Here is a 144,179-nt window from a genome sequence, read left to right as displayed (position 1 = left end):
TGGTGTTTGAGGTTGCTGCGGTGGTGCTGGTGGCACTTGGCATCATTACGGTCATCTTCTCCGGGTGCCAAGCTGTAGGACGTTGTCCAGTTGCTTGCCATAGTCCATAGTCCCTTCTGTGTGTTTTCCTTAAGTAGTTGTGGCTGGGCCTCTTTTTAACGCCTTGTCTGATGAGGCGTTACATTTTTTATGGTAATCGGAATTAGCACCAATTTTGGGCCTGGTCCTAGGCATGCAGCGTTTTTCAATCGCCTTGAAGATCTGGTGCTAGCATAATTTTGTTTAGGCAGGAATGCCTACCTTGCATATCATTGTCATTAAACGACACAAGGTGAGGAGGCACTCCTAAAAAATTACGCAAAATCATGAAATTTGTTGCTAGACTGCTCTAGCAACACTATCTAAAGATGGCGCTGGGCTAGCGCCGATTTTGCGTAAAAACAAAAAATTGTGCAAAGGCGGCACTAACTTTGCTTACATTTGGGCCTACATTTGCTTACCTGCACATAATGCAATGCTTAACTGCACAAAATGCAATGTCCTAGGATTGTGTTCAGAAATCTTGTGAAAAAGACAAACATTTAACAATAGGCTGTAGGAACTAAAACATGTTGCCAAACTACACATAAAGCAGTGTCTTGGTTATGCATTCCTAAAACCTAACATGCACCAACCTGTCCAGCAATGAATGATTGGAGTCTGGTGAACCAGGCAGACAAATAACTCTTAGCAGGTTTCAGAGGTGAGCATAGTCCCATAAATCCATTGGACCATTGTCATCATTACATCAGGAAAATTAATTGATGTACCAGCTGACACCCTTGGCTTGCTCTTGTGAGCTTTAGCACTGCTCTTGCAACCTAATTTTTCATAGGAGGCAAAAGAGGTGGCTAGATTCAAAAGCGAACTGTGTCTTGGTGAGCATGTGCACTCTCTACAGCTCCCACTGAGACATTGCGCTTGCCTTTCTGAAGTAATTTCAGCAGTGCAGTTTAAGCTCTTTTTACCATAAAAATGAATATAAAATAGTATTGTGAATACTTTTTCCAAAATATTTTTGTTAAAAAAAACAGGCAGGGTATTAGCGTACTTATTGGTGGTCTATTTTGTGTTTTATATAGAGATTGTGTGGTCCATTATATTTTGAAATCTATTTTAATGTTGTGGGTATAAAATTTGTTGCAGCTCCGTTCCCTCTGAAGAAGGGAGCATTTACCATGATTACAACACGGGCAACGTTGTTACACATTTAAAAAAAATAAGCTAATCAACAGTTTTTTATTTTCCTTTTCCTCATATTGGGATGGATTTAGATACCTTGAAAGCAAAAGATTTATGTTTAAAACGAACTATTAAACCATAAGTAGTGAAACTCACAAAATGATCAACAAAATAAAGTATCTGCTTGTTTTGTAAATGGTATGAGATTTTCCATTCTAATTCAAGCTCTGTAAAACAGGATTGTTTTAGAATGGCATTTTATCTACAGTAAGGGTGTGTGATATTTGCGTGTTTTCCTTTTGTATAATTACACAACGTGCAAGTATGGCACTTGGTGTTATATTTTAGTATTAAATGTGCCCTCATGATCGTTGTGGATGCAAGAATGCATTCCATGCTAAAGAAATAGTGCCAAAAACTGAAGAAGCTTAAACAACAGCCCCTTGTGTTCTGGGCATTTGCATTATTCCAGCAAATTTGCAAGTTGAGGTAGAGAGATAAACAGAAGTGAGACACTTTCACGGGGGACCTTTGGAAGGTGGGGGCTCTGGGCAATTGCCCACTTTGTCCAAGCCTTAAAAACATTTCTCTCAGTCCTTAGTTGACACTGGAGCAGAGGCCGCTTTAATTTATGGAAATCCCAAAAATATTACAGGTCAGCACTACACCATCACAGGGTTGGGTGGAAAGCAAACCCCACAGTGCAGACTACTGTTCAAATGAAAATAGGGAGAACGCCAAAAAGAGAATATACTGTTTTAATTGTGCCCCTCCTAGGGTATATACTAGGAATTGACATTCTGAAGCTGGTGACTTTGTACTTGGATGATGGTTGTTATCAGTTTGGATCAAAGCAATGCATTTCAGTGGCAGCAGCGAGGGTGGGTCATCTGAAGATACCCCCAGGGAAGGTACGCCCAGTAACCAAGATGGTTCATTTGAAACAATACTGAATTCCGGGAAGGCATGAGGAAATAAGTGAGAATATACAGGAGCTGATGGAGGCAGGTGTGGTGGATCCAGTCACCACTGAATGGTCAATGCTCTGAGGCCCGTGCGCCGACCAGATGGGCGCTATAGAATGACTATTGATTATCACGAACTGAACAAGTATACACCCACTTCGACTGCTGCAGTTCCTGACACCATAACTTTGATTGAGAGAATACAAAAACATAAAGGGACCTGGTATGCAACCATTGATATTGCCAATGCTTTCTCTTCTATACCATTGGCCCCTGAGAGTCAGGGGCAATTTGCTTTCTTGCGGAATGGCAGACAATACCGAATGCTAAGGCTCCCCCAAGGGTATGTACATGGCCCACCATCTGTTACCGGCTTGTGGCAGAACATTTGGATAAAGTATCTGTCATTCCAGGGGTGCAATTGTCTCATTATTCAATGATGTGATGATTCAGGGAGAGACACAAGCACAGGTGCAGACTCAATTGGACAGGGTTGTGGAACTCTTGCAGAGCAAAAGGTGGATGATTGATTTAGATAAGACACAAGGACCCTCTCAAAATAAGTTTCAAGTAATCTAGTGGAAACAGGGACATTGGGCCAGATGTACCATCGCGGCCCATTGCGATTTGGTAATAGCGATTTTTAAGAAATCGCTATTACCGACTCGCAAAGGGCCATGTATCACATTTGCGAATCGGTAATAGCGATTTCTTAAAAATCGCAAATGCTATTACTGAATCGCAAATTGCGATACCGGCCCCATTCGCAGCTATGGGCCTGTTGGCCCATAGCTGCGAATATTTTGCATTTCCAAAATTGCGATTTCTGAACCAGAAATCGCAATTTTGGAAATGCAAAAGGCCAGGGTCCTGGGGGCCTAAGGCACCCTCTCCTGCACCCCAAAAACTTTTTTTTTTAAACATGTAAGGTACACACATGCCAAAAGGGCATGTGTGCTTTACATGTTTAATTTAAAAATGCAGTTTAACTGCATTTTTAAATTTTGCACCAGGTTACCACCTGGTTGCAAAGCATGGTATTTTGCAAGTGCAAAATGACATTTTTGGGAAAATCGCAATTTGTGATTTTTTCCAGAATAGCCTTGCGACCTGGAAATTGCGACTCACAATTTCCAGGTCGCAACGCAAGAAATCGCTAACCAAAATATATTAGAATTTGCCACTCCCTGTAATAAGCAGGAAACTCAGCAAATCATTGGACTTTTTGTTTTTTGGAGGGATGAGTTGGAGACAACATATCCCTCACTTGAGTCAGATTTTGCCCCCTTTGTACAAAGTGACATGAAAGAAACATGAGTCTGAATGGGGAGAGCAGCAGCAGTGTGAATTTGACTTGGCAAAGGAGGCGATTCAGCAGGCTTTAGACCTATTGCCAGTACAGGAAAGAGACATTGAGTTACATGTAACCATTCAGGGACAATATGCAAATTGGAGCATGTGGCGAAAACGGGGAAGAAAGAGGGTGCCCCGGGTTTCTGGACCAAAAAGCTACCATATGCTGGAGAGCGATATACTGCCTTTGAGAAACAATTACTTGCATATTGCTGGGCTCTAGTGGATACTGAGAAAATTACCTTAGATCATAATGTGATTCTGAGATCTGAGATTCCAATAATGCAGTGGGTGATGAGTTCATAGGAGAATAGGACATGCATAAGATGCCAGTATATTATGGTGGAAGTGGTACACACAGGACAGGGCCCAAATGAGACCAACAGAGACAGCAGCCCAGCATGAACAGGTGGCACAGGCCCCCGTGCAGGATGATGAGACGGTGCAGGAGGTACAAAAAATAAAAGAGTCACCAGTGAGGTGGGGTGAGCCATTTGAATCCTTGTCCCCTGAGGATAGGGAGCATATATGGTTTACCAATGGTTCAGCCAAGTGTGGGGGGCCAAAAGACATTGGAAGGCAGTTTCATATAACCCAGTCACTAAGACATTGCTATCCACTTTAGGAGAAAGGAAGAGTAGTCAATATGCAGAATTGTATGCTGTATATCAGGCACTGAAACAAGAATTGCCTGGGACCAGTCACATTTATACTGATTCTTGGTCTACCGCCAATGGGTTAGCCACCTGACTTCCCACATGGCATGCACATAACTGCAAATACATTCCAAGGAATTGTGGCAAGACATTTGGGAAATGCTAGAGCAAAGTACTGCTACTGTGTATCATGTAGATACCCACTGTCCCACCGACTCACTAGAACAATGGTTTAATTCCCTTGAATGCGCAACAAAGCCAAAATCTCAGAGGCAGAAGTGGCGACACAGGATTCTGACTTGGTGGGGTTGGCTGAGAGGGTGCACCAAAAATGTGGACATCTGGGAGAGAAGGCCACTAACAGGTGTGCAGAGATTAGAGGGAAGCACATTCTCTTAGATGTGATATAAACTGTGATCATGCAGTGTCCTATTTGTCAACACACACAATAGAGATCTGTCCCACAAACTGTCAAAGGTCAGTTGGGGAGAGGGAAGTTGTCAGGGCAGATTGATTACATTAGGCTCCTACAGACTAATTGCGGGTGTCAATATGCTTGCACATTAGTTGGCACTTATTCTGGTTACCTAATTGCCGTTTCCTTCAAATGTGCCACTCAGTTTAATACCATCAAAACTCAGAACTTGTTAATGTTGTATTACAGAGTTGCACTCCAAGTCCAGAGTAACAACGAGGCACATTTCAAAGGGCAATTGGTGCAGGATTATTGCTCACAACACAATATTGAGTTGATTTATCATATTCCATATCGTCCACAAGCTGCAGGACTGATTGAGAGAATGAATGGCTTGCTGAAAGCCCAAATATGAAAATTATCAGATGGAACTTTGAGAAACTGGAAAGAACATTTAAATGAAGCCCTCCAAATTTTGAATAACAAACCTTTGACAAATGCAGAGACTCCTTTAATGCGAATGTTGACCCCAGCATAACAGATACAACCACGTAGCGGCCAACACCATTATCTATTGGGAAATAAAACAAGGAGCTAAATTATCGAGCCAAACCAGAATCTGCAGGTCTTGATCTACATTCTTTAAAAAGCTACCGATTGAAACCAAGAGACATGATACTTCCTGAAACAGGTGTTGGAAAACAGATTCCCTCAGACCATTTCAAATTGATTGCTCCCAGATCTTGGTTGGCACTCAAAGGTATTCAGGTCTTGGGGGGTGTGATCTGACACTGACTTGATAATACAACCTGGAGATAGAATTACTCAATGTTTAATAATTCCAGTGTATGGAGAAAGAGTGAAAAAGGGGACTGCCCCAGCCCTTCTTACAGAGAGTGGGGAGGGAGGTTTTGGCTCAGCTGACAAAAACCCAGGTGCTAAGGTGTGGGTAGAATTCCCAAATCGTCTTCCTAAACCAGCAGAAATCATAGCAAAGGGCAAAAACAACATCCTGTTAGTCATGAAACGAGGACACGAGGAATGGGAATATTTACAATGGATACATGTTATTTGCAAGAATTATCATACTTGTCTCTCTTACAGATCATACTACATGGTGTCTTTGTGCTAGCTGTTCTACATGGTTTCACTTCGGGTGTGTGTGTGTGTGTGTGTGTGGGGTCGGGAGGGGCCGAAAGCCCCCAGTTCCAAAATGATTGACCAACCATGTCGATCGACACCTTCACTGCACCTGACTGAAAATGTTTGAACCCATATGGCACAAGCTGTGCTCAACAGATCGGATTTCTGTATGTCCAACATGAAAAGTTCTGTCAATTTCATATCAACCTGTTTGGTCACCATACCAACTCCTGCCAGTGCTTTGCTGCAAATCTTGGATGCCACAAACAAAGATGGTGCAGTTCAAGAAGGCGACGTGTTGTCACACTTCTCCTTGTATGGATACTGTAAGTTTTGCCAAGAGGTAACGGATGAAAAATGGTATAACCTAACCCATGTGATTACTTACAATATTACTACTGGTGATGTCTGCTACAACTTAACTTGTGATTCTCACAAAATGTGCTCAAATGCGCCTGGAGACAATAACAGGGTCTCTTCAAGAGATCCTGTGGGAACAACGAGTACTGTGTCAGCATAGAAACAACAAAACTTGTAAGGATATGGGCAATAGCATGTTTTGCCAACATATTGTGACTGCTGCTGGCCACATCATGCATGTCAAACTACCAGTGGGATGGTTGTTTTCTTGTGGAAATGACACTTATACATACAGTCCTGTGGACTGTGTGTTTTTACGCAGTTAGGACTCATGATGTTTCTATTTCAGTCTGTACATACTCGCTATCCAAGGGAAACAGTTTAATTAAGCGAGGACTGTGACTCTGAAATTCAGCTATTATCTAAATCTGAATATGTGAGTTTAAGCATTTCTATAGTAGGAGTTCCAGAAATAGCTTTTTATAATAGTAAAGTTCTTTACACGTTAGCATGTTTGATGGTTAAGAACATCAATCACACATCCATCACCTTGATCGAACTTCTCCTTGATATACAAGGCACTAGAAAAGCTGCATTGCACAACAGGACAGCTATTGACTACTGGCTCTTGCAGCATGACCATGGATGCTCAGAGTTTGAGGAAATGTGCTGCTTCAACCTATCAGACAACTCTAAATATTTCCAGTCTAATATTTACGCTTTACATGAATTGGTGAAAGGAATAAGACAAGATGTTGACAAAGGGTGGTTGTACTGGTTATTTAACTGGTTATCCAATTTTAGACAATTATGAAATATTTTAGGTGGAATACTTGTAGTGATTTGTATTAAAATAATGCTATGTTGCTCTGTACAATGCATACCTAATCTACTTACAATGCTTAAACCAAAAAGGGTTACTTTTAGACCAGTATGTAATGAGAGTCTCTGGTGAAAGGGTGGAGTGCAATGCTATCTGTATTTAACTGCCAATTCCATTTTGACCACTGACTCAATTTTATGCTTTGCTTAGCTTCAAATGCCGTCACATCGGTGGCACAGGTATTTTCCATGCTCAGCTTGTTTTCTACATTGGACATGTTTTTGCTCTTCCCACCAGAGAAGGCAACATATCATGGGGGATGCAACGATGATAGGAGTGTAAAAAGATGAGAGTGTTTGTAGCAGTGAAGGGTATGGCTCTGTCTTGGAAATGCACATTGGGATCTGGCCAATTCTTTTGTGTGTTTCTCAACACAGACCATGTACAGCCAGCATTTGAATTTAACCACCTGAAGGGAGGGGAAAGGTTACCAGAATCTTCCTCTTGGGTTTGTTCAAGGTAAATAAGGTGGGGAAACTTGGCACTGTGGCAGAAGGAACTCATTTTTGAAGGTGGACGCACTGCTCGAACAAAGTCAGAGTCCCAGGACGTTGGCAAGGACAAGGATGATGTTGGATTCGATCACCATGGTGATGCATTTTTTATTCTTACTTATCTATGTTTGCTGTGTGCACACATAAATATACATATTCACTACATACATATTCATTGTTGATATACTGCGCTTTTTCTGCTTATTATTCAAATATTGTGATTATTTTTTTGCTGCATTCAAGCTAAATGCTCACGTTAATATTTTTGTATACTCTCTTTTGAGACCTAGGAAGTGCTTTAATAAATCCATTACTCAGACTAAGAGTACTGCATTTTTGTATTCTTTAGCCTTGTTACCTCTTTGTTTGAAGTTAAGCAGAACAAAAGTCACCTAGAATACTTTTGGATCCAATTTTGCAAAGATTGGGCTCATGGTGCTGGAAACAGGACTCCAACAGCAGCTGCTCTCGGGCACAGATTTCACAAGCTCTAGTGTGGGCTAATCATGTCTCACCAGGTGTAGCTTTAAAGGTATGTTTACTTCCTGAAAATCAGCAACCTGAAGGTGTTCCAACACATCCACATGTGACGCCAATTTGTTTCACACTTGCCCATTGTTTATTAAATTTAGGAGTGACTTGTGGGCATAAGAAATACAACCATGTGACAAACAAACATGGCAACAAGTGCACACCTTGAAAAAATAGATTCAGAGCATTAGCAGCCCCAAGTCATCATCTTACAAGATCAACAAACCGTGGGGCACTAAGGTGGTTGCACAAACTCTAAATATGGAGGAGTTCTGCCAGCTGTCATGCTTAGCCACCAATAGGGTGGCAGCATGCTGTTAGTACAGTGGCAATTCTACAGCAACTGATGGGGGGTGAGTGGCTTATCTTCTGGGGAGATAGGTAGCAGGGAGACAATGTGCAGCAACTTTAATACACTAAGAGCAATGTGGTTGTGGTGTAGATGTTGGCAATCACTAATTGTGCAGAAGCAATGGAGGTTGTCTTTCACCATTATAAAATGACCACCTATTTCCCCACATCTCTTTACTGTTGGTTTTGGCTGCAAGAGAACAGAAAAGCTGTTTTGACCCCCACTGCTTGAGTGGTCGGCAGATCAGGCACAACATTTTTTAGGTTTAGATAATTCGGGGGAGCATGGCCTATTACAATTTATATGATGAATCAATGTATTGGAGAAGTGCTGTTTTTTTAATGTGGCTTCTTTTCAACTCTCCACTTCTGTGCGGCAGTGCAATATATGACTTTGTTCTGCCCAACGTAGTGATCTGCCTAATCCTTCATGTCATAGATGTGTTCTTGTACCCGGCCTAGTGTTTCAGGTGTCCAACTAGAGCCAGTCAGAGACCCACATGTGTTTAACTTTTTAGCAGGTTAAATTTTCCGTGTGTGTCATGTGACTTAATAGTTCCCACCTGGGCGGGAAGAGAGATTATCTGGTGTACCTTGTTGGCTCCAAGATCCAACACTTTCTTGTTTGCAGCACCAAACCAAAACCAAAACCAAAGCCAGCGACCGAGCAGCTCCTGTAAAAGGGCAGAGAGACTGGTGTTTACAGTGGAACTGGTGATAACCAGGTGAAAGGAAGAAAGAGATGAATATATTGTGAATTGATGTCTAATGTTGGGTGGCTGGGTAGTTGAAGGCCTTTAAACGTGTTGCAGCATCAGCTGAATGTCATGTAAATCCTGGAGATTTTGTAAAACTGTTGTGTGCAATTAGCATATCACCAATATGAATATTCTGGAAGCTATTTTCACATGTAATAGTAGCAATATTTTATTGTGGTAATTTACTGACATTGCAGTAAAATTAATGGCTTGTTTGTAATGGATGCAATAGCATATTTTCCTTTTAATGGCAAGCGAAGAAGATATATAAAAACGCTATTTATATTCAGTCAATTTAAGGAGGCATGGTTACGGCACTCACACGCAGTTTTTGTATTTCCTCAGCATGTCTTCAGCCCTCTGTTTGGTGCCCTCTGGTACTTTATGTAACAGAGGGTAGAGATAGGCTTTACACACATGTGAGACTGCTTCAGCCTTCCTCCCTTGTCTCTTTCAAGGATCCAAGGGCATTCATTAGCCAGGCAGCTCTGTCAGAGTCTGCAGATCAGCGCTGGACGCAGGTCCTGCCCCACACCATATGGGGACCAGGAGTATGGCAGAAGAGCTCCCTGTGTGATGGCCATGCTATGTTGGCAGCTCTCTGCGGCTCTCCCCTTCTGCCAGCACCCGCCTGCCAGTCTCCCCTTCACTGGTGTTGTTTGGCAGGGCAGCCCATGCATCACTTGCCTCCTAAACTAATTTCTGACAGCATCTACATGCTGCTTTCATTCCAGCTCAACTCCTTTCAGAGAGCGTGTGAAGCTGGAGTGAGGGAGAGTTTAAAGTTTAAAAATATTTCCGGTACAAACAGTCTTAATTCACATTTGCACGTGCAAAGCAGTGATTGCAAACTTTTGCAGAGTTTTTATGAAACTCCGCAGAATTCCACAGAGTACAACTCCACTAGTTCCGCCCACCCCTAATTACAACCCAGAGACAATCTGGATTGCAAGGATGGAGAAAGCCCCCTCCCAAAACCCCTGCTTTGTATTTTGGTAGAACACTAGGCTGTACTGTTATAGTTTGTGGAACGTCAAAAAAGTTGTTAGTTAAGTCACACCAGAAGCACCTCAGACATAATGGTGACATATGAGGTCCTTTGTGCTCATTTATGAAATGCATTAATGATTTTCAGTAGGCAGCTATGATCATCTTTTATTCTTTTCTGATTTATGTTTTCTGCTCTGGTTTTGAAGGAAGAGTCAGTACATGGTCAAGCTCTTTTCACAATTTGTAAGGTGTTAAAGACAGAGTGGAACTCACTATACATGTCTCATTGTGAAATCACAAGATATAGGCAATAAATAAATCTTGTTTATTCGTATGTTTGCTGTCAACACTGAAAAAGTAAACAGTTTAAAGGGAAAATGTCAGTTAAAACATACCATTTTAAAAGGTACAAAACCAATGAAATTCATCAGATATAGTTATCTCAAGTAACTGTAACTCAAGACCTAAAATAACCAATGGAGGGATGTTATCAATCATGTCACAGAACATGTCATAAGTGGTGTAATATGTGAGGTAATTAGCAGTGCATGGTGAGGGCGCAAATTATAGTTACTTTAGGTCACAAGTTATAGTTGCTTCAGGTAACTATAACTGGTAAATTTAATCTAACTGTAATTTCTCTTTCACCTTTGTTTTCTTCAGTGAATTTTGAAGGTTTTTCTTTATTGCAAAGTAACATATTATTGTCATAACTAACTTGCCATAACTAACTATAACGTCACTTTAACCTTTTTTATTTTTTTCAGTGAATTTCAAGTGTTATTTGAATGTAAAGTAATATTTTCTTTTTATATATGACACATAACACACACTGTACATGATCTGCAGGTTTGTTCAGTCTGGGGTTGGCTGCAGGCCAGCCCTGTGTCCTTCCCCTTTGGACATACATGGTGTGGGGTTGGCCAAAGGACAGCGAACCTCTCTTGGGTAGCCAACCGCCCGCTATGTATGGCCTTCGGCCAGGCCCTGTGCCTAACACCCCTCTGGTGCCCAACCCTCCTGCTGTGCACAAACCTTGCACAGCAGGGGTTTTGGTGTAGTTTTTGGGTTCAGTGTCAAAACCCCCAAAGGAATGCATGGCTAAATACAAAGGTGCCATTTTACGGATGGGAGACTTACTGACTTTGTAAAATGGTCAGAACACTAAAATCAGTGATGTTATCAATGTTAACACTTGAAATGTTATCAGTGATGTAATAAATAATGTCCTAGAACTTGTAATGAGTGATGTCATATGTGAGGTTATAAGTAATGCATGGCCTGGGCGCAAGTTATAGTTAGCTTTGTTAACTATAAGTGGTTGTATTTCTGTGTGTCTTTTTTAGTTCAAAACATTAACATTGTCCCTGGCATATTCACCTAACTATAACATTACTTTAACTTTGTTTTTTTCAGTGAATTTCAAGGTTTGTTTTTACCATAAAGTAATATTTATTACCATTAGTAAAGCCAAGCCCCGTTGCTCTTGGCCTGCAGTGCCTCACACACAGCCAACCCCACAATGCGTATGGCCTTTTGTCAAGGGTAGAGTGGGGCTGGCCACAGACAGCCTCTCTGAGGCAGCCAACCCCACAGCACGCATGGCTTTGGTCATTCATGGTGTGGGGTTTGCCAGATGCCCTGTGTTGGAGCCAGGCTCTGCTTCCAACTCCTCCCAGGCAGACAACCCCATGCTGCGCACAGCATTTGGCTGTGTGCAGCAGGGGGGTTGGTCACAGGGCATTGGCCAAACCCCAGCAGGCGGCCCACCCCACACTGCACATAGCTTTTAGCATGTGCAGCGTAGGGTTGGCCTTTGGGACCTGAGACCCCCCATTCACTGGGGCCAAAACATACATATTAAGGGGAGGGAGAGGTACAGCACCCTCCCCCACCCTTAATTGGTCCAGAGGACCACATGCCTCAGGGCCAAATAGAATAAAAATGGGAAGGGGGCCACAGACCCTCCCTCCCCAAGCCTTCTTGGGCCCCAGGGACTCCATCCCTCTGGGGCAAAATCTAAAGGGAGGGGTACGGGAAGCCCCCCTTCTTGAGCCTTTTTAGGCCCTGTGGACCCCAGAACCTGGCCTCAAATATAATAAAAAAGGAAAGAGGCCAGGAGGCCTCCCTGTCCAAGCCTTACTAAGCCCAGGGATACCACCCCCCAGGCCAAACCAATGAAGAAGGAAAGGGGGACTACGTGCCCGACTCCATGAGCCTTCATAAGACCCGAGGACACCACCTCCAGGGCCATATTTTGTTTAAAGAGGGGGGGGAATTTCACAGCCCCTCTCCCCGAGCCTTATCAAGCCCTAGGGTTGTGCGTTTTTTTTTAAAAAGGCATGGCCCCCCTCACTGAGCCTCATTAGGCCCTGGGGGTACCCAGCCCCAGAGCCATACATATATACAATTTTAAAGGGGAGGGAGACTGGGTGGCCACCCTCGCCAAGCCTATTATGGCCCCGGGGACCCCATCCCCTGATTCCCACATTATATAAAAGGTCAGTGCCCCAGTGTCCACCATGCTCAAATTGGAGGCTGTGGAGGGACCCCTGGGCCCCCGCAGTCCCATTCAGTTCCCAATGTGATGCAGAAACCGGCATTGCTCCCACCTGGAGGGAGCAGGTATTTATGCTTCTCCCTCTGGGTGGGAGCAATATCTCCCACCCAGAATTCAAGCCTCCTCCTAGCTGGTGAGAGTATTTTTAAATCTCCAGCCAGATACAAGCAAACTTTGTGTTTTCTCCTGTTTGGTGGGAGATTCAAAGATGCTCCACCAGACTGGAGCAAACAGAAGTTTTCCTGCCCGCAACAGTGCAGGCAGGAAAACTACTGTGCCCTGGGTTGAGCTCCCTGGGGCACAGCAAGTGAGCCAGCCCCGGGGGATGGGATCCCCAGGGCCTTTAAAGGTTTAATGCTCTGGGGGATAGGGTCCCAAGGGCCTACAAGGGCTCAGGGAGGGGCGCCCATTCCTTTAGTTAATGAAGTCAGCCCCGAGGGTGGGCTCCTGGGGCCTATAATGGCATGGGGAGGGAGCCACATGTCCCCACTCACTCTTATGGAATGCAGCCCTGGGGATGGGCTCCCTGTGGCCTATTGTGGCTTGGGGAGGGAGACTGCACACTCCCATCCCCTTAATTAAACAATGCATCCCCAGGCCACTAATATTTTTACCATGATCGAGCAGGAGTCCACTGGAATCGTAGCACAAATTGCTAATTTTTTATTTATTTCTATTTTGGCCTCTGGGTCCTTGTGGCAGTGCGCTGAACCTGGAGCCAGGGAGGAGTACCCTGGGGGCACTCCGGAGGGTACAGACACTATCCCGGAAGAGGCGGGAGCTCATGGGAGGCGTGACGACCAGGACGACTCGGAAACAGCAGGGTTTTAAACCCTGTGAGAGAACGAGAGGAGGTGGATTCGGCCAGAGCAGGAGGCCAACGGAGGACGGAGAACGGGACAGATGGATAAGTCTCAGAGGTGGAAAGCAGAAGAGGACTGCGTGGAGTGGAGGCGCCGACTGCTACAGAAACAGCAATCACAGAGGACGTCTCGGAGGGAGGAGACGCAGAAAGGCCGGCCACGTTCTGGGAAGAACGTGGCCCATCCAGGTACAGGCTGCAGCCTGAATGGGACACAGGGAGGCGGGATCTTTGAAAAAGAGAAGGGGGAGTGGGGAACAGAGGGAGCAACCACGGGAAGGCACAAATAATTTCTTTATTATATGGTTTTTTTCTCCTTTTTTCACTCACTGAGCACCAGAGATATTAACAGAAAGAGAATGCGAAGGGTCTTATATATCAGTACGATATAGAAACAAAAGGGAAACAAAAAAAGAACAAAACAGTTACTATTATTAGTAGGGAAACACAAAAAAGTCAAGTAAAGACAGCCAGGATATCACGAAATGGGGATGGATAAGGTGAGAGAGAGACAAGGGACTACAGAACAACCCAGAGTAAGAAGGAAAGAAGGAAAGGAAGCCTGAAGGACAGAGAAGGAAAGAGAAAGAAAGAGTATAAAGTGTATTGTAAGAAAGAAAGAAAGAAAGAAAGAAAGAAAGGAAACGAGAAGAGACAGCAGACAGAAAAGGTCAAGAAAAGAAGGAAAAGGGAAAATTAAACAATGCATACCTTCTAAAGGCCTTTTCTTCTCTTCTTTCCTCCTATGAACCCCACGGATGATCTGTGAGATGCCATCTGAAAGCCAAGAGAGAAGAAAGAGGAAACAGAGTCAAGAACCAGAATAATACCCGGAAGACTTACTAGAAAGACGCAAGAAAGAGAGACAATCGTGTAGAAAGACTATGGCGGTCATTCTGACCCTGGCGGTCAAAGACCGCCAGGGCGGAGGACCGCGGGAGCACCGCCGACAGGCCGGCGGTGCTCCAATGGGGATTCCGACCGCGGCGGTAAAGCCGCGGTCGGACCGGCACCACTGGCGGGCTCCCGCCAGTGTACCGCCGCCCCATTGAATCCTCCACGGCGGCGCAGCTTGCTGCACCGCCGCGGGGATTCCGACCCCCCCTACCGCCATCCAGATCCCGGCGGTCCGACCGCCGGGATCCGGATGGCGGTAGGGGGGGTCGCGGGGCCCCTGGGGGCCCCTGCAGTGCCCATGCCACTGGCATGGGCATTGCAGGGGCCCCCGTAAGAGGGCCCCTACATGTATTTCACTGTCTGCTGCGCAGACAGTGAAATACGCGACGGGTGCAACTGCACCCGTCGCACAGCTTCCACTCCGCCGGCTCGATTCCGAGCCGGCTTCATCGTGGAAGCCTCTTTCCCGCTGGGCTGGCGGGCGGTCTGAAGGCGACCGCCCGCCAGCCCAGCGGGAAAGTCAGAATTACCGCCGCGGTCTTTTGACCGCGGAACGGTAACCTGACGGCGGGACTTTGGCGGGCGGCCTCCGCCGCCCTCCGCCGCCCGCCAAGGTCAGAATGACCGCCTATATTTCTAAAAATAAAAACATAAATAGCCCATACTCATACGCCTGAAAGCCTCCATTCTTTCTGACCCTGTCACAGTGGTGTCAGAAGTGGGATTTCCAAACTCCCGTCTCAAGGACAGGTGCAGGCAATGGAGGAGAAACCAACCTTAGCATATATCATTGCTCAGTTAGATGAGGGTCAGAGACATTTTCAAATTGTCTGGGAGGAATAGTTAAGAGGCAGAGGAAGAGCGTGAAGCACTACAAACCGCTTTGAAAAGTCAGGCAACTATCATCCCTAATAATCAGTTAGTGCATGAGACGGCCATTGGGAAACTGACTGAAACGATAGCCATGTCAAGGGTACATCCAAATGTACCTAGCAGCGTTCTACAGAAATACCAGGAGAATGAGGATCCTGATGCATTTTTTACCAACTTTGAGCAGGTAGCCAGCTCTGCCAATTGGCCTATAGATAAATGGGGCCAATACATTGCGCCCCTTCTCACAGGAACTCTGCAGGCAGCGTATCAAGCCGTGAACACAGGGAGTGTAACCCCTTGTACCGAAATAAAGAAAGCGATTCTAGAACGGGTGGGACTAGACCAAGAAAATTACCATCTTCGTTTCCGCCATACGAAATGGGTCCGTCACGAAAATCCCAGGACCCATTATTATACGGTCCATCATGAAGCCAGTAAATGGTTGAATCCCACCATTTCCACCAAAGAAGAAATGTTCAAAACAATAGTACTAGAGCAATATCTAGATGCACTACCCTCCTCTACGAGAAACTGGATTCGTCAGCATCCTGGTCTCAATAAATATCACCGCCGTTGAACTGGCCTGTGCTTATCACCGAGCACTGGATTTTTGGGGCTCCAATTTAAAGCCATCGCCATCAACGACAAGAGCAATTCCACCAAAACCTTTCCTGTCTAAATCATTACCAGGTTCAAGTACAGACAAATCTGGTCCTTCTCATAACTCTTCCAAAGAGTTCACGATCAGACCCCAAGGTTTTCACTGTGCAGAATGGGGACACATTGTGCGATATTGCCCTCTCAAAAGAGATCAAGATGAACCCAGGGAAATTGGCATGACCAAGGGGAGGGTATTGTGGTTAGGACAGACAATGACTCGCTGTTCCACCTTTCTGCTGGTAAACCAAAAGAAAAGAATGACATTGATCGATTCTGGTTGCAATCACAGTATAATTAAACAATGATATGTTCGACCAGACCAATGGGTAGCAAATGCACATATGCTGATCACCTGTGTTCATGGAGATAGCAAAATATATCCTGTTGCTAATATACAAATAAATTGGGGAAGAAAAGAAGAATTTCTCGTTAGGAGTGATCCCAGACCTAGGTGAAGACCTCATTCTGGGTACTGACTATGAATCGTTTCCTGAACTCTTAGATTCACTAAATCACAATAACCGACTTGACTCCTGGTGGAGTGAGGCTCCATTCGTATCCTCAGACATAGAGAATCAGATACCAAAGATAAAGCTATCCAGATCCCAAAAACCGAGAGCAAAAGAAAATGTTTATTAGGGACACTACTCAAGCACCAACACAGACATCTCCGAAAGAGATTCTATCCATTGCAGGACAGTTTTGACAATCACATAGGATGGATCCCACGTTGAAAAACACCTAGCATATAGCCCTGACCCATGATGGCCCTTCGGTAGATCCAACTTTTCAAATCACTAACGATCTTCTATATCGAGTATGTCCTTCCTTCACTAGCGGAGGCGCTCAGTTAGTAGTTCCGCAAGATTATAGACAACATGTACTTAATTTACCACATGGCAATACCAGGGAAGGGCATTTAGGAAGAGACAAAAAGGAGGAATCTGTAACCAAGAGGTTTTATTGGCTCGGGTATATGGTGATATACGGAAACATGGTCATCGCTGTCCCAAATGGCAACTGGTCAATCCCTCCACAGATCCTAAAGTTCCCCTCCTTCCCTTACCAATCATAGAGGTCCCTTTCACCCGTGTGGCCCTGGATCTGGTGGGACCTCTGATACCATCTACTAGAGATCACCAATACCTTTTAGTGCTTGTTGACTATGCAACCAGATATCCGGAAGCGATTACACTGGCAAGTATGACTACTAAAATCGTAGCTCAGGCCATGATTGAGTTTTTCTCCAGCGTTGGATTTCCAAAAGAGGTCCTACGGATTAGGGGACTCCCTTTATGTCCCGATTAATGTCAGAGGTGTGTCAGACTCTCGGGGTTCAACAAATACAGACATCAGTCTTTCATCCTCAAACCAATGGTCTGGTTCTACAATATAACAAAACCATCAAAAATCTCTTACGCAAAATTATTAACGACTCTGGGAAGAACTGGGAAAAAAATTACCTTTGGTTTTATATGCCCTAAGAACTCACATACAATCATCCACAGGACATAGTCCCTTTGAACTCCTCTTACGGAGACAACCGCGTACCTTGTTGGAAATGTTAGCAGAACAGAACAATGGGAAGAAACAGAGGAGGAAATAAAAGATGTATTGACCTATACAAGTGAACTTAAAGAAAGTTTACACAGCATTTGGAAGGAGGTACATAAAAATTTGGAAGAAGCTCAACAGAGACAGAAAACCTATTATGATGCTCGAAGTAAAACTCGTGAATTAGCAATAGGGCAAAAAGTATGGATTCTTTTACCGACTACTGATAACAAGCTACTGGCTCACCGGTAGGGGCCATATACCATAATAGAAAAGGTAACTCCTGTGACATAGAGAATATAGATACCAGCTGGGTCAGATCGAAGCCAGATACATCCTATTAATCTCTTGAAAGTATGGCATGAAAAAGAAGGACAGGCCAGTAACTTGTACATTTCCACCTGTCCCAAGACTGAAATACCCATGTATCCTACTAGTCTGGCAGAGAAAAATGGCATTATTCTGCCCAAGTTTGGTACCAGCCTCACACCAACTCAATATTCTCAGTTACAAAATATAGTACATACTAACCCGGAGGTCTTTTAAAAAATCCCGGGTAGGACCCATCTAATAAAACATCATATTCATACTTTAGGCGATCGTGTGTCCTGACAAAGACCCTATTGTATGCCAGAATCCAGAAAACAGATGGTTGAAAAGGAAGTGACAGAGATGCTAAAAGCAGGGGTTATTGAACCCTCATCTAGCCCCTGGTGTTCACACATAGTCCTGGTCCCAAAACCAGATGGTTCTATCCGGTTTTGCATTGATTTTAGACAGGTAAATGCCCTCTCCCATTTCGATACATATCCCATGCCTAGGATAGATGACCTCCTAGAATGGTTAGGAAAGGCACAATATATGACTGCGTTAGACCTAACGAAGGGTTATTGGCAGTTCCCACTAGGGGAAAGTGATAAAGAAAAAATAGCCTTTGCGATACCTTCAGGTTTATATCACTTCACGGTCCTCCCTTGTGGCCTACATGGAGCACCAGCCACTTTCCAAAAATTAATTGATATGGTTTTACGACCCTTTCAAGATTACGCAGCTGCATATTTAGATGATATCGTCATATATAGTGAAACATGGCAGGATCATACTTCACACCTGTCTAATATATTAAAAGCTCTCAGATGGGCAGGGCTAACAGCAAATCCAGAAAAATGCAAACTACGACAGGATACCATTAACTATTTAGGATATGTGATAGGACACGGAACCCTGAAACCACAAATGAAAAAGGTGTACGCTATTACCCAAATTCCTTCTCCAAAACGGAAAAAGATGTCAGAGCTTTCCTATGTATGGTAGGGTAGTATAGGCGTTTTATTCCCCATTTTTCCGATATTGCGGCTCTTCTTACTGCCTTACTTAAAAAGAACAGACCTAATCAAATACCTCGCCTAACCGAATTGGAGAAAGAACGTTTTCTACTGTTGAAACACCTACTGACAACTGAACCAGTGTTACGTTGCCCTGATTTCCACAAGCCCTTCCAGGTTCAAACCGATGTGTCCGACCAAGGGTTAGGAGCTATTTTGTCTCAAAAAGACGAGGACGGACAGTATCATCCTATTGTATATCTTAGCTGAAAACTTTTGACCAGGAAAATACACTATTCCACAATAGAAAAGGAATGTCTTGCAATAAAATGGGCCATTGAATCGCTTAGATATTATTTGTCGGGCCGCTTCTTTACTCTGCTTACGGATCATGCTCCCTTGACCTGGCTATCGCAACACAAAGACACGAATGCACATGTACTTTGATGGTTCTTATCCTTGCAGTCTTTTTCCTTCCAGAAACAACACTCCCCTGGATCCCTTCTTTCCAATGCAGATTACCTACCTCAATATCCATCCGATAAGTGGTTCCAACAGCCACTTTCTAAGGGGAGTGGATGTTGCAGTGCGCTGAGCCCGGAGCCGAGGGAGGAGTACCTTGGGGGCACTCTTGGGGTTACAGACTCTATCCCGGAAGAGGCAGGAGCTCATGGGAGGCATGAAGGCCACGACAACTCAGAAACAGTAGGTGTTTTAAACCCCGTGTGGGAACGAGAGGAGGCTGATTCGGCTGGAGCAGGAGGCCAATGGAAGACAGAGAAAGGGGTGGATGGACAAGTCTCAGAGGTGGAAAGCATAAGAGGACTGCGTGAAGTGGAAGCTCCGACTGCTACAGAAACAGCAATCACGGAGGAAGTCATGGAGGGAGGAGACCCGGAAAGGCCGGCCAGATTCTGGGAAGAAGGTGGCCCATCCAGGTACGGTCTACAGCCTGAACGGGACACGAGGAGGCAGGATCTTTGAAAAAGATAAAGGGGAGTGGGGAACGGAGGGAGCAACCACGGGAAGGCACAAATAATTTATTTTATTTTTTTTGTCCTTTTTTCACTCACTGAACACCAGAGATATTAACAGAAAGAGAATGCGAAGGGTCTTATATATCAGTACAATATAGAAACGAAAGGGAAACAAAGAAGAACAAAACAGTTATTATTAGTAGGAAAACACAAAAAGGGCAAGTAAAGACAGCCAGGATATCACAAAGAGAGAAGGATAAAGTGAGAGAGAGAGACAAGGGACTACAGAAAAACCCAGAGTAAGAATGAAAGAAAGAAAGGAAGCCTGAAGGAAAGAGAAAGAGAGTAGAAAGACTATGGTTGTAAAGAAAGAAAGAAAGAAAGAAAGAAAGAAAGAAAGAAAGAAAGAAATTGAGAAGAGACAGCAGACAGAAAACAAAAATCAAGAAAGAAAGGAAAATGGAAAATTAAACAATACATACCTTCTAAAGACCTTTTCTTCTCTTCTTTCCTCCTGTGAATCCCACGGATGATCTGTGAGATGCCATCTGAAAGCCATGAGATAAGAAAGAGTCAAGAGCCAGAATAATTCCCGGAAGACTTAATAGAAAGACGCGAAAAAGTGAAAGAATGACAATCATGTAGAAAGACTATATTTCTAAAAATAAAAACATAAATAGCCCATACTCATTTGCCTGAAAGCCTCCGTTCTTTCTGACCCTGTCACAGTCCCCTCTGTGGGGCCTACCGGGGCACCATATTCCTACCTTGCCACTTTATGCTATTTCTTTTTTTTTTCACTTCAGGACAGGTAACTAAGTCCCAGAGTCCTGTAATGGCTTCCAGCAACATTTTATCATGTTGCTGGCAGCCAATCAGAGTGCTAGCTCCCGTGAGAGTGACATGGCTCAAAGGAAAAAATCTCCCTGGGTCAATCAGAGCACTCTATTTTCAAACTGGTGCTCCCACGAGACTCTTGAGTGACTCTTCCAGACCCAATCATCAGGATAAAAAAATATCTTTAAACCTTAATTTCTCAAAAACTCCTGAGTGGATTTACACCAAATCACAAAAAAACACAAACTGTATTGCAAGATCTAGCTTCCTGTCAAATTTGGTGTAATTCCATTCAACTACTTTTGCTGTATCTCTGCCTAAAGAAGTCTATTTGAAAATGCGTGGGGATTTTGTGTTTTGGGACTCCCCTTTTTCCTTAGCCCCCACTTGATGGATCTCCCTGAAATTTTCATGCACAAACTAGGCAACAAAGGTCACTTTTGAGGAAAAATTTACTGAAGATTTGTTAAACGGTGTCAAAGTTATTAGCAACAAAAAACACACATTTTCTATGGAAACGCTGAACTAACTATAACTATCCAGTGACGACCGCCACCAGGTAATGAAATATAAATATATCCCAAATAGACATCTCAAACTTATTTTGCTTGACATTTCTACTTCTGTCATTGTGCATGGGATTTCATTAAAAAATGCAACAAAACGTAAACCTGCAATGACATAATGAGTGAAATTTATTTCATTAAGATTCCTACACAATAACAATAAAAGAGACCATGGTCAAATAAAATCATTGTACTAGAGACTGGAGATTGACAATGTTCTGCATCTAGTTAAACATTCTAGTTGTTTTTAGAAACTGTGGAAGGACTTTTTTGCACTATGTCACTTTAAAAAAGATTTTTTATCTATAGACTCCATGGTGTAGTTTAAAGTGAAAGGCTGTAATGCTTTGACCACCTGATACAAGTTTTGCACTTGTGGTGAAGATCCTAAAAACAGAGCAAAAGAAAGAAAAATTGTGGCTCACACGGATCCTAATGTTGCTTCTCCTTTTTGGCAAAGGTATGCAAAGGGGCTTACATGAGATATATACATATGGAGGTTGCCACTAAGTAGTTTTAGTTTTGTCTGGTTTTCTGCAGAAAGAGCATGTTTTGGCTTGCCAATAACTTTTGACCTGTTTGAAGAATCTTCTCAAAACTTTCCAGAAAATCTCCATCCACCTCAGCTCCTTCCTGGAGTGTTTCAAGGTGATCCGTCAAACAGTGGCTGACAAAAACCTTAAAGTGCAAAATTCCCATGCTTTTTCCATAGACTTCTTTGAGACAGGCTACAGCAAAAACTACTAAATGGAATTACACCAAATTCAGCAGGTATTCACCTTGCCTCTTGGACCTCAGATTAGACTTGTGATTTGGTGTAAATCTGCTCATTATTATTTTAGAAATAAAGGGTCAAAAATAATTGTATATGTTGGCAGTTGGGCTGGTGAATGACTATAGTGGGAGTGCCATTTTAAAAATAGAGTGTTCTAATTGGCCCAGCTAGCTTTAGTTCCCTTGGGCCATCTCACATGGGAGTCAGACTTCTGCAACAGTGAGCGCTCTGATAGGCTGCCAGCAACATGAGATAAATGTTGCTGGCAGCCATTGGAGGGACCACTCCTTCAAGGCCAAAATTTGAAAACCTCTTGTAGGATTGTTAAAAAAAATGGTGGTCTGGCAGCATTTAAATACCTCCTGTCCCAAGGCTGATTTCATATAGAGGAGACCTGCAAGGCCCCCCTCACTGAGCCTCCAAAGGCCAAGAGAAGCCAACCCCAGGGCCAAAAACTGTTTATAAGAGGAAGGGGGATACATTCCTCCCTCCCCGAGCCACCAGGGGCCCGGACAACTTTGATTTTTGAGGAGAGGGGACCACGCACCCAACTCCCCTAGCTTCAAAAGGCCCCTAGTTAGCCCAACAACAGGGCTGAGATTTAGCAAAATAGGGAGGGGGCCACCGGCAATGGGTTTAATCAGTTTCCCTGCCCACACTAATGCAAAAAGGGGATCAGAGCAAGTTACTGCTCGCTCCCGGAGGGGGCAGAATAATTACCTGCTCCCTCTGGGTAGGAGCAATGCCTGCAGCCTCCAATATGTGCATGGTACATGCCCTGGGTGGACACTGGGGAACCCACCTTTAAATAATGTGGGACTCAGTGTGTGGGGTCCATAATAGGCTTGGCAAGGGAGGCCACCAGGAGCTTCAAAAAATGCTCATGCCCACTGGGAGCAGACTTTCATCTCTTTCCCTCCCCCCACTGAAGCAAGCAGGGAAAGAGATGAAAATATTGCCCTCACCCACAGAGAGCAGCAATAGAAGCTGCTTCCTGTGGGCAGGAGCAATGCCAGCTCCTGCTGTATGCGGGGAGCCGGCTGGTGCCACGGCAGCCTTGAGGTTGCCCAAAACAACAATATGGCGGATGCCCTGGGTGGACACCAGGGAACCCACCTTTCATTGCACCTTGGCCCAGAGAATGGGGTCCCGGGGGCCAAAGTTGGCCCAGGGAGGAGGGCTACATGCCATGTGCACTCCCCCCTCAAAAAAAACAGTGGACGTTAGGATGGGGTCCCCGGGGAAGAAATTAGCCCAAGGAAAGGGACCATGCATGCACCCTCCTCTTTTTTCTAAAGAGGGGCCCTAGGCATTCAGACTGCGTTGCATTACATTCTGGAATTCTTAGCCTCCATTTAAATAACAAGCTTAGCCGCTGCCTTGCTTCTTTACTTGGTACTCTAGAGATGTTTAGTCAGTAGCATGGCCATACAATACCATGACAAGACTCGGTGTTGGACTTTTTTTTATCAAAACAATGCACTCTGGAAGTTGTAGTCTTTGTTCACTCACACATTGCAACAACTTGTAAAATGATATTCCACGACTGGAAACATGGTTTGCCAGGGACACAGAGTAACATGGGTGAGTGGGACCACCACACTCCATGTGATGTCGAACTCCGATTTCAGTCCTGGACTTTTGTGTGACAATTTGCATTCTGAGTATTCTAGTCTTGGTTTGCATCTTTTGACATAATTACACCTTCTACCAATCGTTGACAGGTGAAGAGTTCAGGACTGTAATGAGTGTCCGCAAGGCCATTGCCTGAGGTAGTGTTAAGTGGGCCTAGTGGTAGACAGGCGAGAGTTCCAATGTGTTCGCCATTAACAAACAATTTATTTTGTTAAATGTTTATAGTGGACCCACATCACATGAGACCAATAACCAGTAAACATATCTTTTTAGCCAAAAGTACTTTGCATGCTAAGATCGTGAAGCCCATATTTTCACTATTAAAAGCAAAACAAACAGACCTAATAGGCAACACGCTGTAAGGGATCATATGACAAGGGGCCGCTTGGCAGCTATACGTCAGTTGGCTCTCTTACAGTGCTTTAAATGGGCAGGCACTCGCAGATTCTGAGTGCCATGGACTGATTTAATTTAAAATGAACATTACCTGCACTCCTCGCTCGAAGCTCAGTACTTTTAATAAGAGATGCTGGCACTTCTCAGTAGCATACAGGTAGTCTGGGACAGCGAGTACCCTCATTTCTTTAATTCCATTTTAACCTGGCGCTCCTATCACAGAATCTCCCATACACAACGGTTGCATACCAGTCACACCCTTCCGAGGTGGGGCGCCAAAGAGTGGACACATATCTTTACCGATCTGTGCAATACCGTGGTCAATCAGACCTGTTAACGTTCCAGAAAAACACGTTTTCTAGAACTAGTCCGTTGGCTTCCTGGCGCCCCACCTTAGAAAACTTTAACTCCTTCAAGCAGCAGGTTCCCTCGACAGCCAGAAGCACTTCTGCTTAAAACCAGTGCAGATATCCCGATTCTGAATGCTGAAGCCGTAGTCTGTTCGGTCACATGTTTTCTTGACCCTCCCGTTCCTCGACCTTCTCTTTGGAGCAGCCAGATCTCCCCCTCAGCAGCGAGTGGAACATCCCTTCGAGGCACCTGTGGCAGTAATGGGAGGGACGAGTCTGCTGACGATATTCTGTCTTTACCTTAGCACAGGTAAGTGGCTTCTCATGGGCAAACGGCTCCTAAAAATGTTGGTTGCGCTTTGCAGAAAAATAATCGTTATGTTAGTTTAAGGCTAAAACAGTGTGTTAGCACGGAGAGAGCACTTCACTTTTCTTTATTTTTGTTTGGCACTTTGGTGATTGTTACTCAGCATTTAAAGAGCAAATGGGCTTAAAGCGGACATAGAACGTTATATACAACTGGGGCAGCCTGCTTCCTTTCTAGGGTCCATGCGGGACTTTTGGCTCCAGTCCAAGTTTCCCAGGTCCTTGGGCTATTACTTAGTCGAGGCTCGGTGTTTTCTTCAAATTATCGCACTTGCAGCTCTGGTTTAATAAGACTACAAGCCCCAGAATTCTAAGAAAAAACAGCTGTGGCCTGGCTAGTGACGCATGGACCTCGGAAGCCTGGCTTTTTAAAAATTGGGGCTGCAAGTTCCAGACAGAAGAAAAAACCTGGATACCTAAGCATCTCGTCAGGCATAACCCTGTAAATTTGGCAACTCTGAAATGAAAGAATCATAACTAAAGTGCTTTTGAGTGTGTCCTATCTGGATCGATTTTTTTTTTAGCTTTATTGACTTCTGGGAAAGAGATTAAAAAAAATAATTAAAAAACGTATTGGAAAACTGGCGAGAGTCTAAATTCTAGCTAGTGAATGTAGAATGGGAGGTCCCAAGATTCCTAGTTCCGTGCCTGTGTATCTCATTCATTACAGATTATTTTCTTTGCTTTCTGGGCTTTGTAGTCTTTTTGATCCTACTTTAAAAACGGAACTACAATGTCTGAAATGCAAAAACTAAACCTTGAGTGGATGAGCTAGACATGCTTGGGAGCTACATAGTCTAGACACTTCCAACCTACCTCACCCTGTGTTGACCACCTTAACTTCAGTGCAAGATCCCCCTACCGAGGAATGTTTAGCAGGTGAAACAAACAAAGGCACTAATTCCCGATGGAGGAACAGAAGTTTTGCCCACCTAGGCTATCTTTATAATTTGCCTGGTGGAATGGTCACACCACACTAGGAATAACTCATACCACTAGGGGAGTAGCTTGGTCAGTAACTTTTGGGAGGGGGGGGGGGGGGGGGTTCACACAGGGTGTGAGCTTCATATGTCCCAACAATTATGTAGGTTAAAATACATTACATGAAAAGCAGGGCAGAAGGGCCACATAAAGAGCAGTAGTAAGGGAGAGGAGTGTGGTTCCTGAGGGTTTTTTAAATCTCAGTATTTTGTAAAAGAACCATTTTAAAGAACTTTAAAACAGGCATGTAAAAATCCCACGTGAAATCCGACAAAACCCTCCCCATAACCAACTTAAATCACCTGTACCCAACTATTTACTACAGAACAGATTAGGGGGTGTTATACCCCAAACACCCTTCCTTAAGCTACATCCCTGGATACCAGTACCTAATTTGTAATTGGAAAAGTGCAGGTGCCCGAAGCTCATGTTCAGTAATAATAAACTTAAGATGAAAACAGGGATAAATGATATTTGCTGCCTGACAGGGGAAGTTGGACGATGAATATGCAGACATTAGTAGCGGTTAGTAGTAGGATTGCATGTGAGAGGAAGAGTGGATGGTGTAGAAATTAAAGTGTGGTGTGCAGGCTGAAAGCAAATGAGAAGATGGAGCCAAGAACGAGAGCTGGAAGTGAAACTGGGATAGATGGAGGTGAGCTTGGGATGGGTAGAGATAAAGTTGAGAGAATCAGAATGATAGAGTTTCAGGTAAGTAGCAAACTGAAAGACATAGTAAGTTGCAAATAAGCCCAAGAGAAATGCAGGCAACGGCAAGACCTGCTTATTACAAATGTGGGCAAATAAGTAGGAGATGCGTGAAAGAGCTGGTAGAAGCTCGAAACTAGAGATTTAAAAGTTAGTGTGTACGGGGGACCGTAAGAGGTGGAGGTAAATCGGAGGACAGAATGGAGTTGAGAAGGGAACTAGAAGACGGGGAGAGGAGGATGGGGGAGGAAAAACTGCGAATGCTAGAAACGAGAATTAAAGCGAGAGAAAGGGCAGTGCTGGCCACAGAGGTTTAAATCTGTTGGTGCGGGCAGAAGTGGTGAAAGAGTGAGCCAACGGCTGATAAGGTCGGAGGAGAAAAGGTCTTAGAAGAAAGAGAGCTAGAGATGAGGGCTAGCATGGAGGGTGGGGGTGAGAACTGCGGGAGATAGGAAGAACCAGTCACAAGTTGTATTGACTGATTGCACATATAAACTGCAACAGCAAAAAGGTAGCACTTTCGCTCAGTGCTATCCTTTATATTTTATGACTCTTCATCTGTGAACTCTGAACTTTATGCATCATATATTTCTCCTTTTAGCTTGTGCTTTAGGTTCCACTAGAATATCGAAGAAAGTATGTCCTGTTTTTAAAATTGTACAATAACGGAGGAGTGAGATGTTTAGGTAGTGCCTAGCTGTAACTCTTTTTTAGCCGTGTTGCCTGTCTGTAAGCTGCATGTGTGTACTTTTCATTCACTTCTGTACCTTGCAGCAATAGTTAGCTTGGAGGGACATGTGTGCAGAAAGGCATCATTGCAATAGCTGGATCCCAGGGATGAAACTCCTGCTGACCTCGCAAGATCTGTAGAAGCCGCGTAATATGCCACAGTTACTCCCCACGGAGCACGGAGCTGACCCGGGGACATAGCAGCCAGATCTCAGCAGTACCGCTACTACTGCGAGCATTGCTTTGCTAATTGAGCCGGACCCCTGAAAGACTGTTTACACAGTCACCATTATCTTGGGAGTAGGACCATTGACAATTTGAACAGCATTCTGGTTTGTTTCAGCAGCACGCATCCATATTGGTAGCAGTCTGTAATATGTATATTCTGCAAGGAAATGAAATACCAAATTTGCTACTATTTTCCTACAATATCTCATTTTGATGATATTTTATTCTATGCAATACACATTTGATGGCTTGATACCTTGCAAGAGAACAATCATGGGTACACACTAGCAGGTACTACATTCTCTGGGGTACACATATTTGTCTTCGTGCATTCAGTGTCTTTTATTGGGCAGATAATTTTGTGATGGACAAATACCCCATTTGTTGATGAACAGAAATGCTGTTTCTGTGTACCCCGGTACCCACTGATATATTGCAATATGTCATGAGCACCCCTTCAGAAAAGCCTCTAAATCCTAACTATTTAATTTCTTGAACTGTGTAAAGTGTACAGTTTAGCACCATTATTTCCAAATGTTCTTGAAGAAGTAGCCACCTCTGCCTCATTTCCTGAAAGGAGTTAGTCTTGCTCGCTCATTACAATGTAAGGGATAGTGACTGAGTAAACTATGCACTGAGTAACCTCTAGATAACCAACATACAGGGTGGTACAGTGCACCATCCAGGGTAACTCGATTTGGTGAATTGTTAACCAGTATTCAAAACCAAAACTACTAAGCCCTTTAGCTATAAAGTAATATCACATTCCCTGTCAGAGAGTGTTTATCATTGACACATGGGTAGAACCATAACAGGCTGTATAAAAATCAATTACAGATTTAAGAAGGGAAGGCGCATTTTTTTATTTGTTTCTGCAAATCTCTCGCAAAATAAGACCATGCAGGCATTTTCTTATGGGTTGGCTTGATGTAAGATTCTGTAATAAGTAGCTCCTAAAAGCCCCATCTTCAAATGTAATAACAACAAAGACCGTTTTTTCCCCTTTCCCTGCACCATTAAAGGTGACAAAAAGCCCCCCCATGTGTTTTCTGGAAATTTTGGACCTATGTAGATAAGTGATTGCTTTGTCAATGACATCGGAATGTAAAATCATTTCTTGCTCTACAAAACAGGGGAATGGGGAGGGTGAAATGGTCAGCATGATGATAATATCCTGTTATGGAACAATGAAGGCACCTTGGAAGTGACCTCTTGGCTCGATTCTAGTGCCACCTTACTATCTCAACAGATAACCAAAGTTATGGGGTCCAGTCCACAGGCTTGAATAAGGACCACTCCATACCAATTAGATAGCCCATGAGAGAAACACTACATGAGCGACTGGCCTTACCCACAGCAGAATGCAAGACGCGAGAGATTCAACATGTGTCAGGCACTAAGGGCCAGATGTAGCAACGGTTTTTCACGTCGCAAACAGCAAATTTCACTGTTTGCGACGTGCAAAACCCACATTGCGATGCCCTATTCCCGTTTTGCGAATCGGTAACCTGGTTACCGACTACCAAAACGGGACTGCGAGTCACAAATAGGAAGGGGTGCTCCCCTTCCTATTGCGAGTCGCAGCGCGATGCTGCATTGCTTTGTGACCGCAAACGCGGTCACAAAGCAATGCAGTTACCACCAGTGTCACACTGGTGGTGACCCATTCACAAAAGGAAAGGGGTCCCCATGGGACCCCTTCCCCTTGTGAATGGCCTGGAAAACATTTTTTCAGAGCAGGCAGTGGTCCTATGGACCACTGACTGCTCTGAAAAAATGAAACTGAAACGTTTCATTTTTTCATTTTGTAATGCATCTAGTTTTCCTTTAAGGAAAACGGACTGCGTTACAAAAAAAAATAAAAAAACTGCTTTATTTAAAAGCAGTCACAGATATGGTGGTCTGCTGTCTCCAGCAGGCCACCATCCCTGTGAGGGCTGCGATTCGCAAATTGCGACCCACCTCATTAATATTGAGGTGGGCCTTTGCGACCCCCTTGCGAGTCGCAGATGGTGTCAGGGACAGCATCCTGAATTGCGACTCGCAAATTGCACGTCGCTCTGACTCGCAATTTGCGAGTCACAATTCAGGACATACGTATATCTGGCCCTCAGTTCTATGAAGGCTCAAACTGACACCACTAGGCACAACTAAAGAGGAGAGGTTCACACTCCTTAAAGATCCTTCCTGTGAAACTCTAAAGTCAGCAATGGGTTAACTGTTTATCAATATGAACCTTTTCCCATGCACAACCCTACAGAGTAGACCAATTACGAGATAATCTAGGCATTCCAAAAGCCTTCATCGATGCCTCAACCTCTAATACAGCCCCTCTGGGGAGAGTAAACAAAGCCTGACAGAGGAATGACTAAGGGCCTAAAGTAGCACAAATGGAGTCCCCGCTGTTAACTACAATACAATAGAGGAAACCACAGTATTTTCTGCCAATAAAACGAGATTGAGCTACACAAGGACGTAATTTGGAGGTTGCCAGGGGTCGCAGGTGCGACCGCTGGCTTGCCCATTGCGACCTCTTGTCTCAAAGATGGCAAAATCTCTGCCAAGAGCCCCGGGATAGTAAAGCTCTGCCTTGTTTTCTGCCCATTGTTTATTATACTAAACTTGAATATAAGTCTATTATTCACTATTAGTGTAATGACAAATAGAGCATAATTAGCTAAAACAGGACCTTCACTGGCCACCGAGGTAAGTAAAAAGGATATAAAATTCATGAGCGATAGCATCTTTATGTGTGAGAGAGAGAACGTGTGTATTTGTGAGGGTCAGTGTTTGCATGCATGTGTTTGTGACAGAAAGCGAGTCATTGACAGCTAGTGAGTGAGAATGACTGAGATTGTGTCAGTAAGTGTGAGCGAGTCAGATTGTGTGAGAATAAGTAAGCATTAGTGGGTACGACTGACTGCAAGTAAGAATACATACAAAGAGAATGCATGGCATGTTAGTGACAGTGAGGGACAGAGGGAGTGAGAGTGAGTATAATAGAAAATGAGTGAGTCGGAATGATAATGTGTGAGAAAGTGTGAGTGATAACAAATGAGTGGGAATAGGTGATACTGAGTGAGAATGAGGGAGTAAGAGTGAGTGTAAGTATTAATGAGTCTGTGAGAGTAAGTATGAATGAATGTTAGTGAGAATGAATGGGTGCAAATGAGTGAGTGTGTGTAAGAATGAGTAACAGTAAGTGAATGTAAATGAGCGTGAGTGAGAATGTGGTGTTGTGCTTGTGAGTCCACCATTGTCCCTGACATTCTGAAGGTATTTTTTGTCCTATACAAGTACCATGAAAAAATAATGGCAGTAGCATACTGGAGGTAATTCTTTGCATGATTGGCACAAATGGTAAAATACTGATGCTGGCATACTAGAGGTAATTATTGGCTTATAGAGCACTCGTGAAAACGATGATGGCATGCTTGAGGACATTATGTGCAGAAGGGCAGCCATACCAAAATGCTGTTGCTAGCACATTGGTTGTAATGCTTTGCATAAGGGAGGTCAACCATGGCATACTATGGGGCGGGGGAACAAAGCAAAATGACCTACTGAGGTAATTTTTGACATGAGGATCACCCATGGAGTATGGGCAAATCAATGGCAAAATTCTGGCGCTGGCATAGTGTTTATAATTTTTGGCAATAGGAGGCACCTATGACAGGTGGGGGCAGAGTCAAAATTGTGGCTTATGCACAGTGGAGGTAGTTTTTGACATGAGGGGCACCGATAGTACATTTTGAAAACAAATTGAGTCGACACCTGAGGAATATCGGGTTTCATTTGCTTTTCACAACAAGAAATGACTTGAATATTTACTGAATGTCCTTTCAGAGCCTATGGCGTTTTAAAAAAATAATGTGAAAATTAAGATTTAAAATGCACTAGTGGTCCCTTTTTTAAAAAATGTCACCGGGAAGACAAGGAAGTCCCCATCCTGAGCCCCTCTAGAAGAGGTCTCATTAGCTGCTTCCCTTACTAGCTACAATTTATGGCAGTATTCAAAGATCATGTCTGCGCCCCACAATATGTGCTGTCTAAAATGGGCATTGTGATGTATTATTATTCATACAATTATTACCAAATGTGAACAGCGTCAATTATTGCAGTATCACCAGGGCTAAGGTCATGTAACATGACTTCTTGGGAAGATTCAGGGTAAAAAAATCATATGTCACATCCTATGATGTCATTAAGGACAAAGGGTGTGTGATACCACATCCTTCTGTAGTTGCTAAGAGATACTTGACCTATTCTCCAAACACTCACACACACTCTGGTAAGGAAAAGGTCCGCATATAATGAAAAACAACCATTGGCAAAGCCAGTAGTAGTAGTATCCTTTAATGAAGGATCATTATTTCAATTACAACAATGCTAAACTAAACGTCTAAAAATATAAAATCCAGTAAAGTGCACTCAAAAAGTGACTGCTATATAATTTAATATTTATTCTATAGCTGTGTCATATAAGGAACCTAAGTTAGAAAATAATATTTTCTTTAACTTTATAAATCAACTTGACAAGTGACTGTTGGTAATATTAAAGCACATCCCAGATGTTAGCCAATATATCTGGGCCATGTTATGTCTACGTTGTTTGTCATATGATCTGCAACCACTCACATTAACGCAAGAGGAACATCGGGCATTCCAATGCAAGTCATTGTCATGCATGGCTTTACCACTCATGTAATACAAGACAGGGACGCCCTGAACATTGCCTACGGGACTACACATCCCAGACTGCTCTTGGTCCCTGGAGGCAGCCATCTTACTTGCCCAGCTGCTCACACTTGTGCTGATGACGAGCGCTATATAGCGCTACCAAGATCATCGCTGTGCGGGACGTGCTGAGCTTTGCCTGGGGGACTACACATCCCAAACTGCTCTTGGCCCCTGGAGGCGGCCATCTTACTTGCCCAGCTGCTCACACTTGTGCTGACGACAAGTGCTATATAGCGCTACTAAGATACCACTGCGCAGGACGTGCTGAACTTTGCCTGAGGGACTACACATCCGAGACTGCTCTTGATCCCTGGAAGCGGCAATCTTACTTGCCCAGCTGCTCACAATTGTGCTGACAACGAGCGCTAAATAGGGCTACCAAGATCACCGCTGCAAAGGACGCACTGAACTTTGCCTGGGTGACTACACATCCCAGACTGCTCTTGGCCCCTGGAGGCGGCTATCTTACTTGCCCAGCTGCTCACACTTATGCTGACGACGAGCGCTTTATAGTGCTACCAAGACCACTGCTGTGCGGGATGCGCACAGGCCACGTCTGTGCCAAGGGTGGGCCCATCCACACCTGTCGGAGCCTGAAGGAGGCTGGGCTGGGCCACCCCTCTAACATTTTTGATTTTTATTTGTTTTACATAATCAAATTGGCCTCGTAGGCTGTAGCTGTTGTATTTTGGCCGGGGGCTTACTGATGTTGCAGGCCCAGCTGGCGCCTAAGTACTTAATATTCTTAACAAGTGATATTGCATATGGCAAAAGAAAGGTGGCAGAGGGCACGAGTGGGACAGTGCAGAATAAAAAACATAAAAATCAGATGCATGCAGCAGATACCTGGGTGCTGACAAGGACTGATAATCTTCTACTTGAATGTGAAGAAATACTGACCTCATCCCCAGACAAGGCCCCTGAAAACGCTCAGGGTGTGTGTCCATCTATAAATTTGGGAGTTAAATGCAGCAAAATCCCTGACATGTTTAAAGTATGAGACCTGCAGGGGTGTGCGCACAAATGGAGTGGGGGGGGGTCATGCCACTCCCACTACACCAACGCGAGCAAACAAATTGTGATTTGATGACAGCAATGTCCTGCTCCACAGTAACCGCTTCAGTCCCCTAAGAGACATTTGAGACACACAGGACGATCCTGTCACCAATATTATAGCAGGTGAGACCATAGTCACAACTATGGCCCCCAACATGGCTGAGCCCCAACATCTCTCTCGTATACAAGATTCAAAGGCTGAGGTGGCGGAGCTCAAATCTATGGTATCCACCTTAATCTCTATGGTTAGGCAGATGATTCCACAGGCTGTGATGACTCCCTTGGTTGGTACCCATAGCCTTGCCTTTAGTTCTCCTGGTCCATTATCTATGTTGCCTAACTTCCCCTTGCCATTTGGTAACCAGAGTCTCATCCCCTTGTCTGGCTCTGCTAGTGCTAGTTTGGCTCCTTGTGTTGGCAAATTTCCATCAGGTGGGAGGCTAGGGAATCTTTGCCAGGCTTCCAATTTTAGTGATACAGGCATGGGCAAGGAGCCAAGAGTCTACTGTCAGTCCTCTGGGCCTGCAGATAATGGTACCTCTAATTGTGTGGCAGACTTTGTTTTTGACAGGCCCAAATTTACGAATACCATCTTGATGGTCAACGTACCCAAGCTACATCCTGCTGCATCTAGAGAGCGGAGAAACCATTAAGGCAATTCATTGGATATGTTATGTGAGAGGTTGCCATTCTGTGATCTGTGAGCAAATAACTAGGGCAGTTAGGAGACCAGATCCTGCTACACCTTATGATTTGATTGAGCTGACATTTAAGGACCAGGGCATGGTAAATGATCTGGTGGCCTTAGATGTAGGAACATGTCCACCAAGGAACTTCCATATCCTGTTCAAATAACCCAGGTTCTCTACACTCAACCTCTCTCTCACTCAGGGGGTAGTTCATCAGGTTTGAAAGACAATGACTGACTCAGTGCTCCATCTGAGATCGCTTCAGTCTATTCACCTTTGGTTCCTGCTTTGTGTAATGTAGTCGGTCATGGCATTAGTGCTTTTCCTACTCCTGCCCCTGAGTATATTAGTTCCCCTACATTTGGCAGCTCTTGCAAGACATCACAAAACCAGTTAGTTAATTGCCCAGCCAATGGTGCCATGATAACATCTATGTTGCACATAATGATGGGGTAAGTCTTGTCTCCTGGAATGTGGCAGGTTTAAGTTCTACTGCCTCTTCGCCAGCTTTTGATCAATTCAGTGAGAATTATGATATCTGCCTTTTCCAGGAAACCTGGGCAGTGGATCTGTTCTTTCGGTCTGGGTTTCTGAATTTTCATATTCCAGCACTTCCTAGCAAGAGGGGTTGACCCTCAGGTGGTCTAACTACATGGGTTAAAACAACATTAAACTGTTGCATATTACAGTTACCCATTGACTTTCTTGACATATTAGGTGTTCAGTTATCATTTGGGTCGAAGTCCGGAGTAATATCTATGCAAGAGGTGTTGGGGGGTGGGGGGAGCTTGTCTTCCAGTACGCTCCTCAAGCTGGAAGCGTTTCTTTGGCAGTGCTCCCAGTATTTTAAAATCATTGTAACAGGCGACTTCAATGTCAATTTGGAGCCTTTAGACTGGGATGATCTCGGCTCCATGCATGAGGCAGATTGGATGTGGTGTGTTCCATCCTTAGACATCCCTTCCATCTATAGGGTGTCACAAGTAGCTGTGCAGTTAAAAGCCTTGACTATGGAATTTGGGCTTAGAGCACTTAATGGCAGAACTAAATCAGATGCTAAGAGCTGTCACACAAAAATACTAACCATACAAGCAGAGTTGATTATTGCTTATTTGATTTGAGATTGTGGCCTCTGGTCATTGACATGATAGTTATTAAGAGGATAGAGAGTGACCATAATCCACTCTCTGTCCAAATGCTTGCTGTATGTAATCAATTGTCTGTGCCTAGCATGCCCACTATACCGCCAACGGACATTAGCATGACCAACGACAAAAGACATTTGAAGTGGCATCAATTAGTAGTCCGACCTGATATTTTAAGTTATGTCAACACTATTTTGAGGTCTTGGTTGGCACAACTAGAGGTGGGCTCCACAACTAATAATGTGCAATTGACTGAATGTCATGTTCTTTGTTTTGAAATTATTGTGGCCTATCTCATGGTAGGTGGTAACATTGGTGGCAAAATCCCAAAGGGCAACATCCTTGGTATAATAAGGACTGCCAGGCCTTTAACATACAACTGGTCAAAGCTATCAAAATGAAGGATATAGCCTCTATCCACATAGCCAGAAAGTCTTACAAGGCTGCAATCTGTAAAGCCAAGTGCATGCAGGATGAGAAATGGTGGGCTGCACTTAATGAAGCTGCATCTGATGAGGATTGTGTAAGATTTTGGTCCTTGCTCATGCGAAGCCCAGATAATGGTGTGTTGCACGTGGCGACTAACATTGCTCAATCAGAGTGGGTTAACCATTTCAGTCAACTATACTCTACCGATTGTTCTAGTGTGGTGCATGAGCAGAACTGGGCTGTTCCTGCGATTATTGATCAACTACCCAACTCTCCAACTTTACATTTGTTCATTCTTTCTGATGTTGTGCATTCATTAGACACCCTCTAGCGTGGTAGTGTGTCTGGCCAGGACGGCGTCCCAGCAGACTTATTTTTGACTGATATAGATGCATGGTCCAGATACATCCTTATTTTATCTAATGCAATAGGGGCGGGGCCTCCAATCCCTGATTCATACAAGGGTGCTGTTGTTGTACCCATCCATAAAAAGGGTGATAGATCCTTGCCCTGTAACTATAGGCCTATCAGCTTATTAGACTGTGTGCAAACAAAATTCTGCCACTGTCTGGGGTAAAAATAATGGGTTTTCCGATGCTAAACAAGAACTCCAGCATACACTTGGTCAGGAGAGAAATAAAACAATAGCCGAAACTAACTGATCTCAGATATAGCGTTGTGAATTGTTCCATAATACCGATTCCCAGCCCTGAGGAAGTCATTGGACGAAACACGTTTTGGTTGTGAGGTCATCATGGAACCAATGAGCACACAATCGAACTACTGAATGTATTGTTGGATCTAATTCTGAGTGTATCTATGTGATGAGAATACAAAGCAGAAATACAGTGGAATACGGTGACGAACTCATTAAAAATTTCGCTAAGTATGGCATCAAACCTAAGACTTTAGCACGCTTCTTCTATGTTGGATCATTTCACGAATGTACTCTTAGGATGGGACACTGTATAAAATATTTGGGGTTATTTACTTAGCTATATAACGTATCTAACTAGGTATCTACTGTGAGTTTTATGATAAGTAACGAGTGCCTCTGAGTGGTATATTATTAATTGATTGGTTTGCCCATCAGTGGGGGTTGAAGGGTGTTCTCCCCATAGAGTGCACCGTTTACAATTAATGTGGTAATTGGAGATATAAATTCACTGCTTGGAGCGCCATCTCTTCCTATACAAACAACCCCCGGGAGTAAACATTATGTTGGATTTGTGAACTAAAATTGTGAAATCTTGCAATCAACTTTGTAAATTATCTGGGAAAGTGTTTGCTGCTTCTTCTCTTGGTACAGTCTCTGGCTTTGATCGCTAAACAAGCTATTGCACTTTTGCACTGATTTATAATTTTTAATATTTTTATGTATATGGTGCCAGAGTAGTCTGTGTGCAACCCTTATATTGATTTGATTTTATCCTTGTTTGAACTTATTTTTATGCTTATGAAATGTGGTGTTTTTTTTGTTTTATGTTTTGTGCTTTTATGGTACTAGTTACCGAAATAAAGCTTAATTGAAAATTGTAATACAAGACAGTGACCTTTACACTGCGTTGCATTAAATCGTGGACCTTTTCCACATATATATATATACATATATATATATATTCACTGGAAAATAAAAACAAAGGTTACAGGGACGCTATAGTTATGAAATAGAATTTTTTCTTAAACATAGAAATTCACTTAAAAACAAAGGTTACAGTGACGTTATAGTAAGGCTCAGAACTTAAACATACCAAACCATAGAAATTCACCTGTTATAGTTAGTTATCTCAAGTAACTATAACTCCTGCCCTAAGGTAACTATAACATGCACAGATTTTTCATCACAAATTTTACTGCAAATATTACATTGACATTATCAATGAAGTTATCAAAGATATCATGAGTGCCGAAAATAGTGGGGTAATTAGCAGTGCATGGCAAGGGTGCGGGTTATAGTTACCTTTTGGGCATTGAAAATTTCAATGGCTCAAGGACCTGGCACACCTGAGGGCTGCATTTAAACAAGCGCAAGAGCCTGCTTGTTTTTCTTTTTAAAAAAGAAAATGCTTTTTTGCTCTACGGCGATCGCTTTGGGACCCCACCACTAGAGCTAAGGGGACAGGGTGACTCTACCCTGGCCCTTTTGAGTCCCACCATGGCTCCCAACACTTCTTTATGGAAGTGTTGGTAGTCAATCAGATATCAGCATGAGATTGGGAGGATTTGTGTCCCTATATATACCAATTTGTTTTTTCTTTAATATTTCACTACACCAAATAACAAAAGGGGTGCTTTCTGGACCAGGAGCTACATTTCTGCCAAATTAGGTGTAATTCCGTCCAGTGGTTTGGGCTGTAGTCATGTTCCAAATCCCTATGGGGATTAAAATGCTTAACACACCTTTTGTGACCCCTCCTTTTTCTTAGCTCCCATTTGATGGATCACCCTGAAACTTTTCAAACACAAGCTGATGTGAGTGTCAAGTATTTGGGTAAATTGATTTGTCAAGAGGCACCAAAAATCTAGGCAAGTAAAAAATTATTTTTCTATTGAAACTAGGTCCTAACTATAACTACTTACTGGCGACCGCCAGTAGAAGTGTGTCGGTATCAGTGTGTGTCAGGAGTGTAACACGCATATTTGCACTCTAGAAAAAAATGAACACAGGAATACTTTCAGAGGCTCTAGGATCCAGTCAGATACTTTACAACTAGCCTTGGATATGGGTTATTGACAGCTAGCATGTCCATGTAAAGGACATCATGTGATCCCGGGTTCATGGTCTTGTCACAGGAAGGATAAAAGGGATATGATGTCAGTTGTAGGTTTCTCTCCAAATTTGTGAATTGTTGGTGACTGGAAGGGGTGACCCAAAGACATGGAAGAACTGTGGTGTGTGCAATGTCTAGTGCATCGTATCAATTCACATTAAAAGTGTTTTGTTTCAAAGAGGGAATTATTTTGTTAAATACTTTACTTGAAATCTGATTGACTTGGTTTGCACATGGTCATCTAACCAAAAAGCATACATGCCAACATTTCAGAAAAGGAAAGAGGGAGATTTTGAAAAAATATTTGGATGAGTGTATTTTCCCAATTGACTTCGATTGAACCAGCGGCAATTTTAGGAAGGAGATAGTTAAAATACAACAATGTTTGCCTTACAAAATTGGAAGTTTCCCACCTGATTAGGGTCTGCTGGCATGGATGAAATACAGTGAACAGAAAAAGGATGCTTCTGAAACTATTTTGTTTGTTTCTTCCCTAAAGTTGCACCCTGTGGCTGTAGAGGGCGTGGTGGACACTGGGAGGTCAAAATTACTATTCTAACTCCAGTCCTAGGATATCTAGAGAAAGTGCAACTCTCTCCAAAAATAGTCACGGTGGCACATTTATTATTTCAATTAAGTCCCTTCTTGCAATATTGAAGGGAAAGTTTAAAACTGCCCCAAGTACTTTATGAAAAGATTGAAACGTAGACATTTTGCACTGTGGAGAGTGTTGGCCTGAAGGTGCTGATCAAAGCAAAATAAACTAGAAATGCTGACAAAAAGCACAAGGTTGTAAACAGAAGCTGCATTCTTTCCAGAAATTAGTGACATCAGCTCCTAACAAATAGAAAATCGTGTCAAGAAGTGAAAGTAATTCAGGAAGGGAAACGTAGCTAGAGAAACGTGGCCCTAACAAGAAAGTTAACAAAGCGTGCCATCAAAAATGAAGTATCGAAGTTCAAAGTAGTGCTGTCAACGTATTCGACTGACCTACAGCTCGATATGTAGCACACAGAATAGCTGACACAGAGTCCAAGAAACTCAATCAATTGCTAAGTAATTAACTTTAACAAAACCCTTCCTGTTCCACTTCCTATCGTTTCCAAGCACATAGAATTGTGTCTCGGAAGGGAGGTAGAGTGGAGAACCAACTATGACGGCGAGGACTTCCTAAGGGTAATGAAGATCACTGCTAAGTAACTAATTTGTTACCACCATGGAAGTCCTCCTCATCATAGTAGGCACACATGAGGATGTACCCAAGAGCAAAAATCAGACACAACACAATTAATATGCATCGGAATCACCAATATATTCACAACAATTAATTCATTGCTGTTTGCATTACCATTTTATCAAAATTGTTTGTATCACATGAGAACAGAACCAGTTTGTAATGAGGCCAAAAAATATTTGAACTGGCCAATGTAGCTGCCCTACAGGTGCCTTGTATGGAAACCCCAGCTGCCTCAGCACATGAAGTGGCTACTGCTCTGGTAGATCTTTTTTTTTTTTTTCCTGCATGAAACTGGAAGTGCGACTTCCTGTCTTTGGAGACCAGAATTGCGCCCCAGAAAGCCTCATGTTTACACATATCTTTCAGATAAACAAAGTTGCGTGACAATTTGGAGTGAAGTGCTACCCCCAACTCCTCTGAGTCTACCACCCTCCAGTACTGTTTTTTAAGGTCAGGAATCGACTGGAAGGGAGCAGTTGTTGAAGAATCCCAGAGCTAACTGGTCCCGGGTGTGTATAGTGACTCCTTGATGTATCTGAGCCAAGGGATACTAAGGAAGCGATCAGCTTCAATTATGGACTGCAGGGCTACAGTGTAAGGGGCAAGTTCTGGTCTAAGCTGCTTTCAGGGCGTAGGCAGGGCTTATAACCTATAGTCTTAGCGCCTCATTATGACACCGCCCACCAATGCAATACCACCATCAAGCCACTGGGTGGCCTGAACCCCGCCTGCCCTATTATGGGCTTCCCACTGGGCAGAAACAGTGTTTCTGCCGGCCGGCCCAGTAAGGAACAGGGCCTTAACATTTCAGCCAGCTCCTAATGGAGCCAGCTGCAATGTGGTGGTGCAGCAGGTGCAGCAGCACCCGTTGCGCATTCCACTTCCTGTAATTCGGGCAGTGGAATGCGCAATGGGGCTGTGCATGGGGGACCCTGCACTGCCCATGCCAAATGCACGGGCAGTGATGAGTCCCCGATTCTGCCAGCCTTTCCATGGCGGGGTTTACCGCCATGAACAGGCTGGTGGATGGGGACTCCTAACGCCCCGGGCAGTGCTGCTTGCAGCGCTGCTGTGATGGATTACAACCACCAGGACTGCCATGCTGCCAGCTGGCGGCAGCCTGGCAGTGTCAGCAGTTTGACCATGGTCATAATGTGAAAGTCTGACCGCCACGACCGCGGTGGTCCAACTGCCACCGTGACCTCCATAATGCCCAAGTCCTTAATAAGAGGAAGCAACGGAGTGCTCAATGGAAGAGAAATGAGATTTCTTAGGATGATATTCTCAACAGTTGATATTTCTTGGGCTTTGGCATGGCCCTATAGTTCTGCACCATAAAGAGCAGAGCTCACAGCCTTGGCTTTATAGATCTGGAATGCTGGACGTATCCGCTTAGTGTAAGAAAGGCCAAAATCCTTGACTAAAACCCTTGTGATTTGCTTTTGTTTCAACACCTGCTAAGCAATGTGTGGCTTTCAAGACATGTTGTCCGATAGCTTTAGGCCAAGATAGCTAAACGATTTCACCTTCTCAAGTGGAATTCCTCCAAGTATAACCTTCCCTTTAAAAGGTCAATGAGGATTGAACGTCATCATTTTGGTGATGATTTCCAATCCCCGAGCGGAACAGACAGCAATGTCATCTAAGTAGGTGGCACAAATGCCTCTTTACCAGCCAGGACCCTGTTAACCAACCATTGGAAGGTAGCAGGGGCATTCTTCAAGCCAAAGCACATCACCCAGAATTGGTAATGTCCCTCAGGGGTTGATAATGCTGACCTAACTTTTGCCCGCTCAGTCAAGGCGATCTGCCAGCACCCTGATGCCAAATCAAAGGTACTGAGGAATTTTGCAGTGCCTAGCCTGTCAATGAGCTCATCATCTCTGGGGATGGGGTGTGCGTCTGCCTTGGTGACAGAATAGAGACCTCAGTAATCCACACAGAACCGAAGTTCTGGTTTGGCACCCGGTGGGGCAGACTTGGGTACCAACACCAAAGGACTGGACCAGGGACTGTTAGAGGCTTCAATCACCCCTAAAGCTAGCATCTTGGCAACTTCCTCCTTAATGCTAGCCTTCACCTTGTCTGACAACCTGTAAATTTTGTTTTTTACATGGTGACTGTCTCCTGTGTCAACGTCATGGAAATACAGATGTGTGGGGCAAAACAGGGAGGAAAACTGTCCCAGTAACTAGTAACAGTCACCTCACTGGTCTAGGGTCAGGGAGTCGGAGAGGTTGATACCTTCCACTGACCCATCCCTTTCCTATACTGAGAGGAGGTCAGAGAGAGGTTCACTCTCCTCCTCCACCCCTCATCTGTCACCAGGAGCATGCTAGCTTCAGACCTCTCAAAGAGAGGCTTTAGTCTGTTTACATGGAGCACCCTTAGGGGCTTTCTAGGGGTTCTGGAGGTCCACTAAATAAATGGCCTCCCCTTACACTTCTTTACTTCGTATGGGCCAGTGTAGCAGTCTTGGAGAGCTCTGAGCTTTCCTGGTTCCATGACCCATACTTTGTCAACATGTTGAAACTCCACCAGAATGGCCTTCAGGTCATACCAGCGTTTCATTATCTCTTGACTGGCCACAAGGTTGCTTTTGGCCTTTTTCCAGAAACTGTGCATCTGGTTGCAGAAGGCCAACATGTAGCTGACCATATCCTGGGGGGGTTTCCTGGGAACTTTCTCCCACGCCTCCCTGACAATGCTTAGAGGCCCCCTTAGAGGGTAACCATAGAAAGCTCAACAGGACTAAGCCCCACCCTTTTCAGGGGCACCTCTCTGTGAGCAAAGAGAAGGCATGGCAAGAGGACATCCCACTTAAGCCTCATTGCCTCTGGTAACCCTGCAATCATACCCTTCAAGGTCTTGTTGAATCTCTCAACTAGACCGTTGGATTGAGGGTGCTAGGTGTGGTGAAGTTGTAGGTCACATCACACGCATCCCAGATCGGCTTCAAGTATGCAGACATGAAGTTAGTGTCTCTCTTCAGACACTCTTTGGGGAACCACACACAGGTAAAGATCTCCATCAAAGTTCTGGTCATCACAGGTGCAGTCAGTCCTCAGAGGGATTGCCTCTGGGTAGCATGTGGCATGGTCCACCAAGACCATGATCAACCTGTTTCCTAGGGCTGTCTTGGGGTCCAATGGACCAATGAGATAGATGCCCACCATTTCAAAGGGGATGTCAACTACGAGAAGTGGGATCAGGGGAGCCTTCAGCTTTTTCCCTGATGTCCCACTGGCCTGAGAGGTGGAATAGGACCTGCGGAAAGTATCTGAGGCTGTCTACCAGGCTTGTCATCTACTTTTATTGGCCCTCAATGAAAAGGTATTGTCTTAACCTGAAAGTCTTGCCAGGGGCATGAAATGAGCCAACCCTAAAAGGAAGGCCCAGTAAGACTGAGGGACCACCAGTACACGTTATGCCCTAGTACCCAGAGCCTTGGACTCACTATATAGGAGATCAATCTCTCAGTAAATCAGATGATTCCCAGAGGCTTTACCTGCTGCATGAGCTGAGGCCTGTTGCCTCAAGCCCTCAAGAGTGGGACACTCTTTCTGCGCTTTGCAGAATTCCTCCCTGGAGGGCCAACCCTCAGCTTGCCAGCCAGCCAGCAAGCTCAGGTAGATCACCTTGGGTGGCAATGTCCTCCCTGGTTGGCTCAGGGGCCTCCTCCTCAGGGACCCCATCAACCTCCACAGTGGGAACTTCACACCCCTTGCCCCTCTCCTTGGCAGCTGTCTGGGCCATTCTTCCAGGCTCCAGATGCCCTTGACTCCCCTCCCGGGCAGCCATTAACCGTGTGGTCATACAGACCCACTCAGGCAATCCCATCATCTCCAATTGAGACCTGAGCTCTACATCCCTCCAGGTAGTGTGTTCTAGGTCGTTGCCTACCACACCATCTACAGGCAGAGCTCACAGCTGTTTTCAGAGTACCAGAAACACCCTCCCTCCACTCAAAGGGAACCAGAGCCACCGGTAGGTGGCTCTCACGATTGTCAGCAACTACGACTTAGTGGAATATTTTTGGTAGGTCCTGCTCTGCTGACCCTTGACAGTAGTCATGCTGTCTCCTGTGTCATGCAGAACCTCCACTCCTTGCCCATTAATGGTGACCCATTGTCTATACTTAGAAGTATTGACAGGCATGTGGCTTTTGGCATCATATTTACATCCCCAGGGACACTAGGGTTACCTCTGTCTATTCCCCAAAGCTATCTGGGACTACCTTCTCCCCGAGTGCTACACTAGCGAACTCAGGTGTCTGCCTGTGCCCTCTTTAGACATTAGGAGTCACCCTTGAAGTGACCATACTTGGAGCACTCTGTACATTGGGGTACACACCTTTCTGTCTTGTGATCAAAGAACCCTTTCTTCTTAGTCTCAGACTGGGACTGGTTACCACTATTCCCTTGGGACTTATTTTTGGGACCTTTAGAGAACTCCTTTTTTAAAGTTTTTCTCTCCCTTCTTTCTTCCGTTGGGAACCCTGACCACCTTTGTGGGGTCCCCCTGACACCTTTTTGAACATTCTGGTGCTAGCCCAGAGGTCCTCCTCCTCAGCAAGCTTCCTGGGCCCAGTCAGCTTACTGTCAACTAGGTGCTGGCGCAACCCTACAAAGAAAATACTGAGCATGTGCTCTCTCAGGATTAAATTGTACAACCCAACATAATCACTGACTTTGCTGCCCGCACCCAGCCATTCAGTTACTTACTGAACTAATTAATGAAGTCTACCCAGGATTGGTTGGGGAGCTTGTTACTGTCCCTGAATCTTTGGTGATACTTTTCAGGGGTCAGTCCACATTTTGGCAATCAAAATGGTTTTCATGGGAGCGTTCTTGTTCTGGTCCCCAACCTCTAATGTCAGAAGTGTGTCCCTCCCAAGTGTAGGCATGTGTTTCCAGAGACCTTTCCCCCACACCCCCCAGTGCTCTTCAGGAACCCCATGTGCCTTTAGTGCAACTTCATAACCAGAAAACCACTTGTCATCTCCCACCACATAACTGGGCAACAAATCCTTGGGTATACGAACCTTATTGTCACCATCAAGTACTGTACGTATGCTGCCACCATCACTGCTGGACTCAAACTGCCTAGACTTGAAGTCTAGCTCCTTCAGCCTCAGTTCATGAGCTAGAAGTAATTTATTTTCTGCCAATGCTCTCTCAGCTTCTCTCTCAGCCTTCTTCTCCGCTGCCTCCATTTTCAATCTTGCCAACTGCAGCCTGACTTCTCTCTCCTTTCCTCTGCGGTCAGGCAGTGATTTGAGACACTGCTCCCTTGATTTGCAGTGGGCACAAATCCAGGGGTGTCACCCCCCCACTGCTGTTGGCAGCTCCTTGGGAGAACCATTCTTTTGCTCCCCCCAACTCTTCATGCTCTTGAGCAGGATTCTACCTAGGCCTTCAGCGCCTTTTGGTGCTCCTCCTTCTTGGAGGCTCCACAGGTTGGTACCCCCCTCCCCTTGAAAAAATCCTTCAGCTAGGTAATTGTGTACTCCTGCAGCTTAGCCAGGTCAAACTCCCCAGCTCCATTTCTTGACCCAGCTATAGACATGATGTATAGGATTGAAAAGATGCAAGGAAAGTTGCAGGGAAAGGAAACAAATCAAATTGACCTTTGACTGTGGGTGGGTAGTGAACACGTAGCTATTGTATGGCACTGCAGAAACACAAGTCTTATCTCACCAGTGCCACCAGTGTTAGAAATTGGGTCTCTAGTTTCCAGAGGTATACACCCTTGTCCAAGTAGGGACCACAATCCTAGTCAGGGAAAGTCGCAACACAACACAAATTATCCTGTGCTCACCCTCCGGTTGCTTGGCACAGAGCAGGCACGCCTAACCTAGAAGGCAATGTGTAAAGTATTTGTGCAATAACTCATAGAGTAACACAGTGAAGACTCCACAAAAATACACCACACAGGTTTAGAAAAATAGATATTTATCTGATTAAAATAAGGTAAAACCAACAAAACTCCAATGTACACAAGCATAGTTATGATTTTATGAAGATTAAATTCCACTAAAGCACTTAAAGACAATAGCTCCCACTGGGACTATCATGGCGAGGACCAAGGAGGCAGAGAAGGCAGTTGTGTGGCGTTGGGCAACGGTACTGGAGTCACTGAAGTCTGCGAATTAGCTTGAAGCTAGTAGGTGAAGTCTTTGTTGGACCTGAGTCTTCAGAACAGGAGGCAAGCTTAATCCAAGCCCTTGGTGAGTACTTTTGGGGGAAGGCAGAGTACTTCCAGCAAAGTAAAAGGGCAGCAGTGCAACAGGCAGGGCAGCAGTCCGTCTCAGCAAAGAGGCTAGATGAGTCCTTTAGGCAGTCTGGCAGTTCCTCTGACAGAGTTCAGGTGTAGATCCAGAAGTGTCTGATTTGGTGGGGTCATGGTTCCAGTATATATACCCAAAAGTGCCTTTGAAGTGGGGGAAACTTCAAAGAGTGGTTATGAATTACACAAGTCCCCCCTTTCAGCCCAGTCCTGGCTGCCAGGATCCCTGCGGGGGGTTATCAGTCCTTTGTGTGAGGGCATGCCACAGGCCTTTGAAATGTAAGAGAGAGCCCTCCACCCTTCCTGCCCAGGGAGACTCATTCAGTATGCAGATTAATGCAGATGTGACTGAGTGTCCTGTATTTATATAATCACTGAAGGTGTGGGGTAGTCGGGAACCAGAGGTAAGACTGGGTCAGTCTTATATCGGTGTCCAGTATTAGTTAGGTTGCTTAGAGTCCTAAAGCAGGGGAGTCAATGTTGGAGAATATCCAGGCAGGGGGGGTGCTGTGTTGTCCTACAGGGGAAGGGGGAATTTCCCTTACGGACTAGGTGGTCTCACACACATAATAGTGTCATGCTTCATCATATGACCACCTAGCCCCACCCAAGCAAGATGATACTGCTTGGGCGGACTCGACCTCTTGGTTAAAAGAACCAGAGGGAGTGCTGAAATTAGACTGACTGGATAGTTACTTAGATCCAGATGAGGTGAGTAATAAAATTACCAAGCATGTCACTGATGGTTGCTGCTAGTTTTAATATAGGTGCATGCTGGTAAGACTAAAAACAAGAGGAGGAGGCTCGTTAGAGAGTAGTGTCTCCTGGAGTCTAAAATGAAAAATGGGTGACCAACATGTTTCTGCCCTCACAAGGTGCTGGTAGGTCAGGGGCATTCGTCAGGGTCGGAGCACACGCAGTATGTGGAGTGCTCAAAGTGGATAATGAATGTCCTACCTGAACGGGTAGTTCACGGTGGGGTAGGTCTATGATAGAAATTAAATACACCACAATTTATTCAGAATCTATTCAGAGTGAGAAAAACCGTGGCAAACCACTGCAAGGCACACAGCAAAAGGTGAAAACATGTAAAAATGTAAAAGGCAATCACACACGCATGCAGATGTGACTTACCAAAGGTTAGGGGGCGATTTGCCTCTGGTCTGGCTAATGCCGGGGAGGGGTTTTCCCTTGTAGTCACACTCTGAGGAGATTAGGCGTTTAGGTAGGGAAAACAGAGGGGAAGAAGATAAAAAAATGTATAGAGAAAGTGCAGAACATGGGGGCACGAGGGAGACCCAGAGAGGGAGGTAGGGATAGACAGAGAAAGCGAAAACAAGGACATAGGGAAGAGAAGAGGGAAGGAAAAGGGGGGTGGGGGGGTTGGCAGTTGGTGAAAGGGAAAGGAAGGAAGAAAAAAGGGGGAAACAAGAGAAAAAGAAAGAAAGGGGGGGACAAAGAGGAAAAAAGAAAAAAGGGGGGGAAAAAAGAAAGGAAAAAAAGAAAAAGGGTTGAAGCTAGGCAGACTGGAAGCAAAAAGAGGGAAAATGGGGAAAAAGAGGTGAAAGAAAAAGGAAAACAAGAAATACGAGGGGCCAGGGGGGCCAACACTTACCACTCCAAAGGGAATACCATGGGGGGTACCTACATGCCGGAGCCAGGCCGCTCTGGTACTGACCGGAGGGCTGATCTGCAGTTTTATGTCGATCAACAACCAATTGGCAAGAGGTTGGGGAGCCTGGGGGCGGGGTCCGGTGTAAGGATTATCAGGTGTGTAGGGCGTATTGCCTAAAGCCTCCCGGAGCTCAGGGAGTGTTGTTGCCACGCTCTTAGACCGGCCGCGCCCCCCCGTGCGGGGTGCGCCGGTGCTTCAATGTGGAATCCGCCCGCGGGACCTCTGTGAAACCGAGGCCCGCGGGAGACATGGTGAAAGTACGGGAAGAGGATGCGGCGCGGATGGCAGGCGCGGAGAGCGGCCTGCCGTGGCGCGTCGCGGGAGGCGCGGTGCGTCATCAACGCTCGCGGGACTCTGGGATATAGAGTCCCGTAGAGCGCGCCTGGTAGTCCAAATAGGACGCCCAGGCGGAGTGGAAAAAAGGGGGGCGGGGGGTGCCAGGGAAACAAGGCGGGAAGGAGGGAAGGGGGGGGGGAGGAGGGGAGGGAAAAGAGGGAAAGGAAAAGGAAAAAGGGATCAAACAGGAAAGACTAAAAAAGGGGGGGGGGTTGTGCAGCTATGTCCTTGTTTTCGCTTTCTCTGTCTATCCCTACCTCCCTCTCTGGGTCTCCCTCGTGCCCCCATGTTCTGCACTTTCTCTATACATTTTTTTATCTTCTTCCCCTCTGTTTTCCCTACCTAAACGCCTAATCTCCTCAGAGTGTGACTACAAGGGAAAACCCCTCCCCGGCATTAGCCAGACCAGAGGCAAATCGCCCCCTAACCTTTGGTAAGTCACATCTGCATGCGTGTGTGATTGCCTTTTACATTTTTACATGTTTTCACCTTTTGCTGTGTGCCTTGCAGTGGTTTGCCACGGTTTTTCTCACTCTGAACAGATTCTGAATAAATTGTGGTGTATTTAATTTCTATCATAGACCTACCCCACCGTGAACTACCCGTTTAGGTAGGACATTCATTATCCACTTTGAGCACTCCACTTACTGCGTGTGCTCCGACCCTGACTAATGCCCCTGACCTACCAGCACCTTGTGAGGGCAGAAACATGTTGGTCACCCATTTTTCATTTTAGACTCCAGGAGACATTACTCTCTAACGAGCCTCCTCCTCTTGTTTTTAGTCTTACCAGCATGCACCTATATTAAAACTAGCAGCAACCATCAGTGACATGCTTGGTAATTTTATTACTCACCTCATCTGGATCTAAGTAACTATCCAGTCAGTCTAATTTCAGCACTCCCTCTGGTTCTTTTAACCAAGAGGTCGAGTCCGCCCAAGCAGTATCATCTTGCTTGGGTGGGGCTAGGTGGTCATATGATGAAGCATGACACTATTATGTGTGTGAGACCACCTAGTCCGTAAGGGAAATTCCCCCTTCCCCTGTAGGACAACACAGCACCCCCCCTGCCTGGATATTCTCCAACATTGACTCCCCTGCTTTAGGATTCTAAGCAACCTAACTAATACTGGACACCGATATAAGACTGACCCAGTCTTACCTCTGGTTCCCGACTACCCCACACCTTCAGTGATTATACAGATTTCTTTAGGGAGGCGGTGTGGGCTAGCAACACTCCCAGTGCTCTCCTTTTGTGTATTTGTAGTGAGCACAGCAGCCAGCTGTGAGAGCCTTGTTACATAGTTCCAATACCTGTGACATACGCACAGGATTTTTGGATACCCTTACTTCCCTTCCCCTAACATGGCTGAAGGGCTTGCCTTCAGCGAGGAGGAGCTCCAAGCCATCCTCGCTGCACCCTCACTTTTAGGAGATGCTTCTCTTTCCAAGACAATAGCTCAATTAGGGGACTGGGACACTCTGAACTTAAGAGGACACAAGTGAAAACAATATTACACGGGGCTGTCCTAACTGAATACTTAAGAAAAAATGCAGCACCAAATGGTTTGATTATTACTACCGAACCACGTATCTTCCTAGAGGACAAAGAATTTAGGAGGGACTGGTCACTGATAGCCTGGAAATGCACACGTGATTGGCTAATCCTAATCATCAAGACAGCCACCAGACTATCAGAGGCTTTAGTGCTTCAAATTAAAACGGCAGAAAGTAACCTAAAGACTGGACTTACAGTCGCAGCATTCAAGAAGAAACTAGAAGAAACTAACAAGACAATCGGCGAGTTCAAAGACTACCTGACTCACCGGAAAATTACCAAATTCCAGAAAGATCTGGACAGGTTCTCCCTAGAGAAAGTACACCCCTACTCTAGGGAAGACTTTACAGCCCAATCCTCTTTGCCCTCCGATACATCGTCCGGAGGCTACTCGAGCTCGGACTCCGACGCCAGCCGCACACAACCCACACGGCCAAGGCGGGGCAGGAGGGGGAATACTCGGAATAACTGGCCCACTCCATTCACAGGCCACCCACCTCCCCACCCCCACCCACCCACGCAGCTCAACATGCCCCCCTGGGCTTGCCCCTCCCCCTATGGGCCACCAAACCAATTCCAAGCCCCGTTGTATCTCCAGCCACAAACGACCTGGTCCTATCCCAATGTCCCTTTTTTTGGGAGAGGCCCCGGACGGGGAAGGGGCAGGAAAAAGGGAGTAAATTGGAACCTAAAGGAAGGATTAACAGACGACGAATCCCCCAGTACAAGCAGAGTATAAGCAAGGGATCCACCACCGTTGTCAACCTGAGCCCAAGAGTATTAAATACCAACGAGCTCCAAGCCCTAGAGAAAGGTCTAGGTTTTGTCCCCACCCCAAAACTTGATATCTTCAAACTAAGGATAGAACTAGCAGAGTTCTTTCGCAAGATCAGACTAAGAACCTTTTTTCTTATGAACCCCGAATCTAATAAAGAACAAGAAAGGAACACCGGGCTACGTCCCAAATCCAAGTTCACTCCCTCCTCTCACCTGATGCCACCAGAAGTCTTGGCATTTGAGAAATCAGTGAGTAGGAGGATCGACAACTTACAGAACACACAAAGGGAGATCTTCCACAATATCAGTACCGAAGAACTCACAGCCCTCCAGAACCTTAGCAATGACTCCTCCATCACTATTAAACCAGCCGACAAGGGCGGGGCCATAGTGATAATGCCCACAGTGATGTACAATACTGAATGTCTACGCCTACTGAACAACGACCATCATTATAAGAAACTGGCAAGGGACCCGACAGAAGAGGTCAGGGAAGAAATCACTTTCCTGATTGACAAGGGTATGAACAACGGGTGGATCACTAAACATGAGGCCGCCTTCCTCAACCAATCTGACCCAAAAACCCCATACTTCTACATTTTGCCCAAAATTCACAAAAATAAACACCCACCCCCGGGAAGACCAATAGTCTCCGGGATTGGCTCCATACTAGAACCATTGTCCCAATTTTGCGACTGGTTCCTCCAACCATTCGTGAAACAAATTCCCACATACCTCAAAGACACAACAGATGTGCTCTCCCTTTTGGATACCCTGGAATTTGATAAAGACAAAGAACATCTCATGACACTAGATGTGGAATCATTATATACCAACATTCCACAGGAGGCAACTCTGGAAGTAGTCAGTGACCTACTAAATAGGGGTATCTGGAACTACATTACCCCCCCAGAATTTATCCTGGACTTAGCCCATCTGGCCCTCACTAGAAACTTCTTTGAGTTCGATAAGAACTTCTTCTTACAGATCCAGGGTACTTCCATGGGTAGCACTTTCGCTCCTAGCCTGGCATGCCTATATGTGGATCACTTCGAGAAAGAAATGGTCCTCACTGAAGAGAACCCTTATGTCAACCATATCAGGCTATGGAAGAGATACATTGATGACATCCTGGTCATCTGGAGAGGCACAAGGGAAGAAGCCAATATTTTTATCACTTGGCTGAATACCTTGAATCCGTTTCTGAGATTCACAGCCACGCTGGGTGACCCAGCGGTCGCCTTCCTTGACTTATTAATAACAGAAAGAAATGGCTCACTGACAACAGAAGTATTCTACAAACCTACTGATCGAAACACTCTCCTTCAGTTTCAGAGCTTCCATCCACGCTCCCTCAAGGAAAACCTGCCAGTGGGCCAATTTCTCCGTCTTCGGCGGAACTGTACCGAACTAACGGACTATAAAAAACATGCGCAACAGCTCACTAACAAACTTCGAGCAAGAGGATACCCGGACCATCTACTGAGAAGAGCCGATAAACGTGCTCGTGTGAGCCCTAGGGACACTCTACTGCATCCTAGCAGCAGAGCCAGTAAAGGAGACCCATTGATCTGTGTAACTACATTTAACCCGGCGTCTAATATGATCAAAAAGATACTAAATGAAAACTGGAAAATCCTCACTTCTGGGGGTCTTCCCTTTGAGATCCCAATGAATGCCTATAAAAAAGCAAAAAGTATTCGGGATATGATCATACATACACGCCCACGGGTAAACCCTACCATAAGTAGACAAAGGACCCTTTGGGACCTTCCTCCCCCCAGAGGACACTTCCCATGCGGCAGCTGCAGCGTGTGCGCACTCACCAAGAAAACCTTTACACTTGATCTAGGACTACGGACGCCCTGGGAACTGAGACAATTAACAAATTGCAACAGTAAAAACGTGGTATATATGATCACATGCCCCTGTGACAAGAGATACATTGGGATGACAACGAGAAGAGTGGGCACACGCATCGTCGAACATAGGAGCACCATCCGTTGCAAGAGAGATGCCACAAGACTCACTGAACATTATATCTCCAACAATCACCATCCTGACCACATGCAATGGGTGGTGTTGGACCAATTGAAATCAACAACAATGAATGCCAAACATAAACTATTATTATATGAACAGAGGTGGATATGGAGGCTGCAAACAGACACTAGAGGATTGAATGACAATATCCAGTGGTCATCTCTAGGTTGATGACTAGAGACCTGTAAGATTCCCTCCCCACATGAGACCCCCTCTTGGGACCTTATTATGCCCTACTACAGGTTCCATAATCCACTCGCTGGTTACTATTAATTTTTGACCAGGGGATCACCCCCATTACCCAGTTCAGTCTCTTCTCTCCTGCCATTAGAGCTATTGTCGCTTGTTATTATTTTTCTCGCTTTTTCTCTCTCACATTTTCTCCCTTTCCTCTTTTGCACATACCCCTCTATTCTCTCGTTCCCTGTCTTCTTCTCCCTCCTCTCTCCCCTTTTCCTTCTTCTTTTTCTTTTTCCCCCCCCCATTACTCTCCCTCTTTTATACCCTCTCCTTTCCGCATATACCCTGTCTGTTTCCCCTCCCCGACCCTGGTGTTCCTTCCTCAACTTCCCTCTTTCTTTTCCTTTTTTTCCCACTTCTTTCCCACCTGCCCTCTTTTCATTTGTTTACACCCCTTTCTTTCTCTCCCCCCCCCCTTTTCTAGCCCTCCTTTTTATCCCGTTTTCTCTTCTTTCTTTCCCTTCCCTCCCCCCTCCCCCCCCTCTTCTTTCTTTCCCTTTTTCATTCCCTGGCTGCACAACCCCCCCCCCCTTTTTTTAGTCTTTCCTGTTTGATCCCTTTTTCCTTTTCCTTTCTCTCTTTTCCCTTCCCTCCTTGTTTCCCCGCCCCCCTTTTTTCCACTCCGCCTGGGCGTCCTATTTGGACTACCAGGCGCGCTCTACGGGACTCTATATCCCAGAGTCCCGCGAGCGTTGATGACGCACCGCGCCACGGCAGGACGCTCTCCGCGCCTGCCATCTGCGCCGCATCCTCTTCCCGTACTTTCACCATGTCTCCCGCGGGCCTCGGTTTCACAGAGGTCCCACGGGTGGATTCCACATTGAAGCACCGGCGCACCCCGCACGGGGGGGGCGCGGCCGGTCTAAGGGCATGGCAGCAACACTCCCTGAGCTCCGGGAGGCTTTAGGCAATACGCCCTACACACCTGATAATCCTTACACCGGACCCCGCCCCCAGGCTCCCCAGCCTCTTGGCAATTGGTTGTTGATCGACATAAAACTGCAGATCAGCCCTCCGGTCAGTACCAGAGCGGCCTGGCTCCGGCATGTAGGTACCCCCCATGGTATTCCCTTTGGAGTGGTAAGTGTTGGCCCCCCTGGCCCCTCGTATTTCTTGTTTTCCTTTTTCTTTCACCTCTTTTTCCCCATTTTCCCTCTTTTTGCTTCCAGTCTGCCTAGCTTCAACCCTTTTTCTTTTTTTCCTTTTTCTTTCTTTTTTTCCCCCCCTTTTTTCTTTTTTCCTTTTTTTCTCTTTGTCCCCCCCTTTCTTTCTTTTTCTCTTGTTTCCCCCTTTTTTCTTCCTTCCTTTCCCTTTCACCAACTGCCAACCCCCCCACCCCCCTTTTCCTTCCCTCTTCTCTTCCCTATGTCCTTGTTTTCGCTTTCTCTGTCTATCCCTACCTCCCTCTCTGGGTCTCCCTCGTGCCCCCATGTTCTGCACTTTCTCTATACATTTTTTTATCTTCTTCCCCTCTGTTTTCCCTACCTAAACGCATAATCTCCTCAGAGTGTGACTACAAGGGAAAACCCCTCCCCGGCATTAGCCAGACCAGAGGCAAATCGCCCCCTAACCTTTGGTAAGTCACATCTGCATGCGTGTGTGATTGCCTTTTACATTTTTACATGTTTTCACCTTTTGCTGTGTGCCTTGCAGTGGTTTGCCACGGTTTTTCTCACTCTGAATAGATTCTGAATAAATTGTGGTGTATTTAATTTCTATCATAGACCTACCCCACCGTGAACTACCCGTTCAGGTAGGACATTCATTATCCACTTTGAGCACTCCACTTACTGCGTGTGCTCCGACCCGGACGAATGCCCCTGACCTACCAGCACCTTGTGAGGGCAGAAACATGTTGGTCACCCATTTTTCATTTTAGACTCCAGGAGACATTACTCTCTAACGAGCCTCCTCCTCTTGTTTTTAGTCTTACCAGCATGCACCTATATTAAAACTAGCAGCAACCATCAGTGACATGCTTGGTAATTTTATTACTCACCTCATCTGGATCTAAGTAACTATCCAGTCAGTCTAATTTCAGCACTCCCTCTGGTTCTTTTAACTAAGAGGTCGAGTCCGCCCAAGCAGTATCATCTTGCTTGGGTGGGGCTAGGTGGTCGTATGATGAAGCATGACACTATTATGTGTGTGAGACCACCTAGTCCGTAAGGGAAATTCCCCCTTCCCCTGTAGGACAACACAGCACCCCCACTGCCTGGATATTCTCCAACATTGACTCCCCTGCTTTAGGACTCTAAGCAACCTAACTAATACTGGACACCGATATAAGACTGACCCAGTCTTACCTCTGGTTCCCGACTACCCCACACCTTCAGTGATTATACAGATTTCTTTAGGGAGGCGGTGTGGGCTAGCAACACTCCCAGTGCTCTCCTTTTGTGTATTTGTCCTGTATTTATGGCTGTCTGGGTAGAATGCACAACGGGAGCTGTCAACTAGCACAGACCAGACATGGATTTCAGACAGGCTGTAAGGCACAGATGGCAGTAAGTGCAGAGAAATGCATACTTTCTAAAAGTGGCATTTCTATGATCGTAATATTAAATCCAACTTCACCAGTAAGCAGGATTTTCTATTACCATTCTTGCCATACTAAATATGACAGGGCTACTCCTTCCAGATCAGAATCTACCACTTGATAAATATGAGGGCAGCTCTAAGGCTAGTCTGTGAGAGGAGCAGGCCTCACAGTAGTGGAAATTGAATTTGTGAGTTTTTCACTACCAGTACATATAAAACACATAAGTACATATCCTGCCTCTTACCTACTTACCACCCTGGCCTATGGATTACCTAGGGCCTACGTTAGGGGGTGACTCACATGTAGAAAAAGGGGAGTTTAAGGCTTGGCAAGTAGTTTTAAATGCCAAGTCGAAGAGCAGTGACACTGCACACACAGGCCTTGTAATGGCAAGCCTGAGACATGGTTAAGGGGCTACTTATGTGGGCGGCACAATCAGGGCTGCAGGTCCACTAGTAGCATTTAATTGATAGGCCATAGGCCCATGTAATGCACTTTACTAGGGACTTACTGGCAAATTAAATATGCCAATTGGGTAGGAACCAATGTTACCATGTTTAGGGCAGAGTGCATATGCACATTAGCACTGGACAGCAGTGGTAAAGTGTGCAGAGTCCTAAAACCCGAAAAAAAAGGGTCAGAAAAATGAGGGAGACAGGCAAAAAAGTTGGGGGATGCCCACCCTAAGGCTGTCAGGTCTAACAGGTACAATGTACTCGGCCAATTCCTTGATTCATGAACCTATGGAAATGGATGAAAACAGGATGATACGGAAACAATTCTCTCATATGTCATATTCATGATACATATATCTCATGAATCTGTATAAATCACAAGTGAAGCCTATGATCCAGGATGACTATCGGGCAACTTTCAACAGATTAATCGCATCATCAGTGTCATATATTATACCATTTGTTATTAAGTTAGGTATATAGTGTATATGATTGATGCACTTAATTATCGAATACCTCATAGATAAAAATGTAATTTCATAGAACAGCTGTTTTACCATAATTACCATACTGTATAAATTCAAGCCACATATACACAATATTCAATATGTGAAACATGGGTAATTATCGAAAACCTATTAAATAAAAATGTCAAATCATAGAGCAGCTGTATTACCATACTGTATAAATTCTAGCCACATATACACAATATTCAATATATGAAACATGAGTAATTATTGTAAACATCATGAATAAAAATGTCATAATATAGCTGTATTACCATACTGTATAAACTCAAGTCACATATACACGAAATTCAGTGGATGCAATATGGGTAATTTAGAGGTGCGAAATCGCTAATATTCTCATATCATTGACATCATTGAGTCCATTACGAGTGCTTTTCAAAGTGTCCATCCATTTACACTCTTTGATTCTCAGTAAGTCTGCCAAATTGCCATCTCTTCCGGATATGTTAACAACCTCCAGGACTTGCCAGTAAATATCCTTGTTCTTTGAACTGTTTGACCAATGTAGCATATTCTACCGTGCATCTTATTCTGCTCCTGTGCTGTGCTATCCGTAGTCATACCATCTGGGATGTCTGGCCCACATAAACAAGCATGCAAGGACATTGAATGGATAAATCGCATTACATGTATTGCAATTTGAAAATGGTTTTAAAACAAAGACTATGTGATTGTATATCCATTCTTTGATGTTTCCAGTAAATTTGCAAACCGAACAGTTCCCACATATGTAATGCCCTATTTTTGGTGGGAGTCCCCACATAGTACCAATATCAACTTTTTTGTCCTGTTCAGTGTGTGCCTTTACTACATAGTCTTTAATGTTCTTCTTTCTTTTGAAAGCAAATAAATGGGGTTCTCTAATAGTAACATTCAGCATTTGCCAAAATCTATGGATCATTGTTTTAACTTAATTGCTTACAGGAGAAAATGTGCTGACCACTACCACTCTGTTCTTCCTCATTCCTAGATCTCGGTGTTAGTAATAATTCTCGAGGGCAAAACCAAGCTCTCTTCAATGCTCTAGAGCTTATTTTTCTAGGCTATCCCTTTTCCAATAACTTCTGTTTAGGGATATTTGCCTCCCAGAAGTAATCTTCTTTGTTGGTACCACTTCTCCGTATGCGGAGAAATTGACCACATGGCAAATTATCTCTCTGTGCCTTTGGGTGGTGGCTATTGTACCAAAGAAAAGAACTGGTATTTGTGGGCTTCCTGTATAAGGTAGTGCATAATTTCCCATCAGCGTGCCTGACTAATAAGTCTAGGAAATTCATTTAATTTCTGTCATAATGTATCATGAAATACTTCACTTCCTTGCTAGATTAAAAATATATCATCTATGTATCGCCCCCAATCAATGATCTTGCTCAAATATGGATTTGATTGCTCATACACTGTTCTCTCTTCAAACTCATTCACAAAGAGATTTGCTTTATATGGAGCAAAGCAAGCCCCCATCGCCACTCCCTTCTTTCGTAGAAAAAAAACTTTCTTAAAAAGGAAATAGTTATGGGTGAGTGCCACATCTGCCCATTTGATCAGCAGTTCTCTTTTGTTGTCCTCTATGCCTATTTGACTCAGACATCTGTCAACCACCCCTAATGTCTGACCCTGAGGGATATTGGTATATAAGGACACCACATTCATGGTTACCAACCAACTGTTCTAATGGTTGTATCCGAGTCGCTCTATCAGATTATGACTTGCATGCTATCCGTGATATATGCTTGTGTGTTAGGTACTTCTAGTTTTATGTATTTGCCAATGTACTTACACAAAGGCTCCAGGACTTAGCAACACCCTGATACTATTTGTCTCCCTGGAGGGTTATACACTTTTTCGAAGGTTCATAAGATTGTCTATCACTGGTGTTCTAGGAAAATGGTTGGTTCAAGTAAGCGTATACTTTCTCTGTAATAGCCCCTTGATTCAGAGCCTCTGAGGTGGTATGTTGAATTTCTTCCTGTATCTTTCTAAGGGGATCTGTTGTTTATTTTGACAATGTCTTTGATCTTGTAATTGTCTGTCAATTTCCTCATCATAACTTCTTATGTCTTGAATGACAATGGCACCACCCTTGTCAGCTGGTTTAATTATTATGTCACTATTCTTGGCCAGGTTCATTAGGGGATTTCTCAACACAATAATTTCTGCACTCATCATGTGGGCGGGTGGGGGGTGTCAAATTAGGAAGGTAACTGAAGGCCCCTCATTTCTGATTGTTCTATTACATGTCTATCTCTAAAGTAATGTTTAAGCCTGATAGTTCTAAAAAAAAAATCTGGACAGTTCACCCTGAAGTCTGAAGAAATCAGGTCAATCTGTCACAACAAAGCCAAGTCCCTTTTAAGCACCTCACTCTCATCGATGGAGAGGCTATAACTAGAAATATTAATGATGGGTGATTTTGGCATCAATGGGGTTGCTACCAACTGTAAAATGATTCCTGCTCTGTTTCTCCCCTGGTTGGTAGTTGTGGCCCCATGAGCTCCTGCTGTGACCCCTGCTTCTCCCTCTTGGTCAGCATTGGCCTTGCCCTAAAAATGTCCATATATATTTGTATCAGTCTGTGGGGGCGTCACGTGTGCTGGGACCTGGTAAGTCCTGTTGGTCAGAACTAATAGAAGAATCAGAAAAAATCTTTAATTTGCAAGAAGGGTTGATACCAAGCAAGTCGTACAAAGTTTGTTCTAAAAAATGGATGAACCTGTTCAATGTTGAATTTAGACTTATCTTTATAATTTTGCTTATCTTCTTGCCAACCTGAATAAAGTGAAATTCTTCAGTAGTTTTTAGTAGATTGAAAGAGCTGCTTTTGTGTTTTCAGTTGCTGTATTTTTTTTAATTTTGTCTTCCAATTCTGTAATCTAATGTTTCAATATCTCAAGTTTTTCTAAGGCCGTTTCAATCCCTAGAACCATCCAGTGCCAGGAACAATTGTTGCCAATAAAGCTAAAATTCTTCTTTGCAAGGTATTATATAGTTGCATGAGGAGGATAGCGTGAGTTTTCTGGTGGTGGATATGGCTGTGTGGTCACTTGTTTGGAAGATGGTTGTTTAACAAGCTCTTGGTGGTTGTCACATTTAGTGTGGCTCTGTCGATCACAGTAAACAGTGGGAGTGCAACATATTTATGTGTATCTGCATGCTATGGCTTTTTCATAGTATTATATTTAGCTGTGGACTATTGAAGACTTGGCATTACTGGATTTCAGTTTAATTTATTTGATTTCTTTAGGTGTTAGTGGTGGACGATGTTGTCCTGAGGAGACCACTTAAGTGGTGTGAGGTCGAAACGTCGACTTATTTTCCCATATGGTCTAGGATTTGAATTTAAACAAAGGGTTAAGCTTTGAACTATTGGCTATCCCAGAAAGACAAGGCATAATTTTAACAAAAACTATTAGGAATTGCACAGTGTATCATAGGAATGTTTTGATGTGGATCATGTGTATTTGAGCACTGTGTCACCTGCACTTGTGATTCACTTTTTACCCACTTATAACTGTAGCATAGTGGAATATATTTTGTGAAACCAGCACTTTCATTTGAATTCTTTAGAGTTTCTGTATTGCATTTGGCATATACAGTTGTGTATCCACTACGGAATGATGAAACCACCTGTCATCAATTGGCGGTTTTAAACTAGTGTTAATTAATTTCCAAGCTCTGGGAACCTTTGGCCCACAGCTTATTTTTTAATTAGTCCCACGTGACAGTTGTACAGTTGTGCAGTTGAGTCCTTTGGGCAGCACTGCAGTCCTTCTGAAGGGGTACAGTTGTAAATCCAGAAGTGTCTTATTTTTAAGGGGGCCAAAGACCCAGTATATACACCCAAATGTGCCTTTGAAGTGGAGGAGACTTCAAACAGTAGTTTTGAAGTGTACCAGTTCCCCTTTCAACCTAGTCCTGTCTGCCACGAGATCTGAGGGGGGGTTATCTGCCCTTTGTGTGGGATCAGGCCACTAGCCTTTGAAGTGTGAGAGCCCATCCACCCTTCCTGCCCATGCAGACCCACCAGTATGCAGATGAATGCAGATGCAGCTGAGTGTCCTGTGTTTATGGCTGTCTGGGTGTAATGCACAAGAGGAGCTGTCAACCAGCACAGACTAGATTAGGATTGGAAACAGGCTGTAAGGCACAAAGAGCAGTAAGTGCAGAGAAATGCCTACTTTCTTAAAGGTGTATTTCTAAAATAGTAATGTTAAATCCACTTCACCAGTAATCAGGATTTCTCATTACCATTGAAACCATACCAGGCATGACAATGTCACTTCTTTCAGATCAGAAATTACCACTTAAAAGTATATAAGGACATTTCCAATGCTGGCCTATGAAAGGAGCATGCTTCACAATAGTGAAAAACTACTTTGGGGGTTTCTCAGTACCAGGACATGTAAAATGTATAAGTACATGTCCTGCCTTTTACTTACGTAGGACCCTGCCCTATAGGCTACCAAGGGCCTACCTTAGAGTTGAGTTATATGTAATAAAAGGGGGGGTTAAGGCTTGTTAAGTAGTTTTAAATTCTAAGTTGAAGTGGCAGTGAAACTGCACACACAGGCCTTGCAAAGGCAGGCCTGGGACATAGTTAAGGAGCTACTTATGTGGGTGGCACAACCAGTGCTGCAGGCCCACTAGTAGCATTTAATTTGCAGGACCTGGGCACATAGTGCACTTTACTAGGGACTTATAGGTAAATTAAATATGTCCATTTGGTAGGAGCCAATATTACTATGTTTAGTGGCGAGAGCACAAGGACTTTAGCACTGGTCAGCAGTGGTAAAGTGCACAGAGTCCTAAACCAGCAAAAACTAGATCAGGAAAATGGAGTGAGGGAGGCCCGAAGTTGGGGGAAGACCACCCTAAAGCTGTCAGGTCTACCACTGGAGTGTTCGATAGCTGCCAACACTTGGTCTAGCTTGGCAGACATGGAGGGCACCTATGAACCCTCCGGGGCTGCGTTTCTGGGATAGCTTATGGCGTCAGACCCATCACCTTTTGGGGGGGGGGGGTGGGTTCAGTACTACTGACCTTAATCAGCCCATTACTGAGGATGATAGTTCACAAAAATGCTGTCCAACAGGGTTTCCCCCAAGAGTTTAGTTCCACTGGTTGCGTCTATTAAAATTGGGGGGTAGGGGTAGTGAAGTTTGTCACCCCTAGATGACTGAAGGCAGTCCGGTTACAATGCCCAGTAAAGATAGGTTTGTCCCGGCAGAGGGCAGTATGGTAGTGGAGCCTTTCACAGCACTTTTACCCCTGTGGCATTGACCTGCGTGTTGCGCAAGCGCATACTGCACAGTGCCAGCGGGATGGATTGGGTGTTTGGGTTGAGCAAGTAGGTCCTGGTTGTGATGCACTTTCGTCACCCAGCTAGGGGGTCATCAGCTAGAGTCTTGATTGAACAGCCTGGTCTACTGCATCAGATTCCACTTCAGCGCAGGCAATTGTATGCTGGTGACTACCAAGTGCATTGGAGGCTCAAGGGAGGGTGGTAGTGTCAGCTCAGCTGTCGGTGGTTCTGGGAGCCCCCCCCCCTGCTTCCATTCTCCATGATCCCACCCAGGGCCCACTGGATTGTCCAGAGTACAGGTGAATGAGCTCAGCCGAGACAAGCCCAGCAGCATGGGTCTGACCCATGCTGCTTTGCTCATTTGGCGGCCAAGCAGGGGCCCCATCTCCCCATCCTCAGCAGGAGACAGGCCAATAATAATGTGCAGTACTGTGCTGCTAGCTTGTGTGTTGTGGGTCTGGGCCTCACTCAGTCCCAAGGGCAGTGACGCGTGAAGGGAGGTGTGCCACCCGGGGAGAAGGCCCAGTGTTCCCAGGTAGGTTTCTTGAGTCTAGGATGGGACTTTGGCAAAGGGGATGGGTGGTGCACTCAAGTGCAAACAACCCTCATCTTGAATTGCGCAAAGTGCGTCCATCAGCAGTCTAGCAGTCTGGCCAGACGTTTGTTTTTCTGGCCACCTCTCTGATTGTAGACCAGCCTATGGGCATACCAGGTGATTGATGGGGGCGTTGGCAGTGACAGGCATGCAGGAGGTAGAGAGAGCGAGAACTGCAACTCTAACTCCGGCGGCCTCTCGGTCTCCCACGGTGTTTCAGGAACTGCATCTCTGTGCGGCCTGCAGCTCCAAGCTTCAGCTTGGCTCCAATTATGGCTCCTCCCTAACTCAGTGTTCACTGCTATTCATTCACAACATGCAAGCACCTCAGTCCTCTAAATGTCCCAAGGGCAGTAGCACTCGCTCTGGCACTCGGCGAAATGCTCTCCAGTTTGCGGGCCCCAGCCGGGCCTGCTCTCACTGGGTTAGGTCTTTGTGACATGTCTTACTGGCGGTCCACGGCACTGGAAGAATCCGACCGCTTCTCTGCATGGGGATCTCGTCTCCGGTCTGCCCAGGTCTTGATTGCCGCATGCCACTAAGCCCGGCAGTGGAACGGGTCACGCAGTCGAATGGGGGCACGGCGACCTCGTGGCTCTTGGATTATGCCATACAGAGCCTTTCTCTCGGGCCACAACGTTCCCCACTGCCTTACTGTAGCCTTCAGGAGCGGGATGGTGCAGGATGAGGGCCGTCCGACAGAATTAATGAGGACTGGTCCGGCCACAGGACGGAGAGAAATCAGTTTGTGTCTACCATGTTGGCTTGCGTGTCCACACCGCCCCCCCCCCCCCACCCCCCCCCCAAAAGCAAATTTGACAGTTTTTTCAGAAAATTGACAAAACCGGGGTGGGAGGTATTATGTCCACTCTAACCAACCCATTTGAGATGATTAAAATGCCTCCAGCATAGATCTGGTAGCGGCTGCAGATTACAAGCTTGAACCGCAACATGGCCAGCTTGGTGTTCAGAGGTGAATGTGCACCTTTGTAGGGGCTGTTATCAGCGCAGCATGAGACTTGGATGCAAGATTACAAAGACATTTAGGGACTAGTCATGCATTTTATCTGAGATAGTTAAAATGCTCACTGCAATCGGGTTTTGTCATTCATACTGAACCGTTCGCAACATTAGCGTCAGACTGGGACAGAAAATAAGCCCGGACACCAAAATAAAAGTGACCCTCATTAGCAAATCAGATAGCTAAAAAAGTGGCCCATGTTTGAAAATGGGGGGTCCTCGTTCAACCTGTAGTCTGTGTAGGTGTTTTGCAAAGTATGGGAGGATGCATGCATTTGCGCTTGCTAGAGGAAATTCATGTTGTAATACCAATGAAATTAGTATAACAGGCCCCACCAGACCATAAAATAGGCCCACGAACAACTCGCAGCTTAAACAGTGACCTGTCAGAGCAGCCCTTTTGCTCAACACCTAGAGTGCATTAAACTTCTCTGCAGAACGTATCTATTTCAAAACTTGACAGCGAGAGAGACTTTAAAATGATGGGATTTGTAGCGTGCTGAATTTAGTGGGATAGGTTTCCCGTAAACCTGCTCACATGTATCCTCCTCTGCTGGGTACAAAAGGGACCTTCGTGTGAAGTGGTGTGGTGTGTCCTATTGCTGAATATGGCCGCAATACGAAATAATGTGCCATATAGTCTTTCAGTGCCTCATCCACTCAAAACAGTATATTTCGTTATTAAATACCGTCTCACATCTCTGCCTCATACATTTTCTTCTCTCCTTTTCTAGGATTTATAACTGCCACATCTTCAAATGGTAAGAATTTTTTTTCTTTCAAAGTCTCATGGAAAACCTTCACTGTGCCTATTAGGATAAAGAAACATATTAATTAATGATACAATTTGTAGTAACTTTTTTTACATGTACAAGAGGAGAGATGGTTTGCAGCGGGTTTTCCAATCACTATCCCGCTGCCAACCATCTCTCCTCTTGTTTCCGTGGATCATCAAATGAATGAAGGCATGCTAATTCTATGAGCCATTGTTTAAGAAATGTGTCATTTTGTTCTGAACATATTCTGTGTGCAGTTGCTGACAGAATGGGTGGAAGATTTCTTTTATGCCATAGGTTAATACTAAAGATTGAAACTATTTTGTTGCTGTTTCTGATTTTCCAGTGCAACCCTAACCATGATCATACCATGCTAAATTTGAAGACTCTTAATAGGTTGTGTGACTTGTATCAAAACTCTTGTCCTTTAGAATATTGGGTGTCATTTTTTTATAGCTGTCTCTAGGGCTGCTGGGGAGATTTCTAATTTTTCTCCTGAGACTCTCCTTTTGAAGTACATTTTTGTATGGGAATGCTGTCAGTACTTTTTGCGTTTGAATTGGGATTTTGCCTAGACTTCTCTAACCGGGGCTACGTTTTATGACTGTATTACTGTATTTTGGCATTCATGGTAATTCACACATTCTTCTCTCTAAGACATTTATTAATAATTCTGTTATAAATCTATTTCTGCCTTATTTTTTATCTAGAACTCTGTTAATAATGCTTCCTCGTGTATTGCACTATATTCTGCTAAAATCTATATTTCAATGAGGAGTGTAGTCTCTAATTGTTAGATCTATTATAGATTTAGAGCCAAATCAATTGGGTGATAATTGGGGTGTTTGAAATATCAGGGTTCAGGTCCCACATTTATAAACCCTGTGTCAAGAGGAAAATATAAATTGAAACAATAGGATATATGTTTGAAAAGGTGTGTAAAGTATTTTGTTACTTACATTGCTAAATGTGATTGCCCCACCCAGATAAAATATTTGGCCTCTTATTACTCTTTCCATTTATACCAGCAGAGTCTGAGGTTGTGATAAAATTCACAATAAAATAATTGGCTACCAAAGCCTTGTACATTTAATAGTATGAATTTGCATGTTTTAAGAAAAAAATCATGTTTCAAGTAAAATTCAATATGAACACTAGGAGAAAACTGTGATTTCAAATTCCTTTCAGGGTGAAGCCCCAATAGTCTTGTTACATAGCTGCTTGTTTTGAATGGTACAGCCGTTCCTGGTCCACCCAGTAGCAAATTGATCCTAGCATGAGATGGATGAGAGGTGCTAATCCATGGGGCTGCATTTACGTTATCAGATTTGACCGCTGTCTGTCAACCCAAGTGCCCTTTGGTGATTGGGTGAATCTGATAAGGGCACATTTTGAAGCCATATATATTTGTTTTATGATTGAGGCAGAATATTCCTCTTGCAGACCAGCGTGATACAAAACATCAAAATAACGTGTGGTGTACTGTAAACCTCCACCTGCTCCTTAAACTAATCAACCCTACCTCCATTTGGTTTGCATGTCATCTCTTCCACCCCCTCGCCCCCCCAAACCATTTAAATTGGTTCACTATCTTTTAGGTTTTTCCTTTTTTACTGTCCCACCAGTCCTCAGATGTCTACTGGGAACTTTCTTCACTAACCTAAGTCGACAAGACTACCCACATCTTGACCAGAGCTCCCATGTCGCACAGATTCCTGTTGTAATAGCTCTAAGCTCCTAACCATCTCAATCTCAAATCTCACAATTTAAACCTAACTTTGATTATCCTGGCAAATTTAAGCATATCACAGAAAAATCTTCCCCAGATAGATTTTTTTTCAGTTCACCCTCTTGAATATAACTTTCCTAACATTCATTACCGCCATTAGTGTAACAAAAAATCCCCATGCCAAGATGGGAAATATGCAGTCTATCTTGCTTACTCAGCAAAGGGTATTAAACATGGTCCTCTTGTTTCACTCACAATGCGTACTACAAAATCCTGTTGCCTCCCTGTTAAGGTCTTCTCATACCAAGCTAATGACCACTGATTCCTGTGCCTCTATCCACATCCTAAACAGGAAGGGTGTACAAACTACTTGTGCTTCAAGTTAGCTATACTGTCATTCAGTACATTATTTTAATATGTGTTTTATTCTCTCCTGGCCCTTTAATTGGAATAAATAATTCTCAGATGGGTGTGTAACTTTAAGGCCGTGGATGTCTGTTACCTATCTCGATCAAAGCAGGCAATAATCAGCCCAATCTCATATCTCTGCCCTCACCCTCTGATCTGAACACTATCCTAAAACCTCTTCGTAACGTCATGTGTTTCCAGTACGGGCCTCAGTCCATTTAACAAAGAAATTCTTAAAGTCCGTTGTTAAATTATTTTTTCACGGCCTTCGCTGCACCTGAAGGGTCACCTAAAACACTAGTTTGTCAGTCTGCCTGTCTCCAGCCTCTCTTTTGCCCTGACACAACTCCAACATCTAACAGATCTCCATCCCTCCAAACTCTATTCCAGAAGGCCGAGGGGCACTAACACTACCTACCAGGCATTTTCAGAGCACTTCCAATGCCATGCCATCCCAATGATGGCAACATTTGCGATTTCTTCCAACCCCCTGCCCCAATAGTTTACCCAAAGCATCAGCAGTGATCACCTTCCTCCTGTCTTGTCTCTGGCAGAAACATCTTGAGGATTTGGGGGGCCCTGGGCCAAACATATTTTGGAAGCCCTGTTCCTAACAGCTTTGAATTTATGATGACCCCTAAAAGACTAGGGCCTTTGGCCAGCACCTTCTTTGTCCGTGCTTTAAACGTCTCTGATCATTGGGTCCTGCTCCAGTCTTCAAAATTATTTCTCATATTTATCTTCACACTTCAAAATTGTAATATCAACTTTGTTACTTTTCTGCGATGTTGGACGGAGCCATCCTATAATGTGTGTCCGTTAGGAATTGCCTTCTATTCTTCTACCCTTCATTAGTTGTGCACCCCATGCATGCTCTGTTTGTTAAGAGTAGGGGTGGGGGTATCTCGCGTAATTCCGTGTAGCGTAATCATGCGGAATTACCTATGAATTCAGCAAAATTACGTATGAAGTATGCAAGAAGAGTAATTCTGTGTTTAAAGCTATTTCTTACCACAAAAATGCCCCCTCCAAAACGGATGCAATGATGCATTTTGTGCTAAGAAATAGCTCTAAATGCAACAGAACACAAAGAGCGAGTGCAAGCTACGTTCTCTAAAAGTGCTCTTTGGGTAGGATTTTTCCCCAACCTACTGTGATCTTTTAGTACTATTTTCTTCACACAAAATGCTCCCCATTGTCCAAAATGGACACAAGGGTGCATTTTGGGATAAGAAATAGCTCTAAATGCAACAGAACATGCATAGCGAGTTTGAGCAGCCGCTCACGCTTGCTAAATGTGTTCTCACAGTAAACACTTCCCCCCCGTCTTAACTACGCGAGGAGTAATTACGTAATAATGCAGAATTACCAACATTACTACAATTACTCTGGTGTAATTGAAATTCTGCCCAGGCCTTGTTAGGGCATCCCTTCACATCTAAATGCAAGGATCAAAGATGCTTGTGATTCCTTAACTGCTGGAATGTCTTCACACCCCTTGTTCAATATTTCTAGCAGAATTGGGGTCTCCAATCACAATGTGCCCAAAGCTCAACCTATCTCTCACCTATGCTGCTTTTGGAATCAAGAATATGTTTTGTAGTGATAGATAATCACCACTTTAAGATTCACAAAACACTCTAAACATCACAGAACAAGGGGAGGGGGTATGGTTAACTGCAGAAGATGGCAACTGTGTATTTCAGAGGCTCAGGCCGGGCGCCTGAGAGTCCTCCACTCTCCGTCAATAATGTGACTGGAAAGCAGCTCATATAGTTGGATTGAGGCTCTTCCCGAGTTGCTTCAATGTTCCAGACACTGACCTGCCTGGCCTAGCCCACGGTGCTCCCTGAGGGCATATGCTGTGGGGCCTCATGGATCACTAGCCTGAAGGGTGACCCAGTGTCCACACGTAGACATCCCAGCAGTTCCCATATGGAAGGAAACGCAGCCCCCAGGGAGCTGGAGTTGAGCAGTGGGTACGCGAGCTGCAGTCTCCCCCCATCAACAGTTTGACAGACCGTGGTAACAGAGTTTGAAGTGCTGCAGTGATGCAAATCTGGCCTTCCCCCGATAGTTCTTGGGAGGCAGCAGCGCTGAATAAATAAGACGAATGGGCCTGCTGGAGAAGGCACCTTAATTGCCCTCTTTGTGAGAAGCCGAAACAAGGGAAGAGCGACTGACTGCGCCTGCTGTGGACGCCTGCTCTGTTAACCGCTCTTCACCCTGCGCTCGAAGGCGTGCTCGGGGCTACCTGACATGGAATCCGAGTTTCATGCGGCAATAGCTATCAGTGAGGACAGGCTGCCCAGGTATATAAGAAGCACAGTTTCCTGCCTAAATTCGGGATAATTCACAAATGAGGTGTTTGTGGGACAACCTGCAGGCTTATTAAATTGTCCTCTTCTGACGCTTGAAGTACTGCTGCCTTCCCTCACATGTGGACATATAAACTGGCATACATTCATGTGGAGAGACCTCTTTCCCAACCCCCATCTCTCTGAATAGCCGATTAGTTGTGCAGTCAAGAGTATTTCCTTGTGTGAGGCTGCTAAATTGTCCCTTGTGCTCGTTAATTGAGACTGGATGTGTGGAACTATTGTGGTGTTTTAGAGACCGCGCCTCATCTCAAACAACGCTGTGGCCCTTACCTGATCAATCGATTATCTGTTCTGCCAGGAACATGGTGGTGTTTGTGACAAGTGAATATCCCTACTATCTACAATGCTCAATTTGACGTAACGTGGCATATTTGGGGCAAAACATTCTTCACACTGCTGAATAAACTTGCAGTTAAGGGAGCCACGACTTGCTAAACAGTGGTATTTTCAATTAAGTAACTGAGGGTGCTCTCCTCGTTGGTTACCTTTGTTATTTTCCCAGTGAGCTTAAATGTGACCATGTGGAACTGTAAGTCGCTCCCTGCCCCCAGGTTGCTACACAGGTGGAGTAAGGGCAGATTTCCCAGAGTGAACAGCTAGTGACCACCTCTAGGGCCCCAACCCCATCTCGGGTAGAGACACACAGAGTCCAGCTGCGTTACACAGCATCCAGGCTAGGAGCACCCACATGCTCGCTCTCTAAATAAGGCTGGGAACCCTCACAGCACAGCCAATCTGATGCCTCTTCCACACATACGATGGATGAATCTAGCCCACCCACGAATCTGGCTCCTCCACAAGTTAAAGCTAGACTTAATACTCTACGAGATAAGAGACTCCAGGTCTGCCATTGAGCACCATTTCAAACTCCTTTTCTACAGACTTGGGTGTATTGTGTGATGGCCAGCGTAAACTCTCTGACAAAATGCATGCAGCGGAACACACACTATCAGAACAAGCCCCCCCCAATAGGTTTCAAATACAGCTGGCATAACGGAACTCCAGAGACAGTGTCCGTATCTCCATGAGAGAGCGGAGGATGCAGAAGGTGGGGTTTGCTGCAATAATATCCATACAGTGGGCCTTCCAGAGGGCACAGAACGCTCTAACCCAGCACTCTTCATTGAACAAGGGCTTCTTAAAAACGGTGAGCTACTCAGCAAGCACAAATTCTGACTCTAATGCCAGTGTAGACTTGTTCCCATCTATTACACCGCAGACTGCAGATATAGTAATGTGGTCACAAGGGAACACTCACATTTATGTCCATTATTATCATTTCAGTAGCCTTCACAAGTTCCCTGTGCCTCTGATCCCCCTCCCCTGAAATTGGGGTTTTCCTTTTATTTAGTGGAGTACGGGCTCACTGTGATAATTGATATACACGTGCAGAGCCACTGGCACTAATACAAGATGTCCTCTACTACCTTTCCCAGTGTCCTTTTCCTGGGGTTCTTGGATAGTCAGTCTGGTACTTATATACACAAATTTGGTTCCCTATTAAAGAGGGCAATAGCCATATCCACTGATTCCCCTACTTCATGCAATGCACAATAGTTTACCCGTTTTGTCCTAATTAATGTTGTTCACTTGGTTTGTTTGAACACGGTTTACTTGTTGGACCTACTATTGTTTGTATCCCATCAGAAAGATCACCTATCCTGTGACATGAGCCGTCATGCCACATTTGTTCCCTCCAATGTGACCAATATGGTAATAATACAATACGACAAAACTATAAGATACTGACATGAAATGTCAGGGGGTTGTGGTCAGTACACAAACGACATAGGGTACTGGCACAGTTACAATGCAGAAAGGCCAACATGGTATATTTACAGGAGACAGCTCCAGAGGTCAAGAAATGACGCATGAAATGGAGGGGACAATTATTTGTGACAACTTACTCTGGTTTTGCCCAGGGGTGGTAATATGGGTAAAGGCTGGAGTCCCCTTTCAAGCACTAACTACAAAAATTGATGTTCGTTGACGTTACATACTGGTCCATGGTTTATTGGATGGGGTGATGGTGGTCCTGGGAGGTATATATGCACTGAATGCTATGCAGGAAGTCTTCTTGAAGAAGCTGTCTGCCGCACTGTATGACTGGTCACATCTTCCATGGTCGTGACTTTAACACAGTTCTTGATGCTGCCCTAGGCCAGTCCCACCCTCCTTTGCCCAATACTGACTCGTTACATCTCCCGCGAGTCTCGAGAGAGAGAGAGGCTTTCGAGGTATTGTGACACCCCTTACCTCGATAAACTTTGCACTACCATTCATGCAATGGCCCATTATAAATCACCAGCCATTGATGGCCTGCTGATTGAGTTTTACTCTACCTTCTCTTCACGCTTAGTGCCCCAACTAGAGAAGCTTTAAAAAGCTTTTCTTGGAGGCCAGGACTCTGCCCCCCTACAACTAGCCATGCTCTGGTCACATCCCCGCTTAAACCAGGATGGGTCTGGAAGATCTTGACTCATATAGACTCCCCTCTCTCTTGACTACCGATTTTAAGAATCTTAGTAAGGTCTTGGCTCTAAGACTATCTCTGTTACTCCAGAAATTGGTCCATGCAAACCAATGTACCTTTGTCCCCCCCCCCATAAGAGTACCTCACTGAATATCAGACATCTTTACCAAGCCATGGAGTTGGCACAAGACGCCTTCCCGAACGTAGGCTGCCTATCGCTTGACCTACAGCAAGCATTTGATTCCCTTGACTGGGAATATTTATTTGCAGTGCTGTGGATGTTTGGCTTTCCTACTGCCTTCATAACATGGGCTAAGATAGTAGTAGTAGTAGTAAATACTTTATTTCGGCTAAGAGCCATAAAAGTACCACACAATAAATAAAACAACATAAAATCATATATATATTAAAAATCGTACATACAAATTGTTACATTTGTCAGTATCAAGTATGTGCACTGAAATTACACAGTAAATTCTACATGCCTCATAAAATACCAGACCAGAACCTTGTAATACACAGCGTCGGCTTAGTTCCAGACATTTACAGGACCTTTTTGGTACTGACTCTTAGTCTAAGCCTCCATGCCCAGTGCAGATATTGAGAGACTGCAAACACTATTTCTTCATGTGTTTCACCCTTTAAGATTCGTAGCACTTTCCAATAATGTCTCACACCCATAAGTTTGCATAGTGGTACTATCTCCTTTTCCAAGCCTGGACATATAAAGGACAAAAAAAGAAAGTGTGCCTCAGGCTTGCTATGCAAGGGACAATGTGGATAAAAGGTGGATTCACAAGCTGCTTTGTCCCATTTTACAGTAAAGGTTCTTTACTTGTCACAGCTGAGGCTCTGTATACTTCTAGAACAGGCGACAGTGATCCCCCTCTGGTTGCTTTGTATCTTCTCCCTATGGCCATTTGTAGGAGGCTGGCCTGGTTTGTAGTGGGTACCTTGGGTACTTACACCAGGTACAGTTATCCCTTATTAGTGAAATGTGGTAGTGTTCTAGCAATTTAGGCTGATAGAGGTAGCTATAGCAGAGCAGCTTAGGCTGAACTAGGAGTCATGCAAAGCTCCTGCAATACCACTTATAGGGCCAGATGTATCAAAGGGTTTTACCCATTCTGTGTCAATGGGAAAATGCTTTGGTACATATGGCCCATAGTTACACAGTACTTATACACAAGTAAAGACAATACTCCGTGTTGCCAAAAATAAAGGTAGTTTATTTGGGTGACACAAGGCCAAAAATATCTTAGAGGCAATACTCCTTCTGGAGGTAAGTATTATTCACAATATATACACTAGACATTAAAATGAAGTAAGTAATTAGCGATAGGATAGTGCAAACAATAGGAAATGTTCTAGAATGCAATAAGAAAGCGGAATATGAATCACAAATTCCTCCCAGACAAGTGGAGTGTGTAGAGAATCACTGGGAGAGTAAGAATACAGCAAAGGTGAGTAAAATACCCCACCCCAGAGCCCAGGAAAGTAGGAGTAAAGTATTGCAAGTTTCCTTAGGATACACTACAAGTCGTGATTAGAGTTACTGCAAGAACCAAGCAAGCAACAAATGGTGGATTCCTGAACCTGAAGACCTGCAAAGGAAGGAGACCAAGTCCAGAAGTCGGAAGAAGCTCCAGGAAGGACAGGAGCCCCTGCCAACCCAGAACGGGGTGCAAAAGAAGAGCCCACGGTTGGACGAAGACTGCAGAAATGCACCCAAGGAAGATGTCAGCGGGTTCCTGCATGATGCAATGGATATCCCACGAAGAGAAGTTGGATGCAGGTGAGTTTTGGCACTGGATTCGTCCAACAAGCCTTGGTTCTGGCAAAGTCGCAATTTGCGTCAGTGGTGTTGTCTGGACCCAGGAGGGTCCTGGGGGCCTCAAATCTGTGTAAGGAGGAAGATGGGGCCCTCAGCACTTCAGAGTCCTCAGTCGACCAGACAGCACCCACAGGAGTCCTAGGACACAGGGACAAAGGAGGTGCTCAATGCAGTTTAGCAGCACTACAAAGGAGGGTCCCACGCCACCAGAGGTCAACTCAGCAAGTTGAGCATTGCAGGATAGAGTGCTGGGGACCTGGCCCAGTCTGTGCATGAAGGAAATTAGCAAATAGTGCACAGAGGCCTCAGGGGGTGAAGAAGACGTGGTGCACAGGTGTACTGTTGTACTCTGGGAAGGCAAGCTCTTACCTCCTCCAAATTGGTACAGCAGGACCTTAGGACAGTCTGTGTTGAACGGGTCCACTGCCTGTGTTCCAAGGAGCATGCTCGTCACCAGGAGAGGAGTCCGAGCAAACCGGCCATCAACTTAGGTGCCTGTGTGAGCAGAGACGTGACCTCGTCACTCCACAGGAGGTTTCTTTGGTCCTTAGGAAGTCCCCAGAGCATGCACACTGTGGAAACTGTTGCAGTTGCTGGCTGCAGCTGAAGTTGCAGAGGAAAAGTGTCCATCCTGGATACTTTGTTGCCATTACAGAAGTTCCTGGAGCAGTCTGTGGTTGATCTGAGGTCCGAGGATGAAGTAGTAGTTGTAGAGGATTCCTGCTAGAAACTTGCAAGTAGAATCTGAAGAGAAACCCACATGAGAGACCCTATATAGTCCTGAGATGGGTATTGGCTACCTTATCAGGTACGGACCTATCAGGAGGGGTCTCTGATGTCACCTGCTGTTACCGGCCACTCAGAGGCCTCCAGAGTGTCCCCACACCTTGGAAAACAAGATGGCTGAAGTCTGGGACACACTGGAGGAGCTCTGGGCACCACCCCTGGGGTGGTGATGGACAGGGGACTGGTCACTCCCCTTTCCTTTGTCCAGTTTCGCACCAGAGTAGGGACCGGGGGTCCCTGAACTGGTGTAGACTGGCTTACGCAAGGAGGGCACCATCTGTGCCCTTCAAAGCATTTCCAGAGGCTAGGGGAAGCTACCCCTCCCCAGCCTGTAACACGTATTTCCAAAGGGAGAGGGTGTAACACCCTGCTCCCAAAGGAAATGCTTTGTTCTGCCATCCTGGGACAGAGCTGCTCAGACCCCAGGAGGGCAGAACCCTGTCTGTGAGGTGGCAGCAGCTGTAGCTGCAGTGTAAGCCTCAGAGAGCTGGTTTGGCAGTACTGGGGGTCTATGATGTAGCCCCCAGGATGCATGGAACTGGCTCCCCAATACCAAATTTGGAATTGGGGGGGGGGGGGACAATTCCATGATGTTAGACACCTTACATGGCCATATTTGGAGTTACCGTTGTGAAGCTACATATAGGTATTGACCTATATGTAGTGCACGCGTGTAATGGTGTCCCCACACTCACCAAGTCCCGGGAATTGGCCCTGAACAATGTGGGGGCACCTTTGCTAGTGCAAGGGTGACCTCACACTTAGTAACATTGCACCTAGCCTTCATTAAATGAAGGTTAGACATATAGGTGACTTAGAAGTTACTTAAGTGCAGTGAAAATGGCTGTGAAATAATGTGTGCACTATTTCACGCAGGCTGCAGGGTCTGAGCTCCTTATGGGTGGCAAAAGAAATGCTGCAGCCCATAAGGATCTCCTGGAACCCCAATGCCCTGGTACCATATACTAGGGACTTGTAAAGGGGGACCAGTGTGCCAATTGAAATTGGTAAATTACCACTGGCCCATAGTGACACATTTAAAAGCAGAGAGAGCTTGAGCACTGAGGTTCTGATTAGCAGAGCCTCAGTGACACAGTTAAGCACTATACGCAACACACACACATTAGGCCATAAGCTATGAGCACTGGGGTCCTGACCAGCAGGATCCCAGTGAGATAGGCAAAAACATACTGACATACAGGTAAAAATGGGGGTAACATGCCAAGAAAGATGGTACTTTCCTACACCATTGCCATCTGAAAAATAATTATCTTACTTTTATCTATTTGCAGTCCCCAATGTATGTTATCCACCAACATTACCCCCAAATACTCAGTTTTTTACTTGTTCAAGTGGGATACCGCAAATTGTCACCTTGCTTCTGAAGGACCAAAGTACATTAATTACCCTAAGCTTGTACTTTAACTGATTTATTTCTAATCCCGTTTCATGGAAATAAGCTGCAAAAGTATCGAGCTCGCATTGTAGCTCCATAATTGTTCTAGATATTAAGTGTGTCATCCGCGAACGTAAGAAGTGGAAAAGAAACTCCAGCAATTTTTGGCGCATCATGCCTACACTGCAATAACCTTTTCACTGTGTCATGAATAATGTTGGTGCAAGCATGCACTCTTGCCTAACTCCTATTTTTAGGAGGGATCCTAGATATAAGGTCTCCACCTCTGTTCCATCTAACTTTTGCATATGTGTCTTTGTGTAGAGACATCAAGATCTACAAAAGGATGCCAGGAATGCCATAAGATTCTAAGACCCCCTCATAGGGTATCTCTCAGGAACTAAGTCGAAATGCTGCTCGTATCTTTATAAATGCGACATATAAGTTGTCCTGCCTTAGATATATATTTCCAACAAATGGTCATAAAGCAAAAGACCTGGTCAAAAGTACTAATTTTAGCCCTAAAACCTGCCTGTTCCACTTCAAGAATCAAATTGTCATCAAGCCAGGACTGAAGACTAGCCAAGTCCTGCCTACAGAAGAATGTCTAACTGGTATCTATTAGGCTTATGGCCCTGTAGTTAGCGTGCTCGTCTCTGTCCCCCTTTTTGTACAGAGGGATTATAACCGCCCCCTGCCATGAAGGAGTAATACCCTCACCCTTCAAGGTAGCAAAGGGATTATAACCGCCCCCTGCCATGAAGGAGGAATACCCTCAAGATTGCCTTACTGAGGGAACTGAGATATGGAACCCAAACATCAGGTTGGGAAAAATGCAATTCACTGCGGATGCCATCTAATCCAGGAGCGTTCTCTCTTTTAAGGCGTTACCTATTTCAAAGAGGGTAAACTTCATGACCGCCCGCCCTCTAGTGACCGGTGTACAGGCTGAACGTGATAAATCGCTATGCTTAATTAATAAATCACAGTCCTGTGTCTGCGGATTTACCTTCTTATAACTCCGCTCTGTTTATAAACCCTCAAAGTGGGTCATCCATTTTTCTGGGGGGATTAATGACCCTAAATGATTATCTATAATGCATGTTCCTTCCGAAATAAGTTCCAAAAAGCTTTTGCATCACCAAGCTTAAGGGCTTCCTGCTAATTCCTCCCACTGCATGATTTCCCATTGTTTTTCCCCTCTACCAAAATGACTTTATAGGTCTTCCTAGATGTGGCTATTTGTACCTGACAGCCTGACTTAACGGCTTCCAGGAGACTATTCTTAGCATTCTGACATTTTTTTAGTGTACCATCTGGGGGGGGCAATTTTTGACCAGCTCGTCTCTTCACTGTTTTTATGAATAATTTGCTTATTTGATCCATCAATTGAGTATGCAGTTTGGGAAAATGTGTTCTTTCCTTATTCTCATTAACTAGTGAAATAAGCATATTCTCAAAGAGACTATAAATTTGTGTCAGTATCATACTATTATTCATAACTACCGCCCACTTAATGTTCCTCCTATTGGTAGTAAGCTGGGCCTTATCAACATTGGTAGTCAGTTTCAGATTCATACTCTTTAACCCCTTCGCTGCCAGGCCTTTTCCCCCTCATGTGCCAGGCCTTTTTTTGCCTATTTGGGGCAGTTCGAGCTTAGGCTCTCATAACTTTTTGTCCAAATAAGCTAACCAAGCCAAATTTGCATCCTTTTTTCCCAACATCCTAGGGATTCTAGAGGTACCCAGACTTTGTGGGTTCTCCTGAAGGAGGCCAAGAAATTGGCCAAAATACAGTGAAAATTTAGTTTTTTCAAAAAAATTGGAAAAAGTGGCTGCAGAAGAAGGCTTGTGGTTTTTCCCCTGAAAATGGCATCAACAAAGGGTTTGCGGTGCTAAACTCAGCAGCTTCCCAGCTTTCAGGAACAGGCAGACTTGAATCAGAAAACCCAATTTCTCAACACAATTTTGGCATTTTACTGGGACATACCCCATTTTTGCAATGTTTTGTGCTTTCAGCCTCCTTCCAGTCAGTGACATAAATGGGCATGAAACCAATGCTGGATCCCAGAAACCTAAACATTCCTGAAAAGTAGAAAAAATTCTGAATTCAGCAAGGGGTCATTTGTGTAGATCCTACAAGGGTTTCCTACAGAAAATAACAGCTGAAAAAGAAAAATATTGAAATTGAGGTGAAAAAAACATCAATTTTTCTCTACGTTTTACTCTCTAACTTTTCGCTGCAATGTCAGATTATCGAAAGCAATATACCGTTACGTCTGCTGGACTCCTCTGGTTGCGGGGGATATATAGGGCTTGTAGGTTCATCAAGAACCCGAGGAACCCAGAGCCAATAAATGAGCTGCACCCTGCAGTGAGTTTTCATTCTATACCGGGTATACAGCAATTCATTTGCTGAAATATAAAGAGTAAAAAATTGCTATCAAGAAAACCTTTGTATTTCCAAAAAGGGCACAAGATAAGGTGTTGAGGAGCAGTGGTTATTTGCACATCTCTGAATTCCGGGGTGACCATACTAGCATGTGAATTACAGGGCATTTCTCAAATAGATGTCTTTTTTACACACTCTCCTATATTTGGAAGGAAAAAATGTAGAGAAAGACAAGGGGCAATAGCACTTGTTTTGCTAATCTATGTTCCCCCAAGTCTCCCGATAAAAATGATACCTCACTTGTGTGGGTAGGCCTAGTGCCCGCGACAGGAAACGCCCCAAAGCGCAACGTGGACACATCCAAATTTTTGAAAGAAAACAGAGGTGTTTTTTGTGAAGTGCCTACCTGTAGATTTTGGCCTCTAGCTCAGCCGGCACCTAGGGAAACCTACCAAACCTGTGCATTTCTGAAAACTAGAGACCTAGGGGAATCCAAGGAGGGTTGACTTGCGGGGCTCGGACCAGGTTCTGTTACCCAGAATCCTTTGCAAACCTCAAAATTTGGCTAAAAAAAACACATGTTCCTCACATTTCTGTGGCAGAAAGTTCAGGAATCTGAGAGGAGCCACAAATTTCCTTCCACCCAGCGTCCCCCAAGTCTCCCGATAAAAATGATACCTCACTTGTGTGGGTAGGCCTAGCGCCCGCGACAGGAAATGCCCCAAAGCGCAACGTGGACTCATCCCATTTTTTGAAAAAAAACAGTGCCTACCTGTGGATTTTGGCCTGTAGCTCAGCCGGCACCTAGGGAAACCTACCAACCCTGTGCATTTTTGAAAACTAAAGTCCTTGGAGAATCCAAGATGGGGTGACTTGTGGGGCTCGGACCAGGTTCTGTTACCCAGAATCCTTTGCAAACCTCAAAATTTGGCTAAAAAAATCACCCTTTCCTCTCATTTCGGTGACTGAAAGTTCTGGAATCTGAGAGGAGCCACAAATTTCCTTCCACCCAGCATTCCCCCAAATCTCGCGATAAAAATGATACCTCACTTGTGTGGGTGGGCCAGGTGCCTGCAACAGAATAAGGCCCAAAACTTGAAGGGATAGCAAAGTGAGTTTATAAGGGCATATTCTTATATACATCTTTAGACGGACTCTGCCTTGGGGACCCACATAAGTGAGGTGTCATTTTACTTGGGAGACTGAGGGGAAAACTGGGGAGTAGGAATTTTGTGCTGGAGCGGTGATCCTACTAAGAAAAGTCAGGAAAATATGCTTTTTTATGCAAATTGAGGTTTACAGAGGAGTCTGGGTAAGAAAATGTTGGGGGAGCCACGCAAGCCACACCTCCCTGGACTCCTTGGGGTGTCTAGTTTTAAAAAAATTCTGGGTTTTGTAGGTTTCCCTAGATGAAGGCCGCACCCAGGACCAAAAACATAGGTGGGCCCTCCCCCCCCAAACACAGGTATTTTTGTAATATATCATTTTGATGTGTGCACATACGTCCGTGATGTGCCAAACACTAAAATTGTGAAAAGAAACACCCTTAGGTTATGTGAAGAAGACCCCTCACCCACCAACCAAGTTGGTGGCATGCTTCATCATCGGGGTCCCACCCGAGGCACCTAGCGTGTCACAGGTGTGCTGCGACGCCTGATTACAGCGGACCAGGTTTTGTCATTTGTACCACACATACTGGTTGGATTTGGCACGAGGGTGAGTGATGGTTCAGTGGATCAAATTTTATTAACAAGAGATTTCACAAAAATGAAATGCACTGCTAATAACTGAAAGGCAAAAAAGTGAACCAATGACTCACAGCTCGTGAGCTGTAAAGCTGCGACAAGGCACCAACCGCTTTACAGTCCATTCACACACCTTTCATACATGACACGCACAAGACCATTCACACCACCAGCCACGGGCCCAGCAAATTAAAACACTCACATCGACAGACCGCGCCACTCAAGGGCCCATCACTTACATACACCCACATGCCTGATACAAGAATCACACCAGCTGATGGGAGTGTGGACTGCCGTTTGGCCGGCACCGCCAGCCAAGCGCCACCCCACGCACACCGCCAGCCAATCGCCACCCCACGCACACCGCCAGCCAATCGCCACCCCAAGCACACCGCCAGACAAGCGCCACCCCACGCACACCGCCAGCCAAGCGCCACCCCACGCACACCGCCAGCCAAGCGCCACCCCACGCACACCGCCATCACTTTTTTTATTTATAAACAACAAAGAAACCACTAATTATAAAATAAGCACAAAACTACAAACACAAAAGCTCTAACTAAATACACGACAGAGATGCCAACCGTGAAACATATGAAAATATAAAACAGACAGCTTACGCTCACGGTATTTCCCAAACGTTTTTCCTTGTGTGGTAACTTCTAAAACAGCTGGGCACACACAGCCCAGGCTTTGAAGGGCATTCGGGGCAGTACATCCGGCTCTCCCTCCGGATTGATCTCCGGGCACATACTCTACATTTCTTTGTGGGCATGTCTTTTTTGGGAGTGGGAGGAATGTGATCTGGAAAGTGCCAATCTTTCAATCTAGCCACATCCTCCACCACTTCCACTCTAGGAACTCTTGCCGGTTCCACCACAATAAGGCTTTCTATCACCGACTCCTGAAATTTAACAAATGTCATCCTTGACTCAGGTGAACAATCCTTGTATACAATAAAGGCATTAAAAGTTGCCAAATGAAATAAATGTAGGGCCAACTTTTTATACCACACATAAGACTTACGAAGAGCAGTGTAAGGTTCCAACCGCTGATCTATTCTATCAATACCACCCATGTGCCTATTGTAATCCAAAATGCACGCAGGTTTGCGCAATTCCGCAACCTGACCCCAAACAGCCACAGGGGAAGTACTCTCATCATGTATGGTCGATAGCATGTACACATCCCTCCTGTCTGAAAATTTCAGAGCTAGCAGCTCATTATTCCGCAAGGCACTGCACTGTCCCCTCAAGTTTTTTACAGACAAGCTCCCTTGGATAGCCTTTCCGGTTAGAAAGGATTGTGCCACAAGCAACAGTGTCCACCCTAAACAACTCCTTGAACAACTGCACTCCAGTGTAGAAATTATCTACGTACAAATGGTGACCTTTGTTAAACAGCCGTCTAGCAAGTTCCCACACAATTTTTTCGCTAACTCCAAAAGTGGCCGGACAACCAGGAGGGTCAATACTGGAATCCCTACCAGTGTAGACCCGGAAATTATACACATATCCTGTACTGCTTTCTGACAGCAGATACAATTTAATCCCATACCGTGCCCTCTTACTAGGAATGTACTGCTTAAAAACTAAACGCCCCTTGAAAAGGACCAAAGACTCGTCCACACTTATCTCTTTGCCTGGAACATAGACCTCTGAAAACCGATCCACAAAATGATCAAGGACAGGCCTAATCTTAAAAAGGCGGTCACAATCAGGGTGATCTCGTGGCAAGGCTAAAGCATTGTCTACAAAATGCAGCATACGAAGAAGAAGCAAATACCGATTACGTGTCATAGTTGCAGGAAATATAGCAGTTGCCATCAAGGGACTAGTAGATCAATAAGAAGCCAGTGATGGCTTCCTGATCAACCCCATCAAAAAAGACAAACCTAAAAACCTTTTCATCTCTTCCAGATATGTGGGAACCCAATGAGTAGCTCTAGACTGAGGCTTAAGTCTGGCAGCGTTGTCCCGCAAATATTGCTCTGCATACACATTTGTCTGCTCCACAATCTCTTCCAAAAATACATTGTCCATTAACAAGTGAAAGAAATGGACAGGCAAAAAGTTTTCCGTATTAACTCTACACCCTGGGAGACCAGTAAATGCAGGTAACTGTGGCTGCTCCATGTTTGGGGCAATCCAGGTGTCAGGTCTTCTAATGGGAAACCCTTCAGCCCCAGGCTGCTGCACTCTTGGCACATCAATGTCCTCCTCTAACACAGGCCCTTCATCTGCACTGAGAGCAGCTTCCTCATCAAAAGAATACTCTCGGACAGAAAACTCACTTCCAGAATCTCCTGCTTCCTCCTCTGCCTCAGATGCAGAGTCGGTGTCGTAATCATGGTCTGAAGACGACTCAAAGAGCATGCGAACAACCTGCTGAGCGGTCACTTTGCGGCTAGCCATGATCCTAACAACAAATGGATTGCCAACAACAACTAGCACTAAAATAAGTAATAAACAAAGTGTAGCTTTATCACAAAGAGTTATGTACTACAAAAAACTATACCACTCACTTGCCTGAAATAGCTACTCACCAAGCAACTACTCTGCACAGACACAGCAATCACCAATGATATCCCACTAAAAAGAAAAAAGAAAATTAGACATATGACAACACAAACATCACTGTGCTCAAATCTAAGGACAATGTCAAACACACAATACTGCATTTAGTACACCACCTACAAACATGTCATTCATGCATGTCAACAATACTCCTTTGGAGTAAATTGCTTTCACTTACCTAAAACATGCAACTATGCAAACCGCAGGACAACTACTGCCAAAACCGCAAAGATCCACAACAAAGGAAGCAAAAGCGTTGAACTAGAAGAAAAAGAAGAAATAAATTGTTATAATCACAAATACAAATACTTTGCCAGTTGACAAACACCCCACCACCAAGAACTTAGAAGTTGTCCCTGGTACCTAAGTGGATCCTGCCCCCCTCGGGGGTAGATGGGCGTGAATAAATTGGCCAATCTGCCCCCAAGGGGGGCAGAAATGGGCAACACCTCTGTGCCCCCTTTAGGGGGCGACCCTTCCCAAAGGGGGCACCCCCAGCACAACACAAAACAAAAAAATCCCTGCCATATTGGTGGTTTCTGCCCTCCTTGGGGGCAGATGGGCCTACAAAAATAGGGGCAGAGATGGCCAATACGAACTTTCCCCACTTTAGGGGGGCAACCGTTGCCCAAGGGGTGCCCCCAAACACACACCACACACACACCACACAATCCCTGGCGTCTAGTGTGCTTCCACCCCCCCGGGGGCCAGATCGTCCAAAAAAAATGGCTGGTCTGCCATCGGGGGGGCCGAAACAGAAAAAAAAAATAGCTCCCCAGTGGAGCGACCCTTGCCCAAAGGGTTGCCCCCAAAATAAACAATAAAAACAAAATCCCTAGTGTCTTGTGGATTTCAAAAATTGGCAATCTGCCCCCGGGGGGGGGGAGGGAGCGAAATACTAAAAAAATAGCCCCCCCAGTGGGGTGCCCCTTGCCCAAGGGGTCGCCCCCCAAAAAAACTTTACAATAAAACTAAATCCCTGGTGTCTAGTGGATTTCGCCCCCCCCCGGGGGCAGATCGGCTAAAAAAAAAGGCGATCTGCCCCCGGGGGGGGCGAAACACTAAAAAAATTGACCCGGGGTGGGGCGACCCTTGCACAAGGGGTCAGCCCCAAAAAACACAATAAAAACAAATTCCCTGGTGTCTAGTGGATTTCCCCCCCCCCCCCCCCCCCCGGTGGCAGATCCGCCGAAAAATCGGCGGATCTGCCCCCGGGGGGGGGGGGGGGGGTGAAATACTAAAAAAAATGCCCCCCAGGGGGGTGACCCTTGCCCAAGGGGTCGCCCCCAAAATAAACTAATTTCTAAAAATCCCTAGGGTCTAGTGGAGACTCCTGCTCCACGATCGCGAGCCCTGCCCGCGATCGTGGAGAAGGAATCTTGTGAAAACAGGCACGGGGGAAAGGAAAAACCCTTTCCTCCGTGTCTGTTTTCACCACCCCCCCCCGCCCCCCAAAAACAGAAAGGACTCACCTTTTGTGTCCTTTCACGACGACGCGCTGGAAGCAAATGGCTTCCAGCGCGCCCGACAACACTAGAGGACGTCGGCGCGCTGTGCGCGTGCTGACGTCATCGGATTGCCGGGGGGGTTGGGGGGGGAAGGGGAAGGTCTTCCCCTTCCATCCCCGCCTTGGTGGGGGAGAGGGGTGCACGGGGGCGCGCTAGCGCTCCCCCCAAGTTCCCCTGTGCCTTGGACGAGATGATCTCGTCCAAGGCACAGGGGAACTGTAGCCTTGGACGAGATCATCTCGTCGAAAGGCATAGAAGCGGTTAAAGCACAAACCCTTAGTGCTTGATGGTCACTATTTACACTTGTGATTATCTCCATATCAATTAGGAAAGGCCATAGCTGTTGGTCCAAAAAGATATAATCTATAAAACTTGTTATCACACCTCTTTTGAAAGTTGGGTGCGGAGGGCAATCAGATTTTGTACTCCCAATAAATACTTTCATACCATGCGCTACAGCCCAATCAGATAGTTGTAATGCACCTTTAGATTACTTTTTCCCAACAGCATTTGAAGGACCAGATCTAAACACTGGGGCATTAGATTCAATCTTGCACATGCGCAAAGCTATTTGTGTGTTATAATTCCCAGCTATAATTTCTAACGCTCCCCCATGGAATTTACCAAGCGTATCCGTTAGTTGATCCACTGTAGTGGAAAAACTACTGAGGGAATAGATATTACATATATATTCACCACGGCAATGTACTTAGGGCCAGATGTAGGAAAGGATTTGCAACTCGCAAACGGCAAAAACTGCCGTTTTGCGAGTTGCAAATCTCATTTTCCTATGCAGAAATGCATTCTGCGAGTCGAACCGACTCGCAAAATGCATTTCAGAATCGCAAATAGGAAGGGGTGTTCCCTTCCTATTTGCGATTCCTAGTGGTATGCAATACCATTTGCGACCGCATATGCGGTCGCAAATGGTGTTGCAGTTACCATCCACTTCAAGTGGATGGTAACCCACTCGCAAATTGGAAGGGGTCCCCATGGGACCCCTTCCAGTTTGTGACTGGACCCAAAAACATTTTTTCAGGGCAGGGAGTGGTCCCTTGAAACTAAAGGTTTCGGTTTTTTTTTTAAGTGCAGCTCGTTTTCCTTTAAGGAAAACGGGCTACACTTAAAAAAAAAAAAAACTGCTTTATTTAAAGCAGTCACGAACACGGAGGTCTGCTGACTACAGCAGGCCTCCATGTTTGCGAGTGCCCATAGTCGGTATGGGGCCGCAATTTGCGACCCACCTCATTAATATTAATGAGGTGGGTCATTGCGACCCCATACCGACTCGCAGGCGGTGTCAGAGACACCGTTCTGCATAACATTTTGCGAGTTGCAAATAGCGAGTCGCTAAGACTCGCTATTTGCAACTCGCAAAATGCTTCTTTACTACATCTGGCCCAAGGTCCCGTGTCAAAACATTACTGTGGGCATGCAGGTATCGGCACACTTTCTTGGGTGCACCACAGTGAGTCAATGGGAGGGACAAGTGGGATGTCCAGGGTGTGCATAGGCTGGGTGGAGCATTAGTGACAGCACCAGCAGGTGTCTTTTTGGTTGTATACTTGGCAATATGTTTGGTAAGAATGTTGAATCTTTCAGTTCCCTAAGAGCCAATGAACGAGGTAGACATGGTGCAGGGGACAGGGCTGGTGAGGGTGTGATTTCCCTTAGAGTGTCTTAACCTGGGAGAGGGCTTGCCAGGCGTTGGGAATGAGGCAGGTGGGACTCTGCTACTTTATTTGGAGGAGGGGGGGAGGTTCTGGGACTCGTCTTGTTTATGCCATTATAAAACAGGACTTCACGTCCCAGAATTCAAAGAAAAAAGCCTGGAATGGAGCAGCACATCACGCATGAACCTGGGAAACGTGTCAGCTATGAGCGTAAGACTCACAGGAAAAGTAGAAGCACCCCAGAGCGACACACAGTAAATATTGTTCTAGAAACTACACTGCAGTGAGAGAACTAGGGGCCAGATGTAGCAAAGACTTTGCGACTCGCAAACGGCGAAAATCGCCGTTTGCGAGTCGCAAATGCGTCTTTGCTATGTTGAAATGCATTTTGCGAGTCGGAACCGACTCGCAAAATGCATTTCCGACTCGCAAATAGGAAGGGGTGTTCCCTTCCTATTTGCGAGTCGCAATGCTATGCATTTTCATTTGCGACCGCGATCGCAAATGAAAGCGCAGTTACCATCCACTTGAAGTGGATGGTAACCCAGGCGCAAACGGGAAGGGGTCCCCATGGGACCCCTTCCCCTTTGTGTCTGGCAAAAAAAATAATTTTTCAGGGCAGGCAGTGGTCCAATGGACCACTACCTGCCCTGAAAAATACCGAAACAAAAGGTTTCGGTTTTTTTTTTCAAAGTGCAGCTCGTTTTCCTTTAAGGAAAACAGGTTGCACTTTGAAAAAAAAAGACTGCTTTATTTAAAAGCAGTCACGGACATGGTGGTCTGCTGTTCCCAGCAGGCCACCATCCCCGTGAGTGCCCTGCATCGCTATGGGGTCGCAAATTGCGACCCACCTCATTAATATTAATGAGGTGGGTCTTTGCGACCCCATAGCGACTCGCAGAAGGTGTCTGAGACACCTTTCTGCATTCCAAATTGCGAGTTGCAATTTGCGAGTCGCTGGGACTCGCAAATTGCAACTCGCAATTTGGAACCTTCCTACATCTGGCCCTTAGTACCTTGTCTGGTGGATATACTAATTTCTAGCCTCAAAACGTCTCTGCTCTCCGAGAGAGCAAACTTTTCTTTGGGGAAAAAGATCCAGCCATAGCCAAATCATAAGCCCCCCCGAGGCCTTTCCTGCAGTCAAGGGGACAGCCTTTTTAGTATAAGTCATAAAACCTGACCTATGAACTTGATCAGTGGCCCATGTCTCCTGCAATAGTATGATATGATGCGAGTTAATGAAGCTTCCCCATTCAGGATCTGGAAGCTTGGCCCGTATCCTGGCGACATTCTATGACCATATTCTTATACAATCTTCTTCTAGCATAATCATCCCCAATGTGTCAACAACATCAACTTTGTTTTGATTCTCCGAACATTTTTGACCGGGCTATGCTGGGTGGCTCCTGAAGATGTTATGCCATGACTTTTTCAATATTCATTCCTAACATTCGATCCCACTCTTTACCAGAAATCATATGGGGAGTCCCTGCATTACTTGTAATTCCTCTTGTCAATCAATTGCCTGCTGCCCATCTATCCGACCATGTGTGAGGTTGGTGGCAACTTGAGTCCTCCGCTCATTTGGGTCACGAACATTTAGTCTTATTTCTGTCATTTTAGGAGGCCGGAATATCAGTTCAAGCAATAGTAATCCTTTCACCAAAACTGGGACCTTAGTTTCAGCCCTGTTGTGTCATGTGGTTTATTATTGTTGCTGAGACTTCTTACATAGAGGATATCTTCTCTTATAACAGACCTGCAACCTCTAGAGTGTCTTATCCAATGTACTGCTTTGTTAATAAGCACTTCTTGTGATTCCCTCCCGTCATATGGCAATTTGAGAACATTAACCATGTGAATATCATATTGTTCTTTATGCTCATCCTTTCTCCGCCCCCCCCCCCCATTCTCCGATTGGCTGTAGACATACTTCCTAAATATGTTTTCCTCTGATCGTACTGTAAGTTACTCTGACTCTGTTCCCTGCGTATGTTACCCTGCCCTCAACGTGTTTTACCTTGCATTCTTGGTTTTCATCGAAGGCAAACCTTCTTTGGCTTTGCCACTAGAATAAGCGCAGATGACAACATTCTCATGCTGATGTATTCTAATAGGTGAGGGTTGATTCATAAATGTTAATCCTGGCCTACTATTTGAAGCTTCACGTGTCCTATTCATTTTCATAACAAGTATGGATAATTAGTCCAATTTTCCATTTAGGTTGTCAGCTAGACAACCTATATAATCTCGTAAGAACATAATTTCACAATTTAAAGATTGTAACTGTTCAGTGAGGGAAGACTTTCTCCAATGGGGACTGGCCTGGGGACAACAGTGCCTACCTCAATAGTCTCCAAGGTATTCAATACCGCAAATCTTTTGGACCATTCCACGTTATTGATTATAGAAGTTGTTAATTGCCAGGGCATACAATCAGGGGGAGCCAAGCTAGTCAGTGGAGGGGACACATTCCTCATTGAATGGGCCTTGATGTTAGAGTCTGGGGTCCCCACCTTTTTGGTTTGCTTAAGAAAGGGCCTAATGCCCTTATGGGACAGCCCATTTGTCTTGCCCTTAAATGCAGTCCCCTTAACAGGCTTCCCATGATGTTTATCTTTATGATCAAGTAGCCCCTCCACCTCCTCGATTAACTAATCAGTCTCTGCCAATGTACAATTCTCTGCTGCATGTCTAGGGGCTTTCTTTAAACCTCCTGACCTCAGGGGCCATCCACCGCTTTCGCTTCACCATGGCAATTCCTTTTCTTTTAAAGCAGCTACACTCTAAATACTAAAAATTCAGTGCACATAAATAAAATGCAATTAAGCTCTGTATGGGCTCATACAATGTTACACTAAAAAATACAAACTAGGAAGCAGAAGCACCCCAGCAATATATTGACTTGTCTCATTTCCACATGACCTTTCCGGTCCAGCATGAATGCTTATTTCAGGAGCGGGCTGGGCAAGTACTTCAATAAGGAAAAGACCGAAACTAATCACTCAATTAAGTGGAAGCACAATCGTGAGCACAGGCACCCAGTTTCATGAAGCCCCAGTTACTATCTGCAGTCAATAAAACAATCTTACCAAACTGGAGGACAAAACGACCATGGGGGGTGGTCCTGCCCCCTGGCTCTTCCTGGTGCTGATGAGCACAAGATGGCCCGATGGCCCGCACAGCGGGAAAATTAGAGCGCATTATGGGCCCAACAGCACTGGAGGTGAAGCTAATCCTGGGGCCACCTCCGGGAACCTAAGGATGCTGGTTCTTTTAGTCCCTCACTGGCTTCTGCTCACGCGATGACCCGCGCAGCGGGGAAAATTAGTGCGCTTTATGGCACCAAACAACACTGCAGGTGAAGCTAATCCTGGGGCCGCCTCCTGGGACCCGAGCATGCTGGTTCTTGTAGTCCCCCCTGCTGGCTCCTGTTCACACAATGAACCGCGCAGCCGGGAAAGATAGCACACTTTATAGCGCCAAACAGCACCGCAGGCGAAGCTAATCCTGGGGCCACCTCCTGGGACCCTAGGATGCTGGTTCTTGTAGTCCCTCCGCTGGCTCCTTATCACACAATGAACAGTGCAGTGGGGAGAGATAGCGCCCTTTATAGCTCCAAACAGCATCGCAGGTGAAGCTAATACTGGGGCTGCCTCCTGGGACCAGGGGATGCTGGTTCTTGTAGTTACCCAGCTGGCTCCTGCTCGCACAAACTGTACACTGAACCAACAGCCCATGCCAAAGCCGGTGCCCATATCTCAGAGCTATACACTATCTCCTGGGGTATGGGCCAAGGATGCCCTCTATCGCCATTATTATTTGTGTTAGCAGTGGAGCCTCTAGCACAGAGGCTCCTCCAAGAAACAGGAACCTGGGACATACAATATGGCCCTCTTTCACATTCCATCTCTCTATACGCTGATGATATGCTTGTGTACATCTGTGATATCGAAAGAGACCTTACCCCCATTTCCAATATCCTCCAGCTCTTTCCTGATTGGTTTGCCATGTGTGTAAACCGTGGTAAGTCCTATGCCTTTCCTGTTCAGGGCCCAGTAACGCAACATAGTATTGCCCTTGGGAACTACGAGATTCCAGTGGCACACCACACGTTTCGCTATTTGGGGATCCAGATTTACCGAACACACACAGATCTCCTCGAGGGCAACCTATTAAGGGCCATCTCCACGCTGAGAGCCCGGGTTAAGTTCTGGACCGCACTACCTTTTATCAGTAATGGACAGGCTAGCACTTGCCAAAATGGTGATGCTCCCTTAACTAATATTTTACTTTGCCAACTTTCCAGTTCAAATCCCTGGACATCCTCTTGGTAAACCTGATATGGGGCTCAGGCTGCCACCGCATTGGACTCCATAACTTACAAATGCCAACAGATGACGAAGGTCTTGGGGCCCCGAATTTCTCTCATACTGCCTTGCCGTCCAATTGCAATGACTTTCTTACTGGCTGGCGGGTCTAAACCTACGGGAAATATATGACGCTCTTCTTTAATCGCAGTCTGGGAAATTACAATCTTTGCTCCTACCGGGAAGTAAACGTCCCTAATCTACTTTACCCTTGCTTCTACATAATGACATTAGCTGCTGGTACTTTGCAATCCATATTTCAAGGTCTAGGCACTCCTATTCCCTGAAAATTCCATTATTCCCCTTGCCCTTTCCTACAGTGATTATTCCCCTGGTTAAGCTGGCTCCCTGTGAAACGGATGGCGTTTCTATTTTAAGTGATCTCTTCATCGATGGGAAACTAGTCCAGCACCGTGATTTTATTCCATCCCATGAGCTCCCGGGGGCTCCATTCCCCACACACGCCTCCATACTATGATTTATACATCCCCATTACTTCCCAAAGGGCACTGAACTGAAGATATATGCACTTGTCAAGCAGTTAAGGAGATGGGCATGGGGAGACATTCAGTCAAGTGGTTATACAAAGGTGTAGGATCCCATTTACATATAACCTGAATCCACTTCGAGAACGCTGGGAGGATGACCTTCGCCGTCCCCTCGATAATAAAGAATGGCAGTTTATGCTAGTATACTCTAGCAAGATACCTCGGAATACCAGATTTCCATTCATGCAGTATGCACTCTCATCGAGCATACCTGACGCCGTCCACACTACATAAAATATTTCCCTCTGCTTCATCGAATTGTCCGAGATGCCGCGCAGTAGACGCCGATCTTTTGCATATGATATGGGGGTATCCCTGATTGTATAGTTACTGGAAGCACAAATGTGATGCACTCTGAACTCTCACTGGATGCATGCATTGGGACACCATGCAACACTTGTATGTTGGGGTTATATCCTCGGCCCAAATCTTGAAGGGTACAATCCTGCTTCATTGATCTGGCACTGTTACTAGCCGAAAGACCGACAACGCGCCACTGGAAACCACCAGCTTTGCCATCAGCTCGGAGCTGGTGAGAAGAGGTCTGCTACTAGAGGTCGGCTGAAGTTATGGCCCTAAGGAGGGAGGAATGTGGAGATACTTTGTTGGGACAGTTCCGTGCGGAAAAACAAGACCCTTCCTAGCCCCTCAAGATGACTTGCATGCTTCTTGTTAATTCTCATGTTCCCTTGTGCCTGCCCTCCCCCGGCTGTGAATGTGATTTTTTTTTTTCTGGCTGCAATTATTAGTAATCTAACATTGGTTGGGACTCTCTTCTACACTATGGCATACTCATATTGATATGGTTGGAGTAGGTTGACATCTGGACTGTTGGATTGAGATCGTTTGAGGGTGGGGTGGGGGAAATAATTACTCTCTCCCTTTTTTTTTGTTTTCTCCTTGTCTTGTCATAGTTTACTTATATGCGTTAAGACAATACAAATATCCACGTTACTATAATAGCCTGCTAACTACATTGCTATTTTCTATTGACTATGTGAACTGCATATTTTGGAGTTAACGTATAAAATGTGCTCATATATCGAACAGTCACTCCACATAGCAGTAATGATATGCTCCTTTAAATACTGTATAATGGGCAAATACGTTTTAAAAGTTTATAATTGTGTACGAAATGTCATCTGATAAATCTATGTAGAGAAAATTGGAAGAAAAAAGTGAGTGTATCATGGAACAACTTGCCAAGAATGCAAAATAATGAAAACAATAAAAAAAGAACACAATATTTTGAAGTCAACAATTTAGTTGTAAAACGTCTAAATGCTGAAAGAAAATGCGTGACTTATCTAACATAATGTACGGTACAAGTATATGTATATACAATGAAAAACATGTGGCATAATACCCTAGGTAAAATTGAAAATATATTGGTTCATTCTGAGACTCATCCTGAATCTTTGGGTATTATAGTCCGATTCCAGTTAACCTGTATAATTGGATAGTTTTAGATAATTCAGATTTAATTTCTCTGTTGCATTCTTTTTTCTTGTTCATATATTTTGACATCAGTTTTGCGTGGCACCCAAGTATTCTTGGAGATGGATTTAATTTTCTGCCAATTTGTTTAAACACATCTGAACTTCTGAAATACACTATGAGCAAAAAACAAAGTAATTTGAATTTGGGCTGGAATCAGTATTGTGTTTTCTACCTCCTAGTTTGTGGCACGCCAGAGATCACCAGTCGGATTGTGGGTGGAGCTGATGCTACAGAAGGGGCGTGGCCCTGGCAAGTCAGCCTCCGAGTAGATAACGTACATATTTGTGGCGGGTCCCTGATCGCGTACAACTGGGTGTTGTCAGCAGCTCACTGCTACTACAGTCTGTAAGTTAAGCAACAGTGAATGTGCTAGTGTTTGTGCAATATTTAATGTAACATAGTATACAGAATCCAGCCCAAGATCATATGTTGAAGTGGAGCATCGGAGGAGACTCTCTATGCAGTGGGAGCCACACAAAGACTACTTCATACCGCATGGAGAGAATGTTTGCAAGAGAGGCTGTCTTGCTATTTTCTCTTAATTTAGATGGATAGTCCAAATTCTACTATTGTATTTGACTGCTTTAAAACTTATTAGGTCAAGAATGACCTAGTAAGCTGCCTTATTATAAGCTATGTGAATTTAGAGCTAAGAGGTTGCTACACCTCCTTGTATGTTGGGATCCCTTGTTGAGCACTGGCCTTGCCCTGCCTTCTTTGAAATGATTCTCAATTAGGCCTGTGCATAACGTTTGTTGCACATGCCATTCCTTTTAACATGACCCATGCACAGCACATCATGGAACAATTCTTGACTTTTGCCTCTGGCAGAGTCTCAAGTCACTTTTTGATATTTTACTAATGCTAGCTTCCTTCCCCTACAGCTGCTTGAGGCCTGTAGTAGTCACTCTGAAGGTTTCTCATCCCTGTTCAAACGCTTCTAGATGCTCTATTCTGTTTGTCTTTCTACTATTTCCTTTGTTTTCTTATTGGATTCCTATGAAAAGCATCTCCAAAAAAGGAGTCTGAAAGCACCAATCCTTAAGACTGTCAGGCTCTGAATGTGGGTGTGCTCTCCACAATCACTGGGTCCTAAACTCTCAACTAAAGTCTAGGAAGGGCCCTTTTGTCTGTTTGCAGGTTCTAAGTGAGACATGCTATATCACAAGCTGCAATGAGGACTGCATCTATTGCCCCCCAAATATTGAGTCTGGTTCTGAAATCGTTTACCTTCCATAGGCTACAACGAGACAAAGCATTTCCCACAGGTCAGATTATATGGGTGTATTTTTTCCTTCATCTCACAGTGACATTAGGTTTATGCAAATAAAATACATGTATCAAGAATTTACACAGAAGCGTCAACTTTCATGTATGTTGCCTCCTTCCACCATTTTGTTTCTTCCTCTTGATTTGTATCTTTTATTTTCCAGAGGATATTCAACTTCTCAATACACAGCATGCCTGGGAGTGCATCAGCTTGTTACTGCCAGCTCTCATTCAGCCTGCTACAGGATAAATCAAATAATAGTTCATCCTCTCTACAGACAATCAGGCAGCCCTGGTGACCTAATGCTTCTGAAGCTGGGTGCTGTGGTCACCTTCACCTCCTACATCCTGCCTGTCTGCGTGCCAGAGACATCTGCCCAGTTTACATCTGGGGAAAATTGTTGGGTCACTGGCTGGGGGGATATCTACTCTTCATCTCTAGCATCAGGTAAGGTAAATTGTTCTCTAGTAATGGCTTAGTCAAGCTAGATCCACCCACATGGTGCTCATCATCCATAATTTGTTGCAGTCCTTAATGTGACAACAGTATTTGCTCCCTTTTTCTCTAGTGCACCCCTTGCTCACTGAGGTTGGTAATCTGTCTGTAAGAGCACTGGTTGGGATATGTAGCCACTGCAGATGTTGCTGTGTAACTTGCAGGTTGACTATTCAGCTTCCAGCTAGGTGCAGTCAACCTTTTCTTCCTCTAAAGATTAGTGCCATGGACTATGGAAATAACACCTAGTATTAGGGGCCCAAGAGATTTCTTTTTATGTGTTTTTTATATTTAATATAGCGCTAAAATGTTTCCAATTAAATGGACAGTGTAGTTGTCACTGTTGCTGTTTTTGCTCTTAAAGTTGATTTATTATACTCATCTCCTTCTGTAAGGATGACCGGAATAGGAGAATCATAAACTGGGACAGCCACTGATGGAAAAATAGGGCTAAATATTGCTTCCCTCAATTGGATTTAAATTAATTAATACCCCCCCACCTTTCTAAATACTATAGTGATGAAGTCATTAGGGGTTGATCTGGTATAAAGTTCACACTGACACAGTAGCTCTATGGTGCGATTCTTAACTGTCCGTCCACTTGACTGGGCCTCTTTATTTACTTTTCCAGTCGCACTTCCGGTCATAACACGGCATGGATGTACACAGGCGGAGCCTGCCGATTTCCCCCGCCCCCCCTCAGATATGTTGGCAAGTGGGAAGGACCAGCACGACAAACGCTATATTCTCCCATTACTTTAACCATGTGGAACAAAGCTTTCAAAAGCTTCCCCCTCCCCCCTCCATTAACGAGGATAATCAAAAAGAGAAAACATGTGAAACATAACCAAAATATTGCTCCACCCCTCGGTGGTCTGAACCTGGCTGGCATATGGAAAATACATAGTATAATATAACAGCATACTACGCCAGTGTTTCTGGATGATTCATCTCTCTCAACAGCCACTTTCAATTGTAGGATCCAACCTCATTCCTTTTCAGTCATATACGTAGTCTCTGCACTCTTCTAGTGGCTTGGAGTTTTCTCTCAGGTGATATCTGAGCTCCTCCATGTCGTGCTGGCTCTGGGCTTGATTCCATTTCAGCCTCCTCTCATTTGCTCTGGTATGCTTCCCCTCAGGCTGTGGGGTGTCCCATGAAGCCCTCAGGGTCCTCTCCTGGACACAGTTCTCCTTCCTCTTCATCTTGGCTTTTGTATTCCCTGTCCTATTCATTTGGGAGGAACTGTTTGAAGTGTGACACATTCCTTGACACTTCTTCTACCCCGCTTTGATCAGTTATCTTAGCACCATTCACTTTGACCACTGTTAATGAATGAGGTTCTAATGGCAACTTTAACTCTCCCCTCTCTCCCGTCCCCGGGTGGCGGTCCTTGATCTATACTTTGTACCCTGGCTGCAAGGTCCATTGCCAAGCTCCCCTCTTTCTACTGGCATATTTGTTGTGGTGTTGCCTGCTACTAAACACCTGGTTCAGTGGCTCCCACCTTTCAGCATACTGAAGGTGGTGGGGGATGGATAACCGCTCCATGCACATCCTACTAGGGGATACTCCAGTGGCTGCATTGGGTGTGGCACTGTAATCGCACAGAAACGTGTAGATGGAATTTTCTATGTTGTCTTTCTCTGCTTCTGTGATACAGAGCACTTACATTAACGTTCTTTGAAAATGCTCTGCTTCCCCATTGGCTTAGGAATACTTCAGTATAATGTGTCTGTTGAGTGTGTTTTTTTCCGTAAATACTATGCCCATTTGCTGCTATTGAATGCTGGTCCATCGTCTGTTAGAATTTTGGCCATGAGTCGTCATGATCTTTTCCATCTTTGGAATTACATGAGTGCCAGAGGTGCAGGGCATGATCTCAACTTCGGGGTATTATGATAAATCATAAACTACAATGATTGTCTAAGTCCCATATGGAAGGCTGCTGAAATTAGCATTGGCTCTTTGCAACAGTGATGTAGGACCTTCTCCTGTTATTTCCAGGGCTGGTGATTCCAGAGAGGGGTTCTTTGGCATGCAGCACACCTCTGCACTGTTTCCACCAGATGGTCGAGTTGAGTGAACCGAATCTTGGTCCTAAGCCTGTTGTTTGTCTTTGCTATATTTTGGTGAGATCCGTGAGCAAGGTGGACAGCTCATTGTCTTAGGCTTTGCAGCAATACTAGCCTCGCCTCCAGAGGAGGCAGCCTTCTGCAGTCACTGACGGGGAACATCCGGAACAACAATTCCAGAACAATGACCAACGTTGGTAATGCAAGTGGAACCACGCTTGCATTAACGACTCCCTTTTTCTCTGCCTTAACCACGTATGTGCTGAACAACGCACATGGGTGGCTAAGGCAAAGAAAAAGGGAGTCCGCATCGGGAGAGGACGTGGTCAGGTAAGTGGTTTTCAGGGGTAGGGGGTGGATTAAGGGCTTGGGGAGGTCCGGGTAGTTTATTATTATTTTTTTTTTTTAGGAATGAGGTTGGGGGGATTGGAGTGGTTCTGGTTTTTAGGAGCGGGGGATCGGGCAGTTATGTTTTTAGCGGTGGGAGTGCGGGTTGGGGTAGTTTTGTTTTGGGGTGGGGTTGGGCTACTTTTGTTTTTGGCAGTGGGGGATTGGGGCAATTTGTTTTTTGGGGGTGGGGTGGGGTGGAGGGGTCGGCTAGTTTGGTTTTTTATGGTGATCAGTCGGGGTAGTTTGGTTTTTGGGGTGAGGGGATTGGGGTAGTTTGGTTTTTTGGGGTAGGGCGGTCCGGGTAGTTAGTGTTTTTGGGGGTGGTGGCTGGGGGGTCAGAGTAGCTTGGTTTTTGGGGACGGGGGGTCAGGGTAGTTTTGTTTTTAGGGGTGGGGCGGTTGTTTTTAGGGCGGGCGGGGGAGGTCAGGGAAGGGTTTAGGGCTCAGGGTGGGTGGGAGGTATCCAGGGTAGTTTTGTTTTAGAGGTGGGGGGTCAGGGTAGTTTTGTTTTAGGGGTGGGGTACTTCTGGGCCTTAGGACAGGTGGGGGGGGGTCGCATGCTAGAACCACACATTCCGTTCCCACAAATGCCTTTACTAGGCATGCTTTTACAATGAAAAATCATTGTAAAGGCATGCGTGGTAAAGGCATGCATGGTAACAACGCGGTCGTTGTTCCGACCGCATTGTCAGGCATGCGTGGTTCCAGCATTCGTTGTTCCATCTTACTTTTGTCACTGACAGCTCCAGCCACACACTGTGGAGGGATAGAAGTGTTTGTTTTGCTTCTTCTGTCTAGCGGGCCACTTTCGCTATGAGGATCTTCCAGATAGAGGTCTATAGTGCGGTGATGGCCAGCTGGAGTCAGTTGAGTTGGGTAGTGGCATCAGCTACCTCTTTCACTGATATAGGATGTGGCTTCACACTTACCAGCACAAGTCTTGCATGTTCTTCTGTCTCCTGGACTAGCTCTTCCTCAGCTGGGGTGGCAAGTCATGCATGTCTTATTAGAAAATCGGCAGAGTCACAGGAACCTGGTCTGTACACAATGTCGAGGTTGTTCTCTTGAAGCTTTAGAATCCACTTGATTTGCAACAGAGGTTTGGATGCAGACCCTTTGAAGAGTGGATTTAGCATTTTGTGGTCCTCGAAAGACTGAAAATGGATGGCCATTTAGCTATAGATGAAAGTGGAAGCACCCCCAGTGTACCACAATGGCCTCTCTTTCTATCTGTGAATAAATTTGTCCTTGTGGGTCAGGGCACGGCTTGCATGTGCGACCTGGGCCCTCTCTCCTCCCAGCTGGCTCTTTCATAGCACAGCATCTATCCCAGATAAGCTGGCATCTACCCCTAGATCTAATGCTTTCCGGGGATCAAAATAGGCAACTGTGGTTTCTGTCAACAGCACTTCTTTTGTTTTCTGGAATGCTGACTCGTGAGCTTCTCCCCAGACCTAGGATGTCCAGCATTTTGATGAATTTCCTGAGCAGTTTTGTGAGGTCTGCGAGGTTATGAATAAACCAGCCACAGTATGTCATCATTCCCAGGAAGCTCCTGACTCCTGATACAGATGTGGGAGCTGCCACCTTCTATAACACTTTTACTTTTTCTGGGCCATGTGTCACACCGTCCTTTGAGCATTGATACCTGAAGAAGCTTATACCTTCTCTGAGTAACTCTCATTTCTCCTTATGGAAGGACGAGGCCATGGTGCCGCAATTGGAGAAAAACTGACTGGAGTTGTGTTGAGTGACTCTTGATAGTGGGGGCATGGACTAGGATGTCATCACTGGCATTTAGTACACCTGAAAGTCCTGCAAGCAGCTTTCAAATGATGTTCTGGAGGACTTCTGCTACACTGGATGTGCTGAAACGAAGTCTTCTGTAACAACGCAATCCTACATGCATCAAGAAGGTGGTTATGTGTTGTGATTTGGTGAAGATAGGTATCCGCTGGTATTCTTCTTGTAGGTCCATTTCTTTAAAACCACTTCGATCCTGCTACCTCTCCAATGATGTTGACATCGGGGGTCAGGTGTCTTTCTCTCTTGATTGCAAGGTTAATTATCCTCATGTCAACACATATCTTCACAGCGTCTGGTTGTTTTGTTGTGTTTTGTGATTATAATGGGCGAGTTCCTGGCAACTTTGTGCTTTTTGCAATATATGGTGTAGACCGACATGAGGAGTCACTTGTTAAACATAATATTAGTGGTTTAAACTCACTGATTTCATATAATCTTTAGGTCCAACTTTGATCCTTCTTCCTTTTAAGAGGTTAAGAATTTGTGGAAATACAAGTTCCTTGCCTTGAGAACTATTTATTTAAGTAAGTGGATCTCAAGAGTTTGCCTAGGTGAGCCCTTCTCACTTGGTTCATTATTTTTGTTTTCTTTATTTCCTTGTGGATTGCAACCTGTTTTACCCTCCTATCTTCTGGAGTCTACACATCCATCTTCTAATGATGGTGGCCATCTTTAGCTTGGTCTCTTGAGGTGGTGGCTCCTCCAATCTCTATTTTTGACATTAACATTCAGGTGTATATCTTCAATAGTTGTTTTACGGGTGTTTCATTATCCTTTCAGGGGACTTTTTTCTTCATCCAAATATCAAGTCCTGATGATGACCTCATTGGCATTTGCAACCGGGACCGAAACATCGATGTGCAACCTATCTCATCACTGATTTTCCAATCCAACTAAGAGCTGTGGATCATTACCTCATTACAATGAACAATAAAACATTTATTTTGAGTGGGTTATGCTAACATGGATATTTGGTTGATAGAACTCTGGTTGCATACCACCCAACAGGCCTAGGTACCTTTTAAAGTTGTTGTTTATGTACCCCTTTAAACTGATCTTGGATGTTTTCACACTTTTGAAAATGTAAGAGTACTTTGTCTATACACATGCTGTTTCAGTCTTGTTTGATTGATCTCTATGTATTTCTATATTTGTATAATTAAATTTTGATGTTATTTTTTTAAAATCTTAAAATTATTAAGTGCCTGATTTATATCTTGGCGGAGGGAATACTTCGTCACAAATGTGACGATATCTAGTCCAACATATTACATATAATGGAATCATAATACGATGGATGAGATATCTGTCTAGTTTGTGACAGAGTATTCCCTCCGCCACAAAATAAATCAGGCCCTACGTAATTAGTTCAAACAAAAATTTTGTTATAAGTTAGTCCCTTGTTAGCACTTTTTCACTTGAATGATAGCCTCCAAATGGCATTAGATCAATGGTAACTTTGTCACTTTCCTCCTTTAAGAGTCTCTTCATTGGCCGAAGACCCTGCAGCAAGTGATGGTTCCCATCATTGACCAGAAGACCTGCGATTGGCTGTACCACATTGGGTCAGGTGAAAGCTCCAGCTCTCCGATAATCTTGAGCGACATGATATGTGCTGGCTACAAAGAAGGTGGAAAGGACTCCTGCCAGGTAGGCAGCCTCGTGGGAGGGAGTAGAAAGATCAGGTCAGATTGTGACCTCAAATTATTTGTAATCAGGTTGGAGCTAAGAAATGCATAGAGGTGACCTTATATTACTTCTAATCCACTGGAAAGAAAATGCTGAATCAAGACATGACCTAAAAGTCTCTTTACCTAATGTTTGGAAGATCTGAAGTCAAGGAATAACTTAATATGACCTCAGCGGAAGTAGCGAATAGAAGTAAAGAAGGAAAATCAAATCAAATTTTACTATCAGTGCACCTAGTAATGAAAACCATTGCACTTGTACACAATAAAAACACATAAAATCAGACCATTACACTTCTATAAAAGAAAACCCATAAAGTACTGATTTTGAGGTGTCATTGTTATTGCTCCCTGGCAGAAGGGATATGCCTATGTCTTGTATTCGGCCATGGTTGCATCAGCTAGGGCGCGTTCCTCACCCTCCAGGTATCTCACTGTGTGTGCGATCAGTGTTTGGATGGCAGAATTAAGGCAGCTTACAGTTGCATGTCTGCATGTGCAGACCCCCAGATGAACCAACAGTGGCCGTAGGAGCCTGCTGCGCTCCTTCAGAGTCCTAGAGCAAAGGCAGAACATGTGGGGCACAGTTTGGACTGTTGACCCGCATAGCCAGTAGAGTTCTTCTTTTGTGGTCCGTCACCATGGACTCTCATGTCTGCCTACTGGGAGGACTCCCACACGATAAAGCAGGTACTTCCTCTTGATGCTGTACGTTAAGACTTCTCCCAGATATGGCTGGGGGGCTAAGGTCTAATAGTTATTTAAAACTAACCAGGCGTGCTGCCTCTTCTCGAAGGTTGCCTTGTCTTCAGTAAGGGACAAAAGCTTTGTTGCTTTTTTGGTTAAGGTTTTAAATAGTTTGTTGTTGAGCTCCGATGACCATATGCTCTCGATGTCAAGCTGCTTTATTGAGGTGCCAAGGTATTTTCATGCCGGAGAGCAAGGCTTCATCATTATTTCTTCCCATATGTTGTAGTTTATGGTGTTCATAGCCGCACTCCTTGTTTTATGAAAAAAGTTGATGAAAGCTGTGCGCCTTACTGAGACTGTTTGAGTAAGCCGAACTGCAGCCTTATCTGCGCTGGTGATGTGTAACTTGAGAGCTTGAACATTTACCTGTAAAACTCACTATGGTGTCATCCGAGACCTTTGTATTTACCGCGAAGTGCAATACTTCCGTAATCTAGCGTGGGGGCCCTCTTAGCTCTTGCTACTTCTAACAGTGGGCTGAGCGTGTACTTGTTCAGTTTGGTTGTCCATGTCCGAAGTCCCATAGACAGAGCAACCTCCTTCTGTCTTATTTCTTCTTTATGTTTAAGAAAGGATCCAATGCAGTCAAACAGGGGACCAAGATATTTATAAGTAGCTGTTTCTTCAAACGTGCTCCCACTTAGTCCCCAGGTTCTGAACCCCCTCAGGGATCTCTTGCCTAGAATCATGATTTTGGTTTTCTTACGGTTGATTTGCATCCCATTCTCAAGGAAGCAATCTTCCGTGGCTTTCAAGAGATGTTGCATGCCTACCCTTGTTCTACTGAGTAGCACAACGTCATCTGCATATAGGAGATTTGACAGTTGCTTCTTCCCCAGTCATGGTGCATGGGAGTTGATTGAAGAGAGCACTGTTAAAAAGTCAGCCAAGAAGAAATTGAATAAAGTGGGGGCCAAACCACAACCCTGTTTTAAGGTTCTTGTTGTTGGGATCTTCATGGATAGGTTTGATCCATTGCCCAGTTTAATCCTAACCCATATGCTGGTGTACAGGGTCTCAATGGCTTTAAGGAGTTGCTGTGGGATTAGCCAGCTATTGAGTTTCGCCCAGAGCCTGCTTCGATTGATGCTGTTGAAGGCTGCTTTGAAGTCAAAAGGGCAGAGATAGAGTGGGAGTTTTGTGGCTGTTGAGGAATCTAGTATGAGAGATAGAGCCATCATTTTGGTATCCGTGTCTGAGTTACTGGTGAACCCTGTTTGGTTTGGGGGGGATTATTGATTCTTGACCGGCCCAGTCGACCAGATGTTCAAGGAGAGAAGCAGCGAAGTACTTTTATTCATTATCGATTAGTGCAATCAGCCGGTAATTTCTGGGATTCAATTTATCGCCACCTTTGTATATTCAAGAGATTATGGATCCCTTCTGTGATTCCGGCGTTGGTTCTCCAGCAGGGGCGTGATTGAAGAGGGGGGGGCCATGACTTTAGCCCACTTAGGCGGGTCTAGTTTATAGATAGCCTGAGGAACCCCATTTGGGGCGGGGGCTCCCATCTTCCTCCCTCTGACTATTAGCCATTGGAGTCCTGTCCGGGAGATGGCAAGTTCACTGTCCGCATTACTGGCATGACAGGCATCTAGGTTATCCGACTGGGAGGGCCTACTTAAACCTCTGGAGGTAGCATGATCCTCTTCACCTTTGGTTTGCTGAAAATGATGTTCCAATCCGCCTCCAAGATGGTGAGTCCTGGACTGGACCTTGTGGGTTTTTTAGATCATCTACCCTACTCCAGAATTTTCTGGCATTTTTATGTTTAATGTCGCTGATGAGTTTGGCCCCAAATTTCTCAGTGTGCAGCCTCCTGATTTTTCATACCGCCTGTTTCAGCTTTCCTTTCACTTGTCTCAGTTCGATGAAGTGACATTCTTGGTTGGGAAACCGACGGACCAGCCGGAGTGCTTGATTGGCTTTCCCCTTTAACTGTTTAAAACTGTACAAGGTGTAGGACTTCTTTATGACCTGTGGAATTGGGCTCCTGGTAGATGCGACATTTCTTGCAAATTGCAGGGTGTATGAGTGAATGAACGCCTCCCATTTGTCCTTGGCTGACCCTTCTATTCTTTGGGAGGCTTTTAAATGCTTCTCCGCTTCCTCTGCCAGGGAAGCCAGAGAAGTAGCTGTCCATTTGATTCTTTTCATCTGGCACAGGTGTTCAGAGCCTGCATGTTCTGTGTTGATCTTATGTACTGCTGGGGTCAGAGTGAAGGCCACTTTCTGTGGTAGGTAAGCACTTTTGGACCTTAGACCCAGTTTAAAGGAAGAGACCATTTGCATCAGAAATAAAGAGACCCAGGTGAAATCAATTAGCGAGTTCCCATTTGCGGATTTGAAGGAGAAGGAGTGAGGGGTGTCTTCACTAAATTGGTAATTTAGCGCTCTAAGACCAAAGGGCTCAAGAGAGCCCAGTAAGTCTGTTTCTATATTAATTTGTTTTGCCATTTTAATCAGTGATTGTTTCTGGAATAGGCCACTGATGTCCCTGGGTTTTAGGGACCTTGTTTGTTACGGACCCTCCTCATAGGTTCATGTTGAAGTCCCCTGTTACTAATAGTAGAAGGAGTGGGTGAGAACCAGCCACTTGAGTGATGTGGTCCACAAGTAATTTTGACATTTCCTCCTGGTTTTTCAGTCTCCGGGCATATAGATGTTGACAAGGATTAGTCCCTGCGCCTTCCTTCTGTGCAGAAAAGTCAGGTGCACAGTAAGAAATTTGTCGACGTCAGAAGATGGCATTTTACAGCTGGCTTTTAAAGCAGTTGACAAGTACACCCCCAGGCCACCTTTCCCACGACCAAATTTGCCTTCCTTCATAGCAGGTAGAAGGGCATAGGAGTAGCCCGGGATGAGGATTGGTTCCAAGGCCCACGTTTCTTGTAAAGCAATGTCCGAGAAGCCCTGGAGATAGTTGAGTGTATCTGGGTCTTGCAGATTATCCTTTAGATTGTGGATATTCCAAGAGAAGTAGAAAGGAAACTCGCAGTCCTTGTCATCATATTTGATGAGTGGATGAGGGGCAATCAGTCCGAAAGTGAAATTGGAACATCTGGCTTCAGGGAGGAATTTGCCATGTGGTTAATTAAAGTCAGTCAAAATCAAGGCATGTAAACAAGTATGCTGCATTTACATTTGCACACAAATTTGATGTCACGAGACTCCCTTCATTTTTCTTTACAATCCTTCTCTCTGTAATGACTTTGTGCTCCCCTTCACTATGCCCCTCCCTTTCTGGCTTCTCAAAGTTCATATCTTATTCTCCACCCTCTTTTTCTGACCGACATTTTCCCTGTCCCTTCTCAGTGTCCCTTTCTGCTATTCTTCGACTTTTTACATCCACCCCCGGTCCAGCTTTTCAGTGATCCCACAATCACACAAAAGATGATTACATGAATGTTTGAAAATAGCCTGCGTTACTGACAATTGATCTTGTTATCATTCCAACCAATCAGTTAGATGCACTGTGCAAGTATAGACAAATACTCCCCATATGAAAATTAGTACTGACCCTGCTCCACATGGGTACAGTTCATCCTGAACTGCCAGGACAGTACCCCCTCCAGAAAGGAACAAAAGGAATCCCAGACTGGTTTCAGCTTCACTGAGCCACCTCACTGCGGCATAGCACAATTCCAATAGCACAGCGAGCAAGGAACCAATGTCTGGCCATACCCTTGGCAATTAAGTGCGTTACATCGAGCACAAAAAAGTGATCCAAGGAATGAACGAATGAATGAATATTTATTATATGATTACATGAAATCATTACAAAAAGAGTTAAAACGATATTAACCAGAAGCCCACCCAGGTATTGTCAGAAATGTTAATTGCAGGCCACTTACATATAAATTGGACACCCACAGCAATTTATAAACAGGCAACTTATATTTTAGAACCACAACTAATTGTGGGACTGGTGCATTTAAGCAAGCTATAAATGTTTCGTCACGTCATCTTACATTCAGTTTTATTAAATTTGGTCAAAGCCATAATCTTCTTAAAACAATAGGCGATCTGCAAGAGCAGAATATATGTATTTAAGTTTAGTTTCTAGGTCCACAAAAGCAACAGGTGCAGTCAATGTCTTCTTTAAGTCTGCTACAGTGGTTGCCCCATTATGGGGTTTATCCAAACCTGGGTCTTATTAAATCCCTCTTTTGCTTATAGATACAGGGGAGTCCAGCGTTTTTTATTTTATCTGCATTTCATATGATTTTTCAACTATCCAAATCTAGCCCCTTGTGTCAACACTTAAGCCATCGTCGTAAAAAGATACCAGCTTTGCTTACTTATAATTGCTTCCCTTAGTTTTGTTTCTGTTTATTTTTCTGATGGATGTTACTTCCTTTCTGAGATCGAAGTCATAGTTTCTTTTCATGTAGTTCCTCCGTGCCCTATTTGCTTTTAAGGTGCCTTATTTCGTTTAAGGCCTTTCTTCTTACCCTCTCTTGAAGTGGAATTGTTCTAAAGCATTTAATACGAGGTCAGAGCTGACCAGGATTCTACTGAGGCAGACAGGAAGATTTTGTTTTGTTACAGGCAGCCACTTCTGTACATCAGCTGATCTGCTAAAACATGAATTTTCCCTACTTCTTGTTCCAGTCGCTTTATTGGCTCTGTCAGCTGAGAATCGTATACAAGCAGCCTTTCATTCTTCATATGTATAAGGATGTCAGTCAAATGTTGCTAGAAATGGTCGCAGCCTAAGATCGGAATGATCTTATGAACATTTGTTAACTTAAAAAGTTCAGGTGGCACCAGGGGGTAGTCCAAAGAAGCTTTTATCTGGCTAGAAATATGAGAATAGCCGTGCCAAAAACCTGACGTTTAATAATGGGAAAACAAGCTCTGCAATTCCTTTATTAAAGAATCTCTGATAGTATGTTTTCTGTGTACAGAGACCACAGTAGGAAGAATATTCCAACTGTAACCCTCCTCTGTTTAGCGGTCTTGATTCCAGAGGCAGCTCCTCTACTTGGGCAGAGGAGAGTCGTTCCCCCCCCCCCCCCCCCCCACCCCTGCCAGCAGTGAATGCTGCAAATACTTTAAGAAGGAAAGGATAATAAACTATGTTCATTATCCTTTCCTTGCTAAAGGGCTGGGCATATGGGGTGACGAGTAGTGAGGGGAGTGGACTCCCCTCACTGCACATGTGGACTCCCCTCACCTCACGGTCTCCGGCCGGCCAAACACACATGCGCACAGGGCTCCCTGCAGCCCAGAAATCTAGTTGCTGGGCTGGAGACAGCCTGCACAGGCTCCCAGTCTGCCTGGGAGCGCCCAGCCAGGACGCTCCCCGCCAATCCTGATGCTGCTCTGAGCAGCGTCAGGATTGGTCACATGGCAGGCTGGGAGCCTGTGCCTGCAGCAGTGACTGAGACGGAGGAGAGGAGCAGCATGCTGACCGAGGTAAGTTTTTCTCTTTTTTAATTTTTTTTTTTATTGTTTTTTGATATTTTTAATGTCCCCCAGGCGTCAGCCCCGCCCCCTGTGACAGCCGCGACTGCTTGATTCTCGCTCTCTGCGAACAAGTTTAGATTGAATTTCCAGTTGAAATCTCCAAGGTGTTATTATACTTGGCCAGTAGGTTCCTTGAGATTTGGCAGAAAAAAAGCAAAGGGAAAAAGAAAATTAAAAGTAGGTAGAATTTAAAAAAACAACAACAAAAAAAAAAACATATTTTTAAGAAGCTTTATACGTGTGGTTTAGTTCTGCTGACTGCTATTGGAAACCGGAGCAGTGTTCCAGTGTTTGGCTTCTGAAAAGGAGGAAGAGCCTCTTGTTCTGATTTTCTGAAACCACCAGCTCTGTGACCGATGTGGATTGCTTTCAATGGTAGAGAGGAAGTGGAGAACGGGAAGGAGGAACAAGATGAACAGGGGGGCCTGAAGGCCAAAAAGCAACCTGGCTGCAGCAGTTTGTGTACATAGAAGTTGCAGAAGCTGTTGTTTAGGACGTTCTAGATCAAGGAAATTACAGAAGTCTGCTCTGGTCAGGATTAAGCAGGAGCGGCTCCTCCATAGGGGCGGAGGAGCGTTGACCCCCCCGCCAGCAGCGGCAGCTGCAAACCTTTTCCCAAAAAAACGATCATAAACTGTGTTTATGATCGTTTTATTGGGAAAAAGGGTGGGGCCACAGGGAAGACGTGCACTGAGGGGGGGTGCACAGCACTTCCCCCTCAGAGCGCATGTGTGTTTGGCCAGCCGTCTGGGGCTGGCCAAACACACATGTGCTGTGGGCTCTCTCCAGCGCAGCAACTCTGGAGCTTGCACAGGCTCCCAGTCTGCTTGGGAGTGCCCTAGCTGGGTGCTCCCAGCCAAACCTGACTCTGCTCTAAGCAGTGTCAGGTTTGGCGCAGGGCAGTCTGGAAGCCTGTGTCTGCCTGCAGGGAGACACGAGGAGGCAGAGGAGCTGCGCGGGAGCGCAGGTAAGTGTTTTTTTATTTTTTTGTATTTAATTTCTCACCCCGCCCCTTTAAATTTGCATGAGCTGTGACTGGGATTAAGTCACAAGTAACAGTTTTGCGACAATGCATAGGGAGAGCAGGATGAATTTTATGGACGATTCCAAGATAGTAACAGCAGGACAAAGAAACTTTTTTGATATGACGAACCAGAGAAAACGTTTGATCTGTGAGAACACCAGTTCTATCCAATGACTCACTTAAGAACTTCGAAATATCACACATATGCAAAATGAAAGCGTGTCACCTATGCCTATGGTTCACTGGGCCACCATCCTCCAAGCTTCTAGCTACATTTGTCCCCATTGTAAGATTTCTAGTGCCAGTCCATCCCCATGTTAGTCCCTTGGTCTTGCCTGACCCCATTGTGAAGAACCCCTCCATAACAAGTGTAGAACTCTGCTTCTTATTCTACCCAGTAACAAGGTTGAACAGACGGTGTCGGAACAGAGCACACAACAGCAGCACTCCATTTGTGCACATCACATAAAGGCTATGTAACAGTATTGTTCTGTGATTAAACTAAATCTGATCTGTCAATAATGGTCAGCTCATGACCTCATAAATGGAATGGCAGACTGATTGCAGTATTGGTGACATTACATACCACCTAACAATTGACATGACTATAGTGTCATTTCCTTTCAGGTCTGGCGCTAGCCAAGACCTTTTTCATTTAAAAAATCTATCTAGATTATATTAACTTAAAGGGGCTGTAAGCCAGCTTGGTTTATCCACTGGTTTGCTGTTGTGTCATTGTCATTCTTCGTTCGCCCACTATAGCATGTACAATGGAGCAGTGGATCAGTCTACTTCAGCCACTGGCTAATTTGACTTTCAGTAACTGCATTTTGCTCTTTCACAAGGATCACATCAACACACACGATAGTTCCCTTCCGTGCCAGTGTTTGTGTTTTTACGTTATTATTACTTTACTATTAACCTTTGTGTCTAGAGCTTTATTTGACAGAAGGATACTCTTTCCTAGCTCTTCATGTTGTTTTTTATCTGAGCACAGGGCACATTCTGGAGATATCAGATCCTGTCTCCTGCTTATGATATTGTAAATACTTTTTGGGGTGGTGTTTGTTTATATGACTGCTGCTATTTCACAACATTTCAAATTGTGTCCATTTGAAACTGTTCTTTATAAAGTTATCCTACTTTTGTATTCAGGTAATGAGGTGCATTTATAAATGCACTCATGTATGTCATGATGGTATGTATTATATTTGAAGACTGCAGCTATATTTATTCTGTAGGTCCTGATATCTTTGCAACCCTATGTATCAGTCACTCTCTCTATCCACCACTCTGTCTACCTGTCTGTGAGTATATCTACCTGTCCATCTACCAGCCAGTCTGTTTCTGCATGTCTCTCTGCCTCTTTATCTATGCAACTACATCTGTCTATCTCTCACTTTTTAATTCTAAGTCACATTTCATATCTGTCAATTGATACAAATATACCCGTCTATCTACCCCTCTTTGTGAAGCTATCTGTCTATCAGATCTGGACTACAGAGCCACCCCCCAAACTTTTTGCCTTCACCCCTCCTCATTTCTGAATTCATTTTTGATGGTATTATGACTCTCCGCACTTTACTACTGCTAGCCAGTGCTAAAATGTTTGTGCTCTCTCCTTTCAACATGGTAAAATTGGCTTACACCCAATTGGCACTTTTAATTTACTTGTCAGTCCCTAGTAAAGTTGTACTACCTGTACCCATGGCCTGTAAATATAATGCTACTAGTGAGCCGGGACTGCAGCACTCATTGTGCCACCCATTCAAGTAGCCTGTCCAAACATGTTTTACAATGTCACTGCAGCCTGTAGTGCAGTTATAAGTTGCCAATTCGACCTGGCAAAATAAACTTCTTTCCAGGTCTCAACCTTCCTTTCTAAAACATACATCACCCCTAAGTTATATTCCCTTAATATCCCACAGGGCAGCGTGTAGTGTATTTAAAAAGTTGGACATGTACCTTTAAGTTTTATATGTCCTGGTAGTAAAAAACTATTGAGTTCATTTTTCACTTCTGTAAGGCCTACTTCTCTCATACGATAATATTGGGTAACCTTATTACATTTAATAAGTGCTAACGTTTGATTGGGAACAGGTATAAATATATGTTTGATCTCGAATTGTAATTTAAATTCCTCTTTAATAGTAAAGTCAGATTTTTAGTCACAATTTTGAAAATGCCACTTTTATAAAGTTGGCATTTTCATGTCCTAACTATTTGATGCCTGCTGCCAGTGTCTTGGGTGACATGACCCTGCAGTTAGGCTTTTTATATTCCTCCCAGTCAGTGGGACAATGTGGGCAGGATGAGCCATCCTGACACGATAAGTGGGGGCAGAGCTGTTCCCTGCTCAACTTGTACTTCAACAGGGGCTGCAATCAGCACACAGAAAGATAACTTACACCAGTCTTTTGTGACCCCTAAATTCTTGGAGCCTTGGCAGGAGAAGAAAGTTAGTTTCACTTTATGGTAGTTCCTGCTATGTTCTTCTACACAGCAGTACATCCTGTGCATCAGGAACCTGTGGCAACAGTATCCGGCCTGGTAAAGCCCTCCTCAGCTATAGCCTGCAGCTTCATCCAGCTAGAGGTTTTCAACTTTCAAAAAAGTGACAAAGTCCAAAGGTGAAACGCTTCACCTGCTCAACGGCAGTAGTCACCCCATCAACAGTGATGACCTCCTGGGCTTTGAAATCCAGCTTTTTCCTCTCTGAGCTGTTCCCTGTCATCATCAATGGCTTCACTGAGACTTTGTCCAGCACTCCTCAGCAACAACAACTCCTTCTCAGCCACAGTCTGCTGCCTTACCCTCTAAACTCTACCTTCTCCTGAATTTATTGGCAACATTTCTTCTAAGTCCAAAGGTAAGCCGAGATCAGGCCCAATTTGCCACGTGTAGCCGAACCGTGCTTTATCGGGGTTGGACTTAACTTTTGACTTTGTCCCAGTCTTGCGCAACCAGATACCCGCTGTTGGCGTTTTGATCTCTTTGGCGCTAAATTGCACTGAAAACGTTAAAAATTCATAACACTGGTTCTACTGATTGGATTTAATTCATGTTGGTGTCATTTCATTTTCTAAATTTTTCCCTATTTTTTTAAATTGCTGTGTTGTGTTTCACTTTATTACTGTTTGTGTGCTGCATAAATACCTACACGGTACCTCTAAGTTAAGCCTGACTACTTTTGTGCAATTAAACTAGATGGTTATGCACAGGTTAATTTAGTGATTTTATTAGTTCTCCTTGGCTAGGATTGTTGTCCTTGCTTGAGAAGGTACAAGCCCCTCAACTATTAACCAAATTTCTTAAAGCATTTATATTTGTCTATCTCTCTTTGCAAATCTATCATCTTGCACATCAATCTATCTATTTATCTGTCTATCTACTTATCTGTCTATCTATCTATCTATCTATGCAACCCTCTCCATGTATGCAACCATCTCTATTTAGTTATATATCTATTAAACTATTCATCTATCAATATATCTATGCAGGACTATCTATCCATACAATGCTATCTGTCTGTATAACCCTATCTTTCTATCTGTCTTTGCAAGCTTCTCTATTGATCTAGCTTTTGAAAAATCACTATTTCTAATAATGGTTTACAGAAAGAAACATTAGCAGTGGCAAGAGGCTGGCACCCCGTGCCAGACCTATTGGCTTTTTCTTTTGATTTTTACTAAAATTATGTGTACAACAGAGGGCCTGATTTAGAGTTTGGGGGAGGGGTTACTTCGTCACAATGGAGCCGGATATCCCGCCCGCTGAAATATAATTCCCATAGCCAAAATATAAATCCCATTATATCCTATGGGATTTATATTTCGGAGGGTGGGATATCTGTCATCGTTGGGATGGAGTAAACCCACCACCAAACTCTAAATCGGGCCCAGACTTACTAATGGAGGGTTTTAGCCAGACGTCATCCATTAGTCTATTATTGTGCCATTCACATTTTTCTTCCACCCACTTCAGCATGCATCATGGGCAATGGGTCAGCCCACTTCAGCCATTGGCTGACTTCACTATTAGTTACGGCATGACTCTCTTTAACAAGGAACACATCCAAACACAAAGTAGTTCCCTTCAGTGTCAGGGACTACTATGGTGACATAAACTTTTTTAAATAAAAAAAATATATTTGCCACTAGCTATTTTTTGTAGGTTGATGATGGCCTACTATCTTTCCCAACAATACGTTTTTGGAAAATCCATGACAGAGAAAAAACAAGATTTGCCAAAGCCAAGAAGCTGGTTGCCACTGCCAGACCTGTTGGCTATGCCAATGCTTGTTTGCATATGTGTTTTTTTAATGTGGTTTTGCTTTTAAGTCCTTTTGTTAAGTGGCATATATATTGTGAGTTTACAAACAGTCCATTTAAGTGGGAGTTATAGCTTTGATAGTTGGGGTGAGTCATGGTTTGTGTAATCAATCATAATTGGGAACTATTTTTAGCTTTTAATGTAAAACATGAACATCACTTTAACTGTGTTTTTGTCACTGAATTCCTTAGATTTTTTTCAAAAGTGAATGTTACGGTGTTTGCACTACCTGAACTATAACAATATTTGAAATGTGCATTTTTCATTGACTTTAAAAAAAAAAAAAGAAAATCAGCCATTAGGTACAGGACTAGTGCCACTGTGTCCATCCTCCACTGTGCACAGCCAGAGGAATTTGGATACAGAGCCAGGCTATGTCCCCACCTGCCCCTGCAACACATAGCTTTGTTTGTGCACAACGGGTGCTGGATTCAAGGCCTAGCATACAAGCAGCCCTACATACAGCCCCCACCTGATTTGGGTTTGACAAAGGACTTGTACTGCAGATAGGCCCTGCACACAACTGGCTTTGTGTCCAACTTCTGCCTCACAAGTCAGTTTGCAAGTTAAGCACAAATCTGCTTTCTCAGCATTCATGCAAACTTGTTAAATGATGACAAAGTTGTTAGGTAATCAAGGCGTTTTTCACCAGTCCCCATTTAACCATGCTTCCTTCACAAATAAATATAAAACTCAACATATTCGAAGTAAGTTCCACATACTAGGAGTCTACCAAAATGGTGTGCAGGTCTTTTTAACTGTGCCACAGTTATTTGCAAATCAATGATTTTTGTAACCTTTTCCTTAAAGTTTGTATCTGCTTGTCAGATCTTGTTCATACCTAATAACAGCTTGTTAAATTTCTTACAGATTAGCTAAGTAGCATATAAACACATTTTTGACCCTCCCTTTAACTGTGAGCCCCTTACCGATTTGCCCGAAATGTGAAAAGTCAAGTTTCATGTAGATCCAAGAAACTGTATGGAAGCTTTAGTAAAGGAAAGCTTTTTTGAACCCCCACCTTTAACTTTGACCTAATGACACCCCCCCACCCTCTGTCCTACCATTATATCTCCATGAAACTTGATATTCCTGCACTGGGTTTAACTTTCTAACAAGTGCTAAATTTCACACACATTCATTTAACTGCACCAAAGTTGTTAGCACATACAAGTATTTTGCTCCCACCTTTTAACTCAACAACTCCTTCATTATTGGACACGAGACCAGACATACCAGCAGAAAACATACTAAATGACTGCCAAACATTTAGTGGTTTTGTCGAAGCATGCCACAGATATTAGCAAATAAACATTTTTTACCCCTCCCGTCATCAATGGCTCTTTTCAGAAGCAGAAAAAACATGTTTTCCTGTGAAGCACGACTCTTAAGCCCTTGGAAGATGCATTGCAAGAAAACTGTTCTCTGAAAGAAAAACTTGGAACTCTAGTGAGTACCACTAGGAGATCACCTGAAGAACCCAGCTGTCTCTGATTTGATTCTGCTAAACTGAGAGAAAGGGGGACAGTCTACCTCCCACATGGATCTGCACAGGACCAGTTTTGGCTTAATCAGCAGCACTGTTTGTTACTGGGAGTCTGAGATTTCTTTAAATTCCCATCCGAGGGCCTGGGTTGAAATTAAGGTTTATTAAGAGGATTCAAATCTTCTACCACATGGGTTACCATAAGGGTTATTCTTCTTAGGAAAAAATCTTAATTCATATTTAGAGGTGAGAGTATGCTTGCTATTCTTCAAAAAGTGCAGAATTACATCCTCCAATTCATCTCCAAAGAGCTTATCACTTGAAAAAGGAAGCATTTTCAGAAGACACGTCTTTTGAGACCAAGCCTGAAAATATTTAACCAAAGATTGAGAGAGGTAGAAAGACTATATTCCTACTCTCAATCCTAAATTCAGTCCAGAATAGGCTCTCTTCAACAAAGCCTCAACCTTTTCATCAACTGAGTCTGGAATTACAACGTCCTTAGACAAAGGTTTTGCAGACTGGCTTGTCAAGTTGACTAATAATTGATTTATAGAGAGCTTCTGAGGAAGATATACATATAGGCATGAAGAAGTAGGAGGAAGCTCCAGTGAACTGCCTAATGAGGCAGAAACAATTGCAGGAGTGTGGTCTCCTGAGAAAAATGTAAAAGTGACCCAGAACCCTTAACCTCTTCGATGTGTCGGATGGCCGGTAACCGTCTGACGCACTGGTGTTCATGTGCGTCGGACAGTTCCCAGCCCTTCGACTTACAAGGCACTGGGCACTAGAGGGATTTCCTGCAAAAAGAAACAACCTCGGAAGGTGGGAGAAAGCTTCCCCTTCTCCCAATACTGTGTTTTTGTTTTCAGGGAAATTACATTCCCCTGAAAACGAAAGTGAAATGAGCTGATCAGCTCATTTCACTTTCTCTGCACCAGTGCTCGTGCTGCTACCTCAGCATTGATCCAGATGGGAAAGGTATCATTGGAAAGGGGAGAATATCCCCTTTCCAATGGTACCTTTCCCAAGTGGATCCCTGCTTGGGGATCACCCAAGGAGGGTGATCGCCAAGCAGGGATCTATCCACTAGACCCAAGGGTGGGAGCAGCCCCTTGGGCAAGGGCTTTTGCTTCCCCATGATTATTTTGGCACAATTCAGTCTTTCTGCCCCCCGAGGGAGCAAAAAGCCCACCAACACACCAGGGATTTCTCAACGTTACTCAAAAAGGTGGTTAGATGCTAATCATTGCACATCTGAAATCAACGAAGTCCGGAAACATCATATCATGTGTAAGTCATAAGGAGGGTGCCAACCCGGTGCAGAAACCCAACCACCACGGGTTTCGAGAATGCACAAAAACATAGGCGGTAACAGACACCACCTATGTTGTGTGCTGTATGGAACAATATGCAGAACCTAGAAAGAGCAACCAGGGCACTCCATGATAGGTACATTTATAACAGATACTTTAATCCTTAGCGTTGCAAAGTATGAACAAATATACAGAGATAGTAAGAGTCCATGTAAACAATCGAGTATGCGTGAGTTCGGTGACAGCCAACACGTGTTTCGTCCTCACGGACTTCTTCAAGGCTGTAAACAAAGACAGATTGGAACTCTTTACAAAGAGATTTTTACACTACCAGCCGGTAGGTACATACTCAAGGGTGTCAGTTTAAGAATCTTTGGCGTGCACAGATTGTCAGAAAAGAGATACCCATTATGTTCCGATGTGGCAACCAAAATGAAATCACTCTGGAAGAAGTGCCTATGTGTACAGGAAGGAGGTGAGAAGGAAAAAGTCAATAGTAATGTGTGGGAGAGTAACCAGCCACCACAAGAGAATAGAGTGTGGTGAAAGGGGTGCTTGTACATACCAAGCAAAAGGAAAAATACGTGAATACGAGTGTGCATACTCTGTAAAGATGTGAGACAAGAATCGTGCCTGTGGAGATCTTATAATACCTTGAAAAGTCAATATATTCGGGTAACAAAGTGTTTCTGTATAAAATTCATTTGTACAGCAATATCTGTGGAGGGAATCCAGAAAGAAAATAGCGCACCTTTAATACGAATAATCGATCTAGTGGTGCTGCACTAGTGCTGCAGTGAGGAGAACAAGAACAAAAACCTTCCAGGAAGTCTATGAGTTAAGTATCCAGGTAAGAAAGGGTCCCTAGTCATACAGGGACAATTAGTACTTTCCAGGGCAGCGGGACTGCCCCGTAGAATGTATCCGTAGTCCAGGATACACACTCCGTCAGTGGTCTAAGTAGACCCCGTCTGTGAAACAGAACAGAGAGACAGAGAAAAGAAAAAAACACAAAAAAAAACATATGAAATAAATGGAAATGCCCATGAGTAGTAACTTCAGTAAATGGGATACGGTTGGGCCCTAGATTTAGTCGTGTTAGACAAATACTGAGAGGGAAGAGCTATACACTAGGTTAAAAGATTCCCGGACGGAATGTATTACGCGCCGAAGACACAGATCGATGCTAACATACGCATCTGGTCAGGCGATGAGAATGCCCAGTACTAAAATTTAAGTGCGAGTAACCAGGAGTATGTGAAAAATGTCCTGACATGGCCCAGAGCTTATATTTACAAAAATTGCGGCTTAAATCCAGTAAAACATTCAGCGGAAATGGCCGTTTGAGTAATGGTGATTGACCCCATATGTACGAGCATATTTACAGCCTGATAACGCTAGAGCAAGGAATAATAAATAAATACAAAATGCTCTCCCTGGTAGCGCCTCCCGCTAGCCAAATATACGCTTGGATAGGCAAAAGCTATATGAAGGCAGACGGCGTTTCATCTTACCAGTGATTCCCCAGGATCCGGGAGTCAAAGAAACCTCGGTGCGTGTGCCGGGTCACAGCGTGTGATAACGCTGCCGAGTGCGATGAGCCAACTAAAACTGTAGGGTGCAAGCGTGTAAATACGCACATTTCAAAAATAAAGGAAGGACTAGGTCTCAGATTAAATAGAGCAGGGGTTAAGAAAATAACCGCAATGTGTGGTACTCCACGGGCGCCATGTTGTGTGTACTAGTGAAAGTATCCGACATGCCGATCACACCCTGTTGCTCGTGTTGGAGCTAAACAAATCACCACATGCTACAATTAAATGAGGCCATAGTACGTGACTTGAGGCAACAAAAATAGACAATGGTATGAAGGAGAGCCCAATTCACAGAGTTGTTTCATGCACGATAGTTATGAAAGGTTCTTTTTGAAAAAATAGAATGGACTGTGAGGTGCATAGACAGCAACAGTATTTTACACAATGTATAGGTGAACGAGAATAAACAAAACACAGGTCGTTTTTGTACATAGATTAAGATTGATTGTACATGTACATTTCGTCGGCGTATCACCTGTTTACAATCGAACAATGTTAGCACAACAGACAAAGATTTGATGTTGCCAAACAGGGCGTAGTATATGGCACATGAAGAACTTATAAGAATGTTATGGAGAGATAATAGTAATGGAACAACAATAGATAAAATGTAAAAATACAAAAAAGGGAGAAAGTTAAACATGAGCAGCAACTCACTAACATACGAGTAGCTTGATAAGTGACTGTTCGTCGTTTAGTACTCAATCGTAGGGGGCTGCGAGAGGAAAATACGTCACAAAATGTCATGGATTTCAGAGAGAAAGAAACAACGATCTCAAAGTGAGTGCATAATGCGGAAAAGGGCAAGGCCATCTCGATTAGAGAAATACATGTAGGTCCTTATGTATATTGAGGCCTTGTTCCACCGCTCGCAGTTTAATGATCCACCTGCTCTCAAGGCGTCTTAGAGCCAATGTGCGGTTGCCTCCTCAAGGCATCCTATTGAGAGAGTCAATCCCATGGATATGGATATCCAAAACTTCTCTATGCCCATGGGTCTCATTGTAGTGAGTCGCGAAGGGATAATTAATGTTAGATGACCAAATTGCTCTCAAATGTTCTTGAATTCTCTCTTTTAAAGGTCTGATGGTGCTTCCAACATATATGAGCCCACATATGCAAACAATGCAATACACCACAAAACTAGTGTTACAATTAATAAAATGTTTAAGTTTGTATGTGATTTGGGTGTTGTACTGAAAACTTACTGTCTTGTCTTTGATATAATTACAGATGTTACAATGTTCATATTTGTAGGTGCCAACTGGCGGTCTAGGCAGCCAAGTATCCCTATTCACAGGTGGTAGAAAGCGGTGACATAATTGGTCCCGTAAGGTGATACCCTTCTTGTAGATGATGCTGGGGTTTGTAGTCAGACCATTTTTTAATGTATCGTCTGTTAGTAGTAGTGGCCAATGTTTGCGTATAGTTTTGTAGACATGGGAGCTCAGTGCACTGTGTTTAATAACCATAGAGATGCATTCCCGTGTATTCTTTTTCTTGGTGTTAGTAAGTAGGTTAGGACGTATGATTTTTTAGATCTTGTTGACGGTTTTTTTGAGGGTCTGTGGGTGGTAGCCTCTATGGCTGAAACGTAATTCCATGTTGTGTAATTCTTCTTGGAAAATCTGTTCCTCATTACAGTTGCGGCGGATCCTGGTAGCCTCCCCATATGGAATAGCATTGATTTGGGGCTTTGGATGCGAGCTAGTCGCATGCAGAACAGCATTGCATGCTGTGGGTTTTCTGAACAACTTGGTACAAATTTTGCCATTTTCAATATAGATAGTGAGATCCAAGAAATTGATGGAAGATTGGCTGGCCTCGTGAGTAAATTTGATATTGAAGGTATTGTTGTTCAGATGTTCAGTGAAGAGTACAAGTGAGGATGCATCGCCTGACCAAAAGACTAAGATGTCGTCGATGTATCTACCCCAATACAAAATGTGTTGTGAGAGGGGTGGCGGGCACGAGAGCCACACATGTATTTTTTCTAGATACCCCATATACAGGTTGGCATATGATGGAGAAAATTTGGCCCCCATGGCTACTCCCTGTACCTGTCGATACCAACATCCATTGTGCAAGAAAATGTTGTTGTCTAGGACCAAATTTATCAAATCCACAATCCTGTTTGTATGGTTTAATAGGGAAGCATCCCTAGTGTCGAGATAATGTTGGATGGCAGTAAGACCCTCTATTCTCAGAATGCTTGTATACAGTGAAGTAACATCCAAAGTAACTAAAAAATGCCCTTCCGTCCATTCATAGTCCGTGATTTTGCACAGTAAGTCTTTTGTGTCCCTAATGTACGAAGGTAAGTTCTGGACAAAAGGCTGGAGGAAGATGTCTATGTATTCCGACAATATTTCCGTAGGGGAGCCAATGTCAGAGATGATCGGTCTACCCAGGGGAAATAGACCAGATTTATGTATCTTTGGTAGAATGTAGATACATGGTGAGGTAGGTGTATTGTTATATAGGTACTTGTATTCCATGTCCGATATCAAATCGAGATTAAGAAATGTTTGTAGTTTCTGTAAGATGCCTCTATTGACTTCCGGCATGGGGTTGTAAGTAAGTTTGCGGTATGCAGTACCAGCTGACAATTGGCGATCCAGTTCGGATATGTAATCCGCTCTATCCATAATCACAATGTTCCCACCCTTGTCCGCCTCTTTGATAACTATATCATTGCGCATACCAAGTGACAGTAAGGCTTGTTTTTCGGCAAAGGTGATATTGTGTTCATGAATGGATTTAAGTCCTAAAAAAAATTGTTCCTCCATATAGTAGAGATCACTGGTAACCTTACTGCAAAATGAATCAATTGCATAGTCCCTGGGTATTACAGGAGTAAACTTGGATGTTGTCTTCAGACCACTAAGGGACCTGGCATTAAAGTCTATATTGAGATCTGTCAGAATCTCAGTGAGAGGTAGTAGGGGTCCCTCATTGTGTTCAATTGAAAGCAAGGTTTGAATGTCCTTGACATCTTTGATGGTCATTGTGCTGGGAGTGTGGTACAGGGCAGTAGTAGCCCGAGCTGGGATGTGTACATCATAAAAGTATTTATAGAGTTTGCATTTACGAATAAATTTGAACAGACTAATGTGAAGTTGCGTGAAATCTGGAAGTATCGTAGGTACAAACCCTAGACCTTTCTTAAGCAAATTGGTTTGGTCAGTATTAAGAGTTGTGGAGGATAAATTAACAATCGAGATGGTATCGGGAGTGTCATTCAAAGAACCAAATTTGTCCATCATTGGTGTGTGTTGCAAGTTGTCGAACGCGTGGCAACGCCCTCTGGTCGTCTGTTTGTGCTTGTGCTTCCCCCGTCTGATGGGCTTGTGTTTGTTACTTCTCTCCTCTGGAGTTGTTTTTGGCCTTTCCGGAACCTCTCCAGTTCCAATAAAAAAGGTGATCTATGTGTGGAGGAAGGTTGGGGTGTGTGGTCCCTAGTATCTTCACTGGTCCCACTTGAGATGCTAGAAATGTCTGTGTCACTAGTCGTAAGATTAGAGGAGGAAAGGTTCGCCTTGGTGATTGGGGTTTCCCTATTACTGTCCAATTTTAAGTTATCGTACTTGCGTGCGAAGGTAAAAACCCTCCCATTCTTGTAATCATTTTCATCTCTCCTAAGTTGACGTACTTTCTTATCCTTAATGTATACTTGATGTTTTTGTAGGACCTCCTTCAGAATGCTAAAGTTTTTAGTTTTGGTGTCAGGTGAATCTATATCATTGATCTCTTTTTCTAATAATGCAATGTCCTGTAAAAGTTTGTCGCGCTTGGCCTTGGCATCACGAATGAGTATGTCCATCATGCCATATGATGAAGTGACCAACAGTTGTTCCCATTCCTTGAGCAAGTCGGGTCTAAGATCGTCAAAAGATGGAAATAAAATGACCCTCAGACCTCTCGGAATTTGGTTATTCTCCATGTACTTTTGTAAGATCGTATAATCCCACCAACGTGAGAGTTCTTGTTTCCTTAGACGTTCGAGTTTAATGAACTTCATTCTAAGGGCCTCATGTGTGGGATTAGATGTACTGGGTGCATTGGTCTGGGCATTGGCTTGGAATAATTCTCTGAACAGGGTATCTCTATTATCATCAAAGTTCTCCATTATTCAACATATACAGTTACAGTTATAGTATGTATAGAGCAAACATGTAGATGCAAAGAACACAAAACGAGAAAATATGTAGTCAACTGTTGTCTATAGAGTTCAAATGTGACAGAGTGCAAACAGCATCTACTTGCAATTAATCAACGTTACTCAAAAAGGTGGTTAGATGCTAATCATTACACATCTGAAATCAAAGAAGTCCGGAAACATCATATCATGTGTAAGTCATATGGAGGGTGCCAACCTGGTGCAGAAACCCAACCACCACGGGTTTCGAGAATGCACAAAAACATAGGCGGTAACAGACACCACCTATGTTGTGTGCTGTATGGAACAATATGCAGAACCTAGAAAGAGCAACCAGGGCACTCCATGATAGGTAAATTTATAACAGATACTTTAATCCTTAGCGTTGCAAAGTATGAACAAATATACAGAGATAGTAAGAATCCATGTAAACAATCAAGTATGCGTGAGTTCGGTGACAGCCAACACGTGTTTCGTCCTCACGGACTTCTTTAAGGCTGTAAACAAAGACAGATTGGAACTCTTTACAAAGAGATTTTTACACTACCAGCCGGTAGGTACATACTCAAGGGTGTCCGTTTAAGAATCTTTGGCGTGCACAGAAAGCCAGAAAAGAGATACCCATCATGTTCCGATGTGGCAACCAAAATGAAATCACTCTGGAAGAAGTGCCTATGTGTACAGGAAGGAGGTGAGAAGGAAAAAGTCAATAGTAATGTGTGGGAGAGTAACCAGCCACCACAAGAGAATAGAGTGTGGTGAAAGGGGTGCTTGTACATACCAAGCAAAAGGAAAAATATGTAAATACGAGTGTGCATACTCTGTAAAGATGTGAGACAAGAATCGTGCCCGTGGAGATCTTATAATACCTTGAAAAGTCAATATATTCGGGTAACAAAGTGTTTCTGTATAAAATTCATATGTACAGCAATATCTGTGGAGGGAATCCAGAAAAAAAATAGCGCACCTTTAATACGAATAATCGATCTAGTGGTGCTGCACTAGTGCTGCAGTGAGGAGAACAAGAACAAAAACCTACCAGGAAGTCTATGAGTTAAGTATCCAGGTAAGAAAAGGGTCCCTAGTCATACAGGGACAATTAGTACTTTCCAGGGCAGCGGGACTGCCCCGTAGAATGTATCCGTAGTCCAGGATACACACTCCGTCAGTGGTCTAAGTAGACCCCGTCTGTGAATAAATACAAAACGCTCTCCCTGGTAGCATCGATCTGTGTCCTCGGCGCGTAATACATTCCGTCCGGGAATCTTTTAACCTAGTGTATAGCTCTTCCCTCTCGGTATTTGTCTAACACGACTAAATCTAGGGCCCGACCGTATCCCATTTACTGAAGTTACTACTCATAGGCATTTCCATTTATTTCATATGGTTTTTTTTGTGTTTTTTTCTTTTCTCTGTCTCTCTATTCTGTTTCACAGACAGTTTCCAGAACTTTGCAGCACAGAAATGTGAGAACAATGCGCTTTTTTTTCTCACCGTTTGACATTTGCAAGGGATTCTGGGTGAAAACCCGTGGGGAAAGCCACGCAAGTCAGCCCACCCAGAATACCCCTATATGTCTAGTTTAAAAAAAATGTAAAGTTGGTTAGGTTTCCCTTGGTGCTGGCTGAGCTAAATCCCAAAATCCACAGGCACTTTGTAAAGAATGAGTCAGTTTTCAGCTGAAAAATGTGATGTGTCCAGGTTGCATTTGGGGCCATTTTCTGTCCCTGGCACTAGGCCTACTCATACAAGTCAGGTACCATTTTTATTGGGAGACTTGGGTGTATTCTGAGTAGCAGAAAGTTTATGGCTGCCCACATATTCCAGAATTTTGCATCACAGAAATGTGAGGAATTTCTTTTTTTTAGACACATTTTGAGGTTTGCAAGGGATTCTGCATAGAGCAATGTGCAGAGAGCCACATGTGACCCCATCCTGGATTCCTTAGGTGTCTAATTTTCAGAAATGTACAAGTTTCCCTAGGTGCCAACTGTGCTAGGGCCCAAAATCCACAACTAGGCACATTGAAAAAAACAAGTCATTTTCAGTGGAACAATTATGTGTCCACATTGCTTTTTGGGCCATTTCCTGTTGCAGGCACTAGGCCTACCCACACAAGTGAGTTACCATTTTTATTGGAAGACTTCGAGAAACACAGGATAGCAGAACAAGTGTTATTACCTATTTGCTTTTTCTGCATTTGTGCCTTCCAAATGTAAGACAGTGTGCAAGAAAGAAGTCGTTTTGAGAATTGCCCTGTAATTCACATGCTAGAAAGGGTACCCCCAAATTCAGAGATGAGATGTGCAAATAACCACTACTTCTAAACTCCATATATTATGCCCATTTCAGTAATACATAGGTTTCCTTGATACCTATTTTTCACTCTTGATATTTCACCAAATGAATTGTTGTATGCCTAGTATGCAATGAAACACCATTCTAAGGTGCAGCTTAGTTATTGGCTCTGGGAACATAGGGTTCTCGGTGAACTTACAAGCCCTATATATCCCTACAACCAGAAGGGTCCAGGGGATGCCATGGTATATTGGTTTTGAAAATCTGCCATAGTTCGAAAAAGTAACAGATGAAAATGTAGACTCAAATAGCTGTTTTTTTCAACTCAATTTCAACATTTTTTAGTTCAACTGTTACTTTCTATAGGAAAACCTTGAAAGATCTACAAAAATGACCCCTTGCTGTATTTAGAATGTTGTCTACATTTCAGAAATGTATAGCTTTCCAGGATCCGCCATTGGTTTTACACCCATTTCTACCATGAACTAGAAGGAGATTGAAAGCACAAAAATAGGACAAATGGGCTATGGCCCAGTAAAATGCCAAAACTGTGTTGAAACATTTGGTTTTCTGATTAAAGTCTGCCTGTTCCTGGAAGCTGGGAAGATGGTGATTTTAGCACCGGAAACCCTTTGATGAGGAAAAACTGTTGCTGTCTTCTGCAGCACGTTTTTCCCATTTTCTCCCCAAAAACTCACATTTAGCTGTATTTTGCATAATTTCTTGGTCCCCTCCAGGGGAATCCACAGATCCTGGGTACCATTAGCATCCCCATGATGTTGGAATAAAAGGACACAAATTTGGTATGGATAGCTCATGTGGTAAAAAAAAAAGTATGAGGGCCTAAGCAAAAACTACCTCAAATAGCCAAAAAAAGGCTTCGCACAGTAGGGGGAAAATGCTTCGCAATGAAAGGGTTACATGAGTGAAAGGAACAGTGCTAACTGTCGCACTGTAAAGATACAGATTAAAAAAGTAATGCAGCCCCTGATAAGTGAAGGAGAACACAGGCCTAACTCTGTGCTTAAGAGTGTGCGCAAAGGCACACAAAAAAAAGAACAGGATGTGTCTTGCTCTTCTCTCCCTTTAATAGTAAAAGGTGTCTATTATTTTTATTTTGCTGTAGTGTGTGCTTGGTAGGTGTAGTAGTGGCGAGGCCTCTCCCCGTATAGTGCATATAGTAAGTAATGGGATGATCAATAGATGGGGAGGTAATGCCAAAGTTCCAGTAGGTTTGCAAGTGCTACAACTGACACAACTGAAGCATACATGGGCACAATGTCTTTCATGTTGGCAGCACATCTATAAATGACCACCCAAGCAAAGTGTGATAATTTCAGTCGCCCAGATTCAATTAAAGAAAACGTTTTTTTCATCAAACCATGTCGGAGATTGTTGCACAATTTCAGAATCTAGCAATGCACAAGAATGCATGGCTATAAACATTTGAACTGAAATTAGCTTGCAAAAAGAGTTTTTCACGATTATTGTTGCTGCAGTACACCTGCAATTAAGTAATCCTTCTACTCTTGAAATGGTCCTGGTGGCAGAATATATAATACTATACAAGCATTGTCTTGTGAACCCCTCAAGCAAACTAGAAATACAGGTCTATGGGCTTTTGATGCAGGGCAGCGCAGCAAGTCACCCTGCTGAGCTGCCTTTCTTCCTGTCCTTTGCCACTCTGCTGGCGCCTTTTTGGCTGCCTAGTGCAAACGCAGGCATCATGCACCATAGTGCAAGGGTGTCTGCGTTGTAGGCATGATTGTTTTTGTAAACAATCCTGGGAGGCTTTTTTTCTCTTTCTATGTGTGCCTGCAGAATGCAGCGCACATAGAAAGAGGAAACCTTGAGGAGAACTAAAGATATTTCTCCTTGTTGCGCCTTCCCTGGGGAGGCGTTAGGCTTTGGCACATCCCCAGGATTACAAGGTCTACTAAATCGGGGGATGCATCAAAATCCATGGGTGTTGCATTCGAAGACCCACCACAACGCCCATGGAATGCCTCCCTTGCACAGAGTAAGGCAACACAGTCATTTGCGTTGCCTTGCCTTATTCCATATCTATGAGGCCAGTCAAAGCCACGCAAAGTGGCTTTACGTGGCCTCATAGATATGACTTCAAGGTTTGTGCTGCCATTGCATCACAAACAGTGATGCAATGGTGGTGCAAGAGGCTCATAAATAATATGCCCCAGTTTTTTACTTGCAATGAAGTCATCCAGTACATGCAGAGCTTAATTCTGAAAAGAAAGAGTGACAGAGTCCAAAGCTCTGCTCAGAAACCCATACTCATGCAACTAAATATTGACACACTAAAAGCCAAGGATGGTAGTGTTAAATCCCCCACGTTATACTCCCTACTCACTCTTGTTGTTTCCTCCTGTCTCATTATGAGACATTTCTTCAGACTTTTTGTTCCTCGACCTTTTCGATTTGTGTGTTTTTCCCTCTCTTGCCCTAGATAATTATCAGATGTGGAGAAATATATGCACACACTCCCCCGCTCTCCCCTGCACCACCTACACACACTGCCCAGCTTTCCCCTGAACCGCATACATGCACTCCCCTGCACCGCATACACGCACACCCGCATTCACAAACACCCCCACCTCCTCCTGCATTCACAACATTCACACATGCACTCACACACACAGACATGCGCACACACACCTTCCTCTGTAGGAGGATCCTCTTACCTCGTCCGTCGAGGAGGTCATCGGGAGGGGACGGGTCCTGGTGGTTTTGCACTGCCACCACCACCACGCTAGCAAGACTCCGCCATGCTGTATTGTGGCTTGTAATACGGCGGGCGGAGTCTTGCCGGTATGGCGGTGCTGGTGATGCATGGCCTCCTCACCCATAATTGGAAGAGGAAATGGAGCAACCATTTGATTACTGAGAGCCCATATTGCACTCCCAGACTATGGAATAACCTTAACCCCAACTTGAGATCTAAATCCAGTCACAAGCAGGTCATGAGACATCTGAAAATTGAGCTATTTAGACTTGTTTCCATTCAAACCAAAATAGAGGTTTCTCCTCCCGAGATGGACTCTAACTTTCTCTTCTTTCACTATCCTTTGTTTGACATCACTGTCTGAGCTCTGAAGTTACCTAGAAGTGACATGTTTCACTGACCAAACCCTAATTAAGTAAATTAATTGAACCCTCTTTATTTTAAAAATATGTTGTGTGTGCTCCTTTGACATAAGTGATTATCACCATTGTAGTTTTTATGATTAATCATGATGTCTTGTTCATGATGTATAAAGATTAATATTAAAAGGTGCACACACTTGTTTTTTGGATGGTATACTTTGTTTCTAGTAGCTATTTTATTACTGTAAAATTCATGTAAGAATACAGTGCACTACCAATGTCTATAGCACTCGTGGCTCATCAGTATGGGCATAAGAGCTTCACCTTCTGCCCAGTGGTGGCTCCTCCGTTTCGGCAGAGGAGCATCGCTCCCCGCCAGCAGCAGCAGCAGCTGCAAAACCTTTTAAAGAAAACAATAATAAACTATGTTTATTGTTTTTTTTAAAGGGGCGGAGCCGCCGGGGTGATGTGCACTAAGGGGCAGTGCTCAGCACTCTCCATTCACAGCGCATTTGTGTTTGGCCGGCCAAACACACGTGCGCTGTAGGCTCTGAGAACCTGCACAGGCTCCCAGTCTGCCTGGGCGCTCCCAGCCAATCCTGACGCTCCTCTGAGCAGCATCAGGATTGGTGCAGGGCAGGCTGGGAGCCTGTGCCTGCAGTGACGAGTGTCGAGGGACGGAGGAGTGGTGGAGGAGGTAAGTGATTTAATTTTTTTTTTAAATAAAATGTTTATTCTCCCCCTCCCCACCCCGCGCCTCCCTGACCGGTCCCACCCCTTCTGCAGTCCACGAGCCGCTACTGCCTCTGCCCCTATTTTCTGGTACATGATGAATGTCTGTTGGGCTGAGCAAAGTTTAGACCTGACGGACACTCATCACGTCGGGGTCAGGCACCCAGGTGGTTTACATGCCGTAATGTGCAGGTGAGTGCCAGGCAGAAGATCTCACATCCTTGTGGGCAATGACATAATTTGCCTGGCAAAGCCCTGTGACAATTGTAACCTTGATGACGAGGGGGGTATCACTGATAGCCCTGCTTGCTTTAAGATTCAGCTTTGAAGTGCCCAGACTGACTGTCAACCAATGAAGACTCACACCACCCTTTCTCAATTCGATATCCGTTTAAAAAAAAAAAATATAAAACATAATGTAAAAAGGGGCTTCTTATCACTTCATATTTTACAGCAACAATTGTGAATAAAGCTAAGAAGGACAGGAGCTCTATATAGATGTACATGTTCTAGAACAGTGTTTCCCAACGTGTGGTCCGGGGACCCCTGGTAGTCCGCAAAGCCTCCCCAAGGGGTTCACGACTGCTTAGAAAATTAGTAAATACATATAAAGTGTCTAAATGTACAACTGAAAAGTTTAAAATGTACTGTAAAGGTCAGGGAATTTGAAAGTTGAGGCTTACATTAAATTAGTATCCTCAGATTGGTTCTTGGGAGCAGGTCAGGTGCATTAAACAGAATAGAATATGGACGATGCGTGGCTTCAATTGAATTTAGAAAAAATCCAAACGTCCTATACAATTTTTTATTTGTATTTTTTTTATTTTGTTTGCAAATTGAATATAAAATGTGTTGTATGTGTTTGATGGAATGGATTGTTTCTGTATTTCTGTGTATTGTTTTGCAATTCAAATCATCAACAATTTTTAGGCCTGGGTCCCCATCTGCCAGTAACGACTCAGTGGGTGGGGGGTCCTCGGATTCAAATAATGATTCAGTGGGGGTCCCCAGGTTCCAGCAATGATTAAGTGGGGGTCCACAGAAGTCAAACGATTGAGAACCACTGTCCTAGAAGGCATTCATGAATAAAATATAATTGATGGTATTTGTCCTATTGTAGCTTATGTTATGTGTTTGCTTTTCTTTATTTGTGACTGTTCTAAATTTGCCCACCTATTCATGCTGCTCTTCTCACTTTCTTCTAGGGAGACTCTGGGGGCCCCTTGGTTTGCAACATGGATGGTGCCTGGTTCCTGGCAGGTGTTGTAAGCTGGGGCACTTTATGTGCTAAAGCTAATCGCCCAGGTGTCTACACACTGGTCACTGTCTACAATAGATGGATAGAAGCAAATGCCCCAGAGGTGAAGCTGGGGCTGGTAAATGTCACCACCACGAATGGCTGCCCAACAAGAACAAGACTGTTCTCGTTCCTGCTCACAATTGTCCTCCTCCTTTGGACCATCCTCTGAAAGAAACACTTTCCCACCCTGTCTTTTCTCTAATACTGTTCCAGGGATGCATCTCTGTGAATGTCCACCATAAGCAGCATTTTGATATTGAAGACAAAGGGAGAATATGAAGGTCATTGTGCAGTGAACACCGCACTAAAGTCTACTGATTGATGCAACATCACAACGCACACATGACCAAAGTGAGACATTCCATTTAATTGAATCATGGCCAAGCTTGAGACTCCTAGTAGATTTCCAATGTAGTCCTGGATTTGAGAACACAGTGGCAACGTTCTCTGAGATGTGGGCAATTCTTCTACATCAGAAGAGAGTGGGTCTCTGAATGCACCAGTGAGCAAATAAAGGAAAGGCTGCAGAATTAATTGAAGAAACAATTTATAAGGTACAGCAGGCTGTTTTATCAGGAAAGGCTGTCAGAGAGGGAAACATTGGCCTTACCCTTCCAAGCCCCTAGAAGCTGAGAAGGTTAGTTTGCTACTGACACTTTATCTCAATAGCCTGCCCCTCCCCCAGCACCTGATCTGGTGTGTTTGCTATGGCGTGGGTACATTAAATGGAATAAGCATCCACAATTTAAAAGTTATCCCTCAAAAGCTGTACACAGCTATCACAAAGCACGCAAATGTGTTTGCCATTTCTTGGGCTCACAATCTGAGGGTTTTCTCAGCCACAATTAAAGATGTAACCATTCCTTGTGAAATTGCACCCAATACATTCACTGAAAACAGCTTATTAAGAGGTTTGTTTTGGGTTAAAAAATGTTTTATAATGTGCCCAGCTCCTGGTTTAAGCACATGGCTCTGCACCAGCTTGCCTACCTGACACATGGAAGCACAAAAGAGGAATTCACTTGTCATTGAACCTTGCTTGACTGCAGCCTACTTGTCATTTTTACAACAGGCAACTTATCACTGACTTTACGCATCAAAGCCCACCACGCTTGGCTGCCCATTGGTGGGTTAGTCTGGCTTTGCTGGTACTGCTGTAGTAAGGAACACAAAGCTTGATTTAGAGTTTGACAGATGGTGTGTGATGGAGAATCCATCCACTGTCTTACAAATGCATTATATTCTTCAACACTTGCAATTTGCCTGACGGGTTATCTGCCACATTTGTGACACAGTAGCTCTAAATCAGGCCCATAGACACCGTTGACAGTGATTTATGGTGGGAAGGCAGAGAGGTCGTCTCACTGCACCACGACATCCAGAGATTCAGAGCTAGCATCTCTCAAGTGACAAACTGTTTATCTCATCTCATGCATAAAGACTTGTCTTTTATGTTGACAGTGGCATAACAATGCTCTATGTTTTAATTATTTATACCATTGGTGATCCTTACCCTGTTGGACCAACGTTATCACTTTACAACATGTACATTTTCCTACATTTCAGTCTTTCCTGGGAGAATTCTATCCCAGGCGTTTCCGCCTGTCTGTCTTGATGAGCATTTTCATGTCTTAATTCATTTTTGTCTGTCTGTATGTGAACATTTATTTAAGCCCTTTCAATCAATAAAGTGACTTCATATCATTACCAAATGTGTGTAGTGCCGGTTTCCGTATGTATAAAACTTCAGGGGCAGACTGAGTCTAATTGTCAATATTTGTAGTCGAACAACCACTTTAAAATTGTTGCGCACTTTTCTTTCCAAGTCCATGTTGTGGACTCTTGGTTGGTGTTTTTAGAAAAGTAAAAGTCTAGTAAGAACAACGTTAAACATCTGGGTGATAAAAATAGATCCACCAAGAGAAAGGGTGGAGGTAGGCTAATTATATCTACTAGAACAATGGTCTCTCTTCTATCGAAAACTATTACATTTTAGAGAACTGGTAGGACGCACATTAATCATTGCCAGACTGTACCTGCCTGCCACCTGCTTGGGAAGGTCCTGCTGGGGTCCCAAATCAAAAAGGAAGATCATCCTGGTGTCATTCTGAAGTCATCCGATGACTTCAGCTGAGCTATTCCTGCAATTGTCTGCGGAAGTCATCCGAAACCATCCTGAAGTATGTGTATAGGGCGAAATATTTAAAGTAGATGACTCTAGAGTTATCCTGGAAACTACACCAGGATTGCTTCCTGATTACTTCTTTGGAAAACATGTGATGATCTTTTACTGCTACAGTATGCTCCCATGATGATTTCAGGATTAGGCTGGATTACTCCAGGATGGGTTCCTGATAAGTTTACTGGAAAACATGTGATGATAATTTCCTACTGTGGGATGATCCCAGGATGATTTCAGGATTAAGTTGTATTACTCCAGGATGATCCTATGAGTATTTCATGATGGGTCTTATTATTACAGAATGATCTTCTGATGACTTCAGAATGAGGCTATATTACTCCAGTATGATCCCAAAATATCTTCAGAATGGAACGGTACTAGTCGATGATGACTTCATGATGGGGATGTATAACCCTTGGATGGCTTCTAGCTGTATTACTGTATGGCAATTTCAATATGCAGATGTATTATTCTAGGATGATCTTGGATAGTAGTGTGTAAACCTTTGACATACACAGGAAGTTAAGAAATTCACACTTTTATTAGTTTGCTGGCACAGCAAATTACTTCAACAACAAAAAATAATTGTTTCAGGGGTGGTTTATCAAAAAAAGCGAATTCCTTGTTTGACAACAAGAAAACATCTCACTATATTACGTGGGCACAGAAAACACAAGAGGGAACAAAAAAAGGAATACCTGTCTTGGAATTTACTTCAGCTTGCCACTGAACATGTACCCAGCCCTACCTGTAAGGGCTTCAGACACGTTCATCTTAATCCAAGATAATTCCACTATTACTTCTTTATAGTTTTTCTACTATTGTCACTTACTACTGCAAATTAATAATACTGGCATGCTAAACGACTGCACTAAGCAGAGAGCTGCTAATCGTATTAATGCTGTTCTTTTAATTATGCCTCAGCCTTAGTCTTTCATTTTGATGACTGTTGTTACAATCAAGTAATTTTGTTGACAACAGATGTAAAACAATGACTATACATATAGAGGTTCGTATCATCAGTGTAGGACTGGTCTTGAGTGAGTCATTGTGCATGTATGAGACTGCTCAAGAACTATGTTGTGGTTGAGTGTCTGTTAGTAAGCCTTTAAGTGGTAAAACGGATGCTGGAGTTCAGTCGTGATGTGAATGAGGGTGCTATCACAGACTATGGTGAATGGCAGTAGTGGGTGGTGACTGGTCTTGCAGTTGTGAGCTGTTGGAATGTGGTTTGATCACAGGAGTGACCATGAATCTTGTGAGTGAAGAAATAAGTGTCTTGTGTGGCTCAGAGTTTGTATGCTGGGGATAAATTATGAGTTGTGTTGTGACACACTTTGGTAAGTAATGAGTTTTATGGACTGTAAATGATGTGAAGTAGTGAATGAGTGTTACAAGTGGTTGACTTTTGAGTGATGACAGGTTTAGATCGGAGATGTGAAAGAAAAGTTTTAGCGGCTGGGTCACGCTGTGAGGCAGAATAGGGCTACACATACCTGTGAGTGAGACGTGACTAAGTGAGACATGCATGAATGGCTCATGTGACTGAATTCATTGAGGAGTGATGCTTAAAAAGGCTGAGGTAAGTGAATGGTGCGAGTAAGCTGGGCAGTGAGTGCCTGCAGCTAATTGCTGGTGTGAGTAAAAGGATGTGATTGTGCCTATGGTTGCTGGTGGGTGGTATGGATGACTGGTAATGTGAATAGTGGAGAATGAATGATGCATGTAGCTGAAGAAGAATGGTTAGATTAAAAGGAGTTATAAGTTTTGAGGTAGTACGCAAGTGATGAGAGTTCTTGAGGAGTGTTGTGATGACTCAGTAGTAAAGCAGCAGAGGTGAATGGCTACTGAACATGCACGGAGTGAAAGTCGTTTTATGAATGGTCAAGGGATACACATGCCAAAGTAAGGTAGTGACTGATGAAGTTAGAGGTTGAAATGACAGGTAGTTGTGTGGACAAGTTATTATGTTTATGGTTGGTGCTGAAAGTAGTGTTGCAACTGCCTGAAGGCTAGAGAGTTGAGTGGGTGACTCATGCATTAGATCGTGCTGAGTGTGTGTCCCATGGTGGTGTTCTGAAGGGATGACTGGTATTGCATGCAACTGAATGTGTGTTGTGAAGTGTTAGTGAATGGGTGATGGAGGCCATGGATATTGCATCTCATGTGTTTAGTGCCTCAACAGGTATCACTGGATGATGGGAATCAATGGTATAAATAATTAGTTCTGTGAGTGTTATCAGTTTTTGCTGATGCTGCTGTGTAGTACTGCGAGTGGCTGAATGGTGCTGTTTTAGGGCCCGATTAGGAGCTTGGTGGACTGGTTACTGCATTAAAAATAGGACGGTTTCCTGTCCATCTTATTTCAAGCAGCATAGAATTAAACACACTTGTAAAAACGCAGACTGGAAATCTCTCATGTTTGTGATTGAGTACCGCTTATGCCAAACTCTTAATCATACCCCTAGTAACCAATCAGCAGGTAAATTAGCCTGTTCATCTAGGACACAATTGGTATCTATCCCCGCCTTCTCCTAAGCCCTGTGACCAGGTAAGACAGCCAGACCATCTGGCTACTGGCCCTGGTGAGTGAACACGTAGAGTAGATAACTTGCAGGAGAGCATCTTGACGTAGTCAGCAGCGGCCATGCTACAGAGCTTCTTTTTTTCTAAGCTTCTGTCATGCTGCACAGAATGGGCGAAAGAGATTGATAAAACCAATAACACTTACATAGGCAAAACCTATTGGCAGGGAAGGACAGGGCAAGCAAGAGCTTGGGAGGGCGGCAGGAGGGACAGGACCAACAACAACGAGAGGATGGCGGCGGCAATAGGGTGGGAAGGACAGGGCAAACAATCACAGGTCATGCAATGACTAAGTGTAAAAAACAAAAAACAAGACCGCATGCGTTTTACATCTGATGTCTCTACCAACATCCCCATATCCGAGAAAACCACCCCAGTGCTGCTCTACTTCTGAAAAGAACTAAACACTCTAAAAGGACCTCTACCTCACATGCACTTACCATCCACAACCCTCTAATGCAGTAATACTCACAGAAGAGCTCGAGGGTTGCATGCAGGCCCCCCTGTTAACAGCATCACTGGGTTGCTGTTTAGTTGACGCAGCACTAACATTAAAAAAAAGTTAAATGGGCAAGAATTTATTTAAAGGTTACTTGAAGTTTAAGAAAGGAAGTGAGAGGGGTGCCCTGCACTGCTAAACTTAAGAAACACCTCCATTTTCAAAGACATCTTGCAGTAAAAGTATGATAGTCTCTTCAAAATTCACAAAGTGTATTTCATTAACATGCAAAACCGTTTCACCTTAGTACATCAGATTATATCAGTGCGTTGAGAAGTATTTCTTTTTGAGTGACAGCATTGTTCCCTTTCACAAGAAACACGTCCACTTACCAAGTAATCTGGCTCTGTTCCTGATACATCTGTTTCTAACTACACTGGCCCACAACCTAGGCTGGCTGGCTCCCTCTAATAAAGTAGTTTCATTTAATTTAAAGCAGCTAAATACGTGCTCTGTCCAACCTCACTCACATATTCCTCCTGAGTCAACTCCCTACACCATTGCTTTAGATCAAGTTCATGCTCTTTCTAATGAAGAGTTTGAACTGGAAGGTGCTCTTAAAAATAAAGTGATGCATTGGTTTAGCTCGAAAGTGGGGAAAATTAGGGCCTTACCATATGAGATACTTACTGTGAGGCAAGGTGGGGAGAATAGGTCATTGTCAAGCTCTTTTAGGTAGTGATTGTGTGGTTATCAATTTTACATCACCAGATTTGGTGAGGAAACTTTTGTTTTCTTTCGGTTTCTTGGCAGATACTCATGTTCGTGTGAGAGCATTGCCGCTAGGCCACTTCTACGGAAGGGGATCAAATGGAGGCCCACGTGTTAACTTGATCGTCCCTTCCTGTTCTCTGACTGGCGCACCATTTTTTGACCTCTGCCTTAACAACTGTTTTACTCCCTTATACAATTTGGATGAGAATGACTGACCACTGTTAACGAAGGTGTTCCCTGACTCATCTGACTTGTGAATTCCTTTGGATACTGATCCCGCAAATGGAGGGAACCTGAGTCTCTCTGAATCACCCAAATGTTTTGATTAAAGATTTTGAGATCCTCTGTCAAGCAGTATCAACTGAGCAAACAACTAACTGCTCTCGATTTCCTTCCTAGCACTTTTGTTGGTTTGGTAGTAATTGTAGTAAAGCCCATAAACAAGTAAAAGATGCCCTTAATGCCGTCCCAAGAGATAGAGGCTTGGTGAAGGCAGCACAGAGGAATTACAAGGTATTGAAGCAGATATGTTAATTAGAAATTATTAATGAATGTTTAAGCGTTTTGATTAACAAGAAAATTATAGAAAAAGTAAACATAGAAAAATTAATGTGCACGTTTGAAAATGTGCCCACGAAGAGTGGCTACCAACTTACATGAGTTGTACTAAAATGATTAAAAATGTGTGAAATATTGAAAATGTACAATAACAATGTAGTAATATGTCATATTAAGATGTTTAAGGTATGTTTTGCATTATATTGTAGAAGTAACTTAGCCGAAGTTGTGGCCTAGTTTTGCCAGGCCTCATGCAGCAGTGGAATAACCAAAGCACTGTAGAAAAGCTAATGTGTTGAACTGACCCTGAACCACTTGACGTTAATAAAGTCTGCTTAGCTAGAATTTTCTGCAATGTACCGACTGACAGGAGATGAGGGAATCAAATTTATATCACAGTCTGTGTAGAGCAGACCAGATGTACTTTCCCAGGACTCAAACAATAGAGACACTGACTGGAGAAGAAGATGCAACATTTTGGATACCTGATGAATCGGATGATGAAGACATGGTGCCGTGAACCAGTCGACAACCTGAGTACGACAAAATATTAGAAGTCATACATTTGAAGAATTGAATGTATTGGGTAGCGTCACATATGGTGATTAATTGACCAATTAGGAATTAGGGAATGGACTGGGCAACTTTAATATAATGTAGTGACCAAGGGGGAAAACTTCAGAATAGATGTTCGAGGTAAGGCATGGACGTTCGAAGAGATTTGAGATTCTGTCATTGGGCCCATGCTCTTTAGAGCCTGATGCACTGCTGATCGATTGATGACCTGAAGACGAAGACTGACTCTTTGTTGCTGATCCATTCCGTTAATAGGTAGCTATGACAATGTGACTGTTAACTTTTGTGCCTTTCTTTCCAGGTACCAACTGCGCTGTCTAAATAATTTATCTCCTAGCTAGATGTTTTTCCAAATTCATGTTCCAAATTGTTTTCACATGAGGTCCCACATGCTAATGCTAATCTGGGCGAGGTAAGGTTCTCTTGGGTGACGCTGACAGTGACAAATGATTGCCGAACTGGTTGCCGAACTCTGCTACTAATGTTGATATATTCATCTTTGTTGGTTTATGTTCAAGCATTAGAGCATATGTTTTTCTCAAATTCTGATTAGATTATGTTATTGGTGGTCACTGATGAACTAAATTCTGAGCTGATTGAATGAAGTTTGAATTAACCATATGGATTAGTATTGTAACTAATAGGGTAATAAAAACTGTCAAAACGTATATTGAGTTGTGGTTATTCATGAAAAGTTGATATTATTGACTAAAGAATAAATGTCTCTCTTAGTGGTTATTGATTGGATATATTGAAAATTGATAACATTGGTCATTACATGGCTAGGATACTCCATGCGATTCAAAAGGTTCATTGGCATTTACACATCCCCTTGTAAGCTTACTTACTAAGGACCAGGCGGGCAAGCAGTTTTTGGTAGCAGCTTGATGGTTAGTTTCCTTGGAGAACTAGTTATGTGATGATAAATGGTTATGGTGGTAGTTTGAGTTAGGGTTAGTTGTTTATTATTATTGTGATTTGGATTTTATTTTTCGTAATGGCAATTGTACTAGCATGATGTCCCCATAAGCCCAGAAATGACTTTCCCAGATCTTGGATCCCGCTAGTAAGGTTGGATATTTTCTCGGCGTTCTAGTGATATTGTGAAAGTGGTAGGTTGCGCTTGCAAAGGCTTATGCAGATCGCAGGTGAATTGTGTCATATGTGAGGAAAGTAGGGAGTTTGTGTACTCCAGTTGAGGTTTAGTAGGAGTGTGCCTACTCCGTAGTATGAGAGTAGGGAAGTCGACGAACTTCATGTGTGTGTGTGTGCCGCTTTGTGCTCAAACATTGTCCACGTGGTTGTTGGTGATGTACGGACCCTGCGTGGTCTAAGACTCCAGAGTATATTGACAAGTGTAGGAGACACTTGGTTATATGTTGGAATCTGTCTGGTTTAGTAGGTTGATCGGGCATGGTCAACAAGTCGGTGTCTAAGTTAAATGAGAAAGAGAACATCTAGACTGTGATTTGGTGAGTCCTATGTGCACCAGGACAGACCCATTGATCAGTTGAGAGTGAAATTCCCGGGTCGAATTTTGCTTGCAAATGTAGAAGACTGAGAAAGAGGAATAGCTGCATGAGAGAAAGGGCCATCAGTGAAAATCCTTAAGGTCTCTGAAGCAATTGTGTACCTACCTGTAGTAAACCAGCAGGTTTGTTTTTGGTTATTGGTTCTTGGTTAGCGCTCGCAATAACTTTGCATTAATTTCATGTGAATTGGAGATCAGGAGGACAAGCTGCGAGACTTGTCAGCCGTAGAGTGTGAGTGTGACGTCAGAGTGAGCCACGCTGGGATAGGTTGGTTAGTAAGAAGAGTGGCGAGCGCATTGGCAGCCGTCTGTAAGAGACAATTGGTTGAGTAAATAGGTGAAGGGAATCTTGGGAGTAAAAGTCATTTCCTTATTGAATCAAATACACAAAAGACAGAGAAGATTAAGTTTTTCAGAGCGTTTAGGAGTGCCATGAAGGGCGATACATACATTAAGGCGACAGTGGGGGAGCCTACCCCACCGGAAAATTCTCTGGCATTTATTGTGATGGAGGAGCGAAGTGTCGCGCCATGTCTTTGGTAGAAGCAGTGGTGCAAATTGACAAAGAAACAGGGAGCTTTAGCATTTCAAGAGCATGGAACGTTTAATTTGAGAATTTTGGATCAGTTGTAAATGACACTATATGAGACAAAGCCACTTCCGAGACCAGCACAGTTTGAGGCATTAGCGGTTTGGGAGCCCATAGCAAGGCAGCAGCAAGAAATGAAATTCCAGAGGAGAATAAGGAAGGTAGAGAAGTCTTTAGCAGAGGCGAGATGGGATTGGGAACAGAAAAAGTGGAGAATGGCGAAGTTACAGGGTGTTAAGTTGTTTCCTGCAATTACAGAAGAAGATGAGGCAGAAGAGACAGAGGATAGTAGATGGGTGAAAAGAGTTCAGGGGGTAAGAAGAATAAAAAGACTTATGTGGAAGAAGATGATTCAGATGTTGAGGATCTTATCACTCAGGTGTTGAGGGACCGACCTCCACCATATGCAGTGCAAGATGGGGGTCCAAGTACTATTTCTGCTCCAACTGCCCCAGCCCAAGTGTCTGGGACAGTGGGACCAGTGCAAACAGATAATGGAGAGGTACAAGGGGTAATGCAGAGTACTCCTAATGCAGTGATTACTTCGGTGGGCCAAGCGCAGATGCACCCACCACCAATACAGAGAATTTATCCAGAGGTACCAATTCTTGAGACAACTTCGAACTTAGTGGTACCAGGACAGACCCATTGATCAGTTGAGAGTGAAATTTGCGGGTCGAATTTTGCTTGCCAATGTGGGAGACTGAGAAAGAGGAATAGCTGCGTGAGAGGCCTCTGAAGCGATTGTGTACCTACCTGTAGTAAACCAGCAGTTTGTTTTTGGTTATTGTTTTTTTATTAGTGCTCGCAATAATTTTGCATTCGTTTTGTGTGAATTGGAGATCAGGAGGACAAGCCGCAAGACTTTGTCAGCCGCAGAGTGTGTGTGATGTCAGAGTGAGCCACGCTGGGATAGGTTGGTTAGTAAGAAGAGTGGCAAGCGCATTGGCAGCCGTCTGTAAGAGACAATTGGTTGAGTAAGTGGGTGAAGGGAATCTTGGGAGTAAAAGTAATTTCCTTATTTAATTAAATACACAAAAGATAGAAAAGATTAAGTTTTTCAAAGCGTTTAGGAGTGCCATGAAGGGCGATATATACATTAAGGCGACAGAGGGGGAGCCTACCCCACCGGAAAATTCTCCGGCATTTATTGTGATGGAGGAACACGTCTGAACCTGATGGCGGGAAAAAAAACAATCTAAGATGGAGTCGACGCCCATGCGCAATGGAGCCGAAATGGGAGGAGTCCCTCGATCTCGTGACTCGAAAAGACTTCTTTGAAGAAAAACAACTTGTAACACTCCGAGCCCAACACCAGATGGCGGGATGCGAGGTGTTGCGCCATGTCTTTGGTTGAAGCAGTGGTGCAAATTGACAGAGAAACAGGGAGCTTTAGGGTTTCAAGAGCATGGAATGTTTAATTTGAGAATTTTGGATCAGTTGCGAATGACACTATATGAGATGAAGCCACTTCCGAGACCAGCACAGTTTGAGGCATTAGGGGTTTGGGAGCTCCTAGCAAGGCAACAGCAAGAAATGAAATTCCAGAGGAGAATAAGGAAGGTAGAGAAGTCTTTAGCAGAGGCGAGATGGGATTGGAAACAGAAAAAAGTGGAGAATGGCGACGTTACAGGGTGTTAAGTTGTTTCCTGCAATTACAGAAGAAGATGAGGCAGAAGAGACAGAGGATACTAGCAAGGGCGAAAAGAGTTCAGGGGGTAAGAAGAAGAAAAAGACTTATGTGGAAGAGGAAGATTCAGATGTTGAGGATCTTATCACTCAGGTGTTGAGGGAACGACCTCCACCATATGCAGAGCAAGAAGGGGGTCCGAGTACTATTTCTGCTCCAACTGCCCCAGCACAAGTGTCGGGACAGTGGGACCAGTGCAAACAGATAATGGAGAGGTACAAGGGGTAATGCAGAGTACTCCTAATGCAGTGACTACTTCAGTGGGCCAAGCGCAGATGCACCCACCACCAATACAGATTATTTATCCATAGGTACCGATTCTTGAGACAACTTCGAACTTAGTGGTTCCTATGGAGCAAGTGGCTCCGAAGCCAATGCTAGTTCAGACTGAGCCGACTCCAATGTTGATGCCGCAGGCACAGCCACAGGGTTTGCCGAAGTTCATACCAATGTCAGGGACACAGTCAGATGTGACACCAGTAATGAATCAGAGTATGGGAGTAGCCTTGCCACAAAATGCGGGTGTCAGCACGGCACCAGATGCAATATCGTTACCAATTACTGTTAGTCCAGCTGTACTATTGTTTACGCAAAAGAAGCCAATTGCAGGACAACAGGGTGAAATGTCACAGAGCCTCGTGAGGAGGGGGGTGAGATATCATGTACAGGTAATATCATCTATGAGACAGACCTTTGATGGATCTAGGCCGTTAATGGACCTTAGTCCACTTGTTACGCTTCCAGATGCGTGAAATGGCCCGAGTGTAAGTCAGAGCTTGAAGCTTTTGACACCGCAAACTCTATGTGCAGTGGTACAACAAGTGCCAATGCCGAACGCGAGTGACATCTCGTTACAGGGATTGACAGCACAGCAATTGACTGAGTGGTTGGATAGTCTGAATACTCCTCGAAATACATCCAAGGGTGAAGAGCAGATTAATTGTGCCAGACTGGCAATAGAGATAACAGAACTAGTCGAAAGATCAATGAGAGTGAATAGGTTAGAATCCTATAAAGAAGAAGGGCTGAAATATTTGTGTCTGAGAATTACGAAAGAAGTGGGCAAGATACACCAGAAATTGGCAGACTTGGCAGATAAACATGACATAGAAATTGAGAAAACAAAGCACTTGAAAATGAGTTACAGACTAGATTTGAGGCAAAGGATTTTGAACACTTGATCAGAAGGGATGAAAGCGCATCTCAAGGAGTTATTGCAAAGTGCTCAGATTTGGGGAGCATTAGAAAAGTAGGAAGGCAGATGGGCAAAGAAGAAGGATACATGGAAACGAGATTCACAAGAAGGGTCTGAGAGTGTTCAGAAGGAAAAGGATCCTGTAAAAAAAATTCCGATGAGAGAAATTTCAGGAGGGCAATTTGTCCATGTTCCCTGACACAGGAGTGATATTTTGTCATTCACAAATGATTATCCAAAACTGAGAGAGAAACCTGTTGAGTGGTACCAGCAGACAGATAGATTTGTAAAACTTTCTAAATGTCTGTGGGAAGACTTGAATACTTTATTGGAGATAGTGGTTCCAGCTGACTTGTGGGTTGAGTGCAAGAGAGTGGATTGGCCAACGAGTGAACCAAAAAGAGATAGAGTTACAGGTGTACCATCAACAGAAGTGATTAAACATTATTATAAGGTGATTGAGTTCCTGAAGATGAGAATTACACCTAAAAATATTGATTGGCAGAGAATTAACAGGACAGTACAGGAAATAAAGGAGTCGATAAATACCCACTATGAGAGATTGTTGAAAGTGTTCAAGGAGTACAGTGGTAAGGAAGCGATCGGCAGAAAGACCTGTTGCACTTTGTGTTCAGGTTTGTGAAAGGATTGAGACCTAAAGTAGGTCAGATGATTAAGAGTCATTTGATATGTTGGCAAGTGAAACCGATTGATGAGGTGTTGCAGTATGCAAAATACTATAGTGATGAGATTGAGCTGAAGCAGAAAAAGTTGAAGGAGAAAGTGATGGTAATGCAAATTAAGGCAGCTCAAACAGGAGTGCTAGGAGCTTTAGTGCAACAGATGCCACAGCAGCAGGGAACTGTTATGTTCCAACCTTAGGTGAGAGGTAGGGTTGAGGAGCTAATATTAATCGTGGTCCAGATTTGAATACAGTCGTGGTTCAAAATTAAAAGCAAGGGATGAAAACGATATTACTGTGTCATCTTTGCGGAAACATAGGACACTGGAAGCCGGAGTGTCCCTTGATGGTGCATGATGGTGTTGTTCAGCAGAGTGGTGATGTCAGTACATTTCTAACTGTGTAAGTCCCTAGAATGAGAGGACTTAATCTGAATTTTCATGCAGCAGGTGCAAATGCCTTGTGCACAATTAACACAGTTGCAATCAATGCAGCAGCAGGTTCCTTTGGTATCCATACAGAAAATGCAGATACCCCAAGCCCCAATGGAACAGCAACAGATGATTCTTACTCAGCAGGTCACAGGTCAGAGACAAGACAGAAGTAGTGACACAGTGCACCAATTCCCATTACATAGTGAGAATGAAATAAACAATGAATAGATGAGTTAACTTAGGATGAAGAGCCATGCATGCTTGCAGCTTCATGAGAAGTAGATCAACAAGGACCTTTTGTGAAGGGAAAGGTGATGGGTCACATGGTCTAATTTCACCGATAATGGGCTTAAAGAAGCCGTTTGGGAAAGTGCGCATTGTGCAGGACTTGTGAAAAGTGAATGAAATGGTGGTCAAGTGTTGCCCCATGGTGCCAAACCCAGCAGTAATATTGTTGCAGATTCCATGCAATGCAGAGTGGTTCACAGTGGTTGATTAGTCACAGGCTTTCTTTTCTGTGCCTATCCATGAGGCTAGTCAGTTTCTTTTCAGTTTCAAATTCCTAGACAGAGTCTACAGCTGGTGCAGGCTTCCTCAAGGGTATACGGAGTCACCATCTTTGTTTAATCAGATTTTGAAAAAGAATTTGGAGTTGTTGGAACTACCGTACCAATTGACTCTAGTGCAGTACATTGATGACTTGCTGATTGCGTCCAAGACAAAGGACGAGTGTAAATACGACTCGATTGCCCTGTTGAATCATTTGGGAAAATTTGGACATAGGGTGTCACCTTTGAAATTGCAGTGCTGTCAGAAGTCAGTAAAATACCTGGGACACCAAATTGGGAAGGGGTCAAGGAGAATTGCTAGAGAGACGATTACAATGATACTGCAGAGAAGTCCACCGACTTCACAGAGAGATGTCAGCATGTTTCTGGGAATGGTAGGCTATTGTCAGTGGATTTATGCTGAGATTGCCAAACCATTGCAGCAATTGACACACAAGGAAGTTACAGATCCCATTACACTAGACCAGGATCAGATGCAACCGTTCACTGAGTTGAGAGAGTTTGTGCAGAGCTCCAGCGTGGGGAGTGCCTGATTACACGAAGCCATTCACATTGTTTTGTCATGAACGTGATGTTTGTTCTTTGTCTGTTTTGACACAGGTCTGTGAAGGTGCTCATCGCCCAGTAGCCTATTTTTCAGCTACCTTGAACCCAGTCGCAGCAGCCTTACCAGGTTGTCTGCATGCTGTTACCGCAGTTGGTCAAAGCCTTTCTCAATGTGAGGGAGTAGTGATGGGATACCCTCTGACGGTAATGGTTCCTCACTCTGTTGAGATCTTACTGACAAGGACGAAAACACAGTATTTGACTGGTGCCAGATTGTCAAGGTATGAGACGAGCATACTAGGTGCTCCAAATGTAACACTGTAAAGATGTACATTGCTGAGCAAGGCAACATTACTTCCAAGTGATACTACTGAAATTGAAAAAGAAGAAGACATTGAGTATGATTGTCTCAAGGTAACTGAATTGTGTACAAAACCAAGGCCAGACATCAACGATAAATGATTGGAAGAAAATGACCAAATTGTCTTTGTTGATGGTTCCTGTCTCAGAGATGTACAGGAACTTTGAGAACAGGATATGCTGTATGCACAATTACAGGGACATTAGAAGCTTTTTGGGTTCCAGGTGTACATTCTGCACAAGTAGCAGAATTGGTAGCTCTTACTAGGGCATTGTCAGACCTGACAGCCTTAGGGTGGTCACCCCTAACTTTTTGCCTGCCTCCCTCCACTTTTTGGACACTGTTTTTGCTGGCTTTTAGACTCTGCGCACTTTATCGCTGCTAACCAGTGCTAAAGTGCATATGCTCTCTCTCTTTAAACATGGTAACCTTGGATCATACCTGATTGGACTATTTAATTTACTTATAAGTCCCTAGTAATGTGCACTATTTGTGCCTAGGGCCTGATGATTAAATGCTACTAATGGGCCTGCAGCACTGGTTGTGCCCCCCACTTAAGTAGCCCTTTACCTTGTCTCAGGCCTGCCATTGCAAGGCCTGTGGGTGCAGTTTCACTGTCTCCTCGACTTGGCATTTAAAAGTACTTGCCAAGCCTATACCTCCCCATTCTCCACATATAACTCACCTCTAATGTGTGCCCTAGGTAACCCCTAGAGCAGGGTGCGGTGTGGGTGAAAGGCAGGACATATACCTGTGTAGTTTACATGTCCTGGTAGTGTAAAACTCCTAAATTCGTTTTTGCACTACTGTGAGGCCTGCTCCCTTCATAGGCTAACATTGGTGCTGCCCTCATACAGTATTGAAGTGGTAGCTGCTGATCTGAAAGGAGTAGGAAGGTCATATTTAGTATGGCCAGAATGGTAATACAAAATCCTGCTGACTGGTGACGTTGGATTTAATATTACTATTCTAGAAATGCCACTTTTAAAAAGTGAGCATTTCTTTGCACTTAAATCTTTCTGTGCCTTACAATCCACGTCTGGATGGGCTTAGTTGACAGCTCCTTGTGCATTCACTCAGACACACCCCAAGCACAGGGTACTCAGCCTCACTTGCATACATCTGCATTTTGAATGGGTCGTCCTGGGCTGGGAGGGTGGAGGGCCTGCTTTCAAACAAAGGACTGCCACACCCCCTACTGGGACCCTGGCAGACAGGATTGGACTGAAAGGGGACCTGGTGCACTTCTTAGCCACTCGTTGAAGTCTCCCCCACTTCAAAGGCACATTTGGGTATAAAACAGGGCCTCTGCCCTACCTCATCAGACACTTGCTGGGGAAGAAACCTGAACCAGAAACTACATCCTGCCAAGAAGAACTGCCTGGCTGCTCAAAGGACTCACCTGTCTGCTTTCTACAAAGGACTGCTGCCTTGCTGTTGGCCTGCTGCCTTGCTGAACTCTTGTCTGGCTGTGAAAGTGCTCTCCAAGGGCTTGGATAGAGCTTGCCTCCTGTTCCCTGAAGTCTCAGGACCAAAAAGACTTCTCTTTTTCACTTGGACGCTCCGTGTGCCGAAATTTTCGATGCACAGCTTGTTCAGCAGCGAGAAAAACGCCGCACACAGACGCTGATCGACGCGACGCCTTCGGGATGACCGGAACTTCGACGCACGGCCTCGCAAGGACAACGCCGCCCGACCTCCAGAGGAGAAATCGACGCGACGCCTGCCGTGAGAGCGAAACTTCGACGCGCAGCCCCGCAGAATGACGCGCAGCGGGAAAACAAGCAGGAAAATCCACGCACAGACCCGGGACATCTGGTAATCCCCGCGATCCACAGAAAGAGACTGTCCGCGTGCCGGAAAACGACGCACGACTTTCCCGCGTGGGAAATAACGACTCAAGTCTGTGTGTGCTGGGGAGAAATCGACGCCCACACCATTTTTCCACGTATCTCTTCTTCTGTGGCCCTCTGAGGAGATTTTCCGCTCCAAACCAGGTACTTTGTGCTTGAAAGAGACTTTGTTTGCTTTTTAAAGACTTAAGACACTTTATATCACTTTTCAGTGATATCTCTACAAATTCACATTGCAACTTTATTCGTTTTGACCTACAATTATCCTGATAAATATTATATATTTTTCTAAACACTGTGTGGTGTATTTTTGTGGTGCTATATGGTGGTATTGTATGATTTATTGCACAAATACTTTACACATTGCCTTCTAAGTTAAGCCTGACTGCTCGTGCCAAGCTACCAGAGGGTGGGCACAGGCTAATTTTGGATTGTGTGTGACTTACCCTGACTAGAGTGAGGGTTCTTGCTTGGACAGAGGGTAACCTGACTGCCAACCAAAAACCCCATTTCTAACATTGGTGATCAGCGGTGAGGATAGGACTTGTGTTTGTGCAGTGACATACAGTAGTTAAGTATTTCACTACCTACCCACAGTTGAAGGTCAACTTGATTTTTATCTCTTTTTACAAAATTCGTTTTTTTTCCCTGACAATTTTCAAAAACTAAATCCTCTCTCAACATGTCTCTGACTGGGTCTCAAATGGGAGACTTTGACCTAGTCCTGTTGGATACATATACTGCCAAACAGCTAAGAGGGTTCTGCAGGGCAATGAGGGTACCCACCCAAGGGGCCTCCAAAAAGGAGGACTTTCAAGTGGCGCTGAGGGCCTGAGCAGAAGCCCATTTAGAAGAGGATGATGAGGAAGAGGAGCCAGAAAATGGCCCATCAGAGGATTTGTTGCTATCTGTGGATGATGTTACCACTGCAATTGTGCCCGCTTCCAGACCAGGGAGCAGTGTCTCTGTGCAAAGCCTGACCGCAGAGGAAAGGAGAAAGGAAAGGGAGTTCCAATTGCAAATGGCAAAACTGAAAATTGAGGCTCAATAGGAGGAAAGAAGGGCTGAGAGAGAAGCCAAGCAAGCTGAGGCTGAAAGAGCAGCCAAACAGATTGAAGCTGAAAGAGCAGCCAAACAAATTGAAGCTGAAAGAGAAGCCAAACAAGCTGAAGCTGAAAGGGCAGCCAAACAAGCTGAAGCTGAAAGAGCAGCCAAACAGGTGGAAGCTGAGAGAGCTTTGGCTGAAAAGAAACTATTGTTGGCTCATGAACTGAGTCTCAAGGAGCTGGAGATCAAGGCGAGACAATCTGAATCCAGCAATAATGGTGGCAGCATACAGACAGGACCTACTGGAGAAAAGAAGGTTCGTATACCCAAAAATGTGGTGCCCAGTTTTGTGGTG

General features: G+C 44.2%; 1 protein-coding gene across 1 annotated transcript; it reads left to right on the top strand.

Annotated features, from left to right (window-relative positions):
- Nucleotides 1-24,423: 24,423 nt before the first annotated feature.
- Nucleotides 24,424-127,133, top strand: LOC138304301 (serine protease 27-like). The gene is made up of 6 exons (XM_069244253.1): nucleotides 24,424-24,697; nucleotides 63,560-63,586; nucleotides 91,103-91,268; nucleotides 92,357-92,640; nucleotides 98,439-98,608; nucleotides 126,118-127,133. Exons 1-6 carry the CDS (start codon nucleotides 24,649-24,651, stop codon nucleotides 126,379-126,381), a joined length of 960 nt encoding a protein of 319 aa, XP_069100354.1. The 5' UTR covers nucleotides 24,424-24,648; the 3' UTR covers nucleotides 126,382-127,133.
- The last annotated feature ends 17,046 nt before the right edge of the window (nucleotides 127,134-144,179 follow it).

This window comes from Pleurodeles waltl, chromosome 7 (genome assembly GCF_031143425.1).
Source record: "Pleurodeles waltl isolate 20211129_DDA chromosome 7, aPleWal1.hap1.20221129, whole genome shotgun sequence".
Lineage (NCBI taxonomy): Eukaryota > Metazoa > Chordata > Amphibia > Caudata > Salamandridae > Pleurodeles > Pleurodeles waltl.
The sequence above is the reverse complement of the archived record's forward strand: the minus strand, read 5'-3'. Positions and strand labels throughout refer to the sequence as shown.

Excerpts from the sequence above, each read along its gene's own strand:
- LOC138304301 (XM_069244253.1), top strand. The coding sequence starts at position 24,649 with ATGGGAGGGACGAGTCTGCTGACGATATTCTGTCTTTACCTTAGCACA. Across the intron at positions 91,269-92,356 it reads GCTCACTGCTACTACAGTCT|AGGATATTCAACTTCTCAAT; the intron begins GTAAGTTAAGCA and ends TTTATTTTCCAG. Across the intron at positions 98,609-126,117 it reads GTGGAAAGGACTCCTGCCAG|GGAGACTCTGGGGGCCCCTT; the intron begins GTAGGCAGCCTC and ends ACTTTCTTCTAG.